At 36.5% G+C, this 117,511-nt stretch overlaps 4 protein-coding genes across 6 annotated transcripts; all 4 read left to right on the plus strand.

The window, feature by feature from the left end:
* The first annotated feature begins 2,570 nt into the window (after nt 1–2,570).
* On the plus strand, nt 2,571–11,581 carry LOC119694787 (chitinase-like protein EN03). Its single transcript, XM_038121952.2, has 9 exons — nt 2,571–2,743; nt 5,195–5,445; nt 5,644–5,776; nt 6,089–6,259; nt 6,557–6,725; nt 7,299–7,429; nt 7,651–7,770; nt 10,385–10,484; nt 10,832–11,581. Exons 1-9 carry the CDS (start codon nt 2,629–2,631, stop codon nt 10,941–10,943), a joined length of 1,302 nt encoding a protein of 433 aa, XP_037977880.1. The 5' UTR covers nt 2,571–2,628; the 3' UTR covers nt 10,944–11,581.
* Nucleotides 11,582–12,836: 1,255 nt separating this feature from the next.
* Nucleotides 12,837–13,655, plus strand: LOC119694839 (ATP synthase subunit b, mitochondrial). Its single transcript, XM_038122128.2, has one exon. The coding sequence runs from the start codon at nt 12,837–12,839 to the stop codon at nt 13,653–13,655; it is 819 nt and encodes a 272-aa protein (XP_037978056.2).
* Nucleotides 13,656–26,722: 13,067 nt separating this feature from the next.
* Nucleotides 26,723–112,235, plus strand: LOC105381784 (carboxyl-terminal PDZ ligand of neuronal nitric oxide synthase protein). 3 transcript variants are annotated; one of them, XM_038121752.2, is made up of 10 exons: nt 26,723–27,081; nt 47,813–48,070; nt 73,494–73,565; nt 75,869–75,961; nt 79,436–79,624; nt 91,799–92,030; nt 93,773–93,897; nt 99,508–99,732; nt 103,395–103,523; nt 111,074–112,234. In XM_038121752.2, the coding sequence occupies exons 2-10, from the start codon at nt 47,864–47,866 to the stop codon at nt 111,302–111,304; spliced, it is 1,503 nt and encodes a 500-aa protein (XP_037977680.2). In that variant the 5' UTR covers nt 26,723–27,081; nt 47,813–47,863; the 3' UTR covers nt 111,305–112,234. The 3 variants fall into 3 exon arrangements, with proteins under 3 accessions (XP_037977680.2, XP_037977685.2, XP_037977672.2); XM_038121757.2 differs by having other exon boundaries at nt 91,802–92,030; XM_038121744.2 differs by lacking the exons at nt 26,723–27,081; nt 47,813–48,070; nt 73,494–73,565; nt 75,869–75,961; nt 79,436–79,624 and adding an exon at nt 83,556–85,965 and having other exon boundaries at nt 91,802–92,030; nt 111,074–112,235.
* On the plus strand, nt 105,765–107,098 carry LOC125491168. The gene has a single exon (XM_048632439.1). It carries the CDS (start codon nt 106,289–106,291, stop codon nt 106,850–106,852), a length of 564 nt encoding a protein of 187 aa, XP_048488396.1. The 5' UTR covers nt 105,765–106,288; the 3' UTR covers nt 106,853–107,098.
* Nucleotides 112,236–117,511: the final 5,276 nt, after the last annotated feature.

Below are 117,511 nucleotides of genomic sequence, written 5' to 3' on the forward strand. Positions count from 1 at the left end.
TACTCCCTTGCGGGGTAGGCAGAGGTGCATTGCTGCACCCACTTTTCGCCAGAGTGTATGTTAGTCCCAATGTAATAGGGGGCGGGCCTATTGCCATGCAAAAACTAAATTTAAAATATGTATATACAAAATAATATTGTAGAATGTACAGTCAGCTTATAAGTCGATGCCTTTTCAAATTCAGTAACCGTAATACATTTAAAAATTGAATACCTATTTCTTATTTTGTCAAGATACAAACATGTAAATGAATTATAGCAAGTTATGATGCTCACCGTACCATTGTACAATCTTGTACATAGTTACTTAGATCATTTCCACTTACCACACACACAGGCGACGACGTTGCCGTAAAAAAATACAGCTGCCTGCCCATGGTGTGCCGGACGGACAAGTCAGGGTAATAAAATAGTACGTTTTTACCCAAGGGTTGAAAGTGTTAAAACCCCGAGGCACCCGGCCTCAGGATTTCTACACGGGTTCACGTTTACGGGTTCTCAGGGTTCCTCAGCTAGGCGTAGGCGCTAGTAGCTCGAGCTACTAAGGGACGAAATAACGGGTTCACTTGAGGTGAGGTAAACGCTGTTTTTCATTAAGTACGCGACATCAAAAAAATACATAAGTACCACCTGTGTCAAAATCTACTAATCGTAGGTAAAAATAACAACTTGTATAAAACTGATGTTAGAGTAGGTAGAATAGAAGATATCCGGTGGCATCGTATTCAGCTTATTTAAGGGAGATTCACTTACCATTCCACATAGGTACAATATCCATGAGCAGGCATGCTAAGAAATTAGGTCTTCTTGTTTTATTGGCGTTTTCCTGTTGTTTGTTTATTTACGTTCAGAGCTGTAAATTGCCAAAGCGAGATCTTGCTTATACGTGGACCCAGCTATACGGCCTAGCTATACCTACACATACATTATTATTCATGATAGGTAACTAGGTAGGTACATAGCACCAGATTCATTTCACATGACATGACATCATCGTCATTGTGATACCTATAGGGTGATTGTGGCCGTTGGCGGCTATTTAGAGGACCAACCGTATAAAAATTATTGTGTATCTCGCCCATCTCAACCAATCATTTCTGTAAGGCTATAGTTGTATTTTGTGTAATGTAGATAGATATAATATTCTTTATTTTGTACACAAGAACAGAATTGCTATTATCTACATTTCTGAAATTAAACCTCTATTTTCTTAGCTTCGCTCTAGGGCATGCAATACCGCAATACCGGTATTGCGTAATACCGGGATCCCGGACAAAATCCACGCTTTTTTAAATACCGGTATTGAAAGTTAATACCGGTATTGAAGTAATACCGGAATCGGAATTTTTTTAGGCTATAAATCCAGCGATTAAGATATAGTTAGCCTTGTGCTCCTATATACTATAAAAGTGCAGTTGTTTTCAAACGTTACATGCGGTTTTTGGCCTTTGGGCACCTACTCGTTGTCCATGCATTCTAAAATTTTAATTCTAATACTCAATTCTCGTAAAAAATATTACATAATACAGAATTTGATTGCTTTTTCTTGTTGTATTTTGCCCTATACGACCTTTAAACAAAATATATGCCATTTATATCAAGGAAGTCTAATACCGGGATCCCGGTATTAAGTTCTAACACCGGAACTCAATACCGGTATTGAAAATATTACCGGTATTACATGCCCTACTTCGCTCACAATCTATTTATACAAGAAAGTGGGAAAAAAATATTCAAGCCAGTTGCGCTGCAAAAGTAAGGTCAAGGTGATAACTTATGTTTTCTATTGCTTGACTTAATGATATAATAGGACTATATACCTAGGGTGTCAAATTTAAAAAATCATAAAACTTATACGATCCTTATACAAGGAGAATCATATGAAAAAAACATACGGCCATGAACTGAAACTGGGTGGCCGCCTACTAAGACAAGTAACCAACTGAGTTGGGTTAAAAAATACCCAATATGCGAGTTGGAGGTTAATAAAGTAAGTACTTGTTTCAGGTCATTCATAAAAAAACACTAGTTTAATTACTTAACTATTAGTTTATTCGAAAGATAAAATGTTTATCAGAGACTCCTACTTAAAGAAAAAAGTGGGTAACTACTTAGGTACGTGGCCGCCAACTAACGCACTGGTCCTACCTACATAATATAATATCTCCACCTCTATGTCTGGTGTGGTGTGATGTGTTCAAAGACTAATCAAATTCAATGGCGTTACCTAATGTTGTAGTTGGAAGCACTAACGTTCTCTATTGAACCAAATATTAGTTATGAACATTTTGCTAGAATCTTCTTCATCATAAGTAGTTGCTCAGCATAAGTTTTTAATTACATAAAATTACGACTGGGCTTCCCAATTGAGGAAACTTTATCAAAAGTCAACGTTTACGAAATTCCTAGGAATACATTAAATTTACCATTTACTTATCGTATTTGACTTCGAGGTCAAGCTATCAATATTGTTGTCAGTTTCATACATTTCAAAAGTCAACAACAACAAGAGAACAGGTCAGCGCGTATCGCCTTAATCTTTGAACCTCGGATCGGTCAGGCGTTGCGCGGGCGCAGGCGGCCGGCATTCGGTAGCTGAGCGTCTCGCAGGGAAGACGTCTTCATCACCATGAAGCTGTGCATCTTGATAGCAGCGGCCCTGGTGGCTGTTGCTGCCGCCAACCAGGTCGTCTCCACCAAGAAAGTCATTTGCTACTACGACAGCAAGAGCTATGTCAGGGAATGTAAGTATGCATTCTACGAGAAGTTTCTGTATTTCCTTTGATTTCTTTAACTACCCCGTTTTTTCAGGCCATTACCAGTAACAAAGTGTGGCGAGGTTTTAATTACTACAATCATTTTATTATGTTTATCCCTGTGTATTTGTGTTTACATACCTTCTATCTATACCTCCTTCACCGTATGGGTGTATGATATTGCTGGGCGATAATATTTCCACCAACAGGTACCTACTACCTACAGGTATACCTATACAATCTGTACAATATATGTACCTACTGTACACTGCTGATTGTGTTATTAAGAACAGTTATTTCCGATAACATGTTATGTATGTACCCAACTAAAATCGATATAAGTAGGTACATGTAGGTACTTCACTTACCTACCTATGCGCCTACGTCTATTACCTTATTGGTTCAACTATTTTATTTCATTACTTTATTGAAAAGTACAAGTAAGTTTCATCTTTCCCAACCTATAGAATTTTATTTCCCTTTAGTCCCTACGACTAACATAGGTACTTACTTAACTTACGTAAGTATAATCTAAATATGGACATAATGGCCAAATTATTTTAATTATCAAAACATATATTTATATTATGTAGATAGACAAAGCGTATTTTTATATTTATATGGAGATACAGGAGTCTGAGATAACTTTTTGCTAGTACCCACTACCGCTAATTCCATTCTACATTATATAATACTTAGGTACCGGAAAAAAAAATCAATAACTTTTTTGAGTTTTGGACATTAGGCCTCAAAGAAGGGAATACTTTCCATGACATCCTAAAGCACCGTTTTTTTTCTCGGTCGATGTGCCAAACACCATTTACTTATTAGTTACCTTGGTAGGTATATTGCTTTTCGTATGCATTTGTCAGTTAAATAGCTAAGTACCTATAGGAGGTACCCATAATACTAATAAATCATTGAATACTCACTCGTATGCATTACTATATTATGCAAATTCTGGGCAAATATTTTTATGTTTGAATTTTTGCCTCATTTGACATTGGCCAATGGCCTCGTGATAAAATTCAGATATACGAATAGGTAGGTAGGTATAACTCTGTGATTTTGGACTCCGAATTAAACCTACCTCGTCCGATTCTTTTAAACGTGTCTTTTGAGCAAAGTTTAGACTAGCGAAGGTTTTGTAAGTTTTTTCCTGTTGTGTACCCGAGACCCATTCAACTTCAATTCAAGGCGGTTGCACACTTATGTCACCGTCTAGAATAAGCATGAAGGTAGGCACCTGACGCCTACATGAAGCAATTTGTGCTGGTTAAATATTTACTGTAACATACACAGGATACTTAAATAATCTGAATAAAATGGTATAGGTTTAACAGGTACACACATATGTAGGTATACTTATCTTCTTGGTTCCAGAATAGTTTTCTCAAACGATTCATTTGAACATTTTTATTTGTTTTAAATTTTGATAAAGTTTCATTCTTCATAAATTTTCCTTTATTTTCTAGGTAGGTAGTATACGACATGAGTATTATTCTTATTATTGATATCATACACAAAGAACTAGGTAACTGCGCGTAGTTAAGAGTCAGGCATTGTTTCTTTCTATGAGTCACTGAAATTCGTCATGAAAACCTATAGTTAGGTAAACATTAGCATTAAGTGATACATTTCCAGATAAATTAAATTCTTAGGAAGTATGTACATAGAATAATAACAATTACCTACCGAGATTAAAATTTATTTCCTGTAGAAATGTTAGTACCTATGTGTTAATCTAACTTTCATAAAAATGCTCCAGCCGTTTTCCTGACTGTGAATGGTGAAAGAGTAACAAACATCCATCCATAGTATCCATACTCATAACTTGTAAGTTTAGATATACGAGTAAGTTGATAATATTATTATTATAGGCAGTACAGAGCTACGCGTGTCTTTGATTAGATATCGATATTTAAATAATAAAAATCTGTTGGCATGGATCCCAAAGTCATGGCCAAAATTAAAACCTGTTATTAGCTCTTTATTTTAACGATAGTATGCGATATGTCGAGAGTTCGAGAATCTGGGAGCAAATAAACGTGAACTTGTTTTTTAGTTGGAGGTCATTGACAGATATTCTAGTAAATACCTCCCTAGGTAACAAAACTTAATAAGTATTTTCTATAAGTAGGTACTAAAGTACTACAATCATAATATTCAGGAAGGTATTATGATACAATCAATACAATCCGCTACATCTGGACAACTTTTAAGCCCATTTTGCAATTTAGCCCGTTATCATAATGCAATCAGTACTTTACAAAGGTATTTAATACAACAATCATAGGATGTGAAATTTAATAATTTATGATCTAAGATTCTAGATTACTTATAAGATACTCAGCAGCATCCGCGGACAGGACGGCTCAATTATCTTACTGTAAAAACAAAATGCAGCGACGCAGCCTAAATATCCTGTATTCCCTCCAGCCAATGCCCGTCTCCTGCCGCCGGACCTGGAGCCCGCGCTCCCGTACTGCACCCACCTGGTGTACGGCTACGCCGGCGTGCAGCCCGACACCTACAAGATGATCTCCACCAACCAGAACCTGGACATCGACAGCGCGCACGCCAACTACCGCACCATCACCAGCTTCAAGACCAAGTACCCACAGCTCAAGGTGCTGCTGGCCGTCGGCGGAGACGCGGACCTTGAGGACCCGCAGAAATACAATGCCCTGGTACGGTTTGTCGGACTTGAATACAGTCATTACAGTTTATCTTTTCATGACTCACACGCCGAAATATAATGGTTAAATTGTCCTCAAATCGTCGAAACGTTTAGACATTTGGCTTTGTTTTATACAAACACAATCAAGACTAATCTTTCTCAACCTTGGCTAAATACCTACAGTAACTTACGGTTTGCAACATTACAGCTGGAATCCCAGCAAGCGCGCACAGCGTTCGTGAACTCCGGAGTGGTGCTGGCGGAGCAGCACGGCTTCGACGGCATCGACCTCGCCTGGCAGTTCCCCAAGGTCAAGCCAAAGAAGATCCGCTCTGGATGGGGTAATGTATTTGTTTACTCTATTCTTTGTCCTTTGTGGTCTAGTGGTAGAAGCTATGCTTCATCACCCTGAGGTCCCGGGTTAGATTCCTGGATGGGTCCATCAATTTGTATTTCATGTAAAGTAGTTGTGTCGGTCAATCCGTCCCATTGGGTTATGAAAGTGATGGGAGAGAGAGTGCTCCTGTGTAGGTACTGACTTGGGCACTATAATTAACTCGCGTAGATGGCTGATCCAGCTAAAGCCTCTTTAGGTTACTGCTATATTTCTACATGTGCTTTTGTCCTCATTATCACACTTTATCTCCGTGCAGGCAACTTCTGGCACGGCGTGAAGAAGACGTTCAAGACGACCCCAGTGGATGAGAAGGAGTCGGAGCACCGCGAAGGGTTCACCGCTCTGGTGCGCGAGCTGAAGGCCGCCCTTAGCCTCAAGCCGCATCTCGAGCTCGGCGTCACCATCCTGCCTAATGTCAACTCCACCAGTAAGTATTTTTAGAAATTTTACATGTCAAACAGTATAAACATAAATGAAAAATTTGCGTTTACTTGCGTTTTGTAGTAAATAATTAATTTTGGAAACGACGAAGCGCGGACCCGGGTTCGACACAATAAATATAATTTAATTTGTGACTACCGGCAACCAAGCGGTTTAGATATTTTTGGTGCCAACTTTGTACGATGGAACTTTCCATGATCTTATGCGCGGGATTGACTGCCTACGTAGGCATGTATCAGTCTCTATAACCTCGACCACAAACTCAAACACCTATTTCCTGCAGTCTACTGCGACGTGCCCGCCATCATCAACTTCGTGGACTACGTGAACCTGCTGGCGTTCGACTACTTCACCCCCGAGAGGAACGAGAAGGAGGCCGACTACACCGCGCCGATCTACGCGCCCCAGAACCGACACCCCGAGCAGAACGTCGACGCCGCCGTCAAATACTGGTACAGTACTACCAACATTTTAAAGCTCTATTCACTTATTACTCCTAGCAAGTAGAGTGGCCGAGTCAGTCTCCTCGGGCGAGCACCCGGTCAATCGCTAGCCGTTCATTGGTCGAGGATAGGCCGAGAATACTGTCATTCGGATCTCACCACTCTACTCGGTGGGTGAAACAAGTGATATCGAAGCACTGATCCGTCCGAGACACACTACGATTTCTATTTTGCCAGATTTTGCAATCAGGCCGTTAAATTCCTTAAACGTAAAAGCTATAGCTGCAATACTTATACGTTCAGCTCACCCTGAGCAGTCAGGCTAATCTGACTGGCTCATCCACTCACCGTGATGACAACATTTTCGCCACCTCTAGCTACTCATTGTCATCGTCATGCTAAGAAGAAAATTACCCCCCGGTCTTCTAGATTTCCTTGAATGTCCAGCCAGTGTGTTCATTATGTCCACTTCTACGAAGGTCCACTTCCTCATAATTCCTCTTCGTCGAAGGTCTATTTTCCTTGAAGAAGAACAAAAATTATCATCTACCTCCAGCTAAGTCTGTCCCATTCCACCCACAGGCGCAACGCCGGCGCCCCTCCCACTAAGATCGTGGTGGGCATCGCCACGTACGCGCGCACCTGGAAGCTGGACTCCGATAGCGAGATCGCCGGAGTGCCGCCCATCCACACCGACGGAGCCGGCGAACCAGGTAATGTTATAGTTCATTTGAACCCCGAGATGTATTTATTCTTCGGCATTAGTTCGGAAAATACATATAAGTAGCAGTCGTCTTTAAGTTCTTCATTGGAAGTAGACCCGTACCCTGAGGGGACGTGATGGGTTGTGATACTTGTTGAGATGCTGAACTTAACCAAATACTTTTTGCCTAGAAGAATTTAAGGAAAATAATCAATTGTTTCTCTTTTAAAGGTCCTTACACAAAGACGGAGGGTCTGCTGAGCTACCCCGAGGTGTGCATGAAGCTGATCGCGCCCCCCGCCGGCCTGCGAGCCAACATCCGCAAGGTCACTGACCCCAGCAAACGCTTCGGTAAGACTATCAACTGATAAACACACATTGGGTATACTTAACTTGCTAGATTAGAATTACAGTCTGACAATGCAACAGAAACAAGTGACAACACCAACAAAGTTCATTCAATCAAAGATTAAAGCTAACCAGATTCAAATAAAAATAAAAACTTCAATCTTTTAGCATTTGTTAAGTTTGCATTGCAGGACTCTACCAACTTACATATAGGTTCTTTAAAATTAATTTAGTAACCTGGCTTGTCACGTAATTAAATTTTAGTGTGTCGGAATGAAAATTAACAAAACATTTTCACCAAGTGTTGCTGGTTGCTGCCAACTTTGCAACGTAATTACTTACAGCAGTTGCGAGCTTCAAAATCGTTAATGAAGATTGTTTTTACTCTGTGGCACACCATTTTAATTTTTAATCTGCTACTTGGGATCACTAATAGCTTGAAAGTGCTCTTTCAGTAACTGTAACCTAGAAGTAAAATTTAACATTTTCAGAGTTGCGCCAAAAGGATGCAGATATTTCTCATATATTTGGTTGGTAATCATTATTCAGACTGCTTGCACATTTGCTTCTTATTAAACTGGGCTACAGACATACAGGTGTCCCACATTAAAGTGAACATCAGAATCGTAGGGACACCACTCGTAATTCTTAACAACTTTTGTTCTAAGAATTTTGAATATTTGCGAATTTTGTTTTAATAATTCATAGAAACTTTGTTGGTAATATTTAATATAGTATGCTATAGAGCAGTGTTTTTCAACCTGTGGGTCGCGACCCCCTGGGGGGTCGCGAATCCTCTGTAGGGGGGTCGCCAGAGGTCGAAAAACTGGGTACTTAAGTGAAAAAAACCATAAAGATAATTAATATTTCTAAAGTACGTCTAAATTAACAACTCTTTTCAGATGTTTCAAAGTTAATCCAGAGGCTGTTAATAATAACAGAATTGAATTATACAGAATGTTGCAAGAAGGGTATCTTTTTCGCGAGTTTTGAAATTCTGATTTCATTTTCGCGCTTAGATATACCATGATGCACATGTAGGTTTATTTCTATACCTATATAATTCTACATAACTAATAAGATACTTTGGCTATATTTAGGACCTTTTAAATGGTAGCCAATAAAACAAAACCCAAAAAAATTTGCCCCCTTTATACATACAATACATGTTAAAAAAGGGTCAAGGGGGTCTCGAAATATTTTTTAATACCAGGGGGGTCGCGTCATGAAAAAGGTTGAAAAACACTGCTATAGAGTATAGAGAGTAGATTTTTTTTAGGAATTCCCAAAAGTTGTTTAGAATAATTAATTATGTTATTATCATTCGGATGTGCACTTCGACGTGGGACATTCTGTATTGGGGATAGTCAAATAAATATCACGATATTCATTTTAGTCATGGACACTTTATTGTAATAATACGGTATACGGTAACACGGTAATATTTTCAGTTGGAAGTATATCGGCTGTATTTAAATCTGAATGCCATAATTAACGTAAATAGTCCCGTTTGAACTTTTCTTCAAATTACAAAAAAAAGTTGCCGAATTAAATTAAAATTCTCAAATTAAATAAAAAAAAACCTTAACAGTTGCGTATTTAAACACTATAATATATAAGATATAAATATATAAAATAAGTACTAAAATAATTCCGTATGTATGTATTCCGTATTACTTTTAGTCCAGAGCTGAAAATTTCAGGTTTTATTATATTTTTCGCTCTAGATATCATTTGATTAAATACTTGTTAACACTACTGATTGTTCTCCATTGTAAATACGATAATGGTGATGGTTAAAATGACAATACTCACTAATTATTATACAGATTGCTGCAAAAGTAGTAAGCCGAAAGGGGATGACTCATGATGTCATTCTGAACATAGAACAAAAGTTGTTCACATTTACCTACTCCCTGACTCACTCCTTTTTGACTAAACTTGACCTTTTCCCTTTTATACTTAGGTACCAACTAATTCAAATAATCATTATAGATTTGGAACGACTGACCTACAGACAGAATAGTCACTAAAGTCTGCGACTCATTACGGCTGTATAAACCCACCATGCTTCCACCCACCAACCTTAACCTAACCTTTCACTTAACATAGGTACGGTGGCCTGCGCCTAAAAGTATACAGGCGGGGTTATTAAAATAGCGATCTCAAGCTCACATGCTGCTCAAGCACATCCACATAAACACCACTGCTACACACATCACACACAACACGTCCCCGGATTTATAACAGATGTAGCTGATCCCTTCATCATCAGGGATCGCTATTTTAAAAACTCCGCCTGTATACTTTTAGGCGCAGGCCACCGTACCTATGTAGGTATATGATCTAAAGTAAAATTTAATAATAAAACATAAGAGTGGATGCGGTGTAGGATTAACTATTACTTATATTTTTAAAAACTAATTGATTTTATCTTGGTTTTTTACTTTTTGCAAATTATAATCTAGGTCACATCAAAATGGTGGAAAATGAGTGCACATGTTAATTGTACAATTATTTTAAACTTAGCTTTAGCACTTCAATTTTACGCATAAATGTTACTTAGTATACTTCGTAATTTAACCGTTATTCTTAACCATGTATTTTCATATTTCAGGTACCTACGCGTTCCGTCTGCCTGACTCCGATGGTAACGGAGGCATTTGGGTGAGCTACGAGGACGCCGACACCGCCGGACAGAAGGCCGACTACGTCAAGTGAGTACCATCGATATCCCACCATTGACTTATATTATAATCATTCCACTGATTAAAGTATTCCCCGAAATAATTGAAATAGGATACACCACCCACAACTCCAACAAGACTCAAAGTTGGCTCTATTGTTTTGTTGCCACTTGTGATGTTGTAATGCCCATTATATGTATAATGCCTTATATAATTTATAGAACGATATTTTTTTTCATTATTTCACCATTTTCAACGTTGGATATTATAATGATGCAAATTGTTTCCACCATTTTACTCCACCTTGCCAACCGTGTCCTACGCAACATTTAAGACGATAAAAACGCGTAAGACTAAAACTTTTCAATTGTTTTCAGGAAAAACAACCTCGGAGGCATTTCCATCGTGGACCTGTCCATGGACGACTTCCGTGAGCTGTGCACCGGCAACAAGTACCCCATCCTGCGCGCGGCCAAGTACCGCCTGTAAACAACCATTGCCTAGTTATCCGTGTTTTCCATAACCCTATAATTTCTGCGAAAATACGAAATATTTATCAAATCATCCTCACAAAACATCTGCACCTTAAGAAAAAAGTCAACGAACTTACAATAAATCTGTGCCAGTTTTAAGTGTGTAGATTATCCTTTATCCTAAAATCAAGCTGCGGTGTGTTATGCCATTATCATAATGGAAAATGTAAGATTTCGTTCGTGTCTTACCTTTCCTTTTGATAACGTGGCCGCCGCAGGTCCGACCCCGACTTATAAGGTGTCGGGAGCCGGCTTAAGTGCGAATAGCCCTTAATCCTGTAATCCTATAGAGCATTCGTTCCCACTCCACCCTGTATGCAGTGACGTTAGTGTAGGCTGGTTACTAGTACTGGTAGACGTAAGAGAAACTGTTTAATTTATATAAAGAATAAATATTTCAACGACCTGTAGAAACCTAGTGATTACTCTCAGAATACAATAATATATTATTATAACGAACATGAAATGGTTTAATTATTTTATGTTTTAGCATAGGTAATCTGCAAAATCTACGTGCTGTGATTTATGGAACGTTACACTAATTAATGTCAGAGACAGTAATATAAAATATAATAAAGTATGATTTGCTCTAAATGTTGTCTTTATTTTATTTGCTTTGAATACCCCAGGACCGTAAACAGTGCATTTGAGACATTTGTGTTGTTCTCAGTATGTTTATTCTCGTGATGACGAAGCCGATAATTATGAGTAATGATGATTGATGATGATTCCTATCATGCACGTCCAGCTAATCAAATCGTCCTGTGATAAATCTCATTCTATCTTAAACAGGGCATCCCATGGCAGCGACCGACGCCACATAAATGAGAAGTACCTATAAGTACTTTAGTTAACCTTAAACTCTTACAGATTAACTATTATGGTCACGATTATTCAGATACTATAGTCAGAGACGTCAATCGCAACCTCACATGCGCTTTTCGCTGTACATCTTTACCTTAGATTATTATGGTCGAAGATTTTTACCAATGATTTTTACTCACGTCAGCTCACGTGATAAGTGGCGACCCGTATCGCCGTTTTTAATGAGTGTAATGTAATTAGGCTTAGAGATATTACACGTCTAGGTACTTAGAATCTAGATTTTACAAATTTTGTAATTGTTATTCTGAGACCAATTAACAAACAATCCTAATCCTAACTATCCTAATTTAACTTTTATATTCTCACTGTATAATATTTGTCTTTGCTTACATAGTGTGTAAATAAACAATTTTAGAATTTTGAATTTTGAACTAATATTAAATGCACACAAAAAAAAACACACACTCACGCCTTGTACTAATGTACTCCCTTGCGGGGTAGGCAGAGGTGCATTGCTGCACCCATTTTTCGCCAGAATGTTCTGTTAGTCCCAATGTAATAGGGGGCGGGCCTATTGCCATTTTACGGGCACATCCAAGACCCGAGAACAAATATCTGTGTTAAAACAAATATCTGCCCCAGCCGGGAATCGAACCCGGGACCTTCGGCTCAGTAGTCAGGGTCACTAACCACTACGCCATTCGGTCGTCTAATATTATAAATGCTAAAGTAACTGTGTCGATCTATCTGTTTGTGATTTAAATGATATTTGGTAAACAGATGGTATAGACCCTAAGAAAGCACATAGCTACTTTTTATTATCGCGGAATTCCCACGGGAAAACTTTTTAAGGCAAAGCGAAGCTCGCGGGATCATCTAGTACTTTATAACTACACTCAGAATAATAACGTCTTTGGACTATGTTGGACTACACATAGACTATGGACTAACTAAAATTTCATTGTTGACAGATAGCCTTACAATACAAAATAAACTGAAATATTTACCAAAAAATACAACCAGAATGTTGCATTACAACAGAACTACATTAATCTGGCGGAAACTGAAGTGTTATCCAATCATTGTCCGTTGTGCTGGCTCCGACACAAATTGTCCGGGGAAGGATCCAGTAGATCATAAGCCTGTCTGTCCTCCGCGGCATGCGGCCTGCCTGAAGCAGCTGGAAGACCCTAACGGGCCCTCGAAGCTGGTCCGGGGCACGCCGCCGTCCGTGCGGCTCGGCTTCCTCCCCGAATCCTGGTTTAAATTCATGGAACCCAAAACTGGAGTCTCCGGAACATACGTCTTAATCTTAGTGATGGCCAACTACCTGATCAGCAAAGAGATCTTCGTAATGGAGCACGAGTACTATTCCGGTCTATCCCTGTTAGTTATGGTAGTTTTTGTTTACAAGAAATTCAGCCAACGCTTCGCGGACGCTTTGGATAAGAAGGTCGACGAGGTTGTCGATGATTGGGAGAAGAGTAGGCAGGAGGAGGTGGACTGTTACACGGATATAGTGAAGACAGCTCAGGAGGATATTTCTATGGCGGAGGCGCACGAGATGCTGACGGAGGCAAAGAAGGAGAACGTGATCCTACAGTTGGAGGCGGCATTCCGTGAGCGGAGTATGCTGGCGTACAGCACGGTGAAGGGGCGCCTGGACTACCAAGCGAAGCTGCACGAGGCGGAGAGCCGCATCCACCAGCGCTGGATGATCGAGTGGGTCCTGAACCAGGTGCACGCGGCCATCACTCCGCAGTTCCAGAAGGAAGCTTTAGAGTCCGCTATAGCTAACCTGAATGTGCTGGCTGATAACCAGGGTAAAGAAGAGAAGAAATGATAATATATGATGAGACTAATGATAATATCTGTCCTTTTATTTTCAAGATTTCCCCTTAGTGCGTAAGGTATAGGTACATAGGTTCAAATAGACCAAACATAAAAGTTATTGGAAAAACTGAGTTCCCATGAATATGAAAATGGGCCAGATCAACCTCTTATCGACTTGGTCACCTTTTCTTTCTTTTTCACCAATGCAGAAAAGAGGAGTATAATTTCTATTCTATTCTGTAATTTATTAATTGTTACTATATAGTGCCACAAACTTATCTGTTCCGGTGAGAACTCACGTAAATGTCTAATATTTCTTGATTCTGTAAGATTTTACGTTTGCCTATAGTGGTAATTCACCCTTGTGGTTTTAATAAACCCATCTAATCTATATGAATATATAATTCATTGGTAAGTTATGAGATATGGATCAATTTAGTTCGTTCTCACCGGAACAGATAAGTCTGTCGCACTATACTTGTCTAGGATATTATCATAGAGTAACTACTATGATATAATATATTATTCTTATATCTTACAACACTTACATAGCTTACAGTTACAGGTAAAATGCATTTATGGTAAACTTTTTTTATGGTACTTACCGGTACTTACAGTTACATAGTAGTAGGTACTTATAGTTTCACTTTAGGTTAAGGTTTTGTCTAATATAACAACTTACCTATTCACTTTAAAACTAAAACTTTCGTCTCAGACCAGAGCGATGGAAAACAAATAAGTATGCTTCCAATATATTTGTGATCTGAAAGTAAAATGATACTCACTGGGGTGGCGAATAAAATATTCACGCGATTCACCAGGGGCTTCGTATGTATGCATGAATTTCTCATATTAGTAAACCAAGTATAGAACTAAGTAAATGTACATAGCTGTGGCATAGTTTATAAATTTATTAAATCTACCTACTTAATCATGAACTATTTAGTTCTGCAGTGACTCCTGCTGAGTCCAGTGATAAAGCCGAAAGTACACTGCAGCGACTAAATTAGTGTTAACGCTCTATTAACATTAACTGAAAGATTGGTATGTAATATGTAAAGAAAACCAGTTATTGAAACTTGTTCTCTCGTTCCAATGCTTACTTCTCACAGCCGCAACTGCAACTTTCAGGAACTATTGAAAACAATAGTTTCGTCCCGACAATGCATAGCTCGTGTAACGTGAACGCAAAAGCCTTCGCGTAGAAACTTTGTTTCATAATATGGTTTCATGTAAGTAAACAAAGAAGACGTGGAAAGTGTGAATCGAGTTCTATTCGAATAGATTCGCGTCTCTGCCTCATGAGCTCGACTGTCTTGCTTTAAAGTTTGGACTTACGCTACGAACTAAAATGCCTCTGGGGGTCACTTTTTATGACGAACGAAAACTAAGTTTTGGAGCGCTGCTGCGGCTGCGTGAGCTACGACTCCATCTCGTTGTATGAAACGTGCCCATTGCACGACAGCTCTCGTTCATTTGTTTTTCGTCAGTATAGATAGAGTAACCCTTCTGGCCCACCTCGTGCAGAGCCTATTTGAATAGTATATGAGCCAATATTCTCCGTGGTTTCCAGCTGCTCGAATCTGCTTTATGGTTCTGTTTTGGATGCTAGTTGCACGTGCTTCAACCTGGTGCATGATCTGTGGACTTCCTGGTGCACAATCTGTAGAAAAGAACTACTTACGAACATACCGAGTCGAGTACGATGACCTATGATATTTCTATCAATGTTTAAAATTTTAGATACGTAAATACCTACAACGTCATAAATAAACAACAACGCTACGACGTTGCAACAACGTGGTAAATCACGTTACTTACCTACGTGATAACTCCATTAATTTGATACAAATAACATAAGCTGTATAAGCTACAAAGAGATTCGTGAACATGTTCATTTATTTAATGTGTTGTCTTTTATTGTTGTGAAAGGGTCGCGCGGTCGGCTGCAGGCATTGTGGAAGTTTCAGCAGGTGCCTGAAATACAAATGAATATTTATTTGGGATTACGTTCATATTGTGGTTGATGTAATCCGACCGCAATCACAACTTTTGTTTAATCAGTGGTTAACGCACAATGTTGTGTCTAATGTGTGGACTTAGTAACAAGCTAGTGGTTGGCTCAAACTACATTGGCACAATATTATTTTAAAAAAATAAGGTTCCGAACCTGATAAAGAAAAACCGGCCAAGTGCGAGTTGGACTCGCGCGCTGAAGGTTCTGTACAAGATTACTTACAGTTCTCCCATATTAATAATGCACATGCAAATCTTCGCAAACTGTCGTATTCCCGGAAACACCCGAATCATTGAATCGTAAAAGCACATGCATTTTGATCCTTGTTCGAAAGAAATAGTAGTCAATATCATGTGACACATAATCGAAAACAATTTGGGCGGTCGGTGGCTGTCACCGATCAGTCAAGGGTCTCAAGGTCAAGATCAGCATTACTTTTGTGGAATTATAAAGAGCTGCAATTACACATCGTTCTTGTTATTTTTTTCAAATGTGAATTTAATTTCAACTTTAATTATTTTTGACGACGCCATATTATGAAGCACATTTAAGAATAAAATATACGTCACATTGATAGACTTCACTTAGCCAATAAAGCCACACCCAAAAGACCAAGTTGTAATTGTTATTGTAATTGTGAATGATCAGCGCTGTAAATACTTTTGAAATTTTTAAATACTGAGATTTTAATGTAAACCTGTGTTTTAAATCCATATTTCTTATTCTAACATAAACCTTGTGTTATTCAAACCTTATTTCATCCATATGAACACCAGCTTGAGCAAGACATTTGAAAAGTACTGTAACATTTTCGAAGTAAATTTTAATATTATGACAATATTATGAATTATCGACTCAAATTTCGTTACTGATAAATCAATATCTCTTTTAGCACCAGACACATAAATCTAAAAAAAATGCATGAAGAAAATGCACTTAACCACTCTAAATACATATCTAAATACATGGCGTTCGGAAATACGACCGTTGCCGAACAATGGCGAAGATTTCTATGCGCATTATCAATTTTGGGGAACTGTACCCGTATCATGAAAAACCGCAGCATATTCTATTCGATAGTCTATTCGAAAGTGCTGTCAACCTGTCAACAACAAAACCGACTTCAAAAAACCACTAAAATGTAAGAAATAATTTAAGGTTTACACAAATTCTACTCGTATGAGACAGTACAAATATACCTAAGCAGGAACTGTTCTTTTTTGATGTTGGTGCGGTGACAAAGTAATCTGAAGAAATATGGCACCAACTTCAAAAAAGAACAGTTCCTGCTTAGGTATATTTGTACTGTCTCATACGAGTAGAATTTGTGTAAACCTTAAATTATTTCTTACATTTTAGTGGTTTTTTGAAGTCGGTTTTTTATTTTTTTTAATTATTATTTTATTTAATAGTTTTTAGTTTATTTGTAATAATTTTCAATCAAAAGTAAGGTGCAAATGATACCAAAATGTCCTACTAATCAATACGAATCATTCAAGCCTAAACACGAAGTAGTTGCTATATACCGTTGAGGAGTTCCCCTGACTGCCTTCCGTTTCCATCATCAGATCAGCTCAAGGTCACCATCATATTTTTTTGTTATAAGAACTATATTTACGTTCTTAATTTCATTAGAATCGGTTAATATGTGCCCAAAATTGAAATTCATACCCTGTTTTTACCCCTTTACCCACCCTTGGGGGTGAGATAAAATTCTGAAAAAAAAATGGGACCACCTGGAAGCTCAACCCAATACAACAAAAAAAGAATTTTCAAAATCGGTTCATGAACGGCGGAGTAATCGGTGAACATACATAAAAAAAAATATAAAAAAAAAAAAAAAAAGATCCCGACGAATTGAGAACCTCCTCCTTTTTTTGAAGTCGGTTAAAAATGGCGGTGTATAGATTTGCGAAAGTTTGACAGCTATCATTCCATAGGTCATTGTCAGAATAATATCATGTACTCTGTGGTCATTCTTTTCGAAACTCATTCGAAAGGTAAAAAGTGTTCGAAAGTGCTGTCAAGTTGACAATAGTCGCACTCGCATTCGATTCTATTCGTTAGTTCGAATTTTCATGATACGGGTACAGTACCTGAGATAGTTTCCTTTTAACTTCGTCGTACATCCGTGATTTTTTTCATATTTTCTGTACCCACCATTTAGCCAGCAGAGGGGAGGACACAAGAGTCTAACAAAAAATTGCACTTTGAAGTTTAATATTACGTAAGTAAACCAGTCACTGAATAAAAAAATTGTTTGAGCATACCTATAATATTTTTGAAAGACCTATTCAACGATACCCCACACCATCGAAACAATGGGAAAAAATAATTCATCCTCACTTTGCGTGTATGGAAGGTAAGTACCTACCCCAAAAAAATATTTTTAAATTTTTTTAATTTACTACTTTGTCAGGGCCGTAAATTTGTATATCTATGAGAAATAACAGCTTCATATCTTTACCCCTTTCTGAGAAAAAGGGTGGTGACAGACAGACAAACAGACGGACAACAAAGTGATCCTATAAGGGTTCCTTTTTTCCTTTTTAGGTACGGAACAACGGAACCCTAAAAACTGATTCACTTCAAAACTACAAACCAAAAGGAGCACTTTTCTTGAAGAGGAGGGTCTGAGGACCAGACACTGACCGCACATAGGCTACACATAGACCGTGTGGTCTCGGCCACATGTGATAAATCTCGCCACCACTCCGCCCGCCCGCCCTCGGGCTCTATCCGCACTGGCCTCTGTGTGAAAACACCTTTAGGGCTGATCTTTACATAGTCAGATAAAAGTTATCTGAGGAATCATTCTAATGCGGTAGCATCTGAATGTTTATATAAGACAGTGAAAGCAACAATTTTATGCCTCATAGATAATATTTAACTGAACATGAAATGTCCCAGAGAACAAAAACTATGAACACTCAAACTAGAACGCTCAAAGAGTACAATAAAAATTCTCAGTTCGTAATTAAGTTGCCACTGCTGGCAGGTCTGTTGTATTCCGTTTCATATTTATGTTGTTTCTAACTTTCCTTCTACCTACATCAAACGAAAACCTTATTCGCAACGTCAAAGGTATGCCAGTAATTACACCATCTGTTTAGTTACAGTAACTCCGTTTTAAAACCAGAAATATACTAGCTGAAAACCGCAAGAAATATACTAAGTATAGTACAGTCACTAAAGTTGTAATTATTAAATTCTTTTTGACCGCCGCTTACCAAAAAGCTCTGTAAAAATTATTATCTCTGGATACTTACCGTGTGGTTGTAAAATATGAGTAAGTAATATGTATGTACCTACTTACCTAATCTCAGATATTTTTTTTACAATAACAATCAAAACATGATATTATCTATAATAAAATATTAAATAAATTAAAGTAGTAAAAGCGCTCTATGTAATCATGTTTTTTGTGCCATACATAACTATAACACACACTCGCGAGCAACGAAAAAGTTCCATAGAACAAAATTACTCCTAAACGGGAAAAACTACGACGTCGCGTCTTCAATATTGAATTAAGTATACTTAAAAGAGGAGAGTATAGCACTTGCTCGTCCATACAAAAAGAGAAAACGTTTTACTACCTCTAAATATTATCCAATCTCCATGATTTTTCAGTATTTTATTCACACAAGGTATAACTAGGTTTATAGCTTTTTCTTTTTTCAAAATTTTCTATAGATTCAAACTTATAGGCACCTCAAATAACTTAATTTTCGTGTGTTAAATCAAGCCGCTTGTTGAACAATAACAATGCATTTTTAAAAAAAAAGCGAAAGCTGTAAACCTCCAATATATTATGCTGAAGCGATTGACATCAAAATCAAAGAGATTGGTTGATATTTGGTTAGTGTAAAACGTTTTCTCCCGAAACCAGAATTTCATCAAGAAAAGTACCAATTGTCAGTCGCGTGGTGCAGTGCATCTCTATCGCACCCGTGCCCGGGGCATTAGAGCACAAGCGATAGCAAATGTTTTCCTAAATACCTATTTCGCTAGAATCGCCAAGGTATACTCTCCTCTTAAGGGCCCGTACAGGGTGACGTCCGCGCCAATTTTGGGTTTTCAATGCTCTTCACACAAATCACACAGCACACGCAGTGACACGCACACATGTAAGTTTGCACAGTGGGTCGATAAACTTTTACTCGCCAACTTTATTGACAATTATGTTCAAGTACATTTTGGGTGATTTTAGGGTAAGTAAGTATAATTCTTACTTACACTGGTAGGCACCAGGAAAGAGTAGAAATTAATAGGGGTGCCACTTTACTCTATACTCGGAACCCGATTAGCTTTCTCAAACAAATGTGGTATTTACTTGTAGAAAGGTAACTACAAGTATTAAAGTGTAGATAATTTTCGGGCATCCTCCAGCCAACTGAACCCGGACGTCACCGTCCGCGCCAATTTTGGGTTTTCAATGCTCTTCACACAAATCACACAGCACACGCAGTGACACGCACACATGTAAGTTTGCACAGTGGGTCGATAAACTTTTACTCGCCAACTTTATTGACAATTATGTTCAAGTACATTTTGGGTGATTTTAGGGTAAGTAAGTATAATTCTTACTTACACTGGTAGGCACCAGGAAAGAGTAGAAATTAATAGGGGTGCCACTTTACTCTATACTCGGAACCCGATTAGCTTTCTCAAACAAATGTGGTATTTACTTGTAGAAAGGTAACTACAAGTATTAAAGTGTAGATAATTTTCGGGCATCCTCCAGCCAACTGAACCCCGACGACAAAGCAAAGTAAATACATAGTGTCGCAAAAGGGCTATACTAAGCCAAAAGGGGATGACTCAAGGGGTCATTCTGAACAACTTTTGTTCTACGAGATTTGCAAATTCGCGAAAAAACATATTCGTTTTCCATGGTAAAAAGTCACATGTCCAACAAAGTTTCTATGAAAAAGGTTTTTTTTTGTTAATTTCCAAAACTCGTAGAGCAAAAGTTCAGAATGACCCCCTGTCTTACTTCTTTTTACCCGACTGCCGAAGGAAGAGGGTAATGTTTTTTGATTGTATGTATGTATCTTTGTCTGTTTCTTTGTTCCCTCCTATAGCCTAAACGGCTTGATAGATTTTGATGTATGAGGTATTGTTAGAAGCGTATTGATGGCGCGATGGTTATAGGTTATATGACGTTCCATTAAAATGTACATAGCACCCTCTAGAGGACATAACGTGATGATCGAAAAAATAATAATTCAACTTTGCCGTGTAAGGTATCAAATGAAAAGGCTTGATTTTCACATTACAAAAATATGCATAACAAAAAACCCGACTGCACGCTAAAAAGATGAAAACAAGTCCCAATGTTAATGGAAAGTATCGCAGGCGGGGACCAACTTGACCGCCACTCAAGGCCGTTTTCTAAGTAACATTCAGCTAAATGGTGAACCCTCTGCTGATCCCCGCCTACGATACTTTCCATTAACATTGGGACTTGTTTTCATCTTTTTAGCGTGCAGTCGGGTTTTTTGTTTGTTTATAATTTGTTTAGTACTATATACCGCTTTTTCCATACCTGTAAGTAAATTTTTTGGTAGCAGCATAATATTTTTACTTAATTTTAGGGTTTCGAACGTCAAAAGAAAAAAAAGCAACCGTTATAGGATCTCTTTGTTGTCCGTCTGTCTGACTGACTGTCTGTCACCGCCCTTTTTCTCAGAAACGGGTAAAGATATCAAGCTGATATTTCGCATAGATGGGGAGTACCCCAAAAAAAAATATTATGGTACTCCCTGTCCCAAACAAGTAAATTGGGGCTTATATTTTTTCCAGTTATTTTGATGTGTATCCTTTTTTTTCTTTGTTGTTTTGTATAAGTATGTGTTTTTTTTTTCTTTAAATCTGTATTTTTTTTGTTGTTGCTGTCTATGTGTCGAATAAATGTGTCTTTATCTTCAAATCACGCCATCTATCGTTTGTTTTTTTTGTGGCTACTGTCTATAGAAGAAATTCCGTCATTGACAATTTGACGCTACGAATTTATTTTTATTTATTTTATTTTTATTTTTACATTTTCGTGGAGAACCAACAGCATTTTGTTAATAAATAATTATTACTTATGAACACATAACAACTTGATGCCATTTACAGAATGAACTTAGTAAACCCAGTAAACCTAACACATCCAGAGGAAAATAAAATCTCTTTCTCTCTCTCTGAAAAACATACTTAATAGCCCAAACTCGATGCTTTTGGCTATTAACATCTTTGAAATAAAATTGAGCCACCACCGTGTTACTGCCCTCATCAGATCCTCACGAGACCATACCTCAACCAGCACCAAGAGACTGTATTTTTGATCCCTAACTTAATGTTCGTGCGTATTGTCATCACTTAGATCCATTCGCTATATTCCTGCTCCTCATCAGACCTTTACGAGACTGTAATGTCACGAGAATATTGCACACTATCTAATTTAATTTAATGTATTGAATATACTGGAAGAATTATGCTTCCTCAATTTCAAATCAAATTATGTTGGTATCATAAAAGTTGAAAAAGTGCAATGACAACCAATGTGCAGTGATTTTGTATCTGTACACGATAAGATCGCGAGCTGTCAGTGCTGCCTAAACCGACGTGACCCTTCTTTGGAGGCCAGCGGCCAACTGAGTCAAACGTCACTTGTGTTTATGATTTTATAACACAGAAAGCCGCCATAGATATTTGTATGAAGATTTGAGGGAAAAAAATTGCTCAAGTTTGGGATTAATTTACACAAAATAAGTGTGTGTTTATTAAAAAACAAGGTATTTAGCACCTAGTCCAAGCCTTTAACTTTATAATATGATAAAAATCATATGAAAATTCTTAATAATTACGACACAGTTGTTACAATACGGGAGTGGTTTTTCGTGATATTCTGAATTTTATTTACAGTTATCCATAAGCATTTACTTGAATTCGAATCATTCAGCACCTAGCTAGACTCTTCGGCTACCTGTGTGATTTTTTTCAAGGTTGTAGAGCATCGTTTACTACATAATTCTATGACAATGCCAACCCTCGATTCCCCCTTGCTGACCCTTAAGTGGAACTATTTCATCGCACATGAGTGTAAGTAGCTAATTACTTGTTTTTAATTTTAAAAAAAATACAAATCTCTCGAAGTTTCTGTAAAATAGGTATCACGTCTGTACCTACATACTTACCTATGTATAGGTGGGTTAACTTACAAGAAGAAGGAGGACCTGCGGTGAACGGAACTTTGTGCATAAATTGGGAGCTGGATATGTCGAGACGTTTATAGAAAGAAAAGGAGGAACTCCCAAACAAAGGAAGTTTTGGGGGAGTGCGGTCGTCGATTTAATTTTTACTTCAGAGTTTTCTTGCGAACTTGTGAAGATCGTTTCTTTTCGGATTTACCAAAAGGTAAATAGTTAAAGTTAGGTTTACAGAAGTTATTTTATTATTTTATCTGGTTTTGGTTTTCGCAGACTCAGCTAGATCGTAAAAATAACTACTTAACTATATAAATGCAACTAAACATTTCAGGTTAGGATTTGGGTAATAAAATATTTCATAGAATTACATAGAAGCGGACACTGTCTTGTGTACCACCACCGACCGGTTCCCAATAAATGATAAAATTGATAAGGATAAGAGTAAAATGAAGATATGCAAAACGAGAGAAATACTGTTAATTACATAAGGCTATGTCTAATATAGCTGCATCATGCCAAACAAATTTTCTAAAGAATGGAATAATGTTAGGGACATCATTAAGACCTACATGTACATACGGTACTCATGTACGGTCAGGTGCAGAGAAACCTGACCCCCCTCTCATACTAACAATGCTTCTGAGGGGGGTCAGGTTTTTCTGCCCCTTACTGTACCTATATAGATATAAAAATCCACCCTCTATTAGTGTAATGTCAGTGTTGTAACACATTGTAGTAATGAAATTTTGAAAACAGTAGGTAGGCAGGTGTACCGGTGTGCTATAAGTTGGTCGCACACTTTATTTTTTCTAACACTTTTATGTGAAAAGTCGCGAGGGTAAGAGCTAAATCGTGTCCTCTTCAGTCGATTTCACTTGAGACAAAATTAAACTGCGGATCGTAAGTACTGACATTGCGGTTTCCTTTTCGAGTAGAGGAATTTAGGGGTGCTAGTGTTACACATATAGTAGATAAGCATATACCTACTTATATCAATTAGTCTCTTCTATTTAGCCGATACAAAAACTATAAATAAAACGAACGAGAATTTTTATGAAATTGCAAAAAACTGCTTAGGTGTCTAGTAATAGCTCAACTATAATACATAATTATGTATGGAGCAGCTGATAATTTCAGAGTTGTAACTCGTAATAAAAGTTTCTCAGTATGCAGAACACGTTGACCTGACGACGAGGGCATCACTGATAATTTAAATTATTTGTCGCAAAAATTAAATAAGAACCGATCGCCTTTTCTTTACTGCTCACGGCGCAAACCCGGTAGACTCTCCGACTTTTTCTTGTAAGTATTATCGGGGGATCGATAACTTAAATCCGCTGTTCGATGCAAAATTGTAAATCCTTCTTTAATATTCTATTTAAATATGAAATTTCTTAATCGCTTAAAGAAACGACTAGATTAAGTACGTTTGAGAAATTTCGGGTACATGTTTGAATCAACTAAGCTGTGTGAATAATCTACAATTACGTTCTAACTGGCAAGGGGAAAAAGACGAATTTTAGGTAACATTCAACGCTAACTGTTTGACGAATTAATTGTGACTGAAACTCTTGATCGGATTGCAATAATTGTTTTTGATACATCAATGGTTCGGATGTTCGCACGTTGACCTGTGGAACGTGTGTAAGCAGACCTCCATAGAACAAGAAATCGCATTGCGAAAATGGAGATGGATTGGCCACACAATCAGAAAAGCAGTCGAGAGCAAAGCGAGCATTGCCTTCGAATGGAAACCGCCGGGCGGCCACCGCAGACGTGGTCGCCCCGTGCACACATGGCGGCGCACAGTGGACGGCGAGCTGCGAGCGCAAGGCCTGAGCTGGACGCAGGCCAGAGCGGTTGCTGAGGACAGAACGGCGTGCCGCACGCTTGTGAAGGCCCTCTGTACCACTGGGGTACCATAGGACAGCAACAACAACAACAATGGTTCGGATTAGTTTTTCACCGCACCAACATAAAAAAAACCGGCCAAGAGCGTGTCGGACACATGAAAGGGTTCCGTAGCCATAAGATGGACCGACCACTTGACACAAAAATATATTCCATACATTTCCATTTAGTTAGGGCAACGGCACGTCATTGTTGGTCGAGTTGTCTAAAAATTACTATGATACAGAGTGCGCTATAGTTTTCGTTGTAAGTACTTACCTTCTTGGAGGTAACATACAGCACACTTTTTTCAGAATTATTGTAGCAGTATTTAAAAAGTTAAAGAGGGGGGGACGCTCTAATTTTAACTTTGCATTAATATATCACGAGACTTTTTGTTGTATTTAAAGATAACTTTCTAACCATACCCCATAACCCACACAATGGGGTATGTCGTTTTTTTTTTTGTATCAACTTTTCGCTGTGTGTGGGGGGGGGGGGGGGGGGTTGGGTGTAAAAATAATAATTTTTCGATAATTTTAAAAAGCAATTTTCGGATTATCAGTACATTTCTAGACCAATTTTCGGCAATCGGTGCAGAAACTTCGGAGAATGAGCCAGGACAGACAGACGGACAGCCATGACGAAGCTATACGGTTTCCTAGTAGACTTACGGATTCCTAAAAATGAATAGTACCAGGTATTTTGTACATCAATTATTTCTTACTTTTTATAGATTTTTGAAATCATTTTTTTTACGACACTTCGTCTGAGAAAAGAATGTCATATGTATAAGTAGTTTAAACAATGTTATCACAAAGGAAACACATCTATTGTAGGTAGATAGTGACAGTGCACGTTTAACGACGTATCTCATTATTACATTACGTACTGCACATAAAAATTTAAACGTATATAGATATACTACTACTAGAATATAGATAGTAGGACTTTCAGAGCCAAGCGGATCCAGCTAATATTTGAAATGAACCTACATGCTATGAAATAATATCTCATCACATTAAGTTTCTTGCTGATGAACAAGTATTTTATTAAATTGTCTGCGGTCGGCTATTTTCAATCATTAATAAAAACAAATATTGATATAATAGTAACATATATATAAATACTACATAATTATATTATATACTTACCTACCAATTATACCAACCTTCCTATTTTCGTCGGGGTTATAAAAGTACAAGGTAGGCCATGGGATAGGATCAAGTTGTTTCTGGCCGCACCGTGGTTCGACATCTCACAATATGTGGACATCTGCACCGAAAAAGGGTCCACTGTCGATGATGATTTTGATGATAGGTACTCTTGTATGTTTGAGTTATTTACGTAATGAGCCCTTTCCGGTTACAGATTGGGACTTAAAATAAAATATGACTTACTCAATCAAATGATGTAAGTAAGTACCTAATTTACCTATGATTATATGTATAGCGTAGTAGCATAGGGTTATTTAATATGATGTTAAGTACAATTTTTAAGTAATAAGTATTTAATACATAATTAAGTATATTGAATTATTAAAACTGAATTTATCTATATTTTTTAAATAAAATAATTTGTAAGGAAGGTAAATTTTCCATTATTATAGTTCACATTTTATGTTTACAAAGTTTAGTTAGTTGTTAAATATGTACTTAATCTATCTATACATTTTTCATATTGTTTACTGAGTTATGTGTATAAGTATTATAAGTAAGTAAGTAATTAATTATTCTGATTCGAATTAATATATTGTTTGGATAGGTACTTACTACTTATTAAGTACACTTTATTCAGACTTTTAACTTATAAGTCGGTAAGTATTCAATAAAATACAAGGTACAAGTTCAAATACTTAATTTCACAATATACCTATAATGTAAGTTATTATTTTTATTTTATGGAAACTTGAAGTTGAGCTTTTGCGGTGCGGAAGTGACGATGGCGGGTGGAGGCGGCGGCGGCATGGGGCTCGGGCTCACTGTGCGGGCGACGTTGCCGCTCCTCGCCCGCGCTCGGCGCTCGGTCTCCTCTCGTCATTGCGTGCCACCGGTCCCAGCGAGCGCCCCGTGCGAGCGCCGCCGCCTCGCGCTCCGACACAAACTTACTAACTCACTTCTCAACACCCGAAACAGACCTCCGAAAAAAAAACAACCAGCTCAAACTAGTATTACAACTTTAAAAAAACATTCCCCAAACTTTATTTACAAAACTACAGATGCGATTAGAACTTTTACGTTAGTTTACGTTACTTAAAAACTTCCCAGTGTTTAAGTTGTGCTTTTATGTATGAAGCTCCCAAGTTAAAGGCCGAAGTTCGAGATAAACCGGTAAGTTAAAAATACTAAATTCCATATTTTACGGTCTGGATAACTAGTTACAGTGTATTGTTGTATTTAAAAACTATAGTTTTAACTAAAGTGTAACTTCTACTAATTGTATTATATTATCTAACCTAAACTAAAAGCATATTGTGGGTTGTAGTGGGTGTGTTGTGTATTTTATTAGATGTGTCAGCCAGTCCGAGTCGATGGTTGGTCATTTGTTTTGTCCCCGGTGCGTGTTGGTGGTCGGCGGTGCACAAGCGATGCAGCTTGATCGACGATGCCGATAGTCTAGCGAAGGGTTCTTAGAACTGCGCTGTTGGTTTGAAAACTAAGCGTCACACAAAGGATATGGGCATTCAAATGGTCATTGTTTGTTATCTTCTCATCGGTGTTCGGTTGCAAATCATTGTCTTATAAGAAAAGCGCACTTTTGTATGTTTGTTTTTAAGGTTTTGTTTTTAAAATATTATTGACGTGAATAAGGTCTGTTAATTCGGTAACTACGGAGAGGTGAATCTTAAAAAGTTGATGATAACCAAAAATTGGTAAAAGGTCACCGTTTTCGTTAAGTACGGTTACGTTACAGTATATCTTAAACATCTATAAAATTAAATGAAGTATACCTAAATAAATTAAATGTAAATTAGAACAGTAAGGCATCGAGGAGGATGAATTTACCAACTCGCCATTTTGAGATTATTTTGCTAAAAATTCAAATTTTGAGAATAATTTTTTTGTTAAGTAACATGCACAATGCACAGGCACAGCATTACCCAAGTCCTCCTGACACATATTTTCATTTACTTATTTATTTTACTGTCGTCATATTATATTTTTCTTCATTAGTTTGACCAGGACGACACAAATTTTCCAACTGCAAACAAAGCTCCTAACTGACTTTAACCATATTTAACTTATTTGTTTAACTAACTAAGGTGTGTCATTTTTAAGTTTCCATACATTTTGAATCGGGCTGCTTCGCCAGGCATTTCTTTATCAAGCATGTCAGCAGTTAGCACACTGAATGAAATGTACCTACCTTTATAGGTAACGACCAAAGACGACATAATTATCTTATGATAATTATGTCGTCTTTGATCCATGCACGTGTATCTTATCAGTTTCAAGTAAGGTACATTTTGAATGCTATCGGACAATTTGGTCGGTGGTTACCAGCTGTACTGGTACTTCTGGCTATACCAGAAGTTTACTCAAGAAGTTTGTATAAAGTAAAGATGCATTTAGCCGGGATGTTATCTATCTTAGCTAGCTACCTACTTATATTAAGATGATACTTACTCGATTTAATACACCCATCCAAGTAATTATTTAATTTTACTTGCGATAAAATAAAATGACAAGATGAAGATTACGATAGACAGTTACAATTAAGAGTGACTGAGTAGCTGAGTACCTAATGAAATGAAAGCGAAAGCCAATAATAAAGGAGAATTACAATAGAGCTGCGACGCGACGGCGGTGGCGGCTGCAAAATAAGGGAAACGTATGTACAAAGGTTCCACTGAAGTGAGCCACGAACACAAATTTAGGCGTCTCCATGAATCAAATTTATAATACAATGAATTAAGTATATAATAATCGTATAAGTATCATATTGTAACAGGAATATATTCCTGTTATATACAAACTTTAAAAAAACCGGCGTTATACTATACTGTCTTTCCGTATTTACCTACAAATTGTAAACAGTATAAAATATGAATTGAATAATAATTTGGCTCATTAATTATTTGCAAAAGTTAACCACATACAGAGATAGCAACAGTAGGCAAATAATTGCAATTAATTGTTGGTCAACCCTGATGAAAGTGGCCCACTGTGCGGCTTAAGTTTTGATTATTATTTATTTCTGAATTTCTAGTAATTATTGTGATAAGTACGTAGATCATTTCTGGAATCGGGATTGATACGCTCGCGAGGAATGAAAAGTTTCAATGACAGCACCAAATTACTCATCTACTCGGAAAATAACAGCGCATCAGACCCCTTAGCATGAATTTTCATCGTGAACTGTAAGTAGAGTTCATCGAGTAATTTTGTATGAAAATATGAACAGCGCCCCTGGCGGTCGGTAGCAGAACTAAAATTTCCCTACAAAATTCATCGAGTAATTTCACGTCACGTTCACGATGAAAATTCATGCTAAGGGGTCTAAATATTACCAACTAAAAAAGTAAACATTGTGTTTAAATAAAAAAATATAAATTAAAAAAAATGCCACTATTTGGTGTAGGCATTTCAACCGTGGAACTTTTAGATTGCTCGCAAGTAGGTTAGGTTAGCGAGTGTACGCTTTAATTCAAATTATAATTATGTTTCATTGCATAGTATAATCCTTTTGTGGCTTCAGGGGCCGCGTGACAGAGCCCGACGTAATGTTGCGGCATATTTTAGTAAATAGCGTCTTTTACATACAAAGGGAACCCTTCTGAAATGGATTCATTACTTGAGGCCACTGTTGGTCTTGTCTGAACAAATCTTGACACCTTCCTATTTAAATACAATTGCATAATAAAATTATAAATAAATAAGGATATGGTAAGTGTTTAGAAATGGTTTAGAATAATTAGGTATCATTGTGGCAATGATGTAAAATTAAAAAAATATTGTTATGGTTTGGTCTCTGTTTTGTCCAAATTACACAATCTAGTTATCCTATTATAAATGCGAAAGTAACTGTGTCTGTCTGTTACTCTTTCACGCCAAAACTACTGAACGGATTTGAATGAATTTTGGTATACATACGGTCTAGACCCTGGGAAAGAATATAGGCTACTTTTTATCCCGGAATTCCCACGGGAAAACTTTTTAAGGCGAAGTGAAGCGAGCGGGAACAGCTAGTGGTCAATAATTTTGCGTCTTTTATAATTTACGCGAAATTGACCGCCGCCGATTTTAAAATCTTTTGAACTTTATGCGTGCTTTAATTTCGCAACTTATTAGGTATATTTTTAAAAAAAGCTCGCGGGAATGCTATTTTACGAACTAGAGTTAGAGGTCCTATCCGTAGATCCCAGGTTCGACCATCCTAAAGGAACATTTGGTTTTGTGGGATGTATGTAATAGCATAAGTTGTTTTCTTTGAATAAAGATTTATTCTATTCTATTCTAACGCTGCATTCTAACACCAAAAAGAATAATACAATTAACTTAATTAGGGAACAAAAGTCCGTTTAAGCTTTTATCGCTCAAAGCGATCTCTTTCAGAGAACCTTTAGATGGATGAACAAAAATATTGACATTGGGTGCAGTGTACTTTTAAAAAGGAATATACCTAGTTCACCGTACTTAGTAGAACAGCGATCACAAATTGGCCAGTTGGGAGCTGCAAAGCTCACAGAGCGAGGGCGGCGCGGGCACAAGGAAATCGGGTCAGTTATCAATTAGTACCGGAACTGTTGATGAGAAAAGCAAAAGACTAATTAGACATTATTACCGGAGTATCGCTGAGAACTTTGTCAATCAATGATAGTTAGGTGCTGTTGTTTAGTTATTTTTTTAGCTTTTTCGTTGCTTGTTTTTCTTTTAAGCTTTACAAGTTTGGTTACAAATTACAAATATGTACTGTACAATGTAATCAATATAAATATTTGTAAACTTTATAAAAATAATGAATAGTTTTATTATTAGGTACTTACCTCATTTTTTTAGGGTGAACGGACACTCTTATTTGCACAACTAGGTTTTGGTCATTGGCTGTAATATATAAACTTTGTACGAATTTCTTTTGGTGGTTTAGATAATATACCAGAAACTTCCTTATTAAAATTTTCATAATCCATGATTGCCAATACTTCGTATATTGATGAAATTTTATCCGTATTCGAAGGCAGATCCACAATAGTTAAAAAAATTGCTGGATGGTTACTTTGATTACATAACGTAGAAACGTAGGTACATATAGCTGAAAGCGCTCTCTCATAGTCATACTCGTATGCATTCAAAACGGTCTAACGCTACAGAAGAGTAGGGATAAACATTGTGCACGTCAAATATCCTTTGAAATACCGTTTGGTGGAATTGCCTCGCTGTGAGCGATGGTAGAACCATGGTCATCCAGCCATCCCAATGAACGCAAATTGCATTCAGTGATCCATCCTTTTAAACCTTTCTTTTCACGGTAGGCATAAGTACTAAATATTGTTGTACATCGACCGCAAAAAAGTGGTGTTGTACTTATTATCGTTTCTAAGTTATGTGTATTTGTGTCGTGTTAGTTCCCAAACCAAAGACTGTTCTTTGATGTGTTCTTAGTCAATATTTAATAAAAATGTGCTGTGCATATATATGTTTGAAGATCATTAGTTATTTTCTAGTTGATGTTGGGTTTTGACTAATTTCAATATGTGCTCCAATTTGGAAATTTAATAAGGTGTTACTCAAACCATATTGAATGAACATGGTATAAGAAAGCAACGATGCTGAAGCAAAACCCGAACTATCTACTGGATACACAATTCTATTACCTCTCTCTTATCCATCTGTATTTCATGAACCATCTGTCAAGATACTGTGGCCAATGATGTATCAAATCCCACCGGTCGCCTGCATTATGCTGAGTCACGGCCCTTTTTACCCACCGATTGTTTAATGCAAGTGGTCCAACCACTTCTGTGTAACCTGACTGCCCAATTCAAACTAACACTTTTCACTAATTTGAATAAAATGTAGATTTAATTACTTATTGAAGAACGGATGGTGTAGCGGATAATGATATCCAGCTATGGTGATAGTGCTAAAGATCCCAGGTTTCATTACTAAGGCCCACAGTGTTAATGTTAATTTAAACTAAGAGGAATGAAGTATTTAAATTATGTTCTCTAGCGGTTCCTTCCTCTTCCTACGCGCTGCTATAAAATGAATAGTCATATCGTCATCACAACTTTGAAACTTTTAATAACTATTCCCCGGAGATTTGAATACAGTTTTAATGTAAATGGTTCGTAATTCTCCGAAAATTTGGCCCATTTCAATGCTAATTCACTCGGTGCTGGTGGCTTCAGCAAGGCTTTCACGGAACAATTAGTACCTGCTCTATTTTAGTTGAAAATTCATTTCCGATGTTTGTTCAGGTATGTGTGTGCAATGCAATTTGTATAAAATGCATACTTAACGATAATTGCAATTTAATGTATCAATGTTATTTATTTTATAGGACAGATTTATTTAAAGGATGAACTCATGACGATAATTGGTTATACCTACCTATGTTAGGTTAGTAACGTATATGTAATTTTGTGCTGATAATCTGTTAAATTATGATAGACTTTATTACATCGACAGTAGGTATTTTGACTTAATTAAAAAATATAAGTGAGTAAACTTATATTTAAATAAATACATGTTATACCGACCTACCTACATACAGACACATAACTACAACTTCAAAGATTAACCGGAAGATCGGCGAAATTCCATACCATACGTTCTCAGTCTAGATCTCAGACCCCCAGTATTTTACCAAATGAGTCACTGTGGATTAGTCACTTACTAATAATAATATTGATGCAGTAACCACTTAGGTATACCCTCAACTCATTCTCGATTCTCGGCAAGCTTAGGTCCTCTTGTCTTGACTAGTGCTTATTCGGGATTATACATAAAGCCACTTAATGCTGCTTGCAGGTCCATATAATGATGGAATGTGCAGTAATTATGTGGCTGTGTGATGTACGTACATAATCATCATAGCGTTTAATTAAGAATAAATGACTGATTCTACGTATTTCCTATTATTCCAATAAATGGACTATGAACGAGTGTATAATATACATTTAATTCATACATACACATATTTATTATTATAAGTACTTACCTACTTAAGATAGATTTTCGCAACTCGGTCGGAACTCGTACGTTTTTGTAATCAATACCGTACCGATTTCATTTTTAAAATACCAATGGTCTGGGTAGTAAAAATCACCAAGTGACCACCATCACTCAATTGGTTGACCCTATTTTTTTCGATTTATTCCAAAACCTACCCCAATTAAAAATAACATAATAGAAACAATTATGACATTCCAAAGGCCGTTAAAAATGAACAAAAACAGGTTTATTTTTAAGAACTTGGTAGATGTATTGTATATCTATTGTAAGTAGGTATATAAATAGACCATCGAATTTAGTCGCCTCGCCTCTTTGACACCTTCTTGGAAGAGCTAACATTTTTTTCCGCATATATATATATATATATATATATATATAATACGTAGTTCCTACTTACCAACACCTAACCCTAAACCAAATATAATTTATTTGATGCTATCATAATTATTGTGATATTCGGTCAGTCCTGGGGGTCACTCTTGCTCACCAAAAACGAAGCATGGGTGCATTTCTTTGCATTAAACGTACCGATAGCACACTCTCGTTCATTAGTTTTTTGTAAACATCGAGTAACCCTGGTGCCGGCAGGAGGCGAGTCTAACTCGGCCCGGCCGGGTGTGTGCCCTCCCCCATCCTGGAAACCGGTTTTGGACTAGCATGTGCCGGCTGTGCATCGACCTTGCCTTCGTGCGAGCGGAGCTACTTTGTCTAAAGGTTTAGTTTAGTATAGGTGTTGAGATGCTAGGAGGAACAGTAGCCATGTAGTACATTCTTATGAAAGAACCTCCATCTAAAATTTATTGAAGTGGAGTAACGATTTTGTAAGAAGGCACGCAAGCTATTCTGTCACGATTACGATCATCATCATCATCATCACTCCACTGCACGTCCACTGCCTATCCAGACCTATGCCTGTTGTGCCACAAATACTCTCCGAGAAAATCGCAACCAGGATTAATTGCCTAGGTACAAAGATTGCGTGCATCAAAGAACGTTATTGAATCGCAATGAGCTTCCATTGCTCATCGCTCATGCTTGATTATCTAATGCACAACAAAATTGTAAGTAACTAACGGGTTTATTAGTAAAACATTGGCTGTTTTTACTAGCTCAGTATAATCTACCTGCTTCATTATAAAGCAGCCGACTGTGTCATGACTCGGAGTCCAACAGCTAAGTAGGTAACCTACGTTGGTACTTTATTGTCTGTTTTATACTAATAAACTAGATTTCTCCGTTTTTTTACCTTGTGTGGTCGACACTATTTTTTTTTTACAAAATTTGTAATATTTTCAATTATGTTCATCGCTAATCGCAATTGCAAGAAATTGCAGTAACTGTAAAGTAGTTTAACGTAAAATGACACAAGTTTATTTTTGCATCTTTGGTAACTAAAACACATTTATTAGACAATAGTATTTTTCAGTTAGATGAGATTATTGGAAATACATTTCTTGAAGTTGTCGCAGATACACCTTTAGTTTCTGTCCAATACTGAAACACTGAAACTTATTACCGTTTGAAACTTCAGTTCCTACTAATGCATTCTCGTTTGAAACAACGAGTTTACAAGTTGAATTGTTACCCTTGATTTTCAATTCAAGCCTGACTGCGCAGGTTGGAATTCAAAATGATTTCGAAACGTTAAGAAGTAAAGTAATAAAGTGTTTGGCGGCGCAATAAACGTAAACTTTTCGATTGGTTCCGAACTTATCCGTGATTTCTTCCAACCGCAGGAGAGGAACGTCCGTTCCATCTGAGTCTTCAACTTCTGGACTAATATGAAAAGCAAAAGTTTTATTCGCTCAGTGATTTTATACAATGGTTGTGGTGGACAGAATTTTTTGCTTACAGGTGGTGCTTTGTGATTCTTTCTATGAATACAAGTGAGCTTTCGAAACTTTTGAAAAGACTGTGGGCAAAAAATATGAAATATTCGTATATACCTACTTGTTTTTAATTCATAATACTTTATTCATGTTGACTGGAAGTCAAATAAATTATTAAGTTTAATTTTCTATTTAAAATGATGATGCTACTTGCTTTGAGTGATAAATGATATGGTGATGTCAAATTTCAATTAAGTATAAGTATTTACCTATATTATCTAGTCTGAAATTTCTTCTATGCTATATCAATATTTATTTAGGTCACGTACCAATCAGGCTTAAAGATATCAGCTGATTAAGTGAGCCCGAAACTCAGCATCGGCTATGGCCTAAAACTACATATTTGACAGTAAACACCCTCAAAACTGCATCCGTCATCTGTCAGCGGATTACTGTGTGCCTGATCGGTGGAATTCTGGAAATGTCCGAATGTCGACTGACCTATCTTGATAATGAATCTCACCAGCGAAGAAAGTTACTTTTCATTACTCATGCTCTGAAAGTAGAGAGTAAAAATAGAAATTCTACCGCCCAAAAAGGCATGAAAATAGTTATTTTCATGATCAGGGAAATCTTCTTACTTGATTTTAAAATGCGATGGCTGATGATGAATTTCAAGTAAAAGCCTTCTTAAACCACGCACTTGATGAAAATTACCCTGTAACGATGACGATGGTTAGGGAATGTTTTTGTTTGTTTATATAGGTACGCAGTCATGTTTTACTTTTTCATAGCATTGGTAATTTCGTAATTTCGCACAGTCTCTCAGTACCTCAGGGCCTAACTAAGCGGCTTTCCCACGTTGTACTACGAGTATTCCTACTACTAGTTATTTGTACCCTTTTGAATAAATGCACAATCTAGAATCTAGATGTGCAGGTCTCCTCACGATGCTTTCCTTCACCGTAAGAGTAGTAAGAGTAGGTACATGGTATAATTATACTTAAATTTCTTATTTCTAAAGCATTCATTGGTGCAATGGTGCATGCCATGCATGGCAGGATTCGAACCAACTGCCTTACGAATGAGAGCCGAGAGCTTATATATCCGTTGCACCACCACACCTCATTCATCTTACCGTTCACACAAAATAATTAATACTCCTGTCTAAATCGGCAGATTTTGCAGTTAATTTTTGCGGCGAACTTAAAATTGTTAGTTTTTCTGGGAACTTGAGCAAGCGCCGACTCCCGCTGAATAAACTCACGTACACAATTCCGATGCCTCGGAAAATGGTGTTCAGTCGAAGTGCCACCTTCTACGTGATTTACTATAGCATTCTCGGGCCCCGCTTTCGATCAATGCTTTTGAAAGCTGAAGTTAGTGTATGATTTTGCTACTAAAGAGTTGGCAAATATACTTACTTATCATAATCCAATGTATCAAAACATTTTGCTGTCGTTAAAAAAATTAACCTATCGTACATTGAAACCCGGATTGACTGCGAATTTGGTAGTAATTTTTTTTTAGAACTTCTTAAAGTGCAGTAATTGTTAAAATAGGTGGGCAAAATTATTCCACACTGGGCTTTCCTGATTGTGGTCACTAATTACAAAACTCATCTACCAATCCCTGGTAATCCTCTTCTACTCCTAAAGTACACCCACCGCTTATTTGGCAGATTATGACCGTATCAGATTTGTTTGCTTGCAGATTTTAAAACCTGTGTCGGCCTTATTTCTCTGGCGAATAACTTCATTTCCGATGAGATGTTTTACAGAAATCCAGAGCAAGCTGAGTGACTTTAATCAGTAAACGATCCCAAACCTTAGTCAGTGTCCATTTTTTACTGCATACGGCATACCATTTTACTATTGTATTTGTATTTTAATGGGTCTTACCTGTAAATAAAGAACTTATATTATTATTATTATTATTATACATATACGCCAGGACTGGTAGAACCACAAAGTTTGCTTTGTGGGTAGAACGCACTAGTTGAAAACCTTTGTCATCGAACTTTAAAGAATGACTGTGACGAATACGTGACCATGCAAGCTTCCCGAATGCAGCCCAACTCAGTTCAATACCCTTTGCAGCCTCTTTCTAAGAATGCCTTCTTCCTAATTAACCTTAATTTAGTTTGACGAAATTTCGCAAAATGTCATGAAATGTCTTCATCATCCACCTAAATTGTAGCTTTATACAGGATGTTTGGTAAATGTACCGAAAAAAAAACGCTTATAGTTGTCGTTCATCGGAAGTATTTTATAATTTGAGAACTATGTCTATGGACATAGACTCAAAAGTAATTGAGATATTAAAAAAACTAAGTACTTTTTCAATAATTACCCAATAAATCATATTAGGTACCTACTTATATAATTTTATTTTAAAAGCTTTTTCCCTTCCTGACGATGTAAAATAATTCACAATAAGACACATTTAATACGCGAAATTTATAAGCGATATCATATATTATATCTTTGTAAGGCAGAGTGCCTTTTGTCAGTAAATTTGCCGAACACCCTGTATAAAAAGTCCAGAGTTTTCAGCTTAAACATTCCCCCAGTCAAAGTTAAGGATGAATGAAGTCTCAGAGGCTTGAAAGGATTACAACTGTTTCCCTCTATTGAATGAGAATCTATCCCGAACTTAACTCGTTCCCAGTCTTTTCTTACAATGAAAATAATCATCTTCTTATTATGGACTTCTTATTAAACTCTTTTTTAAAGTGAGTTGCGAAATGAGATTAAAGTTTCCGGGAGACTCAAAACAATAAAATAAGTATAATGTTACTTTAAAATCTTAATTTCCTTTAAACAATGGCGTATAATATAACTACAAATATAAACTTACAGGCAGCTGGCACTGCCATGAAGTGGTGCAACTTGTAGGAAATGAGGGTTTATCGTCGGAACACAAAGCGCGGAAGTCCATGGAAAGGCTCCGAGCAAACAGGGGCATGTGTAAGCATTCACTTAGTAATGTTTATGAGTTTACAGTGCACTGGTACTGGTGCTATAGCTTAGAGAGTGCCCGAGACCTACTACTCTATGTATGTTCAGCGAGTATTTACGTGGAGCACAGGGGTATAATCGTGACAGTTCTGACATTGCGAAAAAGAGACGCTTAGCTACATTAAGCGTGAGAAAGAAACGTTAAGCTGTAAATGTTTTTTGTCCTTTTTGCTATGGCGCCTGTTTACGTCAGTTCTTTGTGCCAAACAATGAAACAAATGAAAAATCTGTGCCAAACAAAGGCTGACAGTTACAACAAAATTTTCTAAATGCTATTTATTTTTGATTTGCTAGTGATTTGTGGGTGTTTATTAAGTTTATTAGACTATTATCATCACTTAACGAGTGTGTGACATGGGTGGGTGGATTTTGTTCGGTTGTATAGAGCATAATGAACGAAAACACGATGGAATGATGGATGAGATATATTTTCACATGTAAGTAGATACTATCAAGTTTAACAAGCTTACATTCATCATAGTACTATCTATTGGCTCGATTTTAATATAAAACGATACTAATTTTAATACTGTAAGGTCTTTTAGTATCAGTTTTAAGTAAAAATTACGAGGTACCATATCATAACAAATCACATGGTGTTGCAAGTTATTGAAAATTTATTTTACCCACAAATATTATAGTATGCAAAGAAAATACTAGAAATTGTAACGGACTCGGGTTGGGTTTACAAATGGGGCGCACGAATTCGGTTTTTGTGAAGATTGTATTTTGTAGAAGTCATTCTCCTCTTTCAAATGAGGTGCCTCTTATTGTGAGGAAACGTTCGTTTATTTTTTTTTCTTCCATGTGTGATTTCTTCTGTATAATATAAAGTTTATTGTATTGATACGAAATACGTGTTTCCTTTAAAAAAAAACCCATCACATATTTGGCCCACGATTATAATGCTCATGCTCATCCATTTATCTCTTTCATAGGTTTCCAACAGAAAAAAAAAATATCAAGAAAATGGATAGACATTACCGGTCGCACAAATTGGGAACCAAGGAAACATACAAAAATTGTGTTCGGCACATTTTGAAGAGGATTGTTTCGATTGGACGAAGACAATGAATTATACAATCCACTCAGTTTGTGTATATTAAATAATTATATTGAAATCAAATAAGTATGAGTAAAGTTTTTTTTCTTATATCGTCGGTTGACAGGAAAAACTCACTAAGGCTGATTTTTCAATATTCAGATAAATGTTATCTGGGTAATACAAACATTGAGAAACATTGAGACGCAACAGCATCAAAATTATTTCCCAGCAAAACTTTTGTCTGGCTATTGAAAAATTAGCCTTTAGTGACTTTTTCCTATCAACCGACGATATACTCAAGTTTTGTTTTTGTTATTATGATAAGTTAAATTTCCCCATATTTAGGTTTTATTTTTTTGTCGGCAACATCTATGGTTTGAGTGAGAAAGAGAATAGTGCACACGGCGATTGCGAATCTATTTGTAGTTGATCTGAGACGTGGAGCTATTTAGTCCAATTTTTTTCAATCGTAATTGGTCTGTGGCCGGTTCGCCATGCATAAGCCACTAACATTACAGAGGAATTAAATTTATCATGGCACTATTACTAAAATATTAAGTTAAAAAAAATATTACTTACACTCAAAATTCTTCAGATTGGTAAATAGAAAACAGTACTATGGTACTACTTACCTGAATAAAAATCTTCAGGTGACATAAATTGGTACGGATGAAATACTTTTCTATTTCGCTTCGACAAGCTCCGTAAATAGCTCAAGCCAGTTTCCGTGTATGAAATGTTTCAGGAAATGGGAATGCGGCACTACTACGTGCAAACATGTAAACACACTTTACATTTTATTTCGTGTCCAGTTTTATGCTTATTTATAACTATGTAGGTATTTATGAAATGAAAAATATGACCACCAAAATAATATTGAGTTCATATTTTCATATTCACTTAAATCCAAACATAGCTTTTGAGTGTCGGCTGTAGCTTCACTGAACCGTACACTGCCTATGTCCCATAGATCTCCACGCATCCGTTTGTAGCAGTATTGTACAGCAATACGGTTGTTTTTCGTTTAAAATCCGGTGCGATCAGGGGCAAATTACGAGACCCGTCTGTAGAGCGGAACAGGCCAATGCGGCCCAGGCGCATCTACGAGCAGTAATGTCGATGCACTCTGCAAGGTTACACTGAAACCACTCTCATTAGCCAACAACTCTTCTAGGGCTTATCGTGCAGACAATACGGTTGCTCGTTGCATGGTGCTAACGTCGCGTGCATTATACAGGTTGCACGACTGCACGTTACCTGTTCTGACTGAGATCTGATGCAATGACAGTGTAATGACGCTTTTAAAACGCTTTCGTTCTTCCTTTCATCGCTGTGTTGCGAGTTAGGAGCTGAGTTACATGTTAGCGATGTGCGACTTGTTGTTATTATTGTATCGTTTATCAGACAAAAGCTTTTACAGTGCCTACAATACGATGGAATAATTCGTCACTTTTTAGGTGATAACAAAGCGGGAGGTCGTTATTATTCTGAGGGTGGTAAGAATAATGTCCAGACGAGACGGGTTATTATATAAAGCGACCAAACAAAGGTACACCTAATAATCTGGGCTTTCCCTGTTATCTTGTTAGGTACAGTTTCATTGAGGCGGAAAGTATTCCCGCAGAGCTCAGTATCGAATAGTTACGAAACGTAAACTTGGTGTTGATGTTCTCAGCCCACGGCAGCGGTTGACAGTCTACAGATGAAATGCGGGCGAGCGCGAACTAGTGGCATCATCGCTACATAATATGTAGCTACACATACAGTACAAACAATCAGGCTGATACCTAACCTGGATAATGTAGTAAGCATGTAGCTACGATTTGTAAGAAGTACCGGTCACATTAACTAAGAACCTCTGTAATATCTTTTTATAAACCTTAATTTTCGATTCAATGAAACTTAAGTGCATGCATGCATTTAAGACACCTCGGAAAGCCCTAGTTATTTGAGTTAATATTAAAATTTCGCCGAAAGCCTGACACGTATCATTTTGCACATTTCTGCAAAAGGTCATTTGCAATTATAAAGAAATTTAAGATAACGGAATCGAGCGGCCGCAGCTGGGTGGAATCCTGTAACCGGTCGCGCATTAATCATACTTTTTTTATCCACATGCAGTGAGGACACCGTCCAGAGTGCGGATTTGCCGAATCACGGTGATTCTCTGGTCCGTAGGAGCTACGAGGATTAATGAAGACTCCTTCATTTTTAGCAGTCATGCTATTAACAGACCCTAAAGTACAACGCACAATACGCCCACCATAATTATAATGTACTCTGTGCGCCCACCCCAACTCCTGACACTTCACCAGGTACTAGATGTTGCCAGTTCACCACTGTTATTTATGTCTAATCATTAATAATTAGAAACAATATTGAACATAATTTGTATCGGCACCGCGGTAGTGAGAGTATTAGGAGAGCGGTACCAACAATAACCTGGATGTATCACCAATTACCTGGAGATGAGAGCGAACAGGTTATTTATATGCCGTGTTAATATAGTAAGGTTCTAGATGCTTGTATTATGGAAAATGGTAGAATTAGAGACATAGGTCTCATTCAATGAATTTTAAAATAATTTGCAATTAAGTACTTAATTGTTTTGGTAAGTAGGAAGGTAAGAAAACGACATAACCAATTTACATGAAATTTGTTATGTAGGTAAATCAACTATACGCATACCTAAGCATATCACTTTTTAACCATAATTGTAAAAAAAATCTTTGACCTCCCACGGGATCATACTTTAATTGAAGGTCACGGGAAAAGGTTGTTTTAACATTAGGACCAAGGGAATTAGTTCCTTTATGATCAGAGATCCTTTGTATTTTTTTACTCCCAAGATTCATTATATAGTTTTCCATCACTCATGTTCTGAAAGTAGGCCAGAATTGCCTGAAAAGGAGTTCAAATTGCTTTATCAACTAAAATTCAATGAATGCCAAGCACCTGATGATTTTTACTTTGTAATGAAGGTAAAGGAATATTTTTGTTGTTGATATACTTACGCATAATATTAGAAGAAGAAATTGTACTTGCTATCGGGGACTGAAATGACAGAATAAGTGGCTTTCAGTCTTTGGGTAACAATGTACTCTTACGATACTCCTAAATAATGAATAAGTAAACTGATGGTCCTTTTAAGGACGGTAAATAAATCACTGAATTTTCCCGTACGTAGGTGAGGCCGAAACATCCAAGACGAAGTTTTAAGACTCAGATCCTCAATATTCTCAAAGAATTATTAGATCACTCAAGTTTTCATAAACGAAACAAACATTATAAAACTTTTTCCATTAGCTACCTTCTACTTATACCTACCTTTTACCGAATAGAAATTTCCTTTTTACTTACATTCTAGAGTGTAGGTATTTATGCGTCTAGATAACCCGAGATAACCAGCTTTGAGCTTCATTATCAGCTCATCCGCGCTACATTCTCGATAATTGATTGCTCTCAGCAATTCCCATTTTCATTATCTATTGCCAATGAGTGTGAAATTTGATCGAAATTGTAAGAAGAGACTCCATTATAAACTATTAAATGGCTGTAAGTACCTCTAAAAGTATATTCTAAAAACAAGTGGTTGAGTGCGCACGAAACGTCATCTCGTGGACTCGTGGCGATTCTCTCACCTGGGGAGACGGCCCCTTAGTGCCCCTTAGCAATATTGTTATAGTAATATAAATAGGTAGGTATTATGTCTGTAAAATACTACGGTTTTCTACCGAATTCAATACGGTATAGGTCAAATGATTTTAATTATGTTAAAATGCCTACATCAGCAATAACGAGTAGCCACTTCGAAAAAGAATACGAAAAAGTCACGTGCCGATTCGTGAAACACTAACAGCTCTCAGACCTCTTCATACTTAACAGAACTCTTCTTAGTCCCATATTCCACCAATGAGATGTACAAAGCTGAGATGTTTTTCTTTTGTTTATTCTTGAGTCATCCATCGAAGCAGTGTGAAGAAACTGAAGAAAAAGAATTACCGAGTAGATTAACGAGACAGTATCCTCCGGTCTCGCCACTCTACTCGCAAGGTGTAATAAAGGTAGGGCTCGTCTCATCTGCGCATGTACTTTGGTCATACTTACAATGCGATTTCTGAAGAAATCTACGAATAAACTTTTCCAGACATAAAATTGACAAAAACGCATTCGGAGAGTCGGCCAAAGTACAGTTCGGAAACCATCCATAACGTTTAAGTTTGCTAAAAAGGGACTTTTACAAAAGCGTGAGGATACAAAGTATTGTCTATCGCTCTTTGGTTCAAAGACTTACCCACACAACAAGTTTGCGGCCGACCCATCTACCTAATAATATTAATTTCTTCTTTGATGTATATCATGATATTTATGATCTAAGAATATTTATATTAAGTATAATAAATATTATGTTCTTAAAAACCTCTATCTTTATACATTTTGCTCTCTAAATTTCATCTTCTAAACTACAAGTCCGAAACTGGAATTGATGCTCCGCAAAATAATACATGGTTTAACACATTAATAATAATACATACGAGTACATAAAATTGGTATACTTTACCAAGGGTTCACATTATCTTTAAGTTTTGATGGAAACCCTTATTATGAAATATGGGGTTCTTTGATAAATTCTATCACACGCCTTTAGGATATTAATGCAAAGTTTACATTGTTTACATCAAAGTGCTGGGTTACAATTTGCGCGTAAATTAATTTAACTCACATAGTAATCCCCAGTGGCTTGGGTGGTCATGGTAACCCGCCGTGACCGCACTGTGACATTCTGTATTTACTAGATTACTAGGTAGGATTTGCACTTTTCTCAATAAAATTTTAAACTTTAGCTAAGTTAATTTTAACAGTTATTCTTGATGATCGAAGCAACGTGCCCTGTAAAATGAATTTCCTAGTTTTTCATGCGGAAATGTGAGATAACGTTATTAGGTTTAGCGGGAAGCGCAAGCCTTGAGGGGAATATCTATTTATAAAGCTGATTTATCACCTGGAAAACTGGTGACGAAGTTTTCTATAAATTACAAGCGTTGCAATTCAGTTAGCTTGTTATATTAAAAATATGTACCGTTTATATATTTTTTGTATAAACCCCGTTTTTCGTTGTGATGTGATTGTGCGCTTGGTTGTGAAAGCATGATTCTTTTACAACACGTAGGTTACATTAGGTACAGCGATCATTTTAAGATGCGGAGGCAAGTTGCATTTGATCTCTAACAGAATATGCAGGGTGTTAACGATACTTAGGGTTGCAACCGTATGCAACATAACCGTCATAACGGATTCTTAACCAGCCAATCTATTTTCCATGAACATTTCCTTGAAAACCCGAGTACAACTGAAACTGACAAAACTAACTGTGACTTCAACCGCTAGTTCGTGTAGAGATTCAACTGGGGTGCGCTGTGCGCTGTAGCAAAGCAATCATTAGTTAATGAGAATGAGTTAAGTCTTGGCACAAACTCCGATGCACCGAGTACTCCGAATGAATGGAACAACAGATCATGCCCTCTCGTTCTTCCAAGAATGTGAAAGTCAAGGCCGTTGCAACTTAGAACTTAATGCACTACAAAGGGCTGCACTTTGATCTATCCGCCAACAAAAACGCTTTGTATCTCTTAAAATATGTAAGTTGAATAAGTAGTTATTTTTAAAACTTAAGTTAAACATTCCATAATCAACAAAGTGATGGAACCCGAATTGAAACCTTAAAATTAATACGTACCATAGGTAGAAGTAGGAATATGGTGCAACTGAGATAATGTGTCATGCATGCAGTGAAAGTATACCCACTGGATATCATTTTGTAGGCAACACGGCCTCGCAAATTGCCTTCTAGCCTCTACTTAGATATCTTACCCACTACTTAGTTGAATCACATGTATTCTGTGTAAGATACCTAACTTCCTAGGTGTACAGGTACACCTAGCAGCACCATCAGGTCTGCTCTAAATGAGGTGAACAAATTGTACATTTCTGTTATAATTTTCATTCACAATACATCCACGTTTATCTAGGTAATACCTAGATGGTGACCTCCGGTCCATCTTATTTGCATCTGAAATATCATGCCCTCTTTACTATCCCCTCGGGGAGTCGTGAGACTCGTGAGCATGTATGTTTTTAAATAAACTTCTCACTAGTAAGTATGAAACAATATTTTTTACTTTCTTAACGTGTATTGTACGTTTATTCGAATGAAGAAGAGTGAAATTGTTGGTTTCCCCTTATCTCGCATAAACTACATAGTCAACTATTCAAACTCAAAGCAAGCGTTCAAGTTAGAATACAATTTCATATGTTATTTAGTATTCCATTGCTTCGTAAAGGCTTACTCGCCAGAACTACTAGAAATCCCTTGTACTGAAATAGGAGTAAAACGATCTCTTGGGTTTGTTATCGTAATCAAAATTGAAACAACGCTTTACAAATCATACATTATTTGAATAGTTACTAATCTCCGTTTATTCAATTTAGTAGTGGTCGACCTTGAACCTTACTTTTAGTTTATTTCTGTGATTGATTGAGTACCTAGGTATCGACATAAATGATTATGTCTGCCGCATGCAGCCGGATAGATGGGCTAAAAATGGCGGCGAATGGATACCCAACAACGGCCGCCGTCGCTAGGGCAGACCCAGAAGAAGATGGCGAGATGATCTAGCTGGATGCCTTTTGTAGGAACTGGAATGAGGAGGCCCTTGGCAGGGATAGAAAGAAAAACCAGGGAGTTTTTCCGCAAATATTCTAAAATTGTAGAATGAATTTGATCAAAATGCCGCCTTCATCGGCTTACTATGATAGTGAAACCCTTTTTGCAACACCGTGTATACTAAATTATCTCGGTTTTGAATAACTTTTATTTAACTTGTAACGAATGTATTTAATCTGTATGATATACACGCAAATAATTCGAGTGAATGGTTAAAGGTCCTCTTCGCAAACATTACCTTACGTAAAATATACCTAGTGTTATATTAATTTTATTCAGGCTGAAGCTTTTTTATTAAATTAATGTCAACTCGATTATTTTGTGAAGTCCTATGTCGTAATCTAATATTTGTGTTGATGATAATCTCAGAAAACCAGAGATACATCCGAATAATTAAGTTAACGTGGTATGTTTGTAAAATTTTAGATTTTTATTACGCATCTATTGGTTTAGTAAAAACTTGATGATACTGCTGCTGCTAGAGTCGAGAGAGACGTCGCGGGAGGGATAATAAACCCGATTTAATCATATTCTTATGTACCCAGATCGGACACTAAACTATAAAACTTTCCCGAAAAGAAAAACTCGAAGCGTTTATAATCCTGAAAAGTCCCAGTTCATCTACCAGCTAACAACTTTCTTTCTATTCACCTACTTTCTTTGTCGCCTCCTATTAGACGCTGAAGTTTTGTGAATTCCCCGGGCTCAATCTGCGTCGGTCTCATTTCCACAACGACTCGTAGCTATTTCTCGCCAGTGAATAGCAGGCACAATTGTGCCGGATTGAAATTCAAAACAGACAACGCAGAGAAAATAAGGGAAACAGGAATAAGGAAATGGAGTGGAAATGTGACGCTAAAAAGGTTACAATCCCCCTTTGTAGGGCTTCAGCGTGGTTCGCTTGAGATCGTGCTGGTACTGTCAACAGGGGGCTGCATCACATTGTACACAGTGACGTATTCCCACGAAATAGACCCTAAAATCGAATGCATTTTGACTGTTGCTGAAACTGAAACATTAGAGTTTATTTCAACGTTGTCGACTTTAGTTAAATCCGAAACACGCTTCGACTAAATCCGAGTCAACCCCGAAACAGAATTCAGTCAATGTTTATATACTAAATTTAAATCTGTATTTAGAGACTTGACTGTTGAACCTGACCAAAGCCCGAGGCACGGACAGGAGGTCAAACGGTCACAATTTCCCGAACTGGAGCGAGGCAGGCAGACATTGATTGGAAATAGCACAAACGTCTGTCTGAAACCGGAAAAGGTGACTGTATGCAAATAAATAGCAGCATATACTGTGAACTTCATTCTTATTATGTCCTAAAGTTAAAACGGGTTTTATTTCAAGGTTGACCGCTTTTAACGGATTAGATTTTAGATAATTTTATGGTCGCGATTCCCGCCTAAATTGCTACAGTACAAGAAGGATTTTATGTATGTAGCGAGTGTCTCGTCATTTCCACCGGGGAGTGGTTGCACTTTTTATTAGGTGATTGTAGTGGATTTTGGTTTGATGTCATGTAATTGATATCATACGGATTTCTAGGATTACAGTCTTGAACATAAAAATTACTAGCAGGGTGCTTGATTGTTGTAGGAAAAACGGGAACATTTTATAACTTTGTAGCTTGTCCGCAACTTGCATTGCCTTCACAATTTAGCACTCAAGGGTAATAAAACACAGTAATGGTGGTTTCGGTTAATCGGTTCTTTAGTTTATTCGTTTCAAATAGATCTACATACACTAGGTATGTCATACTCATACATCATGCACACTTACATGTTATTATGATGTAGGTTTTGATCAATCTAATATTAGTCTGACCATATTGAGTGTACACTATTACTTATGTAGCTACAAACGTTGTGGCCAACAGTCAGCCTTGGCCTTTCGCATTCCGGATTATTGTAGGCTAAAATTCTAGTAAAACAGTATACGAATACGTATATTATATATCCTAGTCATGTTAAATAATTACGAATGTCCTGTTAATAATAAGACTCTCAAATACAATTGTTATATTAAATAAGTGAAACAGTTTTTACGCGTACATCACATATCAACCAAAGAAGCTTAATGAAGTGTAATTCATTCATTTGTATTTTATATAATTAATTTGTACTACCTGTTTTATATTACGAACCTGTTTTAATATTAGGTACATGAGAAATCTCATAAGTTCAGTAAATTTGACAATTAAGTACTGAATCAATTAATAAATTTTGGCTTTACCAGTCTGTTTCCAATTTGTTCGCAGATTTGCAGTGTTCTGCGAAATTTGGGACCGGGAAAGCAAAAATGAGCCCAAATGTTTAAGTCCAGCTACAAGGCCGGTTACGTTCCTGTTATTTTGAAAGCCAAAGCCTGGAAGAGGGCCCCGATGAAGCTGCTCAAGTGGGGCCGCAAGATGCCTTCGAAGCAGCAGTACAGCCTGGTGGACAACGACGACTACGACATCAAGATCCCCGTGCACCCCGAGGAGGCCTTCCACCATGGCATCCCCTTCGCTGCCAAGGTCAGTACTATCAGTTATTTATATTAATTATGTGTAGCAATTTCTGCGAATGTGTTTTTTTTCTGTTTTTTACCGTGGTACCTACATACTTTTAATTTATTATTTTTTCCGTCAGAATCGAAAATTCGCATACATTGGTAGCAATGGACAACATTTCATTTTCTTTACCCTATATTTTTATTAGCTATTCGGAAAGATTATAGAAAATTAGTGGACCCGTATTTTATTATTTTGTATATACATTATATTTTGCATGTTATTTTTAACTTTAAAGTTAATTATTTTAAAACCGGAAGTGAAGTCACATATTAGGCTCAATTTTTATTTTTGTCTATTGCCTGAGTCTCGAAAAAAACATAAATGACACTGACAAGTGACATTTAAACTTTGTTTACATGCCAACCAACAAATGGGTCATTTTCAAATGACATTGATATTTCTGATGATGGAAAGTAGGTACTTATCATGTAAAAAAATAAGCAGAAGCTTTTTTCAGCTGTGTAGGCGGTGGCATGCTCTGGGACATATTATTTAGAGGTCATCTGTTAATAATAAATAAAAAAAATAGTCAGAAAGTGTCAGAACAGAATTAATGAAAATGACCCAAATAAACAACAACGTCACGATAAAACGTCAAATTCAATCAAAAATGAAAGTGACAGTTACTTTGTTTTTAAATCTATAGGCTTTGATCATCAAAATGCATCGCACCTGATGGATGACGTCATCAGCACTTTTTTACTATTTTATGATTTTCTCGAAAATGATACATCCAAAAAATACAAAAAAATTTTTTTGTGTCCTTTAGAGCTAAATCTCGAAATGGTTTTCGATTTATAGCAGCTTTAGTTTTTTGAAATGTTGTCCATTGTGATCTGACTTCATCTGACATACACTCTACAAAATGTAAAATTATCATTTTAAAATGATTAAATTGATGACTTGATGTGATTGGCCACAGCCACACACACACATAAAACCATTAGTAACACCTTAGAGTAACACATAAACCATTTTCCATATTCAGAATTGCCCTCAATGTGTGACTTTTATCGAAGACATTTTTATCATCCATAAACAGTTTTTGCTTTGTTTTGCTTTTGCACAACGATGATGTCGATTAATAGGAATACCCTGTATCTAAAATACCTATTCTAAGGAAGGTAAGACCACGAGTTGTTGGATTTGCTCATGAATACGAGAGTCCTAACTTTTTGCGCCAGCGAATACTGTGGTGAGTTTCATTGTTGATAGGAATATAGGCTTAAGACTTAAGGCTTAAGGAGGCTTTAATTTCTTAGAGATTATAATCACAGTGGTGTTTTTATTAATAATTGTTTGGATATTTCGTGTTATTATAGCAGCTGCTTCGTTTACATCTTTATATGTTACTTTATTGTATTATTGTGTCTTTCTTTGCTTGCCACTTTTCCCAAGATCAGGTAATCTTTTTCCAAAGTTAGAAAGAAGGTGTACACAAATAATTGTAAATTAAGCGTAGGCCATCTTTGTCAGCAATTTACTTTACTTCCGAAAACAAATAAAACGGGACTTGAAATAACTATAAAATAATCCCATTTCCCTCGCAGCAATTTATTCTCGAATCATCATTATATTCGTGTGATTGATTCGTAGAATTTAAAGCAAATTTCAGGCATGAGTTTGTTGAGCTAATGGTTTATGTCAGGCTGCATTATTGATGATTCCTCTCTTGCGAATAATTTATAGCGCAAACAGATGAATTAACTTTCCGATTAACTAGTATAAAGTTTAAATTCAGTTATACAGTAATAGGCACTTCGGCACTTTAAGCTAATATTTAATTTAACTGCTCAGCTCAGTTTTACGACTCCACAGCTTCGAAGAGGTTGAATATTAATTATTTTTAGGGCTACTCACTGACACTGGTAGCGGAACAATTTGATATAATGTTGGGTCAAAATAGGACGAAGCTTACACTGGAAAAATCCTGATTTTTTACGTACAAACAACAATAATATTACCTACGTGCCTATACTTATATGTTATTTATTTCGAATTGAAATCAACGAATTTTCAACAAGACATACCTAGTGTATGTAGTATGGATAGTATGGATACATCTCGTTTAATATCATAACAGTATACTCTACAGTAGCAATAAAAAATAACGATGGGCGCTTCGTTATTTCGAAATGCGTTTCCTTTATTTTTGCCTCCCATTGTGTCTCATGCCCTTAGGGATATCTCGGGACCACTTTTTCCGGCTTGCCGAACTAAAGTATATATCGTTACTATAAGCGTTACATCAAAGGATAAGTGTAGTTGATGCAATGATTATTTTATTTAGAATGGTCTGGAACGATTGAAAATTAAACTCTACATAGGACACAGGAAATTAACAAGAGCCATCCGGCGCACAAAGCAAGGAATACAAATTTTAACTAAAGGTTTTTAAATGAGACTATTTCTTTTAAAAGTTCAAACAAAAAGTCTTAATCACCTCTGATATTATGTATTCAATTAAACCTTCCCCACGGCAACTGAAGACAACACATACCTATGTAACTTCACAAAAAATTAACCAGCGTGATGTCTTACATATATTTTTAGCTCAATTTTTTTTTATTTCAAGCTAATTCTCAATCAGTAAATAACTAATAATATATATGTCGCAGGCATCTGGTTTAATCTCCTGTTTGATTGAACCGCTAGCCCGTTCATTGGATGACGCTGCTTAGTTAGTTAGCTGACTTATAATCAGTCAGATGGTGAACAAAACAAATATGGCGTCTAACAGCTAACAGCTGACACAAAAAGCACCTATATTGTTAGTTTTTTGCAAATAAATTAGCTTTAAAGTGCGTTATTTGTGTTAAAATAGTGTAACAACATGGATTATTATTACGCCGCGGGCGGATAGTTTCAAAGAAAAAATTGTGGTGAAACTGGATAATTATGAACAACAATATGAAGGTACGTTTATTATTATTGTTTAGTTAATTTGTGAGATAAGAGCATAGTCTTTTTGTTGACTCTTGTCTGGTCATGTTCACCCTAACCAGACATTACAAAGTTTCTATACTATATCCTATTCAACGACTTCGCTGAATGACGTTCAGTCAAGACGTCGAACGATACAATCAACGACTTGACGAGTTGTCCTTTAGTCATACGAGTACAACTGAATAGCGCCATCCAATGAACGGGCTAGTGGTTCAATCAAACAGGAGATTAAACCAGATGCCTGCGACATATATTTTTTAAATAAACATAACTTTGTACTTCGTAAAAGCAATTTTAGTGCCTTTATCTTCAACATTGCTGCCAATATTGCTGTAAAATGGAACGTGATAGAAACCGCTTTTCGCGGGGAAAATATGGCGGAATCCACATCCACAAAGCCATAAATGACCAAAAGCATCATAGGCGGCTTACCCATAACGCCAGATACGTGACGTTTTATTCGTTCAAAGTCTTGCGGCCGTGGCACGCGCGACTCCATACATTTATTCAGCATGAAAACGGCATGAAAGCATTGGTTTCCCTCCCGTGTCTCTTTTAACCATGAAACTACAAAACTTTCTATTCACCTGTATTTTACGGGCAACAAAAGGAAGATCGTAACTCTTGTCGGGTGCGTGTGCGGGTAAACGGCGCGCATTCTGCAAGTCTCCAGGAGCTAGGGATACCCACACACTATATATTTATTTTTTATTTAATTCTTTATTGCACAAATATTAAAAATACATGTACAAAAGGTGGGCTTAATGCTAAGAGCATTTTCTACCAGCCAACCAAGGAGGTGCAGGAAAACTGGTACAAAAATGTGCAAAAAAAAAGGAAAACGTATGTAAGATGAAATAAAATAAATAATAGTCACTTAATAATTATCTTAATATATAATAACTTAGATAACTTAAATAAGACATGTGCAAATTATAGTGTAATATTAGTGTACCTAACGGAAAACGTATGTATACCGTATACCTAAACTGTTTTTTGTGCAATAAAGTTTATTTTATTTATTTATTTAAATAACATTAGTACATTGTTAGGTACTAGGGGTTAAAGCAAAAAAGGTTCTCCCGAGGTAAACACTGCATTTTTCATTAAGAATGCGACGAAATTAAATTAAAAACATGAATGACCAAAATTTAGTTTCGTCTTCAATATTATGCATATTATCATAAAAAATCTGACAGTCGGGTCAAGAAAAAAATGATTTCTTCACTTTCATTATAAGGTGTAATATGTATCCTAATAGAATAGAATAGAATAGAATAGAATAGAATAAATCTTTATTCAAAGAAAACAACTTATGATATTACATACATCCCACAAAACCAAATGTTAATATGGTTTGACTGTGGGTAAGGAGTCGCACTACATAACAAATTTATCATAGCTTAGTAGCACATATGCACATTTATATATACCTAGCTTACATTATAGTTAAACAGGAACATTTAGTTTTAGAGTTTTAGATTAGTTTTAGATTTAAGATGTTGATGACATATACATACTGGTATAAAGTTAATTTTGATACATTATAGGCAATTAGGTACTTTGGATAGTGTTTAAGAGGTAAGTTTTATACATGACTGAAAATTTATTTATATTCTTCTCGAGTCTAATATGAGATGGCATTTCATTCATTAATCTAGGAACCTGTCTTTTTAGCATTCTTCCGCCAAAGTAGTTATTAACCCTTGTAGTTTCAAACTTTCCTTGGGCTGCGGATCTTGTATTAAGTCCGTGCTGTTTTGGTATTTTATGGTTCTGGCTGCTATGGTTGCTTACGGCTACATTGTGTTTATATTTTAACGATGCTGGAAGAATTTTGCATATTTTAAAAAGCTTTTTATAATCATGATTTAGTTTGGCTTTAGTTTTTTTGTCTACCAATTGTTTTAAGAATCTGATTTGTAAAGTTTCAATTTTGTCTATATGAGTTTTAAAAGTTGAACCATAGCACTCAATACCATAACTAATAATAGAATCAACCAATGAAAGGTAAATAGTTTTTAACATAAATTTTGGGACTTTATAGCTAAGTTGGTTGAATTTACATAACAATATACGAAGTTTGCTTACAATGTAGTCTACATGATCTATCCAACCCATATTTTCATCTATACACATGCCGAGGTATTTAACATGAGGTACTTTATTGAGGATATGACAATTACAATTTGAACCATTACTATGAATACAAGAGAAGTCATGTGCAACCAATTTACATGGAATCTTAGGAATACATGAATAAGGAGATTGAATAACAATTAGGTTCGTTTTATCTGAATTGATAACAATGCCGTTGTCATGGGCCCAGCGGGTGATATTGTCGATATCCTCCTGCACGAGAGGCGTGACCTCGTCCATGTCGCGGCCGGCCCGCAGCGTGCACAGGTCGTCCGCGAACATGTACGATGAGCAATGGCGGATCACGTTGCACAGGCTGTTGACGTGCATCAGGTAGCACAGCGGGCCGCAGCCGGAGCCCTGCGGCACCCCGCGCCCCGCCGCCGACTGCGCCCCGCTGTACCCCTGTCCCACTCTAACTCGGAAGGAGCGCTCCAGTAGGTACTCACGGTACCAGCTGTTGATTGGTCCGCTGACCCCGCACTCCGCCATCGCCTCAAGCAGCGTCTCGTGCCGGAGGGTATCGAAGGCCTTTTTAAAATCGAAGAATACAGCAACTACAAACTTTTTGTCATTAAGATAACCATTTATTTCATCAGTAAATTTTGTTAATAATGTTGACGTACTTTTGCCCGCTTGAAACCCATGTTGACAATCGTTAATTATGTTGTGTTTAGTGAGGAATACATTCTGTTGATTTATTATACATTTTTCAATTATCTTTTCAATGCTAGCCAAAATTGCTATAGGCCTATAGTTACCATAATTTTTATGGTCTCCTTTTTTATAAATAGGACGCACAATGGCTTCTTTTAACTTAGCAGGGAAAAGTGAAAATTTTATACATAAGTTAATAAGGTGTGCAATGATTGGACTAATTTTTTCGCTTACAATTTTTATGTCTCGCATTCTTATGTTGTCAGATCCAGGACATTTATTACTACTCATTAATTTAATGACCTTAAGCACTTGCCTAGCAGTGACTGGTTTCCATCTCATACACACAGGGGATGTATTAACATAATCAGTTCGATCTAAAAATTTCTTATCACAATCATGTACTATTTTATCAATATCATTTATAAATGTATATGCAAAATTGTTACTTATTTCTTCTTGACTTTTATCTTTTATGTATTTTTGTATTAAATCATCTGTGGATTGTTTGGTTCTTCCAAGTAAATTATTAATGTTCTCCCATATTTTTTTAATATTGCCATTGCATTCAATTATTTTACGTTTTGTATATTCATTTCTTATTTTAAAAAATAATTTGTTACATTTGTTTCTGAGCCTAGTGTAATTCAATCTTTTAAGCATGTTAGATTTATCGTTACACCATAAAATAAACAGTCTGTCTCTCTCCAGGATCATGCGTTTCATACTAGCATCTACCCATCCCTTATCATCCCTACCACTACATTTTATAACTTTTGTTCGATAACAATCTTCGTAAATAGAAGCAAATGTTTCATAGATTTTATTGTATAATTCTAAAGGGCAGTTGAGGTTTAATAGTTCGCTAAATTCAACTGAGTCAAGTTTTTCCTGTACGAGTTTGTTATCTATAAAGCGGCGGGTGGTGCCCCCGCCCCGCGCCGCCGCGCCCCCCGCGCCGAGCGGCGGCTGCGCGGCGGCGCTGGTCGGAGGCACCATGCACCTTCTAAGCTCAGGGCTGCTTAGGGCCACGGTGGTACAGTAATGATCTGCCATTTTATGCTCTATTACAGCTGAGTAGATGTCATACGATGGGCATTTTACAAAAATGTGGTCTATACATGATTCTACAATTTCTCCCTTCAATATTTCTCTTCTAGTTACCTTAGAAATACACCTTGAGTAGCCGTACCTAGCCAATATATTTTCATAATGTGAAATGTTTTTATTTTTAGTATCGAGTAAGTTTATATTAATATCTCCACAAATTATAATTTTATCATTATTTAGCTTCTTTAATAACAGATTTAGCTCATCCAAAAATTGTACCACCTTGTTTTCTTGATTAATTTTTGGAGGCCGGTAGATCCCTACGATAATCATTTCTATGTTGTTTTTGTTTACACTTACAATAACACATTCAGCAGTTAACATTGTAAATGGTGGTTCAATTACTCGGGCTGCTAAATCCGTGTGTGTATAAATAAGTACCCCGCCCCCTTTTCTATTAGGCCTAGTATAGCTGTTTAGGTCATAGCCCGATATGCTATACATACCTAACATACTATGTGGTATATTTGGTTCAGTTATAACAATTACATCCAATATTGCAAAAAAACCCTTACAAGTTACAATGAGATCATTATAATACTTTTTTATCGACCTAATATTGACATGGAATAAATAAAAATCTTTCTTATCGTTTAAGGTTGATGACCAGGATTGTAAACTGTCCACACTTACTTCAGAATTACAGCTGGATATCACATCGAGGTCTAGTAAGGCCGCGAATTATATAACTAGGTTGTATTCACTGTATAATTAACACTTGTAGGCTGGCTTTACACCTACAGAATATTAAATCACTTTAGCCATTTTTGGACTTTAATTCACTCACATCACTCATATTTTTGATTCTCGCCGTCTTCGCCCCATCGTTTTTCTTCACAAGAATTTTACCGCCACGCACCCAGATGTATTTGAACTGGTCTCGAAGCTCTGTTCTGGCCTTCCAGAACAGTTCTCGCATCTCAGGAACCAGGTCTTCGTTAATGTAGATGTTGCCGGTCGAGGGCCCGCCGGTTACTAAGTTGCTAGTAATTAGGCGGAGCTCTCGTCGCTGCTTCAGCCATGTTTCGCGGGTGGAGCCTCCAGAAGACAAGAATCTCACTAATATTGGTGAGGACTTGGCATTCATCTTAGGTGAAGTCCTTCTAGCGCATTCAATCTCCGTGGTACTGACTTTCATTAATTCGCCAAGTTTCTTCACGATAGCCATTGGTTCTTCATTGGGGAGCTCCTCTAAACCAACTATTTCGAGGTTAAGTTGACGTTCATTTTGCTCGAGGTCAATGATCTTCTGCTCGAGTGCTCCGCTGTACTTTTGCAAGTATGAACACGTGTTGGTTAGGTTATGCAGTTGTTTGTCCATTGTAGCAATTTTTTCGGTGGTTTCCTTCTGTGTTTTTTCGTAGTCATCAATTTTGTCAGAAAAGAACTGCAATGATCTTTGCAATTCCTCTCTTATAACAGTTTGAATCTCACGTTTTAATTCTCTTCTAATCGTAGTCTGTACTTCGTTCTTAATTTCTTGCAGCATCATCTTGGTGTCCCTGTCTGTGCCTGTTTCTTCGGCTTCGTAGGTTTCTTCCTCTTCGTTATCGGGTAATATGCAGGACAGTCGCGTGGGTTTAGTTTTCCCGACGCAAGTCTTACATTGCCATTCAACTGATTTGGTTAGAAACAAAACATTTAGCTGTTCAGCCGATAAGGAAGCACATTTGCCGTGTATCCACTTTTTGCATTTGGAGCACTGCAATCCAGGATTATTTTTATTCACAAGGGTAGAACAAGTAGAACACTTCGCCATCTTGCGGTAGGTATAGTGTCGTATCGCCGTAAGAAAGAAGCACGCGCCTATCCGCGATGAGCGCTAGCGCACGACTCTTTGAATCCTAACTAATATTATAAATGCGAAAGTCACTGTCTGACTCTCCTACTATAGAATATATTAAACATATTAGGTTTTGTATTTATTTCAGACAACTAAATAACTTTAATACCGCGATGTAGGATCTTCATATTAATTGGCCTCTGTTCCATACAAGCTCTCTATATTGCGCTTTTAGTGCCATCTGTTGGTTATATCCGGTACTGTCTGTCTGTCTGTTACTCTTTCACGCCAAAACTACTGAACGGATTTGAATGAAATTTGGTATACATATGGTCTAGACCCTGAGAAAGAACATAGGCTACTTTTTATTGCGAAACGGAGGTTGTAAGGGGTTAAAAGGGGGAGTTAAAAGTTGTATGCGAATACTTAATTTTAAAAGATAAAAATCTGGCGTAGTGGTTATTGACCCTGACTGCTATGCCGGAGGTCCTGGGTTCGATTCCCGGCCGGGGTAGATCTTTTTTTAAATAAACTTTATATTTAAGCACTTGATGAGCAATAATTAAACATTTTGTTCTAGCGTTTTTGAAACTTCGATCTGTGAGTGGATGAAATAGAGGTTCATATTTTGTATGAAGTTCGTCATTTTGAAGATAAAAACATTATATTTTGTATTTAGGCACTACATAATCACAAAAAAATAATGATTACCATTTAAAAAAAACCCAGTGTTGGGGTGTAATATAGGGGTTGAAAGTTTTATGGGTGTTGAGTTTTAGAAGTTTAATTTATATAGTAGCTATGTCCGCTCCTAGATGGCGTTGTCGGATCGGATATAGATCGCGGTATGGTTTGATTTTAGCTAATGTACTTATAGTTTGTATGTATTTACAGTAAGTAACAACCCAATAAACGATTGCACTGCTGCATACGAGGTTTCATTCATTGTCCGTTGATTCTTATGCGTCATTTTTGAAGATAAAACCATGAATCTTATTACGTAGTGTTTTAGGAAAAGTGTGCAGAGATTTTCTATACGGAATTCTCATGACTGACACGCGCAGGCTAAACGTAGCGTAGGCACTTGAAATATGGAAGGGACGTAGCTTAGGTACCGTATGTTCCCACTAAGTTAGCGGTTGAAATTCGGCATTAACTAAGGCTGTTTTTAACAGCATGCGGATTTGATTACGCACGCGGGATTTCTCCGCACGCGTTCATACAAGTATTCATTGTAACGCGTGGAATATGCACACGAGATGCGGGAAAATGGCGTGCTATCCCACGTGCGTGATGAAATCTGCATGCTGTTAAAACAGCCGAAAAGCTTAGTTACAATAGGATATTGCAAGATACCTAGATGTTTTCAATCTAACATGTCTTGCACACCTTAGTAAAGTTATGGTTTTGTTTTGAAAAATGGGAGTTAAAGTGAAAAAAAATAAGTAAGTAGTATGAAAAAAACCAAAACTGCATAAGTTAGATGCTTGAATTTAAACATTTATAAATTACTGTTCTGCCATTGCTATACAAGTCTTTGCTCAATGAAGTCATGAAAATCATTTTTAGTCAAGTATCTTCGTACTTATTTGTCAACTTTCATCTAATTTAATACCACCATGGCATGTTATTGGGTAGGTAGTTCGGGAGTCGGCCACGGCAAAATAATTTTAAGGCGAAGCGAAGCTCGCGGGCAACAGCTAGTAATTTATAAATATCAGGACAGATCAGGACTAAAATATTGGCATCTTTCAGTTTGTTTTCGTCATGTCTAGTATAGTACACTACTAATATGATAAAAATAAACTACTAGACACGTAGCTAGTAGGTACGGACCTATGGAACTAGATGATGAGCCCACCCCAATAAATGCGGGCTCGTAAAAGTAGGAATTGCTCATGTGCAAAAAAAGGTAGAGATGTGTCTATTCAACCTGTATTGCACAGTAAGGCGGTGCACAAAAGGCTCCCGTGGAACATATTGTACTCGGGGCGAGCCGTGCCTTTAGCACAGAATAATAACTAGTACCAGTACAGAAGTCCATCTTCGCAATGGCTTTCAAAGAAATATGACTCCATCCCATAAGCAATAAGATCTAATTTAGATCGCGTTCCAGCCGCACACGTTTTAATTTACTTACCTACTAATTTATTTTTGAGGGAATATGCGCTTCATTTCACTGGACTACGGTGCATAATAAGTTATACGTGGTTATACGCATTGAAAAAGAAGCCACCTTAGGGTTGCCTCAGCACCACAGACTACAACGTTTACTAAGCAACGGACTGAGTTTGTAAAAAGAATGTCATGATTTTAAAACAAAATTTATCTGAATTTAGAATACAAAGCTATTCCAAACTTATTTTCTATTGGAAATGACTAGTAAAAGCTACGGCAATTTCATAGTTAAAGACCTATTCATAGATCTATTATTTGAAGTAAAAGAAAGAGGTAGATAGGAACCTATATCTACCTAAAACATTTACTTCGGTCAAAAAATGTTTTTTTTTCTTCATAATTGTGATAATATTGAGATGAATTAATTGATCATGATGTTCTGTTTTAGTTTAGTTGAGCACGAATCCTACTCAGCTCACATTTTATAATCGATTCATTAATACATTTTGAGGGAAGTCTTGTGTCTGTAAATTTAATATATTTTTTTTTATAAAGTTAAACGTAGTCGAACAAAATTAAATAGCGCGCGCGCGTGTGTCGTCTTTCGCTTGCGGCAGCCAGCGGCAGCCGACTAAATTGGCCACGCAGACGTGGCCGGCGCCAAGCTGGCGCCTGCGCCGCCCGCGCGCGGAGTGACACAGGCCTGCCTTTAGTTAAGTAAGTACTACAGTATACGGATAGCCACGCGATGTAACACAACATAAATAATATTTAAATTTAGTAAGTAGTTATCAGAAATTATTTCTTTAAAATGTGTCTTTAGTTCAGCATAAATTCTGAAAAGCGTTTACTTTCGAACATATTAATATTTTAACACACCCACAAATACGTCGCGTATGTTTGAGGTCTAAATAAATGGAAAATCACAGTTTGCGACCGTCTTTTAAGCAGGAGAATAGACACTCAGTTTATGAGGGTGTGTGCCGTCGATAGTCGAAGACGATCTGAATATTGCCCGCTGACCAGCCGGCTGTGAACAACGCCCGGGCGCAAATTACTACACCACGCGTCCACTCGAGTGACGCGCTGCCGCCGCCGCCTCCGCCGCCCCGTGCATTGTCCATTCATTGGAACAGTTTCCTACATAACAATAACATAATGTTACCTACAATTTCAGCAAGATACCGGCAATTGCGGTATGCCGACTATTAAAAAATTCTTACATTAGGTAGCGCCATGCTGAATTATCCAAATTTTATACTTAAGTACTTACTTCATAAGGCTCGCGCTCTATGCCGAAAATATGGTCAAACTTACCGACTTTTCATAAACAAGTGATGCCGACTTTTACTAAAGACAGTACTTTTTGTATCCGGGAGCCGCTCGATTTTGCTACTGAATCTCTATTTGTATGATTTCTCGCAATGGTTTACCAAAACTTGTTGTATCATTATACCTAAGCTGTTGTGAAAAAGTTATATAGATCAGTAATTCAGTATAGATCTAAATCCTGTTCTAAATATTTGTAGTCAATGTAAGCCTACCCTCAACTTCACATTTATACGTTACATTTTATGCGTCACAACTCTCTGTGTAACCATGTAATGTAAAATAACCGGTGACGTGAAAATATTACAATGATCTTCCTATGAAGGAAACGGCTTTCTTATGATAGCTATTCATTTCAACCCCGACTACCCGTCCTTTCGTTCTTGTAAAGGCGTTCCACAATTTCACCATCCTGTATTATGATTACAATTTTGTGGATTCTCTTTTTTCATTTTCTGCACTCTGTAAATAAAATTATCGTGCCAAAAATATGCTTCGGCTTACGTATAAATTTAGTTTATGGTTACAAGCAATACGATATATATATCTGTGTTTTATTTCAGTTAATTCAGATGAATTTGGTAAATAAAACAAACAAACTGACGACCCTACAAAATAAAATACATAATAAAGTTAGCTTTGCCCTAATAAACTTAAAAACAAACATATATATAATTATAAAACACAACTGTTTACCATTTTAAGTAAGTAATTACCTTAACGAACTCAATGACTTTTGGGTATTCGGCATAGGACATAGGCCTCAAAGCAGAAAATGCTTTTCCATGACCTCCTCTATCACCGATAAATGTTGTGGGTCCATGCGTCGAACACCCTGTATATTTACTACTCAGAAACCTTTTTCCCTCTGTTATCTTTTCCCTGTTGGAAAGTTGGTTTGTACGGGAATATGGGGAATGGAGAAACTCACCAAGTTATGACCGCAGCGAAACCAACATAACAACATCATATCAAGGATCTTAAAAGGCTGTATCTATAAATCCCATAATTTTCACGTGACAATCTATTTATTTTATTATAGAAGTAGCAAAACCTTAGGAATTTTAAACAACGAATTATCAAGAAGTTGGGCCAAGGTACAAGGAACAAAACGAATGATTCATTCGGCCCAGCGCAACCGGTTGGTCTCGACTGGTATGTGAATGAAATACCATCGCTCGCAGCTTTAACTGCACACTGTGGTCCAAGACTAGGCTTTATTGACAATTGCACAAATATCTATGCACACCTGGCTTCCGCTTCCATATTAGTTTAGCTCTACATAAAGTAGGTATTTGAATTATTATTTAAATTAACTAAGTATCTCTCTATTGTTATCTACATACATAATACAGGGGTGTTTAATTGCAATAAAAAATAATATTATATCTGAATCTATGCAGTTTAGGGTTCCTAGACTTCTATTTGCGAAGAAAAGAAAACCCGTTATTAGTAGGTACAATCGTTCGTATTTTGTAATTAGTTACAAAACTGCGAGTAGCACTACGCCTTTGTTTATGTAATTCGGCGCAGGCTGGCATGCCATAAGCACTATCTAATCCAACCAGATTCCAACCTATAATTGTCTGCTTCAAATCATTTTCCCCTAATTTTACAGTACATTCAGTAATTATGTTTAGGACATAATAGAATATGTGGTCGAGTGGAACTGTACTTAACCTACCTACCTACTTTTCACGTTTCAGAATAATATTTGGTAAATCGGGTATTATAGAACAGGAATGATGAAATCACATAGACCGTATTGTACCCAAGGTTAAAATTGGCTTTGAAACACACGAGTTTCGTCTCTTTACATCATCGTCAGTAAAAAAGTTGAAATTCGTCAATTTTAAACCTATTTTAAAGTGTCAAAAAGCTGTATGAATTCAGGAGTAGTAGGAAATATAAATATTAAAATTCCCTTTAAAAGTTGTTTATGATGATCCCATGAGTCACCCCCTTTCGGCTTAGGTACTCATAGGCATCTCTATGAGAGCTTCTGTCTCTTTAAAATAGGTTTACAAACGTTGTGATATACCACTGTGACGTACCAATATTGAATTTTGACTGAAATAATTCTTTATTTATAGATTCTTCTAAACTCCTGTGTTTCGAAGACATTTCTAAATCTCTTCTATAAATTTGGGGGTATACTATACCTATACTACTACTATAATGTTCGGGAAACCTGCCTTTATGCCTACCTTTATGCACCGAATTACACTCACGAACAAATAAACTCCACAATTACAAATTTCCGACATTTTACTACCAAATTTTTTAAAACTTTTAATAGTTAAAGAAAATCTTACTTAAATGTGTTTTATAGTTAAAGAAAATCTTACAAAATGTTTACTTAAATGTTTTTTGTTGGTAATATCCGGTGCGCTTTAAAATACAGCATCATTAAGTTAGCCTTCTCCGCTTAGGAGTAATTTGGTGCTATTCTCACTGGAACTTTTTCATTGCCCGTGAATGTATAAACAAGACAAAAATGTGTAACAAATAAAACGTAGATCTGTGAAGTTCATAGTCGGATGATTTTGCTTAGTCGAACGCGTCGAGTCCGTTGAGTCAAAGTGAAGTACGTGAGCCCCTCACACGGGGCGGCTCAGACGTGACTCGCAGGTTGTGTTTCTGTGTAACTATTTATAGTCATTACAATAGTACGAGTAGCTACACATATGTGTCCGTAGGAAACACTCAGCTCCTAGTGTGCGTGTTATCCTTGGGAAGCACATTGGAATGCGTCGCGATCATGTACTATTTAAATGACGTGACGATCGATGCTGCTTAGAATTGATAACGTGCCTGTTCGCCGAGCCACGAGTATGAGCGACCAGAGCGCCGTTCAAATTATAATAAAACGCCTTGCCCGATCAATTGAATACAGTATCCAAAAATCCTAGCTGCACGAGACCGTAGCGACTGGTTCATTATTTATCCGCTATGGTACCGCATCGCTACTTGATTGAGTTCATGGCAACCACTAATCGCACAGTCTATGTAGATGACTTCCGAAAGCACTATACTATTCTATTGTACCTGTACAGTCGTTCTGTACGTATAGGCACCGAAACGTTTGCTACTAAATTATAAATTAGACCGCCAAATACGGACGGATATTTCAATTGAGGCTCGGTAGGCAGTCAGACAGATTTAGATTTTGATCGATTAATTCAGTTGGAATACCTTAACTTCAAAACTCATTACATGAGTATTATAAATTTTCTTGTACTTATGTATTAATATGTACAAACTATGTTTAAAGATCGCTCAAGTCGCGATATTAGTGGAGAGGAGGGGTGCGATGGAGAAAACTCCACCAACTATGATAAGCTCACAAACTTCAAACTTCGCCAACAACATTCCTTTGGTAAACCTCGTTCACAGCATTTAATATGACTGTCTGTTCAGCCTCCCTACAAATTCAAAGGAAAGGGTCGTTTGAGTGCTTTTTTGATCAAATAAACCTTACGTTCTTACCTCCGAACCTCCCACCTTTTTATAGAATCAACATACACATACATTATTGCACAACATGTAGAATGTACATGTGTATAGAAAATATGTGATTTGCTTCAAAGGACCCGTTAATCTATTATTTATATTAATTATTCCAACAGCTTGGAAATAAACGAAAAATTGCATTCTGAAATAATAATATGTTCCTAGTTTCTTTTTCAATATACATTAAAGAATGGCCATCTAACCCGCTTTATGTTTAGTAGCCCTTACCAAACCTATTTTAATTTTATTAATTGATAAAAATGATTACTATTACGCAATCGAAATATTTCGGAAATTAAGGACGTAAAAGTTAGTTATTAATAAATATATTATTTTAAGATTTTCCACCCACATACCATAGGGTGTTATGTGTGTATGGCTGACCCGCAGCTATCACGAAGGTGCCGGGTTCGATTCCCGGCCAGAGCAGAATATTTGTATTCGGGTCTTGGGTGAAATAATATGTACCTACCTATATAATCATTTTATTATGTATAATGTCAGTTTGGGGACTTGGCTTGGATGGCTGTCTGTGAGATATCCGGCGCCTTACAAATTTTCCATTCTCCTTTACGGGTGTAATAACCTATCTTTGCTTCTGATTGAACCGGCCCATTTGTTTACTCCCGGTGTACTCAAACCTTATTGTCTGGCTACTTTCCGTTTCTATCGTAATTAATTTCTCAGTAAGTACACAGCACTGAATTATTGCTAAACAATAAACACAAAATAGAGCCGAAGCCATTACCAACCTACCTACTTAAACAAACCAAACCATTATAATGTGTTTCTTTATTAAGTTTGTCTTAGTAGAAAAGCACATATATTGTATATTCAAGAACTCAAGTAAAGTAAAGTTTGTAATTCCTCTGTGTAACGAGTTTCTAATGAGTTCAAAAAAGGATGTAAAACAATATTTTGCAAAAATATCATAATTCAAATTTATTTCGAAGAAAATCCTTTTTAACTAAACATTTTGTTTTAGTACAAAATTCACTTTAAAGTTACTCGCTGGACCCGACCGCTTTCAACCACGCAACTTTGTGCCCGTGGAAGTGACAACTAACCCGCGCCGGGTAAAAGCTTGTAACATTTTAAACGTGTCAAGTGCACCTTGTTTACACACAGGAAAATTTAAGCGTTTAGAATTAGGAATTACGATAGTAATAACTAAAGGTCCTATATGGAGCATTTTGTACTAGTTTAATGTTTCTAGGGTCATTATCAGATATGGCCCACGGCCACTTTATTTAGTTTTCAGAATTTAACATCTGTTTGGTATATTAGCATGGTGATTCGTATCCTTGAAATAATCCATTTTAGGTTTAATTTTCAGCGGAGGTTCTACTAGAGCCGGTATCACAGTGAACCGTAATTACAGTAGGAAGGTGGCTCCGACATGGCCTCACCCAGTAATTTGTTGAGTCGACGGAATCCTCAGTGTATTCAGCAAAGCCCGAATACAGCTATAGAATTAATCTTATTGGGAGTTTACTTAGTTTGGTTACGTTGCATCGTCGTCAAATGATTGTGGTACAAACACAGGGCCTGGAATTGTGGTTTGGAATTATCAACTAAGGTAAACGCAGATATTAACACCACTCTTTTTATAATGTCAAAATTTATTGGCAATTGGACTGCAATACAGAGTACTTACCTAAAAAAATACGCAGCAAATTTACTATATTACATTTTTTATATATCACATTTTTTCCGATATTATTTCAAGTAAGTACTTGGATCCACTTGAATAGACTTCAAAATTTTTATGATATTGTTTTGCTGTTATACCTCGGTAAGTGCTCTTTATATATTCCGTCTCGAAAAAAAGATAATTTATATGAAAAATATTAAAACGATTCATTGCCAACAGTCTCTGAGGGTCGTAGATTTTCAAGAAGCTCAACTTGAGAAGGACAATTTACTTGCTCAAAACTCTCGTGATTTAAATAAAAAAGTACCTACCTACTGGCCAAGTACGAGTCGAACTCGCATTCTAGGGTTCCTTTTCATTCTATTCAGTTTAAGGTTTTTATTTTAAGTTTAGGCGATCATGCGTAATGTTGGCGCTACGCGTAATCTCTACCCATTACGCTTGATGTATTTCTTCAGCCCGCTTAACACGCTTTGGTTTATTATTAGAGGCAGGTTATGGCCATCCTTAGGTACAGAACTCGAAAAATTTATTTATGTTTAATTGCAAATTTTGATAATTCCATTCTTAATAAATAAGAATTATGACCCAGTTAGTTTCTAAAGCTAACTGAGTCTTACTGGAGTTTACTAGTCTCTGTCTCTATAAACACTATGCTACGCAGGATAATTTTTTTATCAAGTAATTAAATTTTGTAATTTTTCCATAATTAATTAATAGTCTGTAGTCTGTATACAGGTGAAGGATATTTTCTTTACCTGTACCTGCCGACTGCTGATGCACCCGCGTCTTCCTTTCTCCTCTATCATTCTGACACTTCAATCCCCCGTCCAATCCATTTGTAAAGTCACCTCGCAGGGCTTCCTTCTCGGCATCTTCTCGGCTCACAAGACTCAAATCATATTTTTATAAAATATGTAATCTGCTTTTGTGATAGGCATTATGTACATTTAGTCTAAAATCCACGACGCAACGAGAAAGTTGGGCCAACAGAAGTTGTACACAATACATATGACTGTGTCTCAGTCACTACATGCGGAGACATATGTTCTAAAATTTGTACATACATTATTTATAAACAAATAGTTATTTACGCATGTAAAAGTAGTATAAAGTGAGAACATTAATTTTCATTTCTCACATAGGTAAGCTGGTGGAATACCGTAAGGCCTCCTGTTTTTTATCGCACGGAGTAGCAAAACGAATCGAAACCCACGAACAAACGAGAGCTCATTTGTCCAAATCGCTTGGATGTTGATACATGTGGATGTAGTATCTTATATCTACGTGACGTCGTGAGGGAAAACTATTATTAGGTATTTGTATTACCGTAAACCGTACCTATCGTATCATTGATCACTAAATTGAATTTCTTGATTATAACAAAAAAAAACGTTGGCTATTTTGTAAGAATAACTTCATCTCATACCTAACTAAACGTAGTTACCGTACCACCATCGAATTGCATTACAAATTAATCCGCCTTGAGGATTTGTTGATTGCTAATGTGGCGATAGAGCTGTAGATCTGTTTGGAACATGTCTGATGTCCGTTGCCCAGCTCTGCTAGCTGACAAAATTACCATGCTTTTTTTATGAGAACTGCAACGTAATTTTCCATTTTTCATTTCCAAGAGAAAAGTATGCACGTTATAAGAGGATTGAGGGCGTTCAATATTACTATCGTCATTCAGTCTACTCGATAGAGTGAGGGCTGAATGAAGTTCATTCGCCTTTGTTTAGAACGACAAACAATGACAGATTCCAATTAAAAACCACATTCATCTCAACGTTGTAGGCAGGATAGTATTATGTAGAATATCATTTATTTATAGATTTTATCTGTTCGGTCGGTATATTATGATTTTTTACCGACAACAAGTGTATTTTATTAGTACCTACATAATTATAGCCAACATCCAAAGGTATACTTTAATAAAAAATAGGTACTACGGATAAGCCAAACTTCCTCTTCACTTTAGGTTTAGCTTTATGTTGAGTGGATATCCAATCAGTGCGCTCGACTTTTGACTCAGAAGTCGATTTCATTATCCAGCAAATCCAAGGTTGGTCTGAGGAATGAAAGTTATTGCTTTGCAGAGCGCACGGCGTCGCCATCTGCACTTGACAGAAGCAAATACTTCAAAAAATATATTTTCTTCACAGACATTTTCTGGAAGAATAAGAGCCAATAAGAATAACTTGTTACTGCCAAAGTTCTTGTAGAGTGGGGATCTTGTACTTGACACTGTGAACCGTTCTTAGTACGGTCAGCTGTGAGAACCTAATACCTAGCTATTATTTACTTATGTTAGTAGCTTATTTGTAATGTTTGCAATTATGATATTCCATTGATGTTGATTCTGAAGGCAGAAATTCTAATTTTAACGCTGTCAAACTAAAAAAATTGCTAGCATAAAATGACATTTACGGAAACAATCATAGAGTCGAATTTTAAACAAAGAAATTAAGGTTTTGACGTCTCTAAATTTAAAATTTCCGCCTTCAGAATCGATATCATTATCCATATAAAGTAATATATTTATGTGACACAGTGAAAAATCTAATTATCCTCCCTAACTCTTATTTAAAAAAACTTGATGTTTTTTTGTAGATCACTTTAGAGGTATGAAACACATTTAATAAATACATAATTGATTTAGTAGTGGAAAATACGGGGAACCAGCCGTTTTATTTAACTACCTATGTAACAAAAAGTACAATACAATACAATACAATACAATATAACTTTATTGAACAAAAACACACAACATACATTAAATTACAAAAGGAGTAAGCACAATAGGCGGCCTTATCGCTAAAAGCGATCTCTTCCAGGCAACCTTTGGGTGAATGAGAGACTTATTGAGTAGAAGAGGAAGATGTACACGTATTGCATTTAAATACTAGTGATATTTTTGATGTTTTAATAATAAATACTTAGATACATACATACAAATATAATAGATACTTATATATATATATATATACATACATACCATATACTTATATAAAGATTTATACGTAGGTAGGTACTATTAAATGATGGACAGATAATATTCCTTTACTTGTCTTTTGAAAGCAAAAGCTGTTTTTGCACAACGGATTTCCAATGGCAGTGAGTTCCACAGCCGTATGGCGGTTACTGTGAAGGAGTACCTACTAATGTAATTCAGAGTGTTGCAAAAATTACATAGTAAGCCGAAAGGGTGTGACTCTGGACGTCATCCTGAACTTAGTAGGCCTATCCTTTATGCAACACTCTGTATAATCAGATGACGGCAGTGCCAGAAACATAATCGGTAGGACACTAATTTATCGAGGGAGCTGGCATTAGGTTAGAGAAACCCTCTTAATCCGTTTAACGCCAAGTGGAGACGTTTGTTAAATGTGCCACTTATTCATTTTGTTTATAGTGATAAAGTCTTATGGTAAAAGCGGGAACTAAACTACGTAATCGTACAATGTGACCAGTGAATGCAGCTTTTGAAATAACAAAAAAAACTATTCCATATAAACTTTCTTTATCTTTATCACGTGACTTTTTTAGATAGATAGAATATTCTTTATTTGTATATATACACACATAAAATTTACTTACATAACTTAAATACTAACACATAATTATGTACAAAGATGGTGGTCTTATCGCTTAAAGCGATTTTTTCAAGACAACCGTAGGGTGTAGGTACTAAAGAATTCTAAAGGAATAATTAAAATACTTTTTTACTACTAGTCATGACGATTCGTTGCAATTCTGTTCCGACTACAGAACCGACGCCTGTGGAAAAAATGTTTTAGGATGACCCCGTGAGGCACCCCATGATTTTTGATAACAAATGTACCTACAGATCCGTCGAAAGAATGGATACTTATACGTTGTTTTATTTATAGCACATCAACATCTTTTATTCAGTGAGCACCAAAGCAATACCTTGTTCTAAACAAACACGCTGACCTTTCTTATTAAACGTCCCAAACAAACGAAAGTATCAAAAGATTCAAAATTTCGTATCTCAACACAAAAAAAACAAAGCGACCACAACTTAACTTACTGCAGTAACAGAAAAATATTCGATTCGATGTTATTTTAACTTTATCTAGGTACTTACTATTTTTTTAAATAGACTTATTTTCATAATTATTTTACTGTCACAATCTAAGTGTAGAAAATCTTAACGTTTCTGCATATTTTTCCCTAGTAAAACAATAATGCATGCGGTTATGACGATGACCCAATTCTAATGTGGATAGTTTGGATACCGAAGTAGTACTCGTATTCCCAGTAAGATAAGCGAAGAACATTCACATAGGCAATATGTCGTGGAACTGTCAGCACACCGCATTCCGGCACCCGCCTCCTGGTTTGATATTACATTTCGCACTATTCTTGTATCTTGTATCGTTGACTTCACTGGGTCTAGGAAGTAGAGTAAAAGTTTGGAATTCGCTACATCTTTACGACTTTACGACCATGCAGCGGGTAGGTATTCAGCTCAGAGCTCAGGCTATTTAGTGGCGTTTGAGTATTTTAAAGTCGGAAAGCTACGGATTGAATAGGATGACGTCGACGATGTGACGGTGACTCGGCAAACACTTTGGCCTTGGTCTCCTATTTACTCCGTAGGTCGCGTCAAGTGTCACCGCCGTAGGCCGCGTCGCGATGCTCATACATCTACGCGCCAAACGTCGGCGTGTAAGGGAGACCGCATCAGTACATTTCTATAGTGAGCATCGTGACGCGGCCTACGGCGTGACGCTGGACGCGACCTACGGCGTAAATAGGAGACCAAGGCCTTTCTGCTCGGGTTCACGGGATTCAGCTCAAGCCATTTACGTTCCATCTAACAGACATTGACCAGATGAGTGAAAAACTGCTCTGAGATATGCTGGCCTGAAACTCGTATTGAAGTCCGTGCGACTTTAACAGATCATCATGAAGGTATTAACGGCCATGCATTGGTTTTGGTATACTTATTTTATTTATATAAGGTACAAAAAGCCCACCATGTAGGTATTCCACCGTGTAGCTGATATGCACTATACTATGTAGCAATAGCAATCTTAATAACTTTTGGTTTTTGGAGATTGGTCTTAAAAAAGAAAATAATCTCATATATAAAAAAGTCGGTCCATTCCATATGCCATACACTCTGTAGTAGTTAGTGGTTAGCGCAGCAATGCTGAATAGACATCATGGTGGAAAGTAAGAATTTAGCTTATTCCGTCTATAAACCTACAAGTAACTATTGACCATGATTTAATGTGTTTTAAAGATTTAGGTTAACTACTTTTTAACTAGGTAGGTACTTACCTAAAGACTTAATGAACCAGTGAAAGTTCTTATCATAAAATGTACTCTATGCTGCTGAAATATATGTAAAGGTAAATATGAAGTTATATAACGAACTAATATTAAATCTGTGCGATTACTGTAAATTATTACATACGCTGATTAGAGGTAAGTATATGTTAAACATTCACAGGCGAAGCAAAGCTCGCGAGAAATTGCTTGTTTTTACAAAAATAGTACGAAGCTAAGCGATTTTATTCTAATATTGTTTATGTTGCAATGCGAAAGTGATAATAATATAAATTATTACCTATAGTACCTAATTCAGTGCGTGATGTAAGTCTTAGTTTCATAAAAAAAAATGCACCATGCAGTGCAGGCCTACGATTACAGTCGTCGCGTCGGTTAGTTAGACGATACATTAGTTTTCTACAACACAAGTGGGTAATCCAACGAATCAACAATCGAATTTTTATTATAAGTAATTTAATCCAATTAGGGTTCCCAGGAGGTATCAATTATAAAGGCTAACTGAATGTCGGAAAATTGTTGATTTTCTATTGAAAAATACTGTAAGTATAATCATACCGCAGGGAGTCGTTGTCGAGCCATCAAACCTGTGGGATACCAGTTAGCCTCATATTCTTGTTTATCAATTTGTTTTATAGTACTATAATTAAGTTGTTACGACGATCGCCTTTATAAACATACATGTACTAAGAATATATCAAATATTTTCTTTGGTGGTACACCCGAGTCCGCGTTGCTCTATGCGTAGATACATACCTACCTAGGTAATTCAAAGTTTTTATCCAATTGGTCCATCCTTTTAGTTCAGGCCTATGCGTTTTCTTTAAAACGGTTAAGCAAATGAAGTGTTATACCTAAAGCTGGAAGAGGTCCGTTTATTGCTTCGACAGTGCCCCGGTCTCATTTATCGTATACTTATGTATATTTTCGCACTGCGTAAACCGTAAAATATCAAATTTGGATCAAGCGTAACGTAGTGTTCATTTTTCCACGATATTTACATATTTATTAGTAGAAAGGGGAAAGGGGTTTGGCCCCGCAGTTCCAGTTAGCTGAAAGGTCACACACGTTACGAAAAACCTTTTATTTTCTGAAACTCAAACACTGCAGGTATAGTTTGATTAGGTTCTGATAACTGTTTTCGTTGGTAACTGACATGCGCAGAACGAAAAGTTACAACGTTTTTGCTGCCGATGTAGATTCCGGAAAATGAGACCTGACTGACCTTAAGGTTAATAGATCGTTAGTAATAATAATATATTATTATGTACTTAATATCTCGTCGCCTATTCTCGACTCTCGACCAGTTTGAGCTGGCGTCACTGCGTTTTTCTTTTGACGAACCTGTAGGCCTATCACGGGCTTATGTAGCAATACGGCAATACGATACTATGTATGTTATGGAGAGCATGTTAGGTGCACATTTTAATAAATCAAATATAATACCTACTTATGTCGAGATATATGCAGGTAGATTCCACTAAAGGAAATAATGTCAATGTTACTGACTTGTTTTTTTTTTAATTTAAAGTACTTAATTAGTAATTTTATCTATTTCTTTTTATTTATTTATTTAATAACTTAAAATCTATCATTACAGCTACTCCAATGCGATAGGCAAGCAAACAGTTTTTAGTAGAATTAGAATGTAACTAAGAACGATAAAATAATCATGCTTTCATCACCAAGCGCACAATTCCAATGCCACATAATGCGTAAGCAGCTCTACTACAACACAACGATGTAATAATATAATACGCTTGATAAAAATGTCAAATAGATTTTTGGCACGGCCTACAAGCGTTTATTATTCCTGTTGATATCAAATCGACAGATAGGAAGCACGTTTGTTAAATTCCCATCGCCTTTCTGAGCTCGTGAACGGAATGGCAAATAATACTGGGGGTTCACTCCGATTTTGCGCATGCATACTTTTAATAAACATATTAGGTACATGTGTGTGAAAACTTTTAATTGGCTATGTATTATTAATCGTAATTTCTTATGTATAATGTTTAGCTGTAAGTTTTCCTCTGAATAAATAAATAATAAAAGGCGAAAATTAATAACCTTCGCTAGGAGACGGCACCAGAAGAAGAAGATGAAAATTAATAAAGGCGAAAGCGATTGTTTTATACTTTGCATTTGTTATTATTATTTTACGTAGATCAGTATCAACTTTTGCTCCTTGATTTTGGGAATGTCGTGAAAAAATATCTAAAGTCACGTGATCAATAAAGTTTATATGGATAAAAACAAAATAAAAACGGAGTTCAATAAAGTCGTAGAACCTATTAAACCTAATTAATAGTGATCCCTTGAATCATATATAATTAAGTATATATACTATTCTACTTCTGCAACACCCTGTATTATATCACATTATTCGCAAAGTCAGAGTGACCCCTCAGAAATGTGGCTGCTTATCGTTTGAATGCTCGAACAATCTAAGCATTCGTACCTACGAGTACCTTCATAATCACGTAAACGGTCTGTGAAATATGAAAAGTATTATCCAGTTGAATAAAATTGTAATGTTATGTATAAGTCACGTACCTATAAATGAATACGTAGTGTCTGTTCTCATACCCTTGTCGCTATTTTTAGTTAATGGTAGGTACTAGTAATTAGTGTTGACAGTGTTTAACTAACGTATGTTTTATTATTAGTTATTTATTTTTGACATCTCCGCCTTGCCCATTTTTCCAAAGTTATAAACATTAGGTACATTGCAAGTATACATAATCTATGGAAAATTTGCATTTTCAGAATCAACCAGAATCAAGAACATAACTGTACATATTTTTTTCCAGTACATCGGGAGTATGGAGGTGCCGCGGCCCTCCAACAGAGTGGAGATAGTGGCGGCCATGCGCCGGGTCAGAGTAAGTTCCCACTTATTTTTACTATTATTATATACTTAGTATACACTTATATAATAATAAAGAAGATGCTTCCTAAACTATGATAAGTTCGGATATTATAGTGATAAGGAATAAAAAACATAAAAAAAAAAAAAAAAGGAATATGAATACCGATTTCGGGTGTTTGAAAACTAGCGCAGTTAAAACTTCTAAGGTTTAATACACTCATAGGCAATGAAAAGGTTCCACTGAGAAAAGCACCAAATTACTTCTAAATGGAATAGGCTAGCTTAATGCCGTCTTCTGCAACTTTGAAGTATATTTAACAGAGCATCAGGTATCACATAACCATAAACTTACACGCTACTTACTCAACCTGTCCCGTAGTAATATATCATTAATGGTAGGATTAATAACAGGACATTGTTGCGTGAATAAACACTTATATACCATAGGTAACTCAACTAGTCCCTTATGTAGGACATGTAAGGAAGTAGATGAGACGGTTGAACATATTCTGTTAGCTTGTCCACCTACTACAGAAACAAGATTATCTATTCTTGGACCAACAGAGCGCCTACCTCAGCTATTACAACACCCAGGCCTGCTACTCCAGTTTACTCGGGAGCTAGGCTGGCTGAGCTGAAATCAAGGGGATATGTACAAAGGTTCCACTCGAGAGAGCCACGTACAGGAACTTCACCCCCTATGAGAATAGAATAGAATAGAATAGAGCATCAGGATATTACCAACTAAAATCGGTAATATTTTGTTCAAATTTTAAATTAATCTTTGAAAGAATTGGGGTTGTTTGTTGTCAGCATTTTGGAAGTGGAACTTTTTCATTGCCCGGCAGTGTAGTATTAAGTATGAAGTTAACGAAATACTTAGGTACTTCTTCATCACCATCATCAGCATCATCACTGCTGGACGTAGGCCTCTCCCAAAGCACACCACGTATATATCCTTTGATATATGTATGAATTTTATAATTTTTATACAAAAAGTTAAACAAAATTATTGTAAAAAAATTAAGGTTTTAACTATTGCTTCTTTTGGACAAAATAATAACATGCAAAAGTAAACCGATGTAGGTACGTTTGGTCTGTCCAGCCATGCAGAATAATTGGATTACATCAAGCATTTATGTTCGTTGGGCAACATTCATGGAAGAAAAGATATCTCTCGTTTAATTATGGCGCCTATGACTATCTTCTCAACCTGACGTGTAAAATGAAGGATGATATTGCTATATACCTCTATCTATAAAACAAACTACGTACGCACGTAAATCTACTTTTATGAATATTCAAGTCTAAAAGTTTAATCAAAACGTTGCTGACGTGAAGCATAAAGCAAAAAGCTACATCCGCCGGCAGTATATAGGACATGTATATTGATATACCTAGGAATAAGCTATCAGGGCGTTTGATAAAGGACCCTGAAAGCATTGCCTATTCATAGAAGCTCGCATAAAAGCTCCGACGTTGGGGAATATTAGATAAATTAGAGGAAACAGGAAGTCAGTTTCCAACGCTGTTTTTTATAAATATATGTAGGTACAATGCAAGGCATATTTTCAAAGACAAAAGTTAATAGAATCGCCTATTACTCTTTTTCCTCGCTCAATGATCAGACCATACGACAATTTATTAAATAAACAAAAATTATTAATATTAATAATAAATAAAAAAAAAGTAGGGTATAATTAAAAGTTCAAAAATAATAAACATCGTTAAGTACCAAAAGTAGGTCCATTGTAGGACAAATCTGATAAATAAGAGTTTAAATGGTAAGATAAGTAATCTAAAATCTAATTATTCTCTAAAGCAGTCGCAAACAACCCAACCAACAAACGGAGCTCTACTGTTGGGCAAAGTAATCAAAAGGCGAGATAGATAAAATTGGAAAAGTCGAGTGGACGAAAGTGGCAAGTAGAAGGGTGGAAACATCAAGAACTTTTTATTACAATGAAATATTGAAGACGCTTTAAATAGAGATGAGCCACCCTTTTTTATGGCTCCTAATGAAAAAGAAAAAGAGTTACTACAAAACATTTAATCCATGATTGATCTACGTGGATTTTTGAGTACACCTTCATTATAATGTTACTATAATATACGAACTGCAGTAAATCTTAAGATTAAATTTACTAAATGTTTTAAAAAGTTGTTCAGCTGAGTCACCCTGTTTCGGCTTAGGTACTATACCCTCCACTTTTGCAACACCCTATGAATTATGAAGTAGGCTTTGTACAAAAATTAATAAAAAGTTATTTACTATCCAAGACTGGTCCTTTTTTGTTTACGTAATTTTCTTTTCAGCTGGAGTTCAAAGCTAATTGTGTGAAGAAACGCAAAGTCATCATGGAGGTTTCCATCGACGGAGTCCGCGTCACAGCTGTTAAGAAGAAAAAGGTAAAACTGCATTCTAATATTACTTCTGTATCGCTAAACAAGGGCACTTATAGCTTAACAGGTGCAATGCTGCGTTCCCAGTAGTGAAACTGCTCACTCGTTAGGTTTGCGTACTCGGCGGCATGGCATACTAATAAGTGATACGCCGCTCATACACCGCTCACTCAGCCAGCGCCAATAAGTTTGTCCACTACGATCCCATCGTTAGGTAGACTAGTTTTATAATATAATTTATACATTTACACTCAACGCGGGACTTTAGTGAAACCCGTTATAAAGGTACATTGTTACGAATTGTAATAACAGAAACACAATGTAAGTCTAGCGTCTTTGATCTTTATAGAATTATATAGATCCCTTTGTAGGATTGTGGAATTTCTCTACAAGTATTAAATCATTCTGATCGCTAAACGCCGACGAATTTCTACCATCACCATGAGCCAATTTAGGGTAACTAGAGAGAACATTTAGGGCCTGTTCCACAATGTCTGGTTAGTGGCTACCTGTCGGATAAAATACATACTGTCACTGTCTAAAAAATAATGACAGAGAGTGACAGCATGTATTTTATCCGACAGGTAGCCACTAACCAGACATTGTGGAACAGGCCCTTAATGTCATAACCTAATTTATATACGAGTAAAAGCCTTATGCTTAGCAAGCATACTCATTTACAATTTAATTTAATATATCATGATTTCAGATTAGAGGCAACGGTTGCTACCGCTGATTGAATTCGATATTATTTTGTAAATAAAGCGGATATCTACTAAAGTAAACGGAAGGACTCGATCGTAACTTGATACAAGATCAGAGCTTCAAAACTAATTAATTCGCTTTGTACAAGACATTATAAACATGAAAGATTACGAATCGATTAGTCACACTAAAATGAAGCGAAGATTGGTCTTAATAGCACTTAAAGTTATCATATTTTTTTCGATCTAATATAATGTTTAAAAGCACAGTTAAAAGTAATTTGATGTGTTTTATCTACATTGTAATATATTTATTCATGCAAGACCAAATTAAAATTAACAATTCCATATAAAAAAATCCACCACAGGTTTCGTCATTAAAATATAAAATTACATAATTTCATCCGCGACATGCTTCGTCCATTTACAAAATAAAGAAGTCAGCAAACATCCTTCGTCAAGTTAAATAATTAAAATAGCCCGCCCCAGGACGCACCCGACCCAAAGGTTCCCATGACGCTGGCAGCATTGCCACGCTGCACTGCGAGGGAGATCCTCTGCATCAAGTACGCCCCAGAGCGCTTGTCATGGCCTCGATCCCTAAGACGACGCCCTAACTCTTTTATGAATGCCCTGCCCTGTGTTCCCCAGACCCCAGTCGTCTCCAACGCTAGAGGAACGAATATGTATGAGGCATTGTAATTGAGACCTACCTATGAAATGTTATCGATAACTAACTTTTCCCGGGAGGTTCGCATCACTCTAAATATAAAAATCGTATCAAAATCCGATGTGTACTTTGAAAATCAAAGCAAACATACATAGGTACTTGCTTAGGTACAGACAGACGTGAAAAGCGACTTTTCTTTATAATGCTCTGTAGTCAAGTGGCTAAGAATACCAATTACGTACAAAAAGCAGGGGTGGTCAACTTAGATCTACTATTGACTAACAAAACCCTGTGCAAAAAGTACTACCTATGTTCTTATGAGAATATTCCGAGCATAACAAATTGTTTAGGGACAGGCGATTAATATAGTGCTTACAATCTGTATGACATCGTAATTAACCTATCTGTACGAAGCAGATTGGCTATTTCCGTCAAATTCCATGGGGCATCTGCAACCAAGGTCGCAAGTTAATGGGTATAGCCCGTGAACGTGACACAATATTAGGGTTTCTGATTTCTCGACCTGTTTTTGTTCTCGAGCTTCGAGAATTCTCGAGCCCAAATTCTCGAGTCTTCTCGAGTCTCGAGCCTTTCTAAGAAGACCTTTAGAAAAAAGCCTTAATTTAAAAAAAAACACAAAATCTTCATTTTTTACTTTGTCAACTTAATCACAAATAAAATATTCTACTAAATACTCATAATTAGCTGTCTAGCTAGTTGCTTATTACTAGTACAAGGTGGGCCAAAAGTAATCACCCTATTGGAAGTTGCTCTCATTTGTGCAAATGGCCGCCAATTTCAAATCAGTTTTGATATTGGTGGACTAGATAAATGCAGAAAACAATTTCAAAAGCCGTGGAGTGATATACTCCCCAAGAACGCAGAATAATTGTGTTTATTCAGTTCTCTGTTCGCCTTTTTTTTCGTTTTATCTGTAATTTTTCCCTGCAATTTCGCCCAATTTAACCGTTTCAGTCAGTTTTTCTGGGGTTTTTTGAAGTCCCGTGTTTATCTGAATAAGCTCGTGTCTCTGGAAGCCCTTAAGGACAATATTCGACACGAGTGCGAGAATCTCTCGCCCGAAGTTTTCGCTGAAGTGATGAGAAATGTCATAAAACGAGCCCGTATGACAATCAATTGTGACGGCGCCTATTTGGCCGATATCATCTTCTCGACTTTATCAACAAAATTGTAAAGGTTCAAATTACTTCAAATAAACAAAATGAAATATCAGAATCGAAGGTTTTCACTTACAAAAAAAATGAGAGCCAAACAACATCGGATGACTTCTTTTGGTCCACCTGACCTAAGACACAGTACGAACTATTACTACGTTATCTTTTAACCATTCATTGGTATTATCAGTACAGCACTAGCTTAAATCGAGATGAAACATAATAAATCATAATACACGCGTGGTATGCGTGTGTGTTGTTAAAAGCGGCGCAGGAAAATTCGAATTGAATATTCTTAATTTTTATCTAAAGGCTCGAGAAATTCTCGAGTCTTCAGATTTTTTTCTCGTCTCGAACCAAGCCGAATTTCTCGAATCTTCTCGAGCTCGAGAATTCTCGAGCAGAAACCCTACACAATATCAATGAAAGCCAATCTCAGCAGTAGCGCTTCCGCCACCGGCCATTTTATGGGCCAAATACATAATTATATCTAGATATAGAGCTAGAATATAGAGAATGGTGAGATCAACTTATTTTAAATTCTTAACCGCTATAGATAATTTATTGAGAAGTAATCTCATCAAAAAATGATACGTTTACGTTACGGTGTTACGGTAGATCTTACCGGACAACATACAGATTCGCCTTCATTAAAATGTAGCTTGTCATAGAGGGAGTTGTATGTTTAAGTATTTTTAACAGGTATATTCCAGGTTCCATATTCAGGTACCTACACACGTGAATATTTCAGGAAGCACTCCAATAAAAAAACACTACGTATACTTAATTAAAGATAGTCTCATTTCTAATGAATTACATATTATACATTAAATACTTTATAAACGGGACCGAACCCTCACAAGCAAAGAGGCGAAAGTTTCCCCTCTTGCGCTCCAGCCCTAGCCCCGACTCAATTACATTTTTTTTACAGAAAAGGTTCTTCAGCCGCAGCAAGAACAGGAAGAAGGCCGAGCTGAAGCCGCAGGTCATCATGCACCACCCCATCTACCGCATCTTCTACGTCTCACACGACAGCTCAGATCTCAAAATATTCTCCTACATCGCGCGAGATGGAGCCACCAACGAGTTCAAGTGCAACGTCTTCAAAAGCACCAAGAAGGTAAGTCTTTAATAATGAAAATCCCCCACACAACACAACACCTCTTTCATATATCAATCACGAGAAGAGAAAAGTTCGAGGTACTTAGTTTGATTTATTCAAGACATTGATCGATCGGTAGCTTGGTTCCTTGGCGATAGACAATTTCGTCGCCTTTCCAAGTTACCACATGACCCGAAATTGTTACCTACTAGGTATATTTACGAGCTGAAAACAATACATCTTGATCTTGGTCATGCATGAAACGTCATAGGATAACGCGGATTTGTGTGCAGGACATTGTTATGATCACGATTCTAGACTCTGCAATGAGAACGGCACACACCATTATTTTAACAATGAACATTGAATGTGAAACACTACAGCATGCGGTATTATGGTGTTGATCTCTTAGTAAAAGGATTACAATTTATGCTAATGAAAGCTTCTATAACTTAGAATAGCGGCGGATGGTATCAACAGTAAAGTGTGAAAGGAGAAGGAGGCAGGGGCGGCCTTCGGAAGGAAGCTATTAATCACGCGGAGGAAAGGAACCTATCAACGTTCACGACACGGGCCACGCTTCGCTCGCTTTGCCATTATCTTACGAATAATTTAATTTAATTTTCCTAAAAACACCCCGCATCATTCATTGACGTATTGAAACTTTAGTGGAAATTGCCTACACGGCCTACGCCTAACACATTACACACTCTACTGGTAGTACCTACATAGAGTTTTCTTAATTTCTTTCACTCTCACGAGTTGTTTTTGAAGCTTTAATTATTTATGAACATAAGATCCTGCTAGGTAGTCCCGTATCTGAAAATTGTGCTAGACATAGATGTGGTTCTGATACAAAAGAATCTAAAATTTATCTAAATACCAGGTATATTCATTTCAATTCTAGCGAATTGGCTTCATTCTGAAATATGACTACATAATATGAATCCTTAGATTTCAACATTTGGATTATTGGAGCTTTGTTGGTGGGTATAGGTACCTATATATACACTACACAGTTAATATAAAATTATTTAAACTGTTTGTTTATTAGCTTAACTGGGTGCAAAGTTAAATAATTAATGATAATTTTGGTGAAATATTACACTGACGGGCAAAGAAACAGTTCCACTTACAAAATTGGGACACTAAGGGTCTGTTTCACAATGTCTGGTTAGTGGCTACCTGACGGATAAAATACATGCTGTCACTCTCTGTTATTATTTTTTAGACAGTGACAGCATGTATTTTATCCGACAGGTAGCGACTAACCAGACATTGTGAAACAGGGGCTAAATGGCGTTAATATTCTGCTGAGCTTTTAAATATACTTCTTTATTGCATACGCCGTCATTAAGTTAGCCTTTTCCGCTTAGGAGAAACTCGGTGCATTTCTCACTGGAACTCTTTCATTGCCCGTGAGTGTAATTTTATTCTCACGGCGGCGGCGGCGGTGCAACTAGAATTATTATGTACCTACCTAAGTAAAACTTTATCATAGCGAAGAATACAATGAGTACCTACCTAGATGTCATAATAATACTTATTGTACACATATTATGACTATATGTACGTAGTAGTATAACACGCGCTATCATAAGTTAATTACGGCTGAAGCATTTGACCTCACCTGCATTTTAATTATATCATCCTGTCATGGAATTCCAGGCCACACATATTCAGACAAATGAAATACATAAACTTGTGATGAAATATTTAAATATTATACTATCATACAATATACCAACAGTACAAGTCTAATATAAGATACCTTAATACTTGGCACACACTTTAAAAAAACTAAGACTTTGAGCTAAAAAAATATATTTTGATTAGCTGAAAAAGTAAAACTTTTCTGCAATCTTTGATGGATGGAAATCACATAGGTACCTGCGCGCCCGGTTTCCCTTTTGCCATTTTCCTTGGGCATACCGAATACTGTTTGTGTTGACATGACACTGCGATATGTTATTCGATAACTATAGACAAGAGTGTCAAAACTGGTCAAAACTATTCGGGATCGCACTACAGGAAATATAAATCCAAAGACTTCAGTTTGTTATACGTACGAAGCTTTACTATTGAAATAAATCCTGCAACAAACAACTAAAATTATCAGCGCTGTGCCATACGAAAGTTAAGGTAATCCTTTAATTAAATTAATTAAATCTGGCGTCCGAAAACAGGAGGTGCGGAGAATAAACAAACTGCGACCTGCGAGTTACAGGCATTAAGCAACAGTCGTAATTAAAATCCGGGCACAAAAAGGCACTTACAAACGTTCAGAACCTCAGGCGCCTAAACAAAGAAGGAAACGGTGCTATAACTGTTAAACTTTATAAATATAAAAAAGACCTCCAAAACTTCGCTTATACTTTACTTTCTTTGTAAACAGCTTCTTTTAAACTTATTAAGTGGTTCTTAATTTATATGACGCAGATTTATTTAATAGTAAAGCTTAGCTTAAAAATTGTACGCTTGGTGATGAAAGCGCATAACGTTTATTTATAAGGGAAGCTTAATGTCGTGTATGATATGATTTATTTAAGAATAAGATTAAAAAAGATTTGCATGACTAAAGAGGGTGTGTACTACAAGGTATTAATTATGTACTGTTATAATAATTAATAATAATTATGCAATATTTTTTTATTTACTCTGAGTTAGTTAAAAAGGGTAATGGAAAAAGGTTCTTTGATATCGGATATTTTATATTATCTTTAGATGAAGCTACGCTACGTAAAAAATATGTTAAAGTGTACATAAAAAAATCTTAGGTAATTATTATATTGTAACATCTGCTTCATAAGATGACGCCTATCCATGCCGATATTGCAATATAGGTAGGTACTATACACTATAATGAAATGGTTCCTGCTGAGCATCTAATGACAATAAAGGAGGTATTATGACAACCCGAGTATAATAATCCCAATAAAAAAATACTTACCATGACCTCCTGTATCACCGAAAAAACTTTGTCGGCCCATGTGCCGAACACCCTGTATAATTGTAAAACCTTATAATGTTTGGTGTTAAAAATATTTCAGCTTCATAATACTATTATGCATAATAATATGTTTATTCACCTACTCTGTACAGAGTCGTGAGCACAAGTTTCAATCCTCCGTTAACGTTGCGTATCGTCAACTGTCACTGTCAAAATGTAAGGCAAAGTTAGTTCCAAAAGTGACATTTGTTTTTTCCATATGTTAGGTGGAATTTCACCAAACGCTAAACGTATTTAGTAGCCTGTCATACGTCTGTCAGTTAGTACAAAATGTATTTAAAATTTGATTTAAATACGTTTAGCGTTTGGTAAAAGTGACCCTTCGTGTATATTCGAAAATAGTATCGAATCCTATGCTCGCTGCACAGTACATACTTTTCAGAAGCATATACTCGAACATCCATGTGTAGTATGTATGTATGTACCTACACACATACATACTACATAATCATTATGCTATGGCAGTCAGCCGCATGTCAGCCGTTTATCTGTAGTTGACAGTTTGATTTAGACCATCCTTCTTTGTCTCGAAATCTGGCATCTGTCTGAGTCAGCCCTACAATACCTGTCTCAAACTTAGCCGGCAATTCGATAAGTTTTTCTGAAAAGACCCTCGGGATATCTATTAACTTTTACAGGGTTTTCATCTGCTCTGTTTCAGGAATTTTCAGTATACATTGTACTATTTATGAATATTCTTCCTCTGTTCACTGTCAATTAGTACAAGTGCAGAAAGGTTTTTCATAATTGTTTTTTTTTAATTTACGTAAGAAAAGAAGGTAATGGTATTTTGATTTTCCTTATTCCCAATACTTCCTTTTTATACCCGCAAGTCTTTTTTTACTTTGTATTAGTAGTAGTGAGCTGTCGGCTTATACGAAATCATATAAATCATAGTAGCTGAGTAACGTATGAGACATTACTCAGTTTCTCTTTCTATGATTTAAATTCCTTCTTCCTGTAATCTTCCTGATCCCAAACGCAGTTCAATGTAATAAACGATTTCAGGCACCAACTCTGTAATCGCTAAAAAACGCCGTCCTTTCTAAAATAAGTCTAATACCTAATCATCCAATATTTATCAGAGCTCAAAGCTACTGACCTGCTTTCTATGTTAGTCAGTATGTCGGGTACATAATTAATTGGCTTGCCTGCGGAAAATTCGGAATATATTCCGAATTCAATATCGTTTCGGTAACGTAGAGATGGCATGAATACAGCGTGTACATATCTATCGAACCCTAAGGAGCACGTGTACTTGCATGCAAATGTTTCACAGTATATCTATGTAGGTACATGAATTCTAAAATCAAATCTGAACATCCACAGCACCCGAGATTCGACGAGTATTCAGTGGGAGCACATAAAATATTCAGATTTGTGTACAATTTATGCATTGAATTGTCATTTTTATATTAATAATATGTAAGTATTTTGTATGATATTTTTTTGTTTATAATATGGATATATTTGTGAGTTTGTAAGGAAGAATGTTTATAAATGTACTTACATATAACGAATAAACTCAAAAACTAATGAACCGATTCCAAAGTCAAGCTCTTTCCTTGTCATCACGGAAATATTTAATTATATTGTAGTAAATATTAATTAGTGCATTGCTGCACCCACTTTTCGCCTACCCCGCAAGGGAGTACATTAGTACAAGGCGTCAGTGTTTGTTTGTTGTTATATTAATTAGTAAATATTTTACAGTATTATGTTTATTAATCAATTTATTGACAATTACAACGCAATAACAAGATAGAAGTTTCCACCGTTTCTGGAACTATGAATCCGATTTTCCAGAACTAATCTTAATTCATTCACAGTTTACTGCTGTTGGCTTGTTGGTCCTAAATATACAAATTAACTACGTTATTATTGCTGTTGTTAGTTCTAATAACTCTTAATAATAGATGTCGTAGTTACAGACATGTCACAACTGTAAACTCGGGTATATAACACTAAAATTTACTAGTCATAACTTCAAAAGTTCTAAATTTCTGCCGAGGGACTAGACCGCTAAACGCAGTGTAGCTTGATGATGTAGCTTTAAGTTTTTTTAATGTCACAGTTAAGGCTATAGACTAAAATTACCTTTACCCAATTTTAAATTAATACTAGTCACTATTCTGTATGCGAATTGGTAGTCATTAAAAGAACGTGTCCTTAATTTTTTTTTGTTGAGGCGCGCGTGGCACCATGTTACTAAGTTACTGGTAGATAGGTTCTTTTCATGTAATTTCATGCAACATCTGTTGCAGTTAATAAAATATTGTAATTGATGATGGTAAATATATCATCATACCCTTCCTCTATAGATCTATATTCTGTGATAATATAGATCACGATCAGAACTGGGCTATATCTAGGCATAGCTGTGTATAATTAGTTCAAAATAAGATTTATGACATCGTCTGTAATATCCTTTTATTGTTTCACACTGGGTGTCGTCATGTTATTAGTTGGCTGTCATAACACGATAGAGCGACGACGGGCGTCCGTCAGCAACTATAGTTTATTTGTGTAGAGAGCGCCATCGCCATGCGCGCGCGGCCGCCCCATGCTCTCGCGCCAGTCGCCGCGCGCCGCCCGCCTCGCTCGCGCGCCACGCCGCCGCCGCCGGCATGAGTGCCACACGTTCCGATCAATCACATATATGTGCAACAATACGAATAATTCATCAACCATGTCAAATCAAAGGGACCATAACGGGAAAAACAAAAAGAGCGATCGCGCCCTTAAACACTTGCCAACCGACGTGATACTGAAAGCGAGGACCACGCTAGGGACGCTCCTGAAACCAAAACATCAGGATAATGACCGGCCGAAGTTCTCGCGGAACTCGTCTCGGGACAAGAGCCGGGCGAAGGAGGAGCGCCTGCCGGCGAGCCGCTCGGAGCCGGAGTTCAGCGCGCTGGGCCGCCCGCGCCGCAGCCGCATCGACGAGTGCGGGCCCGCGCCGCGCCGCCCGCGCCCGCTCTCGCTAGGACCCGACAAACGCTTGTTAGCGGAGCAAGTCGAAGACTTCCATCGAAGGACATTTCCTCTGGAGCCAGTCAATGTTTACAATTCCGCCGAAGACGTGTGCGTCCCGAGGCATGAACTTGTTGTTAATAGTGTTAAAAGTAATGGCAGCGACGTACAGGTACACGAAAATGTAGAGAAGCCTCGGAAGAAGCTTTCGTTTCGCGAGCCGGAGATACTGGACCGCTCGGAGGAACATGCGCAGGCGCCGGCGCGCACGCACAAGCTGATGGGCATCAACAGCCTCTCGCGCCGCCCTCAGAGGATCTCCTTGCAAGTTGAACCCATTCCAACCGTCATTACTGAAGACTCGGATCTAGAGGTCAGTATAGTTAACATCCTTTGGGGATTACAGTCGTCAGGATAATATATGTATGTACCTATATGTATGACTGAAACTTTTCCTAAAACCTGGGCTTGTAGCACGGGGCGCATTTACGACGTGAAATAAGTTTTGCATCGCGCAAAACGAGCGTAGTCAAGTCAAGAGCGAGCGTATCTAAGAACTTTTGTAACGTCTTAAATGCGCCCCGTGCTAGGCTTTCTGGTAATACGAAGGTAATCAGAAAATTTGATAGTAACTGCGAGGATGCTTGCTTGGCTGATCAACAATCTCCACTCAAAAGAATATATCTTACCATTTCGTAAAAAACTACCTACTAAAAGAATATAAAGGTATATTTTTACTAAGTAGAGTGAAAGAAATTCGACTGCTATTTTAAAATTCCAGCGAAATTCAATTAATTTTTCAAGAGTCCTCCGCACAAAAGGCCGTTTGGGAACTAATTTGTAATGAATAACATTTATAAATATTAAAACGAGTCCAAATTGCTTCACCAATTAAATTAAATAATCATGAAAAGTTATCTAATCGTGAGAAATTACATTACGCACCCACGCAAAGTTTCAAGTCTCAGGTGAAAAATAAATTGAATCGTGAAGTGAACTCATACAGAGGCACTGACAGCCGCCGCTGTTTGTAACTAAGCGGTTTCACAATCTACAGGCTGCGCTCGGAAACATTAAAGCTGTTTACGTCAACTGTGCACTTAACCGTATGCTCGACGAAACAATCCGCACCGCCACCGCACGTATTAAAGCGAAAACCTATAAACATTTTAAATTTATCAAACACTAGCCTCTGAGAATAGCTACGTCACGGTTTGTTCCATGTTTATTTTGATTTCCTCTGTCACAATCAAAGATCAAGGCCCGCCACCAGTCGCGCCATTTTTTGTGACGTCACAATTTCATATTTTCACTCACAATTTATTTATCATCACAGGGTGACACTTCCGTCGTCTAGTTCTAGATATAACTACAAATACACTGGGCGTTAAATTTATTATCGTGGTACATGCTCAAGCGTCCAACATCGCATGATGATATATGTTGCGCCTTTTTAGTTGTAAATATTATTATGTTTAGCCGACAATTTTGTTTAGTTGTACTTCGTACTTCACGTTCACTAATTAATTTGTCTACTCGACATTTCTGACGTAGACATGTGAAAGGATTTGCTAATTTAACATTGTTTGTTCGTATTGTGTTAAGTTTGTATATAAACACTATACAATTATATTCAAAATGAAAAGCTTTATTTTATCATCAAAGGTACGAATACCTAACCATGAAAGGCATAACTCTGGATTAAATTAATTAAAGTTTACAAGATTTCATATATAGGAACATATCCCTTATTAACTTCATGACATCAGAGGGATAATCTTATGACACCAGTCGTTAACAATGTATCAATACAATTTAATAATATTGAGTTAAGTATATCTGATTTAATTATATATTTTTTAAATCATTGTATAAAGTAACGAAAGACTTAATTTAACTTGATTCCACAATTTTAAATCAGTTCAATAAATCATCTTGGCACTCGTTTAGATGTTAACCCTTTTTCGGCGCCGCTGTGAACCCCCGCATCGTGTGTACCGCTTCACATTTATGTTTATGATGGGATTATTTATTCAATAGTCCCTCGCCAACAAGTCTGCTTCTTCATTCCACGAGCACACAAACTCTAGTTTCATATTTTTCATTTTGAGCGGATTATTCCATACAGTAGATAAAATTCTAGAGTGCACGATAAGATTGACTCGCAGTTACCTCGTGTCTTATATTTTTCCGCTATTAACCACATTTCTTTGACCTCACTCTGGTTATAGTGACGAGCGATGACGTTTGCTACGAAAATAGACTACTAACGTATCCGAGATATGAGGTAGCCAAAAATTACGACTGACATAAAGGTCATTGTCACTGGATGACCAACTTGCCGGTCTACAAACTTTTCCGGAGTTTTCCGCCGGCACTTTTGAGAGTTTCGTCCTCATTTATGACTTGGTAGGAGGTGAGGTTTAATAATAATATTAAGTTAAATAATAAAGTAAACGTTGTAAGTACCGGTCAAGTTAGATATATTTTGCGATAAACTTTGTAAGTACTTACATAGTATTGTTTCGTTTAAAAAACCGGGTTAAATCCAAGCAAATTAGTGCTTAAAATGACATCTACAATCTACGTAACGCCTAAAATTATTTTGCTCCGAAGCATTTAATTGGCTTTGGTTTTTTTGTCAATTTTTGTGTCGCCTTTAATAATTATAAGTAAATAAATGAATTTTACTAAATATACTTTCAGAGTGACTTGCACCAACTTATTAATCGTAATTAAATCTATTGCTTGTTTCCTTTGACAGTATAGTGTCAGAGCAAGCCAGGAATAGATTTAATTACGATTAAAAAGTTGGTGCAAGTCACTCTCAAACATAGAGCTTTTTAAATGTGATGTTAAAAGTACTTTCAAACATACCTACTTAGAGCTTTTTAAATGAAGATGAGACTCAAGACTCAAGAGTTTCTGAATAACAAACAAGCGGCCTGGGGCGGATGTTTCTGTTTCCGAATCGCCCTGGGAGTGGGTACGTGCTGGCGCCCGCTGCAGATAGGCTTGTGTAATTGTTGAATAAACCACCGCGCCAGGCAGTTTACACAATGGCGTCTTGAGGCCTGTCACCACGAGTGCCTGGCTATGTAAAGTTATGACAAGTTTATACACTGCTACAGGCGAGGTGTTATAAACTTACCTACATAACATTTGTTGTAACTGATATAACTGATATAAACTTAGATATTGTACAGGGTGAAAAGATAAGTCGGGCACTGCAGGCATACTATCTTAATTCTTCAAATTTGCTCGTTTCACTGAAAGGGGACATTTTTCATTTTTAAGTAGAAATAAACCTGAATGTTTTACTGTATTACAAAGATTTAAAATGTATAATAAATGAACAAACAAGCTTTGCTTAGCCACTTTTCCGGGCAATAATAGGAGACCGGGGACAAAAGTAACAGTTTGTAGTTTCTGTCTGATTTCTCGTTATTAATAACATTTACGATAAAATAAATATAGTCACATAAAACTTTCGTCTATAGTCTACAAATATCCTTTATTACTTTACTTAATGCATTACGAATATTAGCAATTTTAAAGCCTCAAAAAAAAAGGGAAATTGTTACTTTCGACCCCATGGTCAGGGCGAAAGTAACAGGCATGGGTCGAAAGTAACAACCCATAAATTCTGCCCAATGTTATAAATACGATTCAAAATAAAGAACAAAAAAATCAATCAAATAATTTAGTTAAGAAAACTTCATAAAAAACTATCAAAACTAAAAAAAAACTTATAACTTTTTAACAAAACTAAAAAAAACTTCTTAAGATAAACTGTACATATTATGGCACAAATATCTAATCAAAACAACAAAAAATAAAAATTATCCACGTGACATGGCAAACTTACCAAAGTAACTTTGTCCTGCTGCGAGCTGTTACTTTTGTATCCATCCCCATTTTTTTAATATCAGGCGTCATAACTTTAATACAGCACGTTATTCGAAAACAATTTATAACATGCTACAGACAATCTCTTAATGAATCAATGAACAAATAGTCATATGGTTCTTTGCATCTTAATTCTACGTAAACACTAAATGAATAAATACCAAAAAACTTACTTTTGATGTGTAAAATCACGAAATACTCACTAACACAAACTTGCACCGCGGCTCGGGCGCGGAAAATGATAGCATGCGCGGGGGGCAGGGCAAGCTGACAACCAGCGGTCGCCGGCGACGTTTCGGCTATTGGGGAAGACTACAGAGTTTTTGTTACTTTCGACCCGCTGTTACTTTTGTCTCCGGTCTCCCCTAATAATAATATGGCCTTTCCTAAGACTAATAACTAATTCGATATTTGTTGGGTAAGTATATATCTTTATGATATAAACGTTGACTCTAAAGTTCTATTTTGTCCTTAAATAAGTAATGCCAATAGGTAAATTTTCCAGAAAAAGCCTTCTGAAGGCGAAATCTTCTTGGGACAACCGAACCATCAATAATTTATTTCCAAAAAATCGTTATTTCTTTCGTATTATTTTTAGATGATTTCATCTCTAGGTACGTTTATCAGATATGTAAATGACATCTAAAGTAGACCAATTTAAACAAAATACAATTATATTTATGAACGAAATACAATTATATGTTTGTATTCAAATTCAAAAATGTTAAGTTTTAAATCCATCCACAAGATTTGGACTTGTCAGTCACGAAACACATAGATAGTTACACGAGAAACTTATAACACCAAAACTAAGGGACTCACCTCACACAATTTTACATGAACCAGAATACAATAATACAACACAGTGTAAGTATAATGTATGTATTTGTAAGCTCTTATTAGAAATGCACGTTCTGCTGGATATCTTGTCGATATCTGGCCGCGGTCCAAGGTCGTCGTGTATACTCCGGTTCCACCGAATTGCACTTCTAATTCTTTATTCTGTTTGTACCTTATTCCAGGAGTTATTTATGTCGAGCGTGGTCACTAGCCGGCCGCGGTCTCGGCCGAAATCATTATTAAATGCGAACTTGCAGCAGGTAATGTTACGGCCGAATAGACGCGCTCGTTGAATAGGGTAGTTTCCATAGAGCAAGTATTTTATACAATGAAAAATTAGCAGACACGTATTTTTTTATATTTTATCAAACCACTTTATCCTTAGTTATAGTGCAATGTTAAGTAGATGGTGGGGGCAGTGACGTGACGACTACCTACATTATTATTATGTTGGAAGGCGTGTCGTTGGTCGCCAGACCCTATATAACATTTATGTCCCTACCTAACATTGTTATATTTATTTAAAATATTAAAAAATACGTGTCTCATATATTTATCTTTTTACAACGCTAACTAAATATCAAAATTTAGGAAACTAGCCTATTATCCGTCTTCGCACGGCGATCCGTTTTCTTGTTTACACGTTCATCAACCAACAGTGACCATCACTTGTAACCTTTGATGTGATGACTACAGAAGGAAGATGTTAGATTGACGTGAGTATCTCTGTCTGTAGGATATTTGTGTTAAACTTCGTAGCTTAGCTTAGAAATTGGCTGATTGCTTACCTTTTTTTTAAGTTGAACCTGCATTAAATTTGCAATTTTATTTTTTTCTTCTTCATACAAGTACCTATACTATACCTGCCATAGAAAAAAGCACGTCTCTTTTTATATTATTGACTTAATTATATTTTATTTCGCTAAAATTTGTACTATTATTTGATGTATTACTGAGTTTACTGACCGTAAAGGTGAGGCGGGACATCAACGTTGACATGCTTCTGCACGAGCAGAATTAAATTACGTACAAAGGACTAGACTAGATTATGTGATGCCCGAAGTAGTTAATTTGCCCTATAGGTTGGTAGTATGTAACTCATAAATCCCATAAATAAAATATAAATATTAAAGTTGCATCATATCGATTTCAAAACTAGAGCCTGAAAACACTAAATAAATCCTCTTTGATTTGCCTTTCATTGATGTTCAGTCTATAATACTAAAAATGTTTAAACGCTTATTTACGCTGTAAGATTTATCGCTATCCAAACTTATTTCAACTTCAAAGCTGAACAGAAAACATAAACCATTTTGTTCCACCACAACATGCCGCGGCAACGCGGGGTTGACATTTAGAAGTCCCTGTACGCGAATTAGCCAGCAGCAAAATTGTTGCGATGTCCACGAATTTGTTATTCAAAAATAGAATACTTCTGTATTATTTTCTTTTTGTGGCAGAGTCAAGCTATGCGCATCGTGCGGACGGTGGGGCAGGCATTCGAAGTGTGCCACAACATGCAGCGGCAGGAGCGCGAGGCGGCCGAGGCTGCGGAGGCGGCCAGCGTGTCCGCGCGCGGCGACCCCGTGTCCGCACGCGGCGACCACGTGTCCGCGCGAGGCGACCACGTGTCCGCGCGAGGCGACCCGGCGCCCTCCAACACCGGCAGCGACATCCTGCCTTTCAAAGGTACCTACTTACCATTTTATAAAACTATTTCCAACAATGTATGTTATCAATAAACCCTACATGATCAACTTCCATTTTCCCAGCCTAATCCCCCTACCTCATCGAATCCCATATAAATTGCACTTCGTGTAAAATTGAATGGTGCGGGACTCAAGCAGCTTTATCGCATAGAACATGTTTCAATGCCCGGGGCTACCGGACAGATTAATCCGAACATAGCTGGCCGAGTGGACAATCCAATTAATGCGGTGTCCTCTCTATCGGGTAGAGGGAACCAAGTCGGATGTCTAATTTTCTTACCCCAATTATTGTCTTGCTCGCGACAACTCTATATTTCGCTCAGCGATTTTGCGAATGGTTTATGATTATTGCTGTGCTACTGTTTGTACTTATTTATGTGTTTTATAACTGCTTTCGAAGTTTACTGCGATCGTATTTTTTAAATGCCAAATTTAAACAGGTACATGCAACCTAAGTGGTGCACCACTGGCTCATTAAGTGGTGTACACAATGTTATTTACCAAACCATAATAATTTTACCACTTATTTGTAGTAATTTCTTTCACTACTTGAAGAAGTTGTTTCGTTTTCTAAAAAGAACTTCTTCTTTGCCGTTTTATCGTATTCGTTCACATGTATTATTGAAGTGCTCATATCATTACTATATGATAGATAACTTTTACATACGGGTACCTACATCGACTATGCATACGGGATTCTTCACCCAGCTAGTACGTTTCTTTATAAATCTGAACAAATCTGACTGTATTTTGTGAGTTCTGTGTGTCGTAAAGAAGCTATAACTGTCAAACTATAAAAGTAATGAAACCGTACTACCTGACTAGTTTATTTATTCACGATTAAGAAATGAATCACGTTGGATGAAAAAGTAACATGTTATACGCACAGTAAATGGGAGAATTAATTACAGGTACTTACTCGTACTCGTAACTACCTACCTAAATATTATTTGATGTGAGGCAAAAGGTAATAAATGGATAATTTAATTATTCTATTGATAATGTTTAGATAAGTATGTTGTTTCTCTTGTTACATACGTAAGTACTTTCTGTAAATAGTTGTCTGTAGATAGGTACCAGTCATCATCATTCGTTTGCGTCTGCGCGCCATGACATTTAGTCGCGCTATAAAAAAATAGCAGTTCCGACACTAATTAAGTCGTGCTGCGAAAATCGCAGAAAAATCCGTGCGCGCATTTAAGAATCGTGTCGCAATTGCGATTAATTTCATGCTTCCAAAAATCGCAGTGCGCGCAAGCCCTAACCGTGTGTTCATTTACGGTAAATTTGAGAGGAATAAGCGATTTGTGTGAAATAGCCCTTACATTTTCACGCAGCGGCCAGCGCTTTGTGAAATTGTGTTAAAACTAAAACGAATTCGAGCGGATAGCCAGTTTTGTTTTTGATGTTGTTACAATTTCATCAAAGTTATCTATCACAAAGTAATGGCATTGCAGTGTAACCACAATAAAGTGGCCACTTACAGCCATTTAAGAGTATTTACTTAGTGACAATCATTTAAATTATCTTAAATTATTGGCTAATGTTAGAGAAGTATAAAATTCTGCTTGCGTCTCATCTTAGTATAATTTTACTTACACATTTAATTGACTGACAAGATCAAAGCGGTGAATTACAACTATAGCGAATTCCACGCCGTTGAACCTTCATGTCTTGCAAGCACCTTGGCCCGGCAGTGTGTGATGTGAGGTTTGTCCGCAGAGTCGGGAGCGAGTTCGCTACTGGCTCAGGCCGAGGCAGCTGCTGCTGTGGAGACCAAGCCCCCGCCGGAGTTCGAGCTGCTGCCGCCACCCGCAAGGAAGGCCAACCCGAGGCGACCCGCGCAGGTAATATGATATATAATATGTAATAAAATATGTTGGGACATCTCACACACGGCCATCCAACCCCAAACTAGGCAGAGCCTGTAATTATGGGTATAGGTATAGATAGGTAATTTATCAACATTGAAGACAAGTGACTGCACTGTGCACTTTAGGGACAGTAGATGTATAGCTGAGGTCGTGTATAGGTATATGATGATTGTGAGGCATGCTCCGATTGCAGGTTAACTTTATATATTGAGTGGTGTAGGTGTCAAATGTAGTTTTACCCGCTAACGGCGAAGACAAAGGGATTATCGCTTTAACCAGGTACGGACTTATTATGACCAGATGATCGGTAGATCTCAACGCTCGACCGTGGGGACATATGAATGAAACTTACATTTGAGATATTGAGGGGTAGTATGGTTCAAAACTTTGAATAACATGTTGAGAATATGAGTATTCCGGCGAAGGCGTTTCGGAGCCACTTTTCATTTGTTAAAATTATTATAAACGTAGCAGCTGCTTGCTGTAATTTTAATGAGAGCTGAGTGTTCCCACCCACTGAAAGCACGCCTGCTTTTAACTTATTAAGCTCCGCTAAAATATTATATTTATGTATGTAAGTAAATTCAAATATTTATACAAATCCTGAGACTTCAATACTAAAAAAACTTACTCTAATGAAATAAAAGAACTCCTGAATATAATATTACTTAGCTACTTCAAAAAGAAAGAGAAAAAGTTTGGTAAATTATGCTACATTTCTCTGTAAATATATTTTTTTTGCGCCCAAGTTAATAATTCAAGTAGGTAGGTCGAAATAGAAAGACATCAAGTTGAGCTATTCTGTGCATTTTTGATCAAATCCGATTTTGTAGAAACTCTCATATTGGAGCCTTTACACAATAGACCAGAAACCGACCGACATTTTGTCTCAGTTATTGAGATTAAATAATAATATAGGGTTAGAAATAAGATAACATTATAGCCTAAAAGCTCTCTGAAAGAAGCCGATACATTAAACTGCCACATAATAACATAAAAATTCACTTAAGACTACTCATCAATCGATATAGGCGATAACCGAAAAGAGGAGCATTTGTTTACGCCTCCCGCATCATAACCGACTGTAGATAAATAAATCACTATCGTAATAGTACGGTCAGCTTCATAAATAGATAATCTACTTTTGTATCTTGTCAAGTAAATAAACTGTCAGGGTTTCACGACAAAAACTGATGTTTATAAATCTGTCAAAAATTTAACTTTTTAGGGTGGCTTGCACGAAAAAGGTAATCAAAATTAAATCTATGATATCTTGCTCTGACATAATATAGTATAATTTATACTACAAGACAGCAATTGATTTAATTGCGTTGAAATGTTTGGTGCAAGCCACACTTAAACATTAATTAAACATCAAACAAAAAGCTTATTTTTTGTTTTTGTGGTAAGTAATACAGTTTTTTATGTGTTTAAGTAAATACAATTGGCTTTGCGAGTTTGTCATGGACCATGGTACAAGCTTGGTACAAATGTGTATACGTATCTACTTATTCATGAGGCTGACTGTACCTACCGTTGACGCGGTAATCGAATCGAACGTTTTAGTTCTGAAATATATGTAACTTGCTGAAATATATAGAATGGAAATGGTAGCGTTGCTAGGTTGCTGTAGTTTGTTGATTACAATAGACCAGTGTTTTTCAACCTGTGGGTCTCTGTGGGAAGCCTCTGTAGGGGGGTCGCCAGAAATCTAAAAAACTGGGTACTTAAGTAAAAAAATATTAATAAAGACAATGAATGTTTATTAATTAATCATGGACACCATAAATAATAATACTGTAAGATTCACATACAGTGAAACTATTAATTCATGAAATTAATGTTTGAGGAACTAACATTTTCAGGAGCCTGGCACCATTAGAAAAGAAACATAAAAGTCATAACAATTGTTTATGGCAGTTGGCGGTTGGCTGTTTTTTCAATTTTCCATTGACTTATATATTACTAGCGTAAGGACAGGCCCAACCGCTCTAGAAAATGACACCCTCGCGTTGGCCCTAAAACCTCATAAATCTGTCATAATTTGTATGAAATTAGGGCCAGCGCGCGGGTGCCAGTTTCTTTTGACAAAACGTTCTGACGGGCGTATCCTTCCTTTTGAAATCATTGCAATTTTCTTATTAATTATTAGGATAATCTAGATAAAAACAACTATTTATGCTTGTTTGCAATTAAGAAGAAGAAGAAAAATATTCGTAGTCAAGCTAGGGAAGTTATTTATCGAGTTTAAATACAATGTTTAGCGGAACATGAAGCTGGACACATTTTGTCGAATTTGGAGGATGTTTACGCTCGTACAGCATCTATGACGGGTATGTAACATTGTACAAATTGTAATAATTCATTTTATATCAGTACCAACGCATCATTTATCGATAAACCTAGGTTTTGAGCCCAAGTCGCACATTGTTTACATACAGCTGGTTGTAGGTTTGAGCTGGTTTAAGTTGAGTCAAACCATAACATTGTGATACTTGAAGTTATATTTTTTGTTTACTTACTAAATTCTCATTCTGTAACTCTCTTTTTCTTAATTTAATGGTATTTTCAAATAAGCATTTTTTTATTTTATTGTATAGGAGTATCGGACAGTACCGTCTGGCATATTGCAAAAGAGGGCTCTAAAATGGAATATTTCTAACTCCTGGAAGAAACAGAACAGGCCGTCTAAAAAGAGAAATTGATGATTTTAATATGTGTGCCGTTCGTCAACAAATCCGGATATTTTATACAGTTGTAATAACGTTATCTAAATAAATATTATTGGTTTCACTATTAGCCTTCATATTAACACCTTCTAGCTTGAATAATGAGCTTTTTTGTGGATGGTAAGTTGTTTTTAAAAACAGAAATAGGGTAGGTAGTCACAGGCAAAATTTAAAGTATCAAAGTCAGTTTTGTTTCGCTATATAGGGTTGCTACATAAAAGATAGCTGCGCCCTCATTTAATTTCAGGACTTTATAGTTTCACTGTATACACCCTGTAGGGTTATTTATAAATAGACCTGATGCTTTCAGGAGGTGATAGTTGCTTGATCCCAATAAAACATTATCTGAAACTAAACCATTTCTATGATATTTAATTTAAATATTTAAGTTTTTGCCAAATCTTTAAGCTTAAAATTTAAAAACTACCCATTTTTCAATAATTTTTTGGTTGTTTTGCATAAGTAACACCTTAATAAACTAATTAAAATAATCAAATACATGTGCATTATTCGACTTAAATTAGACACAATAATTACCTCACCAAAAAGTTAAAAAAAAGTTAAATAAAAATATTAAATATCTTAGAAATGGTAAACTTTCGGATAATGCATTTTTTTATTTATTTTTATTTTATTTTCATAGGGTTCAATCGACTGGAAATGACTTCCTCTATCGCCTCCTGAAAGGATCAGGTCTACTTACCAATAACCCTGTATACTTACTTACATGATAAAAAATAACGAAGGGTCAAGGGGGTCGCGAAATTTTTTTTCCTCCGAGGGGGGTCGCATCATGAAAAAGGTTGAAAAACACTGCAATAGACTGATGATACTTGTTACTATGATAAAATGAAACATAAACGAAGATTTTATAGTAGGTAGCTAGGTAGGTACTTAACAAAAAAAAATGTTCTTGGCTTTATCAGTATTCATGACTTCCTAAAACATCTGTGTACCTGGTTTACTGATCGATCCGATTGAGAGTTCAAACATCACGTAAAGACAACCACTCATACTTACTTATACATTATTTATCGCGTGAAATTTCGGTTCACTGTTAATATATCATTTTGCACGCTAGATTTAATCTGGTTGGCATATAGCATCATGAACCGTCTACCGATACCGTGTAAGTACGTCTTTTGTGGTCCTAACTGCTTAACGTACTTATGTAATGTAGGTATATACTTATACATACACGACTTGATACCTAAAATTACGTTCCGCGAAAACATTTCATTCCAAATTTCGCATTTGGTACTGTGAGTATTTCAGGCCGACTGAAATGGTACGTTTACGTGGTAGCAATAATGAATCGACGGGACTGTATGGATTTGTGGAGATTAGTGTAGCTCTATCAAGGAAGGCTTTAGTACCCCGGCCACGTCCCGCCGCAATAGAAATTACAACAGACAACAACAATAATAAGATTTCCTCTTCTGTCTCACTCCGTTTTGAAATGAAATATAATATTTTTCCTTGATGAATTAATAGGTAGGGAATGTTAACTTTATTTTACTCAGTTACATTTGGGTTTCTAATTTCTTACAGGAATTTTCTCAAGTTATATATATATTTTTTCTTATTCATTATCAGAAACGGAGAACAGAATGAAGTTAGACATGCATAAATAATGTTTTCCTATTTGCCTTTCATTAGCTGAGAGAAATCGTTGAATAACGAATAGCAGCAGGCCTTTTGATAACATACGAAACATACGAACCAAAGTTTATTTAGGTAGGTAGTTGTTAATCAAAGGAAGAGGCATCAGTCAATAATACCTAATATATGTACTAACTAACACACCTATAATAAAATTACTAATAGTAAAGTTATTTTTTATGAAGTAACGAATGTAGATATTTTTTACGCGAATTGAATAGCAAAAGTCCTAGATGTTCAAAATGATGCTGAGCCAGCCATTTCACTTTTGCAACACTCTATAGTCTCTATACCTTATTATCCCTACCAGACAGTTTGCATTGCACACCAACGCCCGGTGGATTAAACATACTGGATGCTAATGTAATTTGAATTTGCATTCGAATGGATATTTTAAAGGCTATTCTTTCAACGGCTCCGAAACTGAGTTTCGACAAATGTGCAACAAAATTTTATTTAGACAATATGAAACTTTGATACGTCTGAATGTCGGCAATACTTAATACTTAAGCTGGATACTGTGCAAACGTAGTATTTTTTTTTCTGTACCTGATACACCTTAAGCCTACCAAGAGGTACTGAACCGATACATCAAGTGACTGTGAATGTTATGTCGGAGTCACTATTGTTGTATCGGTTACAAGATAAAATAAAAAATATACGGTGTTTGTTATTGTTAGTACGTTGTACCTCAGCTACTTCCCATAGCCCGTATGTTCCTATGTTCCCCCTTAACTGATTGATCGGACGCTGCCGGGATTCATAATAAATCTGTTTGTATTAAAATCGCATTGCCCAATGGAAATTCATTCAATCAAGATAGTGGCGCTTGGCATATTGTCGATCGTCGCTTATCCGCATCGAATATCCCGCACAGCTTGATGTGATAGGACATAGGATACAACATATGTTTCAACACAGATCACTGTCTGCTATTCTAGGCTAACTAGAACTTATATTAATGGGTCTTGGAGTTATAGACCAATAAAGCCAGATAAATCACATTTTAATTGGGACGATGCAGACCCATAAACATGAGCTCCTGACGAGACACGCGACGTGTGTTATTAAATGTTTCCAGCGAACTTGCCCGGCCTCATTAGAACGCCTCAGCTCCACAAGATATATCAACATGTTGCTAACTTTGTAACAAAGTTTTATCGCGTATCAAGTGTTCGCCTATTATTTTCAGAGTTCAGCGGCGGGCGTGTCGCTTAGTCTGCCCGAGTGTGTGACGAAGGTGGAGGTGTGTGACACGAGCGGCGACGCGTCCACGCCGCTCACCGCGCAACATCAGATGCAACTGTTGCGCGAGCGGCTGGACCAGCAGGCGCAACAGACGCGCGTGGCCGTCGCGCAACTCATCCTGTTACGCGACCAGCTCGCCGCCGAACAAGCCGCGCGGTGCGAGGCGCAAGTCAGTATTATACATACTTATTAACAGAAACGAGAATAAAGTAACGGTAAATTTATTATCGAGCCGATAGAAATACGAGTATATTGCCAGTTCTTCATTTCTTATTGTTGCCACCCAGTCTGAACCAATGCAATAGACTATTATAGGTGTTATAAATTTGAAAGCAGCTTATCCCTATTGCGCCTTCTATCATGATAGGTAGATCATATTTAACGCATGTTAAACTTTCAGAATCATTTCAGAAATATGACCATTATAAATCCCATACCACGGCGAAAGACATCTGAGAGAACCCTTTATTACATTCATGGGCGTACCCAGGTAGGAGCAGGGGGGGGCAGCTGCCCAGCTGAAAGGCAATTTTTGACCTTTTTGCTAAGTAACTTCTAAATTGTAGGCATTATTATTTCTAGGTTCTCAAAATAGGCATTTCCTAGCTGATCATATTAGGATTTTAACTTTTAAGAAAAACGCCTCTGAAGAGAAGTTATGATTTTTTAAATGTTGGGTTCGCAAGACAGACGCAATATATTGCCTTTCAAGTGTAGGGAAACTGAACCTTATGGGTAAGAAGGCTTTATCAGATGCCCTTATGATTTTAAGCAACATAGAAGTAGTTGATCTGTTCAACAAAGCCATTTTTTTCCGTGCTGTCAGAAAGGCATTGACTATTTTAAGCACTATCCCATGCACCACGGCGACCGTAGAACGGTCCTTCAGTACGCTGCGAAGAGTTAAAACGTGGCTTAGAAGCACCATGGGTGAAGAAAGGCTTACAGGTTTATGTCTGATGAGCGTAGGTACATCGCAATTATTTAGAAAACAGTGAGTTTATTGAAAATACTGTTATAGACAAAGGACATTGGGCATTTTGTATGGCTATTTGCCCCGCGTTTTGAAAAGTTGAGAACATAAACCAAAATACTTTCTTTTTTAAATCATTTATTTAAATTAAAGTTTTACCAGCCAGATTTAATATTCTGTAGTTATTTTAATTCAAAACAATGGGAAAACATACATAATATTTTAAGGTGATTTTTAGGGTTCCGTACCTTAAAAGTAAAAAAGCTGAGTTCGTAATATGAAAAAAATCACGGATGTAGTAGGTACCCACATATTATTATGACGAAATTAAAAGGAAAACTATCTCTAAAGGTAAGTAGACTTGGCCGGTTTTTTGTTTCAATATACCCGATCCGACCGATTATCATCTCGAAACAGGTATGAAATGCCCCCCCCTAGCGGAAATCCTGGGTACGCCCTTGATTACATTCGAATAAGGGTAGTTTTTGTCTGTATCAGATGTCTTTCCCTGTGGAATGGGATATTAACTATATGTAAAAAAAAAAAAAAAAAAAACACGCACTCACGCCTTGTACTAATGTACTCCCTTGCGGGGTAGGCAGAGGTGCATTGCTGCACCCACTTTTCGCCAGAGTGTATGTTAGTCCCAATGTAATAGGGGGCGGGCCTATTGCCATTTTACGGGCACATCCAAGACCCGAGAACAAATATCTGTGTTTAAACAAATATCTGCCCCAGCCGGGAATCGAACCCGGGACCATCGGCTCAGTAGTCAGGTCACTAACCACTAACTATATGTATAAAAACTTTTATAACATAAATTAAGTAAATATAAAAATATACATACAGATTAATTAAGAAACTCCTCCTTCCTTTTTACATGGCGAATAAAAAATAAAAATGTCACGCTCTCTTGTCCAGTTTAAATGGTCGCGTTACGTATTTTCATTTATAATGTGGCAAGTTACTTGGCGACCCTCCTTGCGGGGTGAAAGAAGTGGCGGGGGCGAGGTAGCACGACATGCTACACACGTAGAAAAGTGTGCCCGGATTAATCTCGCGATAGCTTGTAACTATTTCTGACGTAAGTAAAATTTTATTCTATGAGCGTTCCCGTAAATGTCATATTTAGCTTAAAATTTATAGTTTGACAGCATTAAAATTTGGATGTTTACCTTCAGAATAAGCAATTTGAATTTATTTATTTAAAAGTGTTTTATTTTATAAATCAATTTCCATGTCACTCTCTGTTTGAACTTGTTCATCGTCGTCGTCATCCTCATCTTCATCATCGTTTTCATTAACTTCAATTATAAATCTAAGACAAAAACCAAAAAACATTATACCTACTTTGAAGTATAATGTACTAGAGTACCTACGCCAGTCATATTAGTTCAGTGTACACCTATAATATTTAATGTTTAATTTACATTAAATTATAAATAAACAATAACATATCTGTCCAATACATCGTCAAATACTCTATCAGATTTATAATATTCGTCATGGAAGTAGAAAAAAAGTTTTATTTTTTTCTACTTCCATGATATTCGTCTTAATTTTTTATGACATGGTCGTCACAATTTCTCCACTTTTCAGGCGAATAATTAGAGAAAAGCAACTCTAAGTCTTTTATCTCTTTATCTAAGTTAGAGTCAATCGACGTTCTTGCGAGCTCGCCTTTCACGTACCGCCACACAAGTTCAATAGGATTTAATTCCGGGTGGTATGGGGGTAGGCGAAGCACGATATGACCATTTTCTTTCAAAATTTCATCAATTTTGTAATTTTTCTCTGTGTTTTGCTCATTAATTACTTTCATTAAATCACATAAATTTTGGTTGCTTTCCTAGTTACAAGAACTGACAACTGACGCACTGTCATATGGACTCTTCGTCTTTGTTGTTTACTTTTTCGTATCTGACTGCGCAGTACCAACCTTTAGCCGCGTAGCATGACTGATCCGGTACGCTGTTCTACAAGAAGCCCCTATATTGAGACATTATACGATTTGTTGTTTTTAACGTTATTTTGTTGACGAATTATAGATACCTAATAATAATACAATGATAATATTAAAAAGGCCTCAACACTCATTCTAAGACTAATGGTCTCAGGATCAATGATCTCATGTGGGTCGCACTCAAATTATGACAGACTATATAAGACATGTGGCCGCCTCGGCTGCGCGGCCGAGACTGCCGTAACAATGACATGCAGTGCACGCGTTGCCCTTCCCCGCTACCCTCCCGCTACCCGCTGTCGTCTTGGGTACCTCGTCCCCTCCGCGTCTTTCACCCCGCAAGGAGGGTCGCCAAGCAACTTGCCAATCTATAATTAACCTAGTTAAATAAACTTTTACCATCTTATTTCTCGGGGGAACTTCACTATGCTTTACAAGACTTTCCTGCGGGTATTTTGCCATAAAACATTACTTTTATCTGTAAGGCGGTCTCGAGCCGTATAGCTGTTTTGAAATAAGTACAGTACAATGAATGCACTTACATTACACCCTAGGCTACACATCTAGAATCTTTGTAGATGTGCAAATATCCTCACGATGTTTTCCTTCATTGCAACAGCATAATTGGTATGATTGTACCTACTTAAGGCGATATACGCAGCACTAGCGCCGCCAGTCGTAAAAAAAATCATAACTTCCGTTTGAAAGCGTTATTCCAAAAGCTGCCAAGTCCACCCCCCTCGTCATGCTAATTCCAATTTTTAGGACCTACCTCCTAATCCCTGGTGCCTGATATCTAGAAGTTGCAAAAGATACGCCCGTTTCTGGCGGTTCGTTTCTGCATATTTTGTCGTACCGTACCGTATGATCTCACGCCTCACATTGTGTTTTCCAGGCGCGCACGCACCAGCTGCTGGTCCACAACAAGGAGCTGCTGGAGCACATCTCCGCGCTCGTGGCGCACCTGCAGGAGCGGGACACGACGCGCCGCGTCGACGCGCACCAACTCACGCTGCTGCCACAGGTACGGAGACTCTTCTTCTTCTTGTCACACTCTGCCTCTGTACGTCTAGTAAGGGTTTTCCATTTTTTTCAAAAGTTTACAATTTCTTCTGTCACCTGCATACAATATCTGTCACAATGTTTATAATAGTTTCCGCTAGAGGCGCCACTTTGTCTGCGAGAAAACTGAAACTTTTATAGTTTTCGACAATTATCAAACCTGTACTAGACGTACTTGTCGTGTCAATGGCAACTGTCACACTCTGCGTCTGTAGTCTATGGTTTTTTAACAAACGAGTACGGAAATTGTTTTACTTACCGTTATTGGTCGATGTAGTTTGTTACTGCGTTGCTATTGGTCCTAACAATTGCCCATCTCACTCTACGACATACTCAGTACTCGTTTGTTAAAAAAACAATTTGAGTTCAGGTTTATTATAGTGGCAAATTAATAATCCAGCCATAGTTTAACACCAAAGCCCTCAGTTGTATGAAGGGTCATTAAACTATTGCGTTGACTGCTTCAGTACACTGACAAAAAGTGTCAGAAATAGATATTATAAGTACCTAAAGGACTAAATTAGTTTAAAAATCCTTCATGAAACTGAGCGATGAGCGTATAACTTACTTCCTAATTGAAACCAGAGGTTAGTTAGTTATGTTATGATGCCTGTTGATGTTGTATTTTCCATATTATCTGTGTGGGCATGCGATATTTCTGTTTATTTTTCTAATGTACTTACCTACTTATAATTTAAAAGTCTAGTTTCATAGCACTGACAAAAAGTGTCAGAATTAGATATCGTAGTGAAAATTACTTTAAAATTCCTTAATGAAACTGAGCGTATAACTTACTTTCAAATAGAAACCAGAGGTTAGTTAGTTATGATGTCTGTGTGTTGATGTTGTATTTGCATATTACTTAGGCATGTGGGCATGCGATATTTCTGTTTATTTTTCTAATGTACTTATAACTTAGAAGTCTATTTTCATGATTCGTGCATCGTAAAAATCTTTATAGGTACTTACTTATTTATAATTTATTGTGATTAATCCTGAACTAAAAATAAATAAGTCAGTGTTGTAAATAAACGAAACTATTAAATACGTTACACAATAGATAATATTTATGTAGGTACCCGTACAGAACACACGCAGTGTGGACTTGCTGCACTTCGGATTTTCTTAATTTACGAGTATTTATGTATTACATTAACGTTAATATTATTTTATCAGACATACACTTATTTATAAAACTTCATAAAATATACAGGGTGTTGCAAAAAGGGTATACTAAGCAAAACCTACATGTGCAGCATGGAAGCATGGTATATCTAAGCCCGAAAATTAAATCAGAATTTAAAAATTCGCGAATAAAAATTATAATTTTTCATAGAAACTATGTTGGTTACGTGACTTTATTATGGAGTGATAATTAATGACTTTTCCTATCGCGAATTTTGAAATTCTGATTTGATTTTCGGGTTTAGATATACCATGCTGCACATGTAGGTTTCGGCTTAGTATAGCCTTTTTGCAAAACCCTGTATAGGTATTCACTACAACCAAGTCAGTATTTCAATACAATAAATGTATTGTGTGCGTATTAACAAATAACCAACCACCTGTTGCTTTGCCGGAGACGCAGCAAAGTTTAATCTAGGTTCAGTATCAATATCTAAAAATCCACAGAAATCACAAATTCAGGAAATAATATTGTTAGATTATCCCCATAATAAAAAATTACCTGCATAATTTACTTACACGGAACAAACTCTCCCAACACTACAACTAAACTCAGTTAGACTAGTTGTTAAAACCTATAATATTTTTTCCTAGAGGGTTTATTCGTTCGTGACGATTAACGACATTTCCAACTTTGTTCGTAAACTTTTACTACAAGTTAGCAGTAACTTAGCCGTTTGCTACATGGGGCTAAATGTTCTTATAAATGCGAGTCTTCCTCCTCAGATTAGTTGTTGGATAACAAGGCCAACTAGATCAAAAAAAGAAAAATAACTTTTGTTTAAAAGCTTTTTTTTCCAAAACGTTAGGTAACTTTTAGGTATGTCAATTTCCTACCTACGTATAGTTAAGTAAATTTTGTTTTTAGTTATGTTTTGTTAACTTCAAGCATGGTATGTGTTGTATGTGAAGAAAAACTTTCTTACTAATTATTACAGTATCGTATAGCTACGGTTATAACATAAGTAATACCTGCTAATAGCTATATGATATCCTATGGCTGTATGATTAGACTGATTAGGCAAGCATGCCAATGTTGTAGCTATGATTTCAGAAATTAGTTCAAACCTAAAGTTTACATGTCCTGATATTCTTCCTAATGAATCAGTTATTATGATTTTTATAAATCAATGTCTCCTATAATTATTACTTACCTAGATATAGGCACTTATATACTTCATTTTTTAAATCCTGCATGGTTGTTACTTTTGGTTAACAGTGCTTACAATAAGTGTTTTATTTTATTAGTGCTCGAGTGTAATGTTGTGTTTGTTTACGGTAAGTGTTGATTTTAATCTGAATGTTTTTTGCTATTTAAATTTACTTAAAATACCTCAAAAATTTATTATGAATGAAGTTATTACACCGTTGACTTACTAACAAGTTTGTTCGTAATCGCAGTCCGGGACAGGGGCGACATCGCGCAAGTCGTCGAACGCCCACGCGAGCCAGCAGGCGCGGCTGGAGGCGCTGCTAGCCCGCACCAGCGCCGCGCTGCAGAACAACCTCAACAACAACGAGCCCGCGCCCGAGCTCCAGGCCATGACTCCGCAGCAGATACACAACTACTTCGTCACCAACTTCGACGAAGAACCCGTCGACGACAGCGACAAATACAACCAAGAGTTCTTCCAGAACTCGAGCGCGTTCCCCAACATCCCGCCCGTGGTGAACGCCAGCAAGGCCGACATCGACCACATGCTGGGCCAGTGGGACGTGGAGGGGCTGGCGGCGGGGATGGGCCGCATGGCCGTGGACGAGACTAGCTCGAGCAGCTCGGGGCCTGAGGAGACATCGGCCGGGAGTTCCGAGGAGGCGGATTTGTTTATAAAGCCGCTGTCGAACAACGGCACGGTTGCGTCCACGAGCCAGGACGGGCGGGTGAAGCTGCTCGTGGCGGTGAGTCCGTCGAGCAGCAGCGCGCAGGTGGGCCCCTCCTCCCCCGCGCCCCCCGCTGCCGCCGCTGCCCCCGCCGCCCCCGCCGGCGCCTCGCTGCAGGTGCCTCGCGCCGCGCCCATCACTCGCTCCACCAGCGAGAAGGTTCCCAGCCGCAGCGACATGATGAACGCCCTGCGCGCCCAGTGGACCCGCCACACCACCAAGTAAACTCGCACCACGCGCGCTTAGCTACTCTTAATAGTGGACCCTCCTTGTTTGTTTATACCTAAAGACCCACTACAGTACATAATATACTTTATAACATATTTGTGTAACTTTCGTAGTGTTTGTACGAATACTATCTGTTTAAGTATTTATATTTGCGTACGAAAAGAAGATGGACAGGCTTAAAACTAAAGTTGGAGTTAGACGTCTACTTACTTCTCGGTTATAGTGCCACAAACTTATCTGTTCCGGTGACAGTATTTCTTCATTCTATAAGATTTAAGTCTGCCAGTAGTGGTAATTCGCTCTTGTGGTTTCAGTAAACCCATCTAATCTATATCAATATATAATTCATTAGTAAATAATAAGATATGGATCAATTTAGTTCGCTCTCACCGGAACAGATAAGTTTGTCGCACTGTACTCCTTTTTGAAAGGCAAGATTAGGTAGGTAGGGCTTGTATTCTACGGCAAATAATGTGATTGGAGATGATACTGGTCAAATATAGGATATATCTAATCAAATCTAATAAATTTGAATTCTACGTACGTACTTATATTATGTATGATAATAATGAAGTGTTACTACACTGTGCATATATTTATTTTATTAAGTAACTTTTGGTATCAAAAATTTATTGTAACTAATCATAATCAAATTAAAATCATATTACTTATTTATCTTACAAATTTTAAACAACAACATTATCTTATAATATTTTAGAAAATTTTAAATGACCTATTTTTTAGTAAGTATTTAAATAAAATATATATAGGGTAAAATATATTATATCAGTAGAGTAAAAAGAAAACTCTTTTTTTATTATAGTTTATTAAGTTTCTCATTTGTTCAAGGGCTAAAATATGGTGCCAATTTTTTATTGAGCGTAGGTATACCTACCTAAGTATATCACATTCTTTGGTGAATAATGTAAACGAAATATAGTTAAATTTAGTAGGCTTTAACTATTATTCTTATTTAGTAGGTAGGTATTTAATTACTCCATATACAACACAATTTCTTTAATTAATATATAAAGTTACCTACATAATTATAGGCACATATCCAATAACCACACATCATATCTATCTATACACATACATACATATTGTTATACATACATATAATGTTAAAATAAAATATCAAACAGAATATCTGAATCATTAATACTAAATAAAATTATGTTCTTATCTCAATATCAAATTATACACAGAAATTATGATACCTATATATAATTTATGTACTTAAATTAGCTGAAGGTACGTAAGAGGGGTTTAGTTTAGTAAAGTATACAATTATGCGTGTACAATTTATATAAGCACGTGTCTATTTTCGCTATGTTGCAGTTGCAGTAGGTAGTAAGTGGGTACATACTAAAATTATAAAATACGTTCAATATTTTCTGTAATCCTGTTCATTGAGTCTTAATAATTATAAACATAAAATTAAGTCTTCATCGTGTTTCATAATGAAGTACCTAACTATACTTACATAATTTACTCTTGAATGGATGTAAAAGAGTAATGAATTTAAAAATACCTACCTTTGTAAGTAATTATCAGATTAAATATGTTTTTATTTTATTTCGCGTATTATATAAAATACTTAAGTAAATGATATAACACACATGTAAGTGACCGAAACCAGAAGATAGTTTATGAAACATGGTATTTAAAGGTAACCTTACTCTGTACATTTATCGATACTCTAGTCATATATTATGATATTTCATATAATTTATAATTTGTTACCTAGTCTTTATTATTATATAATATCTGCTAAGTATCTGTAACTCACACTAAACATAACAAAAAATCTAGTCTTTATATTAAACGGATAGGAGTTTCCTAGTCAAACCAGCTGTCATATATGTGTACCTTTACTCTGTCCATCTTATAAATGGTTTTTTGACATTCGAAATCTCGTACATATTTTCGATGACTGCAAACGAAAACCAACTTTACTTACCAGGCATAAGCAAACGTCAAAAAACCATTAACAAGATGGACAGAGTATAGTACCTACTAAGTATAGATGCGTATATTGTATAAGATTTAATAAACCCATAGCATTAGGAATTAGGAAGATGGAAATATTCAATGGAGAATGGTGCCAAGCGCCAATAAGTAGCTAGCAAATTATTTTAGTCTTCGTGGAATATACTACATATATATTTATATTAATTCATAATTTACATTGATATGAATTCATAACTTAAGCCTTTCATAACTCATGCTCTGAAAGTACGTAAGAATTTCCTGAAAACAGGTATGAAATTATCTCTTTTCAAGCCCACTGATAATTTCTTTGTTGCGTCTAAAATGCGATGAATGATGATGAATTTCGAGCCAAAGCCTTCTTAAACCAAGCACCTGATGTTGTTTAGGTATTAATGAAGGTGAGGGAATATTTTTGTTGTTCATATATAGGTACATAAGTAACTATTGCATATATTTTTTTGTTTATTTTTTTTTGCATTTGTAAAGCACAGTGTTATCACGGGAGACCCCTTAGGAACAATGTGCTATTAATGAATGTTAAATTAATACTTGGCTTTGAAAAGTTAAAATACTTATGTTACTTAAGTAACAATACTTATAAAATATTATGTTGGACTATTACACGTGTAGGTACACTTGTATTTCAATTCATGCCATACTTACTGAAAAATGTGTCAAAAATATAAAATTTAAAATAATGGTGCTAAGCGCCAATTATGAGAAAGGGAGATGTTATAATAATAGCTTGTTGTTTTAAAAAAACGATTGGTATACTGTAGGTCCATGACTTTTAAAATATAATAAGGTAACTATTTACAAATACTTATACGTATCTACATAGATACCTACTTATTTCCAATTTTCATAATTAATATAATGTTGAGCAATTCAAAAGAAACCATATTCAAATTTCTACACTGAGAAAAATGTATTTTTTCAGCAATCGTGCATGTAAATTTTCATATTTCTTTTACAACAGTTTTTCGTAAAATTAGTACACACAACATATATGTATAAATTGATTATATTTAACCAATCACAATTATTTAAGAAAGTATAAATGGCAAGAACATTAGATACTATCCATATCCATATTACACATAGAACAATGCGGACTCGGGAACATACATCAAGATTTAGCAAGCGGTAAATTTTATCTTACTTACGTTTGACTGCACTTGCTACAACATGCAAGCATCTTAGTATATTTAAAAAAAAATCTATGAGCTAACTGTTCTTATAACTTTACATGTCTTTTAAAATTATTATATTATAATACTTTCAGTTTCGGGTCTACTTATACATATTATTATAAATAATGGTGCACCGCCTAGTTTGTTATTACCTACGGTATAATTTCCAAATGCCTTTGGTCTTCCTAGTACTTACGTTATGAGATATTTTTTCAGACAATCATAACTTTTCTGAAATAATAAAATATGTGTACTGGATGGATATAAATAGGTACAGAATAGTTATGAATTACTTACAGATAAAATACAATTTTAAATTTTAAATATGCAAGTTTAGCTAATGTATTTATGTGTATTTCTGAGTGTTAAATGTTTTAATAGGTAATAATTTTATTGTCATAATTATGTCGATGGAAGATGCTGTAGGTATTTACTTAAAAGTTTTAAAAAACATTCATAAATCTGTATCTAAACTCTAAATAGTGAGTAGTCTCAAAGCTTCAATATAAATATTTATGTACTGTCATAACGTGTATCTTTATTTCTCTTTCACCTGTTTAAACTTGTCGCAATAACTAATTTATTATTGAATACGTGTGTTCCCCTCCGTTAAAAACAAAGTTTACCAGTGACGTTGCGTATTCCGTGATACCTGCAAGGATTCGTTGCTAATAATAATATGATAATTATGATATAACATAGTTTGGTAGGTATATACATTAAGTACCTATAGATTTGTTAGATTGCATAAATATCAAAGCTACTATCCTCTGGTTTTGTTAGAAGATCGTCATCTATCCTGATAAGTCAATCCTAGAATTGGTTCAATTATGAATTTAATTCACGGCCAGTTATACAGAAAAACACTTCATCTTGGTTTAATCCCATTACTACCACATCTGTATAATATGACAGCCATAGATAAAGTCGAATATTGCAACTGAGCCTTAAAATGGTTCTAAATTTCAAAGTACTTACCCAATATCATGTTAAATATCAAAAAACTAATCAAAACGCTCTTAATTTTTAGTTGTCTTCGTCAGCCAAGATAGACCGTTGGTTCTCGCTCCTCCCGGGCAGCATGGCGGCCCTGTCCCGGCCGGAGAGCGGCTTCGTGTCAGGAGTGGAGGACGCCGACGCTGCCACCCTCGCCGAAGCCAGGAACCTCCTGCTCCAGCTCAGCACCAAGAAGAAACGCCGGCTCATACCGATACGATTCTCCAGACGAAAAACTATAGCTAATAAACACACACTCTTGTAGGAAATTTGGAATGGCGGGTGAATCACATTGGTCATAGGAGATGACTCCAGAATACTATTCACTACCTATACGTACAGGCGCTTAGTCTTGTATAGCGATTTGTAACGGTAGGTATGATGATAGAGGTGTTTGACGATAAAAGCGAAGGGAATAGCTAAGATAGTTAATTGGGTTATAAATACGAACGTATAGTCGTATAGTAAGTAATAAGCATGTTTATTTAGTATTGATAATGCGTACAACGACCACTTCAGTTGGTGCTGAAAATGAAAATACATGACTCATGCGAACCAAAGATACTTATTCCACCACCGGTTCTGAAATAACATGAGCTCGCATTGAATAATAACGAGAATCAAATTAACGAATATTTAATTAGGTATGTAAGTATGTAGTGTAATGAAATACGACGAACAAACTGTGCATTTTTAGGCTACGTCTACAATATAATTGAGTAATTAATCATGTACGTATTATAGGCTCGCTAGTCCTATAATTTGCTATACTTAACTATTTAGGTAAATACATTCAACAAAAGCGATAAGTCACCACAAGTCGTCACAAGTGTGCAAACTGTTTCACCCTAAAGTCCAACTCAAAGACACAATGTGTCTTTGATTCTAGTTATAGATGACTGATGACATTGGATGATTCGAATCATCCAAAGTCATCTATCACTCGAATTTGAGGGTGTTATGGGTGAATACTTGTTTGTTTTTCTGTCTGAACAAGCAAATAATTTATCAATTATTAATTATTGACGAGGATTTTAACTTTGGTTAGGTTATGCTCACCTAAACTTATTTAGTTATCAACCAAATACACTCCCGGGCAATGAAATAGTTCCACTCACAAAATTCTGATTCCAAAAGACCCCAATTTTTTCAAAGATTTAATTTTAAATTGGAACAAAATATTTCCGTTTCTAGTTGGTAATATCCTGAGGCTCTGTTAAATGTACTTCAATGTTGCAGAACACGGTATTAAGTTTACCATTTTCCGTTTAGAAGTAATTTTGTGCTTTTCTGAATGTAACCTTTTCATTGCCCGGGCCGTGAGTGTATTTTATTAGGTACGATATTAGATAAGGCTGTACTGTGTAAATTTGACTCCGAGGGTTACACTAACTTGATACACTAACGGATGACGAATTAACGCCACGAGATAAAGAGGTAGTTAACCGTAGTTAGCGAAACAGCAGAGTGACCCGCAGGTTGCCATCACTACATGGGGTTTCGACGATGAATAACAGTGCCTCAAAACTTCGTGAACATTTAATTTACACTTCTTTACATTGTACCCAGCTGTAACAAATTTACAAGGGTCTTATCTGTACGATCTCAGCATTTTTCTATTACTTAACTTAGTAAAATAAATTCACTCAAATATTACAGTAATTTAGTTAATTGTACTTTTAACTAATGTTGCCCAAATGGGTATCCAATTATTAAGGAGTTTAAGTACATAGGTTAGGTACCTCCATAGCAATAGGTAGCTACAGTGAGCATCTTAATTAAAGTTTTCAATAAGGCAAGTATATATAAGTATCCACGTCAATTCCCGTGTGATAACCAAAAATGATGGTTAAATATTGCCAAGAGCAGCGCATGTGAAGCTATAAGATTAAGGCCGCGTCCACAAGCCAGCGAGTAGAGCGGTGGCCACACTGGTCACTGACTAAATACTACTAGTGGCACGCATTGGTAGTCTGGTACTTATCATTGACTCGATCTATGGCGCGGTTTACGTACAAATCTCCGCCATGGTCACAATTATGTAGAGTTTGTAGAGTACTTAAATAATACCTACTAGCGCGTGCCGCCGCTCCACTCGCTGGTGTCATAACGTGGTGGTGGACTTAAGGGGTTGCTTGAAAGAAAACTGTTTGGTAGCGATTTTGAAGGTAATAATTTCTAAGCCTACATAAAAAACTGTTTACTATGTGTGTTTCCGTAAGTAACAAAAGTTTGACCATTTGCTAGAATTAAAGTTACTTAGTGCCTTCAGAATCGCCATCGTTGTATTAATTATATCGATTTAAAAAAAAAACTGTATTCGTTTTTTAACATTTACGTGATGAGATGAGAGTTAGCAATGCCCAACGATTGGTTTAGAGTTAGAGAAAAAGGTACTGCCATTTTCATAAGGTTTTCGTGTTGAACCTTGAGAGAGAAAAGACTGGAGGCATGTTCACTTGCGTAGGTATAATAACAAGAACATTGCCATGGCGAAAGAATCACAATAAATGATGAAAATAAAGTCACAGTCATTAGAAGAGGTGCAGTTTCATATAAGTTATTAGGTATAAAGGAAAAAATAGTAGTTTGTATCTGTTCTTTTACGATATTTTTGCATTGTAACGGACGGGTAATAATGCCGTCTGATACACAAAAATTAAATTAAAATTAAATGCAGTCACAAATGAGGGTGACGGATAAAGGTAAGTGTCTACTTTTCGGCATCGTATGCAACAGACGTTTCTACATACCTACATTTACGATAATCCGTTAGGTGCGATACGTACGTACAATACCGATAGGTAGACGCTTAACTTACTGATACGCAGCGGCAAGTTTCTAGCACTTTATACCTCTATTTAGCTGAAGCTGCATAATTTTAAGAATTCTTTGCAGCTGTGTGTGCCTAAGAATAATTTAGGGTAAATTTTATACCTTAGGATAGAAGTTAATACCTTCTTTTTATTTTATAAATTGGGATATTTAAGTATATTTTTTCCTAACCTTGTTGAATTCGCAAAAGTTTTTCAAAAGAATACCTTTCATACATACCCTGTTTAAGCATTCAACTGTCTGTTAAAAACCATCCCATTGTAGCCGGCTATGCTTTAAATGTATTTTCATATAGATCATAGGTACAAATGATGCATTTTAAATTTTATATACGTACATACAAATGCCAATCTAATTCTTTAAAAAACTCACATTCAGTGCCATAAGGTGCTGAGGTGCCACTAGGCTGTAAGTAACTTTTATACTTAGTAACTTTAATCTGTACTTTACAAAAAAAAATAAGTGATTAATTAGTTATTTCCTAGGCTAAGTTTAAATTTCAGGCTTTTACCGCCTCAAACAAATAGAGAGGTGCTTCATTGAATCGAAAATAGTTTGTAAATTGTAACTGGGAGTTTACATCACGGCCAGCCTGACGGGTTCGCCATTGTTGAAACAACACATCATAATTTTTTCAATTATATTAACCATAGTTTAACTAATTTGGTCAATATTCAATAATTCCCCTTATAAAGTTTCTAAGTAAGAAAACATTCTTAGTAAAATTATTGTCTTATTGAAACCTGTAAGTAGATAACTACTGAAGTGAAATCCTGAAATCTTGTATGCACGAGAAATCAACAACCTAAGTGTTCAAGTGTGTGCTAAATATCATTAATATTATGAAGCTTTGATAACAATAATTTGACAAGAATAGTATTTTATATCTGTACTTAGTGAGATTTGTAAATAACTATGATTGTATTATTAGATTTAATGCAAACTTAAATAAGTTGTAAACAATAAGGAACCTTATAGTTATGTAAGTGGAACGATTACAATCTTTTTATAATATTATTATAACTTATAGTACACCTACCTTATCGTTTCAATAACTGAATTTCTTCTTCTTTTTATCATACCATTTTTTTTTTCATTTATTTATTCATTCACAACATGCTGTCATATTTGAAATTACAATAGGGACTTAATTCTAACTTAATACTAAAAAAAAAATACAATTTTCAAGGGTAATTTACACATGAGATATTAATAATTAACAATAATAAAATAAATAATTTTTATTCCAAAAAAGCTTATCTAATTACAAATTACATCTGTGCCTGAACTAGGCCAGAGACCTGTACATCAGGCATCAGCGCTCCTCCAATAGAATATAATAATAAAGCTGTGCAAATTCAAGTAGGTACTCAATATGATTAAAATTAATTTAAAATAAAATTAATTAACTTAAAAATAAAATTAATTATAACTTAAAAATAAATAAATAAATTAAATGAAAGAATCATACAAACTTTACATCAAATAAAGCTAGCTAGATCAATCTAAAAATTAATGGTGGCTAGAAGTTTAATGGCTTGGGAATTTGTACCCAAGGGACAAAATATTTGTATTTAGATTTAGTAATAGACAGTTTTAAAGTTTACATTTATGTATACTATGTTCTCATAATAAAAGTTAGGTAGCAATCATTAATAAATGTTCAGTATCCTCATAATTAAGTTTTTGTAGGTATTTTAACATAACATTTTTACACTCATATTGGTTCAACAGGTGAAGTTTATTTAATTTATTCAATTTATTGTATAAGTATGGTCCAACAAAGCAGAAAAAGTTACGTACGAAGGCATGTTTATACGTGATTGTCTTACAAACTTTGTAATTCCTTCTGAAATGTTTGTTAGTGTCAAGACAGTCCAGTACAAGTTTATGCTGCTTCAGTACAGTGTGATATATAAACAGCTGACGAACTGTTAGAACTTCGCAATCTTGGTATAACCTTTCAGTGGGATAAAGTATGCGGCGGAAAGTAGCTACTTTAAGAACAGCTCTTTGGGCCCGTTCTAGAATAACAAGGGTAGTCTTTGGAGCTCCGCCCCACGAGGTAATACAATAGATAAGTACTGATTGACAGAGAGCTATGTATATTTGCTTTAGTAAGTAGGGATCTAGGATATGTCTTAGTTTTTTAAAGATAAAAATGAGCTTTCTCACTCTTGCGGACGTCAGTTGAATATGGTCTTTGAAATTCAAGTTCTGATCAATCATGATGCCTAGATATTTTATTTTATTAGACCTGGAGATGTCATCGCAAGAACATGAATCACGATGCCCGCAAGTGTGGTAAGTAATTTTAAACTGTGAGGATGGTTGACTAGAATTACGTATTGAAAAAGAGATATATGTCGTTTTACTTTTATTAAGAGTAAGCAGATGTTGTCGCAGCCATAGTGTTACCTGGTTAAAACCACTTTGGGCATGTTTGAAAGTTTCCTCCCACGAATTTGTAGAGAAAAGGAGTACGGTATCATCCGCATAAGATATGATTTTACCATGGGGCAGACTAAGACTGAGGAGATCGTTAATATAAATGATGAAAAGGATAGGTCCCAATATACTGCCCTGTGGTACACCATATCTTACAGGTAGGTCACAACTAGTGTAATGGTCAATCTGCACACTCTGATATCTTTCAGTTAAGTAATCCTCGAACAGCTTTAGCTGATGTCCTCGGATCCCAATATTGTGGAGTTTATTTAAGAGTATTGGCACAGAGACCGTGTCGAAGGCTTTAGCTAGGTCTAAGAAAATCCCCAGAGTTTTTTGCCCTTTGTCCAGATTACCAACCACATAATCTGTCAGTTCGTGTACAGAACCATCAGTGGATTTACCAGACCTAAATCCAAATTGGCAGTTTGAAAGTAGCTTATTTTTTTCTAAATAGTTGATAAGCCGGACATTAACAATTCGCTCTAGTAATTTAGATATGGATGGCAAAATGGAAATCGGTCTGTAATTTTCGACACGGTCTCTGTCACCAGATTTGTGAATGGGATGTACTATAGATTTTTTCAGATAAGTTGGAAAACATCCCTTACTAAGACAGATTTGAAATATATATGTCAACGGTGGTACAAGAACATGTCTAAGCTGTTTGAGTATATTGTTGGAGATGTTATCCCACCCAACGGCACATTTATTTTTGAGGCCTATTATCATCCTTTCCACCTCCTCCTCATCAGTATCTAAAAGTGCAAAGGAGCTACAATGAACTGCTTGAGCAGGTGGCATAAGAGAAAAGGTGGGATTAGTAGGTGAATGCTGGGACTGGTTATCTCTTGTTATACTCTCAGCCAAGTACAGCAGTCCTTTGCTGGGCGTAGGCCTAACCCAAAGCTCTCCACTGGATGCTCTCAAATGGATGTTTTCCGCATCCAATCCTAGAAACAGCAAGCAAGTTGTCAACCCATCTAGCCGGTTAGCGTCATAAACTACGTTTGCCTTACCGCAGTCTCCACTCCACAACACTTCTAACTACTTACGGTAGAAGCCTAGGTATATATGTTTCTAAGCCAGAGATGCGGGTTTCGAATCCTGGCGGCGGCGTTGACGTGTATACCAATGAGTTCTTTGGAATTTGGAATTTATGTAGGTACAATGTACCTATATCCCCACT

The sequence above is a fragment of the Plutella xylostella genome, chromosome Z (assembly GCF_932276165.1).
Source record: "Plutella xylostella chromosome Z, ilPluXylo3.1, whole genome shotgun sequence".
In the NCBI taxonomy this organism is placed as follows: domain Eukaryota; kingdom Metazoa; phylum Arthropoda; class Insecta; order Lepidoptera; family Plutellidae; genus Plutella; species Plutella xylostella.

Coding starts and splice junctions, on each gene's coding strand:
- LOC119694787 (XM_038121952.2), top strand. CDS start 2,629: ATGAAGCTGTGCATCTTGATAGCAGCGGCCCTGGTGGCTGTTGCTGCC. Junction 5,777..6,088: donor GAAGATCCGCTCTGGATGGG/GTAATGTATTTG, acceptor ATCTCCGTGCAG/GCAACTTCTGGCACGGCGTG. Junction 7,430..7,650: donor CGACGGAGCCGGCGAACCAG/GTAATGTTATAG, acceptor TCTCTTTTAAAG/GTCCTTACACAAAGACGGAG.
- LOC119694839 (XM_038122128.2), top strand. CDS start 12,837: ATGTTGCATTACAACAGAACTACATTAATCTGGCGGAAACTGAAGTGT.
- LOC105381784 (XM_038121744.2), top strand. CDS start 85,180: ATGCTCTCGCGCCAGTCGCCGCGCGCCGCCCGCCTCGCTCGCGCGCCA. Junction 85,966..91,801: donor CTGAAGACTCGGATCTAGAG/GTCAGTATAGTT, acceptor TTTTTGTGGCAG/AGTCAAGCTATGCGCATCGT. Junction 92,031..93,772: donor CGACATCCTGCCTTTCAAAG/GTACCTACTTAC, acceptor GTTTGTCCGCAG/AGTCGGGAGCGAGTTCGCTA.
- LOC125491168 (XM_048632439.1), top strand. CDS start 106,289: ATGACTCCGCAGCAGATACACAACTACTTCGTCACCAACTTCGACGAA.